Source organism: Fundulus heteroclitus, chromosome 7, assembly GCF_011125445.2.
Source record: "Fundulus heteroclitus isolate FHET01 chromosome 7, MU-UCD_Fhet_4.1, whole genome shotgun sequence".
Taxonomy (NCBI): Eukaryota; Metazoa; Chordata; class Actinopteri; order Cyprinodontiformes; family Fundulidae; genus Fundulus; species Fundulus heteroclitus.
In genome coordinates this window covers 40,819,133-40,946,416 of record NC_046367.1, presented here as the reverse complement: position 1 = coordinate 40,946,416, position 127,284 = coordinate 40,819,133, and the positions used below count along the sequence as shown (strand labels likewise).

At 41.9% G+C, this 127,284-nt stretch overlaps 1 protein-coding gene across 8 annotated transcripts; it reads right to left on the bottom strand.

Annotated features, from left to right (window-relative positions):
• Positions 1-5,683: 5,683 nt before the first annotated feature.
• Positions 5,684-98,777, bottom strand: gulp1a (GULP PTB domain containing engulfment adaptor 1a). Of its 8 annotated transcripts, none has more exons than XM_036139643.1 (13): positions 98,513-98,777; positions 35,601-35,681; positions 23,663-23,724; positions 14,530-14,601; positions 12,300-12,398; positions 12,067-12,204; positions 11,861-11,977; positions 10,586-10,672; positions 9,539-9,769; positions 9,258-9,396; positions 9,087-9,181; positions 8,559-8,569; positions 5,684-6,383 (listed from the first exon to the last, which is right to left on the bottom strand). In XM_036139643.1, exons 1-13 carry the CDS (start codon positions 98,751-98,753, stop codon positions 6,362-6,364), a joined length of 1,395 nt encoding a protein of 464 aa, XP_035995536.1. In that variant the 5' UTR covers positions 98,754-98,777; the 3' UTR covers positions 5,684-6,361. The 8 variants fall into 8 exon arrangements, with proteins under 8 accessions (XP_035995536.1, XP_035995539.1, XP_035995540.1 ...); XM_036139646.1 differs by lacking the exon at positions 8,559-8,569 and adding an exon at positions 57,375-57,465 and having other exon boundaries at positions 98,513-98,628; XM_036139647.1 differs by lacking the exons at positions 8,559-8,569; positions 98,513-98,777 and adding exons at positions 57,375-57,465; positions 68,846-69,150.
• Positions 98,778-127,284: the final 28,507 nt, after the last annotated feature.

Sequence of the window (127,284 nt, the reverse complement as noted above, 5' to 3'; positions counted from 1 at the left end):
AAAAAAAAAAAAAAGTTCATCTGAAAAGTTTTTGATGAGAACCGAACATTTCAGCATGACGAGCCCCGAATAAAGAGCTTCTGGTCAGCAGCAGTTTTCAAAGCACCTCCTCCAGGAGGTCCAAACCTTCAGTCCTGTAGGTCACAGCTGGGTCCAGCAGCACCTCCATGCTCCTCCTCCTCCTCCTCGGTCCGGTCAGCTGACGTCTCCCCCGGCCTCTCTCCATCCCCAGTCCGCTCACCTGACGAGGCTTTCGGCTCCGGGTTCTCCTCCTCCTCCTCCTCCTCCTCCGCCGCCTCATCGCTCTCGGACCCGGACTCGTCGTCCAGCTCCTTCGGGTCGATGAGCTTGGGTCTGCCGGCTCGGAGCCTCAGTCCCTCCTCATACCACTGGCGGTAGGCGCTGACCACCGCAGCCCGGGAGCAGCCCACCATCTTGGCCGTCTGGGAGACGCTCAGGCCCAGCTCCCGGGCCACCACCACCTGGCCCTTATCGAAGTCGCTCAGCTCCTTCGGCTCCATGTTCCTCCGCCCCACCAGAACCAGAACCAGGCCGACTTACTGGGCCGCTGTGGCTCCTTTCAAACAATGACTTCTTCTTCTGTGGTCAATGGCAGTCAGCGCAAGTCTGCTCTATCTCCCCCTACTGGCCTGGAGGCGGAACATTTCAGACGTTTACAAAAGACCCTGTTTTAAAAAATTCACTTAGGAAAGTGTCGTTTTCTAATAATCTATGATTCTTTCTGATTGCAACAGCAGGGTAACAAGTCCGTTGTCTACTTTAATAAATATTTTAATCAGAATAGTCGTGATTTAAAGAAATTCCACAAGATTACATCCAGCACCACTTACCAGAGACCAAAGCAACTTTTGTTAAAACAATTTTCCTGATGGATTTTCTCTCTCTTGCTTTTCTGTCACACATAAATATTTCATTTTATCTGACAAATTTTACAATTAAAAAAAAGAATACAGTAATATATATAGACTTAGACAACTTTGTCATTTTGTATGTACAGAGTGCATACAGAACGAAATTTTGTTACATAGCAACTTTTGTTAAAACAATTTTCCTGATGGATTTTCTCTCTCTTGCTTTTCTGTCACACTTAAATATTTCATTTTATCAGACAAATTTTACAATTAAAAAAAAGAATACAGTAATATATATAGACTTAGACAACTTTGTCATTTTGTATGTACAGAGTGCATACAGAACGAAATTTTGTTACATACAGCTTGTAAATTACAGTATAAAGGGCAGCAGTGATTAAAAGTAATGCAGGAGAAAGAAACTGTGCGATCACAGTGTACAAGAGAGTATTTAAACCATTTGTGTGTGCAGAAATGATGGTGCAAAAAGGCATTTGCCTGTGTGTGTTCTTGATGAGAACCAAACATTTCAGCACGACGAGCCCCATATATCTTTACTGTTATAATCATTAGAATTCCACCTATTAATGGAAACACATGTCCAATAAAGACTTTTAATAAAGTCAGCCAAATTAATGTGGTTTTGTGACCATGTACCAATGACTGAAAAGCAAAAAGAAATTGACCCCTGGGCCTGGAAGAGCCAGCTGAGCACAGAAACTGTTCCCAGGTCAGTTTGACTGTGCATTCAGCTCAGACTCAATCCTGCAAACATAACCAACACGTACAATTTATTCCTTCTGTTGTGATTTTCTAAATTAAACATTTTATGTTTGACTGCAGGTTTGATGCCCATTTTGTATTCCTTTTCCTTTCAAAGTAAATCAAGATGTTCATCAACTTGTCTAACATTGTCCTGACATTTTCCTCTCTTCTGGATTTTGCTCAGAGAAAATCCAAATTGTTTCACCAAAAACATCAAGAAATGTAAGAAAAACTGAAAACTCTAAAATTTTCGCTATATCCTAAATACTTCCATATGAGAAACAAAGAATAAAAAGAATTAGTTCAGTGTTTATTAAATGTTTTTTTACTCACATGTTCTGTGGGTAACTCTACCGCCACCTCCTGGTCTGAGTTGGACATTGCACCAGGCTGACTGAGTATGCTCCCGAATCAAATGATTCAGTTTAACCAAAATATCCAGACATTTACATTAATGCACTTCTGAAATTCTACAGAAATAAGCCAACAGATCATCCCTTTGATGAAGTCTGACTTTTTCAGTGGATGGATGAATGTTTTCAGGACTGCGGTGATGTTTCTTGTTGCATTTAAAAAATTAAACAGAAAGCAATAAAAAAAGTACAATAACAATCACAATTTATATGAATATCAGCGTCATAGAATTATTTCTTTTTTCAGGATAATCAGCAGTTTACATATTTTCCAATGCAGAAAATATAGAAAAATATTTTGTGCCTAAACAAAGTTTCCTACAAAAACTAATTTCCTTCAATCAGGAATATTTATTTACTCTATTTGTTTTTATTGTGAGCTGTTTGCTTTGTCAATTCATGACTTAAGTGATTCTTCTGCAAGCCTGTAGTTCTGATTTCATTATAGTTATTGATCTGTAGGAGACAAATGAGAAAAAAGAAGAGCGAGAGGCTTTCAAGCCTGGAAGCAGACGTGTGTCATCATTGGAAAATTGAGATGATTTTGTAAAACTCGGCAGCATGTGCAGAAACCATTCAGTGCAACGAAATGAAGACAAAGGTAAATCAGCAGAGAAACAGGAACAACAGCATAGGCTTTCACATGACATCTGGGCTGTAAGCTTTGAAAATGATGCCGTTTATAGACGTACTAAAAATAACTTATTGTGATTTTTTGGAGGTGTTTCTGTTTGTGGGTCTTTAGATTTATAGTGGAGGCTGCTTCTAAAACCACATTTCTTCACAGGTTAAAGGCAATTACATAAAAAAGACAATAGTTCTGAATATCAGGATTTCTTAGTGATACATCAGTGCATCTCACTAAATTAGGGTACCATAGAAAAAGTTTTTTGTTTTTTTTCAATAATCAGTGTTAAAAGTGAAACTAATTTAGATTCATTTCACACGGTGATACATTTTAAGCATTTATGCTTTGATTCTGGTTTACAACAATAGCAAACCGAAGACAGTCAGAACACTTATGGGGAAACAGGAGCTTCGGACTGCCGTGCCAATTTCAGACAGCTTTTATCTTTTTTATCATTACGTAAAGGAAACACTTGGATGATTCTAGTCAGTTCCAGGCCTACAGCCTTGTAAAAAAGAACTACAAGATACATAAGTTAGACAAATATAGCGAACGGCTGAAGCTCTCATTACACAAACTAAAACGTATGAGGGCGCGTTAACTTATACAGAGTTTCCAGTTCTAATAGTAACCAGTCCAATTGCTTGTTATGGTTCTCCTTAAACAGAGTTGGGCTTCATAGCAATGATTATTTTATTTGTTTTAATTTTATCAATAGGTCTGGTTTTTAACAGAAAATGGTGTAAATGCATAACATGCTAAATAAACTGTGTACAACACAGAGTTTAATTTACACACACCCAAACATACATGCATACATACGTTTTATCACATGACAGCTTGAGATTTCATTGCTTCTTTTGATTTAAAACTTTACTGTTACACAATCCATCAGACCTCATTTGCTGTAAACCTCAAAAGCCTCTTGTCCACATGAACAACCAACAAGTCATATAATATGTGAAAGGGTAAATGATGCTACTTGCACGCTCTCTTGTCTCAAGACATTTTCGTAGGTAGGCTCTGCATTTATGTCGTCACGCAAAGGATTGTGGGATTCCTTAGAGCTCCTTGCTGCTGGTAAGTGACCTCGCTAGGTTCCTATGCTAAAGGAGCTATGAGAGGAAGCATAGAGGCTCTTTTTCGTACCATTTTCGTCATTGACTGCACTATTCAGACAGCACTTATGGCGACCGCTGACGCACTTCTGTCTTGGCTAAAGAGTCCTTACCGATTAGACCTTTCTGAATGCATCCTCAGTGTTTGTTTTTTTTTGCATTTATTTTTATATCAATAGGGCGTGGTTAAGCTCAGCCTCCTGATCGGGGCTCCTATGGCCCCAGAACCTGAACTTATGGTGCAGCACAGATCAGAGCTGTGAGCTCTGCAATTTCACCCCAAACTAACTTTCAGTTTTCTCTGCCAAACCTCATCCTTTAACGTGTCCTGTTCTGGAGGCTGGGGGACATCCAATAGTGACGAGTAGTTGAGGATTGGGCTGGCGGTGGTGAGAAGAGGCCAATTAGCTTTGTTCCCGCTCCAGGGGGTTTCTGTAAGGCTCCTCCGGTGCAGATGCGCTGGCCGCTGTCCTCGTATTGGACCTATAAAGGCCAGGGAAGTCGCTCAGGTACAGCTTTGCTGCCTTGAAGACGTGCTGGTTTCGGCTGTAGGAAGTGGCCTCCCTCAGGGTCGGCTTTTTCTGCAAATGCTGAGAAGAGATCCCAACCAACTTGTTGCTGTGGAGGCTTGCCACCTGCTTCAGTGTCTGATTTCACAAAAAAACAGACTGTGCTTCACTTTGGTCCCACTTTGAAGAAACGTTTTGGCCAGTAAATGGACCAACAGCGGCTCTCAGATGTTGCTAGTCATTGCAGACAGTGGGAAAAGAGGTCAATTTGAATTGTTTTTTTTTTAGGTCACAGGAGGCGTCCTGCTGTGAGGTTTCTCATGTTTCTCATAGCTGTTCAATCTGATATTTATATTTCTCATGGCTGAGGCACAACATAATGACAGTTATGTGGCTCCAAATTTACTGTCAGGTGGTAGAAAAGCTCCTACAGAACCAGTTTTACAGAACCAGCCTGGTTAAGAACTGGGGCTTGTTTGAAAAGCCCTTTTAGAGCACTTGCTTCAGCAAATGTCTAAATTAAGAGTCAGGTTGTGTTATTTGAAGAGTTTAATATGACAGTGGAGGGTGGTAGCTCTACTGGATTCAATTTTGCGGTCAGAGCTCAGTGAGTTTTTTCCCCCTCCTTCAAGATTAAGTTTGCTCTGCATATTTATTTGGTCTTGGGAGCTCTTAAATCTTCCCAGTTCAATTATAAATGAATACCTTTACACAGACAGGTTTTCTCATTTATGTTTTGTATTACACCTTGTGCCAAACTGTGCCAGGTTTTAAGAATTGTACCCATGTTCTGGACACTGTATGGTGGCACTTGAAGCTCCAGCTACAGTCCACACCTTGGGAATCTCCCACAAAACTCTGACCTTCTTAAACTGAATTCTCACTTTTTCTCTACCACACTTCGTCCTTCCACTCAACTTTCCAGAAGGATGCATTGATACAGCGCTCTGTAAACAGCCAACATCTATAAGAATGACTTTTTGTGACTTATTGTCCTTCTGTGGACCAAAACAGATGATTTCTATATCAAAAATTCTTGCTGATCCGATGGAATGCTCTAATTTTACTCCAGGTGTATGACTGCATGTGTAATAAATATATATTAGACACTTTCTAAATAGAGTGACTGAAACAAATTAACTTTAAGACGACATTCTAATCAATCTAGATGCACCAGGAATATGTATCACTTTCAAAGTTAATCTAAACAATTGTGTTTGGGTCTGTGAGCTGTTTCACCTCCTCTATACATTTATTCAAAAGGTTCGACCGGGTCCATCAAATACTTTAACATAAAAATCAAATAAAACACATTTTTTATGTAAGATTTAGAAAAGGAAATATGTAAACCAAAGCAATAATCAAAAGAGCCAAGGAAGAAGGTCATTTTTCCCAGTTTGGGGAGTTTCTTTAATAACTGCAAAGTAACCAAAAGTAAATAATGGGAATATTTCTGCATGGATGGCAAAAAACAGAGGTAGGAAAATATGATGATTACAGAGTTCGGGGGGGAAAACATGTAGAAGAGTCAGTGGGTTAGAAAAGTATGGCTGGAATAATCTATATAAAAAGGAATAATGTGAGGTAAACCAATTAGCTGATGTTACAGTGAAGCTGAACATTGTTGTTAATGGTACATTTATTTTGCTTGTCAGCTTTTGTTCGCCATATAAACAGGAATGTGTCACCAACACAGAATTCACAAAGATATGAAAACTCTGCCACAGAGTGTACCATTGGACATATCGGACTATTTACATCTTGCCTGTGCAAGCAAAGGTACTCAAAACGTCTCATTCTATAAGTGTTTCTCTTCTCAGTTCATACAAAAATAGCTCTTTACTATAATGGATCCAAGTTTACGTTGAAATATCGAAAAACCAATCTAAATGCAAATGCATATAAACCCCAAGATGGCGGGTGTGACATCTCGACCATGGAGTGGATTTTGGCACTTTTCATACAAAGAAGATAAAAGTCTGGCTCGAATGGAAGCCTACTCAGCATTAGCAGCGGCTGTCCAGCGGGTCCAGAGAGAAGACGGTGCCCTCTAAGGTTAGTCCCATTTTGAACCCCTCCTGTGGGAAAACAAGGTGGATGATAAAGGCAACTTAATGATGGCTGATGAGCTCCAACAAGCCTGTGTTTTCTGGAACAGAGGCTAAGTTTGAGGAAATTAAAGAACAATCCACTAAGGTCAACAGGGAGCAAAACCGTTCAAGTCATGCAAAGTCATGCCTCACTTACAGGGTCAAAGAACACATGGCATGCATATTCCAGGGATAGTTTGGGTTCTTTACGGTAGACTGTGTGGAGTGTTTATAAGCAGCGAGTATCTTACCCAGAGGAGAGTTATCTGAGTTTGGAAAATTCTTATGGGGGAGTCAAGCTGATAGCAGCACAGAGTGAAGGTTAACCAGAGGCAAGCTAACAGTGACCCTAAATCAAGCTTACAGTCAGGATAAAAGCTAACCGTAGTCAAGCTAACAGCTACCCAGAGCCAAGCTAACAGCTACCCAGAGCCAAGCTAACAGCTACCCAGAGCCGATCTAACAGCTACCAGAGCCGATCTAACAGCTACCCAGAGTCGAGCTAACAGCTGCCCAGAGTCAAGCTAACAGCTAACAAGAGTCGAGCTAACAGCTACCCAGAGTCAAGCTAACAGCTAACAAGAGTCGAGCTAACAGCTACCCAGAGTCAAGCTAACAGCTAACCAGAGTCGAGCTAACAGCTACTCAGAGTCAAGCTAACAGCTACCCAGAGTCAAGCTAACAGCTAACCAGAGTCGAGCTAACACCTACCCAGAGTCAAGCTAACAGCTAACCAGTGTCGAGCTAACAGCTACACAGAGTCAAGCTAACAGCTAACCAGACTCAAGCTAACAGCTTCTCTGAGCCCAACCAAAAACAGCCTACAGTCAAACTACTACTTACCATCAAGAAAAAAGATAACCAAAGGATAAGTTACCAAGATTCAAGCTAACAGATATGTTATACAGTGAAGCCATAACCTACTCGGTGTGCTAACAACTAACCAGAGCAGGGAGTATTGCAGTTAATTTAATCCATCTTGAACCCCTGAACCTCAAAAGGTTTCCAGCAGTTCAGATAAATACCAAAACCACGACCTTCTCACCTCTTGAATATAACATTTGTTGATAATTTGAAATTGAGTAATGTTGTAATTTTTCATCCACTGGGTGAAACAAAATGAATCGTAACGCAATAAAGAATAAAAAGTACAAAGGTTGTGCGCTATATCTGTCAAGAGTTATTTCATACTAGGGTTGTGAGCTAATATTAGCATGCTAATGCTAACACACGACTAAATACTGGGAAACCGTTTGAAATAACAGACATGTCAAGTATCACCCAGTGAGCATGAGACATGCATTTTCCTGACTTCACACGCACTCACACCACACATGACATTCCTCACACAGAGAAATAACAAAGCCTATATGGGCTGGGAGCAATACGTTCACTGCACTGTGTGCTGAGAGAAGTCTAATCCCTGCCTTCTGCTTTTCACACCTCCTGTTACCAAAACAGTGCACCGGAACAGCAATCCGGTGCACAGACTACATAAGTCTTATACCAGACTGTTCATTTAACTTTAGAAAAAAGAAACTTATTTGTACATCTAAATTTTTAAATGATACATCTACTTCAGCTTGATTTAACACAATAATAAAAATACTAATAATTTGTTGCATTCCATATTTATTAAAAGTACACAAGGAAAAGTGATATCTAACTTTCTAAAAAACGTTAGGAGGGGACTTTAATGTGTTAAAAATGCACCTTTGTCAAGTTCCCTAATTTATGCCATTTCACACGTCAGTAAAACATGCAGAATTTTCCAATATATGTAAGATACTCACTGTTCATAACTACACCACAGATCCCCACTACAAGAAACTAAACCATACCTACAGAGGGCTGAGAACTCAAGAATAACCATAGAGTTATTAGGCACTATGCATGGTTTTGATGTAATTAGAAAGAGGTTATTTTCTCGAATGATCTGGTTATTGTCATATGGTTATAAACAAGTGAAACACTTTAAAGCACAAAATGTGTTTGTTTGTTTGCTCACATCAGTCAGACAGCTACCCATAAAACCTGAGACCATCACTAGCCTGGACGCGTTGGGAATGAAGGTAAATGTGAGAACATGCAGCGACACTCACAGCATGCAAGACAGGAAACGGCTGCAAATACAACACAGACAGCAAGACAAAGGGTACAAACCATCTCTGACGCTAAGAGAGGGAAAAGGACGAGAGACACATTCAGCTGTTAACCATTAAGGAAAAGGAAGAAAGAAAGGAAACAAATTCAAGAGCAATGTCGCCCCCTGCTGGCAACAAGTACAGGGTTTTAGATCATCAGCGTAAAAGTCTATATGCTTGTTAGTGAGCAAGGAGGCCTAGAAATCTGACCCAGTTCTGCAGGTGCAGTCAGGAGGCAAAGGCCATAATTCTAGTTAACGACTGTGAGAAGCTGGTGGAAGAAAACCCAACACACCTGACCCAAGTCAGAAAGACAATTCTAGCTGATACTATTGAAACATCTGGATGTAACGAAAGCTATAAAAATTACCTCAGTTTTTATTTTTACATTTAAAAAAATATAAATAATTTTGGTGATCCTACCTGAAAAAATGAGAAAAATGGCTATTTGCAGTTTTGTACAGTGTGCGGGAGAAGAGGGATTCAACTGTATGTGCAAATTAACAGAGCAGCTTGACAGCATAACGAACCGTCAGCAGGAGCTCACCTGCATCTCGTCCAACTTTGACTGAATATCTGGGGGGAAGTCAGCCGCCCCGCAGGTGAACGGATCAAACGGCTCGGCTCCAAATAAATCTTTACCTGCAGACACAGAACACGAGTAAATCTGCAAACCCTCGCTTCAATCAGGAGAATTTTAACCAAGCTGCTCGCTCACTCATGTCCGGGGGCAGGGTGGTCGGAGGAGGCGGAGGGCAGCCGTTGCTGGCCTTGCTCGGTACCAGCGGTGTCACGGGGGAAAAGGGAACCATGTCGAAAACGTCCGTGGACTGAAGTTTCATGGAGACGCTCCCTACCTGGAAAAAAAACGAAACATAAGTGGTTAAACAGCCGGTCTGCGCAGCCACGCAACCTCCTCAGCTATCGCGGCACAGAAGGCCGAACGAAGAAGCAGGAAAACCAGAGACGGCAGAGCAGAAGGAAGCAGAGGGTGTTTACACGAGGCCGCGGGATGCTGGATCCCTCGGTCGCTCTAGGAGGAGGGACAGCAGGTTTAGCAGGCGGAGGAGTTAGTAGCCCAGAGGACACGTTGGAATCAGGCGAGCTCATGGGAGTGAGCGTGACGGAGGAGATCTCCAGACAGGACAGCGACTTGATGCTGTGAAACCAGAAGAGCGAGGAGGGCCTCTGCAACATGTCCGCTTCGTTTTCCGCGTCCATGTGCAGCGGCTGAGAAGAAGAAGGACGGCAGAGAGAGGGCCACCACAGAAGAAGACAGTGTTAGTCAGAGAACTGCAGGACATTACATTCACAGCGTGATGCTACAACTGCCCCAATTAGACGGCAAGTGTATCGCGTCCCTCATCGGACCAATCAGGTGTGTAATTGGCTCGCCGCAGCCTCAGACGCCCGCTGGCTGTCAGCAGATAGGCCGGCTCGCTCCGAAGCCGAAGCTGAGGCCATGCATGGAATAACGAAGGTGATATCAGCCTAACCAGCTGTCCCTACACTGCTAGCCTGAAAATTTGGTTCGAGCTTCCAATTAAAATCTGGCTCAGGGTGTGGATGTTTGGCCTCCTCAGTTCATCTGTAGTCCCACGTGTTGAGGGAAGTTAATTAATTCATTTATGAGAGCGTCAAATAAAAAAAAAAAGTACAATTTCAGCCCAGTTATGTTTGGATTACAACCAGTGAGCCGCTTCTTTACAGGTTCGGGGTCTAAGTCAGGAAACGGCTGGCCTGTTTTCCGTTTTACCACTTTTCAAAATGGGAAAGACAAGAGAAAATGCCCTTTAAGTGAGGCAGATGTGCGTTGATATTCATTAATGGCTAAAAGAAAACAACTTCCATATTTGGACCCTCTAGAGATATTTCTCAAAGAGGAACGATCAAAGATCTCTCTCTCTCTGTGCAGGCGGAGACAAAGCGATGTACTTTGGGCCAAACTGAAACTGAATTCTCTACTGAATGCCAAGATCTCATGTTCTATGATAAAAAAATGTTCTGGATGAATTTATTTTAAGGCTTTTTCAGCAATGTTCTTACTGGTGGTACATGAGCTATCATCAGCTGCTCCTCCAGCTCCTGAAGCTGCTTCTTCAGCTCAGCGTTTTCCGTTTCCAGCTCCTGAATCTGGAAAATCAAAAAAAAAAAAAAAACGTTTTCATTAAAAAAAGTCCAGTTTGATCATTTTTAGACAGCTTTTGTGTGATGTTAAACTAAGAGACTTTGGCCTGAAAGGCTTTGGTCAAGTTATACATCAAAGCATGAGCATTTTTGTCCACTTTTACTCATCGAGTGTCTCTTTTACAACGGCTCCTCCCCGGAATCAACAGGAATCATCGTATCTGATCAGTATATTCTTCATTAGTCCCACCTCATATTATATTGTGATATTATATTTCCTCACACTCTGCCGTCATATACAGGAGGCTTCACCTCCACCGTCAGTTTCAGCCTTACTCTGGAGGAGAAAACCCCTTCAGGACTTTGAGCAGACGAGGTATGCATGTGCAGAAGCCGCGTGCTTGCTGCAGCTGCTTTTAGTTGCAACGAGAACAGTGGTGGGACGTGATGGGTAAGGAAAGGAGATTTTAACCCTGGCATCGGGCTGACATGGCCATGCTGTTCATATTCTCTGATAACCAATGCATACTGGAGTGTGAAGGCCATAATCTGTATATAATCTATCACTGCTTCCAACCAGACAACACCGAGGACCCGGTTATGCCGCCTCAGCAATAATAAACTCACCACAAAGATATTGTGCATGCTCAAATGCTGGAGAAACTCCCCTGCTCTGTTATTCTGCCTTCTAGATGCAAAGACTCTGCGGCGACCATCCGCCTTCTGGGTTATTTTTAATGGCGCGGGGGTTTCTTTATCTAACGTGAAGGAGGTTTTAATTACATGTTGTGATAAACTTACATAATTTGCACCTGGGCTCATGGAGCTCACATGAGGCTGTGAGGGAAGCAGAGGTGGGCTTATTGGGGGGTTTCTACGTTTCCTTTGTCCAGATCAGTTCACCCAGATTTAGTAGTTAGTGTTCAGCAAACAGGCCCCGTCACTCATTTAGTTAAATCCACTGGACGGTCCCGACATCTCAGTTTAAATAAACCAGAGAGCCAGTTCTCTGTTTCCAGCAAAAGTCTCATTACAGACAGCAGCTTCTGTCATTAATATGCATTACTTGATTCTTTCTGCTCTGATTAATCGCGCACGTCGAAGGATTTAAAACAATCGATAGACACGAGCTCAGCATTAATGAACATAAACGTCAATGTGTGGACACGGCTTGTAGCGCCGCGTGAGCCGTACTCTCTTCTGCAGCCCGCCGATCTGCTTCCGCGTCTCCACGTCTTTCCCTCCAGACTCCAGGAACTTCTTGTAGGCCAGGTCGAAGGCCTGCCCGATGGTCAGGGTGATCTCCTCGGCCTGAAAGCAACAGGGTCCAAACAGATGATTCACCACCCAACTGTCTCCTGCATTTAGTTCAGGGGTTTAAAAAAAAAAAAAACACATACACATTTTTCACTGTCGAACACATAGCAGAGGTGTTTGTTGGACTCAGAGTCTTTGCAGATAAACGTGAATATCCTTTTATCCGTCTTGTCGTCCGCACAGAACGATATCCTGTGCAACTGGCAGTTATGCTGCACATCCTGCAATGCAAACACAAAGTATCTGTTATTTACAGGCTATATGTAGAGGGATCTGTTGAGCAGATGTAAGTAAAATAATAAATCACTGGACTAACTTTTGTTTTAGGATCCAGGATCTTCACGCCGTAGATGGAGATCTGAAGCTCCACCTTGGGGATCTTCTGGCCCTCTGACTTCTTGATGTGCCTCTGAAACTGTCGGAGAAACAAAGAGAAGAAAAAGCGTTCCCATGGACGTGATCTCTGGAGGCCTAGCTGAGCTCGTCTTTATGGCTGCTGCGTCTGCGAGGGTAACCACGGAGCTGCGGTTTCCACCATGAGACGTAACAATGGAGTCATGGGTTCGGGAAAACAAGCCGCCCCCACAGGCGGCCTCTCACATTCAGCTCTTGGCAGCAGAATCTGAGACGGCAGCGAGGCCAGCAGGCTGCTGACACAGAGGCGTTGGTAAAAGGCTGAGAGGGAGATCTTCCCAGGCCCAGAGGTCGGTTTAAATAGTAGAGCTGTGGAGGAGGTATTTATCCTGGGAGAAGGCCACTGGGTTAGTAACTTAAGCTGATAAAAAAACATCAGGATACACCTTGACTGATAAATACAATAGCTTTAATATTCTACTATCCAAATGAGGACTAAATGAATAAAATATTTCAGTTTTTATTCCCATGCTCAGATTAGTTCCTATCAAAGCCACAGCATGGCTGACCGACGTCGGTCGTGTAACCTTAACGTCAGTGAGGGTTTGAAACGGGTTTAAGGCCAGCTCACAGACGCACTTGTTGAACGTTTCACGATTTAAGCTTCTGTAAAACGAAATGTGAAAAAAAACGACACGTTTTGGAAACTGGTGGTTGTTTAAATGCAGTTTAGCAAAAAGCAAAAGGTAAAAGGAAGGAGGTAACAGCAGCTTGTGTTTATCATTTAAAGAGGATATATCAGAAACAGCCTTATTCAGTGAGAAAAGAAAAATGAATGACTGAACCCACTGATCAATCGGTGACAGGCAATCTTCTGACATCACACTGTGATGGCCAGGAGACATTAAAAAAAGAAGCTGGTATGTAACGGAAGACCCTGAAAGCACTTCCAGTTCAAGCCAATTAGATACGAGTGGAAAAGGCGATCAAGTCTCCATGCATTGACAAATATTAACTGCTTTCTAGATGCAAACTGTTTTTTTTTCAGGGCTGATTACTAGAAAAAAAAGTATTTTCTGCCCTGCCATCAGAAATGTAAATATTGGTTAATCAAATCTGGACCAGTGAGCTGTCATCAGATGAGGCTCTGATTGAACTTTCCAGCAGCAAACACTCCAGGTGGGTCGACTATGTGGAGGATGTATGATGCTGCCGCCCCTTCTCTCTTCCAAAGAGAAACTTGTTACGGCATCATGAACTCTTTGAAACACCAGAATATTTCAAACAGAAAGCTGAACAGGAAGTGGGTCTCCATTGGTGCTGGGTCTTAGGTCCCAAAACAGAGCAGGCTAAATCCTAATTCCTGAAGAAAAGCGTCAGGCTCGAGCTGAAGAGAAGACAGAATCAGAATCTGAACCATCTAGAGAGATGGTGCAAAGATGAATGGTCAAAGATCTGTGCATGGGGGACGTTAGAGAAGTCCTGCTGGGAGGACGGTTGGAGATTGGACAAAGAAAGAACATCATAGTGTTATGTTTTCATTTTTAAAAGGGTTTTTTGTTGGGGAATTTCTTTCCTCACTGAATAAATGTATTAAAATTCAAGTTTTTTTTTTTTTTAATATGCTTCAGTAGAAGTTTATGGTACTGCAATAAAATATCTGTTTTCCATAGCTTAAGATTTTAGAAACATTTTTAACCCCTCCAGACCCTGGAAATGATGCTTTTCACTAGTTCATATTTCCATGAACCATTTTCTTCTTTTTGTCAGCCAATCACGGCCAAGTTTGGTCCTCAGCCTGACCAGATTTAGAAAATTAGCCGCAGTACAACTTACTTTGACTCGAAGCTGAAACTGCTGCGTAGAGCAATGTAATGAATGAGTAAACCAGTCACACTTTATTAGAATTTTTATTCAAGGGTTTCAGTGAAGGACCTGCTTATCCTTCTGATGAATAATCCATCTAACTGAGTTTTTCATGTCCTGGGGGGAGGCTGCCTGGACAAACTGCTTATCCAGCACTTCCAGGCACCAACACTTGGAGCTGAAAAAAAACTCCAAGGGCACCTTGCTGATGATGAACTGGAAGAGGGAGGGGAGGTGTTTGTCACTCACTCCCATCAGCCCCTCAGTCCCCTCCAGTCTGCTCACCGACAACAAGCTGAGCTCTCCGGGGGGCTACAGCTCCTTACCTTCAGCTTCCTCACCGCATCCTTCACAACTTCTGTGCCTTTTGGGGCTTCAACCTCCGTGTTTCCAAGGAACTGCAGAAGAAGAACAAAAAGATTTCTCATGCAACACGTTACCATCTGTTCTCCACTAACATGTCATGATGACGACGGTGTCTACAGTACTGCCCCCCCGTACAGGTTGTTTAACTGTTTTTTTCTTCTTTCTTTTTCTCCCCTCAAACATTTTTTTTTAGGGCTTCAAACTAATTTTAATATCAGAAAAAGTTAATGAGTTGAGACTTCAAAGTGAGAACCATCATCCACAAATGGAGAGAACAGTGGAGAAAGTTCCCAGGAGTTGGCCAACTTAGCAAAATTACTCCAAGAGCTCATCGAGGTCCCAACCTGGAGGTCACAGTAGAATCCAGAACAATGCTAAATATATGTTTAGGAAAATATATTACCAAAACATTGTAAAGAGAAAACTTTTTTTTAACCATAATATGAGGAACTTTAATTTACTCATTTACTTTTTTAAGTTAGCTTGAAGTTACACCAGTGAAATTATCCATGTTCTCAGCTCATTGTGTAAAACCTCTAGCTGCTAACATTTAGTTTTATTTTCATTGTTTACAACGACAGGGCCACCATCTTGTTTCACAGCTTGGATTTATTTCCACTTTGAATTCAGGTCAACTCTCAGGCGAAATGCTTGACATAAAAGTACGTTTTTATAAAATGATTTCTTTAATTTCTTTTTGTGAAATCAAAAGGAAGAAAAATAATGATTAATCAGATTTGACATAATAAAATCTGAGATTTTATTTTTAATCCACATCGGCCAGCCCTAACCGAGCATATTAAAAAAATCATAGAGAAAACAGGTTTGCTCGCACAGTGTGTGGTATACGGTTAAACAGCAAAGCACAACACACCACCATGAACAGATTTCACTCAGGAACATTCAGGTGTCAGACGGGAAATCCTGCAAAAGCTCTCGAGATTAAACGCCAGTTCAGAATAAATAAACATGGACGACGAGGAAGCATAATGGCGACGGTGTGTGGGCCAATTCTAACAGAAAATACATCAAAGAGGAGTTGGTTTAAGAAGAGCTGACAGCACGAACAGGGGCTTTATGTTTGCTGCACTATGATATAGCGGTGAGTTATATGTGTTGTTTTTTTATTGGGGCTTTCTGATTGGCTACACGTCACATTCAACAGGCCATGTGCTCGTTTGTCCACAGACGTTATGACATCTAGACAATCCAACATGTTGAATATCCCCAATTCAGGGCTGGACCGGTCCAGACGTTCTTCCCTGCGGACCCGATCACTCTTAATACACCGCACATGCCAGGAATATCTCGTAAGATTCGTAAGATTAACTAACGAACCACCCTGATAGTCGGGGCTGTGGGAAGAGGAAGATCGGGGGAAAGATTGGGATAATTATCCTGCCGTGTGAACCAGCCTTCAGCCAATGCATATTGAAGATCTTTTCTAAAGCACTTCACACAAAATCAATGCAAGAATGTTTGACAATGATTTTCCACAAAATGCAGTTCGAAGCCTTCAGCTGATCCAAAACGCTGCGCTGTTCCTACTTTAAGTGTAAAAATTATTATTCTATTCACAGATCATTTAGACTTGCCAGCTCAAATCAAGGACAAATACTCTCATTTGTCCTTGAAGCATTTTACCTACCTTTAGTTCCCTTTTTGCCATGTTCATATTCTATCTAAAAGGTTTATAATGCATAAAAAAACAAATCCTCCTTTGTCTATGTCCCATCCTCATTTTCTCTCAAACTATTGCAGCTGCTGTGATCCTTACATTTCTGAGGGAATCTCCCAGGTCCTGGCTATTTTTGACAACGAGATTATTTAAACAGACTTTGTAATTGCTAAAAAAAAAAATGTAATTAGATAATTGAGATGTTATTCTAGGCACAAATACAGGAGAACGTCTTGGGGTATAAAACGGTAAAATGAATAGGAATTGTGGATTGTTCATTTTCCCAACAGATGGCACCATTTCCCCTGAGCGTAGGGCAGCATTCGCCCTGCCAGCCAAACAAACACCCCCCCCCCCCTCTCCTCCTGAGCTTGACGTGTGCAGCCTGCTCCAATATTAGACTTCATAAACTGTTGTATCGAGGCCTAAAGGTTAGAGAAAACAAAATAACAAGTTCTCCCATCGGAGCATAGCAAACAGCTCAGACAGCCATGGATTATCTTTGTCATTCGGCGTAAATCCTGACGCCGCTAATGCCCGCCGAACTCTGCAGACCGCAATAATGTGCAGCCAAGCAACGAGGAGAGCTCTTCGGCTGCTTGTTGCCTTCATAAAAATACAGTTCAGTTCTCGCTTTCGCTAACATTTAGAGCATTTAATTGTTCCTGCAAACTGTGAAAGTTATTTGACCATTACAGCATTTGGCCGATAAATTTCTGTATTTCCCAAGCATAAAATTAGCAAATCTGGCAGCTAATTGGATCTGGAGCATTGCTCATAGGAAGTGTTTTAACTAAACGCAGGACGAGAGAAAAAGAGAAGCAGCAGCAAACCGTTTCTGCTCAACAGTTGGAAAAAAACAAAACAGATCGAGCCTTTATTCAGAAGTGTCAGCACTCTGCCTCGCCGTGACAAATGAACTCTCTGCACGGTCGCGGTCATGTGTGCGAGCGCCGTGGCCCAGAATAGAAAAGAGCAGCGCATGTTCTTGACCGGAGCATTGTGGGGCTGCGACTGGGGACGTTTCAGGAGGCAAATCGAGCTGCGAGGCTCATCCATCAAATGATTCATGCGGCTGAAGAGGAGACGCCCCTCCCATCTCGCTTGCAGACACGTTTCAGCCTCACGGGAGGCCGAAGGGGTTCATTCAGATGACACAATGAGGAGCCGAGTTCAGCCCGAGTACGAGTGCAGCGCTCTCATTTAGAGCTGGCGGACTCAGTTAGAGGGTAAGGAATTTAATGCTTGTAATTTAAAACTAAAAGCTTGAACTGTGACTTTAATGGCCAATGGCTGCCAAGCAAACAACAGCCACTACCATTCCCTGACGTTTCTCCTCTGGACACTTACTGGTTCCTCTGAGAAAACACGGGGCCTCCCTGAGCCATGCAAACTGTGGCCCTTTTAAAATGTCTCTTCCTGAACATATTTGATCCTCCCTCTAATGATACATGCATTGTCTTAACATCACCTGGTTCATTTAAGAGTATAAAAAACGTTATTAAAAAGCAAATCAAATTTAAAACAAGCAAGAGAAATTAAATGACCTGGTGAAAATCATTGACCTTTATGGGGAAGCTGCAGTCTTGAATCTAAGTTTAAAAGGAGAAACAACAAAGTCAGTATCAGTAGTTGGTTCCAGAGATGAGTAGCTTACACTGCAAAAACTGAACTAAAAATAAGTACAATTTTCTTAAAATTAGTGTATCTGTCCTTGATTTGAGCAGGTAAATAAGATGATTTGCCAATGGAATAAGATTTATGCACTTAAAATAGGAACAACTCATCTCATCATCTTATTTCAAGTGTAGGATGTCTAATTATCTTATTTAGGGCTCAAAATACTCATTCCATTGGCAGATAATATAATTTACCTGCTCAAATCAAGGACAAAAACCCACATTTTAAGAACATTTTACTTATTTCAAGGTCTGTTTTTACAGTGTAGAAGCTAGGTGCTGCTTCTCCTTGTTTAGTCCTGGGAAGACTGAGTAAACAGGTCTCTGACCACCTGAGTGGTCGACTGGGTCTCTGAGGTGTGTTAAGTTCCAAGTTGGGCTGGGTCTGTGGTAGGTTCACATTTGTAGGACCAGAACGATCCCCTCTGTAGTTTCTGCAAAGATACGTGTACTCGCTCCCTCAATGACTGCAGTGAACCGCAGTCAATAGATGACTACAATACTGCAAAGTCGCCTGTCATTAACATTTGCTAATGTACAATGCTGTGATACTCTGTAGTCTGAGCTAAGAGGAAAATGCTGACATTGAATCAAAGGGACTTGAGAATGGAGCCTTGAGGAACCCCGCGTGTGATTTTCATTTAATTAGATATAAAATGACCAAATGACACAAATGTAGTTCTGGTCTGCCAAGTAAGATCTGGACCAATGAATCACAGTATCGGGCAATCCCCCCACTTTGCAGTTCAATCACAATGTTACTATTACAACAGCAGGAGGATCAACACGTTTGTTGCTGCTTAGATTTAACAGTAAAGCCGGAAATAAGCCAACTTTTAAACAATGGTAACTAATATAAAGACTTACACAAACCGACTTGTTGCAATTATGAAGTCGGTTTGTGTTAAAGGGTTACGAGCAGTTACCTAAACTCCAGCAGACAACTGTTTTAGCTTCTTCATTTTCAACAAACAGACCAGTTTTTCAGTTGGGTGGGAGTAACGGCACGCTCCCCTACAATGTAGGTAGGAAATCCGTTACATTGACAGATGTGGTCGTTTTTTCCAACTGTTTCAAATTTGGGCTGTCTGCTGAGTGTTACCCCAAACTGGGAGAGTACCACGCTCTGGTAAAACAATTTTAAAACAACTATACTCTCACTTACTTTGGGGCAGAATTAATAAAGCAATTAATGCCAGTGCATGTGATAGTAACCCTTGTTGAATGCTTAACACATTCTGGTTGAGCGATAAAGTTTCACATGGAAGATCGCTGTTTGCAAACTGCACCCTGCCTGGGTCTTCAGTGTAAATAATGAACATTCGTACCTGAATAAAGCAACATGGCTTAAAGTAGAGAAACACTGGGAAATTGGCTGGTGACGGTGCTTGATCGGCCCTGATGCACCATTTAAAGTGATACCGAGCTGTAGAGATGGCAACGTGCATCAAAGTGGAAATTGTGACAGAGTGAATTTACGTGGTTTTATATTTTTTGTGAATGTTACTGTTATTTTTCTGTTCTTTTGTGATTTTCTTGCATATTAGATATTTTAATTTGGAAATTTTAATTAAAATGTAATTTTTCTTTTTAGCATGGAAGTGTCTTAATAAACTGCGGACTTCTTGATTTGGCGTCTGTTGAGGTGAGGGCTTGGCTAATTGGCTACCAAACAGGAAAGCTGGCTGAAGAGTGGCGAAGTGGATTATGTGGAGGCCTGCTTTAAAACCAGGGAAAGCTTTAAAAAGCCTTCAGTGGAAAGTTAAAAATAAACCCAACCTGTACATTTGGTTCAGTCTTCTTGCTGAGAAACCCCTGCTGCTCCTCCTGTGGTCATCCTAACCTCACCTCCAGCTGCTAACTGTAGGTGTTCCCTGCAAAGTGTTGGTTTGGTCTCCTTGTTTCAGAGCTGGACCCTGTGCTTTAGTGGTGAAACCAGAGGAAACCGCTGCCAACAAACGCTGGCTCCTCACCACGTCTGCAACTGGTCCTTTAAATCCGTACCCGAGCTTATATCCTGATACCGGCGGTATATTCATGATAACAGAGACCAAAGAGGGGGCACTGAGGACAAACAAACGGAGGCTGACTCCAGCCTTGGCTGTTACCTCTAGAGAGCATAAAGCTGATTAAATAGAAAACAGGCAACGCGTAGAGACAAAGCTCTGCAGCTGCTGTGACGTGGTCACAACAGGCTCACAGCCTGGGATAAACACAGGGATGAAGATCATGCTGTGGAACGCCGAGATTATTCTTTTAAATTATTTTCTCAAACGAAATGAGAACTTCGCCAACGCTGCTGCGATGGGTCTAGGACCCTGCAGATAAGAAACACTACTGACGCATTAAAAATGTCAACAGCACAGCATGTCTAGACAGAGAGACGCTGAAGCTATGAAACACGTTCAGCTCTAATATGGATGTTGTTAAATGCACCCGTTGCTATCTGCGACTTTAACTATCTCTGATTCAGCTTTAAATCACTGCAGCTCACTTCTTGCTGAGTTTAAGCCACCGACTTTCAACAAGCTGACATGAAACATGAAAACATTACACTCTGCAACGCTCCACCATCCCTTTGGGAAGTTTTTATAATTTCATTAGCAGTCCCAAACTAAAACACCTTCAGTTTGACATTGATTTTTACAAAGAGAAGCACCAAAGTTTTACATTAGGGATCTGGTTTTACAGCATATTTCCTTGAAAATGACTCGAGCTCCACATTGGCGCTCTAGCAGGTGAGGTTTTGACAGAAGTTAATATTTTCTCTAGACATTAATAACAAGCTGAACTGGTGAGAAGTTCATTTATTTTTCAAGTTTCCCTTTTTGTTTCCTCCAACACATCTATATACTTCTACTTCAAATCATGCTGCAGGTAACAAAGTTCAGATTTCCTATACTGAGGCATAGATGTCAAATACACACTTTTTTATTTTGCCTTCTGAAATATAACAGCTTCATAAGTCACTGAAAACAACCAACAACCAGTGAGAAATCCCACTGATAACCAGATGCGATTCAACTTCAAGGTTAGCCTTCATTTAGACACAACATAAATATATCCCATCTAATTTCAAACCATCCATCCAATTTAAACAAGCCATTTAAAACATCATTAAAAGAACCTGCACAAAACAACTCCTCGTAATGAAGACCTAAAGTCTGTAAATTACAAAAATAAACCAAAACAAAACCACTGATATATCTGCAACTGCAGTTTAGACTTAAAATATATATTTTCCCTTTTGCACAGCTGAAATATTGCATAAGCATTAGTTTGAAAAATAATCTTTTGTTTGGTTAAGAGGTAAAAAGCAAAGAATACTGGTAAACAGAGTCATATTAACCTGGTTGTATTATACCTGCAGATGATCAGATCACCCTAACAAGGTTTTTCCTTCATATTTATCGAGTTAAATTCATATTTAAAAAAAAAAGTAAACCAGCTATGGTCTGAGAATATTTTTTTGGGAAAGAATATTTTTTAAAAGGTATTTTAACATTGTTTGTTGTAAGCAAGTCCAAATGTTTTGCATTTTCTAAGTTAGGAGGACAGCGTGCGGATTGGGTGATCTCAGCTTACTTTAGTTGATGGTGTTATTTCAGTTTTCCCAGTATTCTAATGTTAGCTTACTGTACCGCATGCGCTAATGTTAGCTCCGTTTAGAGTAGCCAACTGTCCGGAGTTAACTGGGATGTCCCGTTTTTTTTGGGCCAAACTTAAGTGTCCCGTTTTTTGACTGCAGCCTGCAATTGGTATTTATAAACACTAGATGGCAGTCCTCACCATACTTACTTAACAAACAAGGAAGTCGCATTGTAGTAGGAAGCACGGTGCAGCTTTGCGTCTCTGACGGATTACGACATGAACTAGTGTTAGCTAAGTTTACTCTGTCAGTCTTCATAACATACTAATGGGGCTGGGCAATATGGTCTAAAAATAAAATATCCGATTATAAACCGAAAAAAAATTGATTAATCGGTTTTGGTAAGATAAAATAAAATGTCAGATTTTATTTTTAAGTCTGAGATTTTATTTTACATTACCAAAACTGATTAATCGATATTTATCCCTCCAAAAGAAATAAAGAAATTATTTTAAGAACTAGCTTTTATGTCAAGCATTTCGACTGGGAGTTGACCTGAATTCAAAGTACAACAAGCTGTGAAACAAGCTTGTAGAACAAGATGGCGGTCCTGCCATTGTAAATAATGAAACAAAATGTTGGCTGCTAGTGGGATCACCGTACACAGTAAGTTGAGAACTTCAAACTAACTTAAAAAAGTAAAACAGCATCCTTTTTACAATATATTGACAACATATTTTCACAAACAAATATTCAGCATTGCATGCTATTCTCTCCATGGAAGCCAAACGAGTGCATTGGCAAAATAATATCCTTATTTTCCAAAAACTAAATCTTAACAAACTAAGAATTTATCATCCAGCCCTACATACTACTAAAATGTCTAACCAAAAAATCTCAGATGAAACACGTAGATTCAAGCAGAAAACTAACCACAAACCTTCATTAAATAATGCTTTAAATACAACATTGAGATTGTCTCTTTTTCCAAGAACTCAAGAATTTGTGTCACATCGAAAAACGACAGCAAAATGTCTCCGTTTTGCATTTTTTTTCCCCTTATGTTTCACTTAGAATAGGGACACCATTTAATGGGAGGCATTCAGAAAAGGCGAGAAGATAATGAAAGAGTTGACCCAAATCCTCTCATTAGTGGCTTCACTTCAAGTTTTCTTCCACAAAGCAATAAAGGAAACTTTGAGGTTAACAGAGGGAAACAGTCAAAGCGGTTCTGTAGTGTCATTAAGATAAAATGAGTGAAGATAAAGATGATGTTTCCTTGATGAACAAAAGCACGATTAAAAAAGAAAATGCTGCAGAGGGAAGCTGAGGTCTTCCTCTAAACTAGGTGCAGGTTTCAACAGCAAATCGTTAACGGAGCTTGTTTTCGAAAATTCTGAGTGCTTAAAACCAGAGGGAACGGCTCTTCCTCATTACTTTGGCTGTCCTACTGCCTGAAACTCCCTCTGCGATCCCTGTTTTACTCAGATCTCAGCAAATCTAAGCAGACGGGGAACTCATCAATGAAAGCTGACAATCTGCTTTGATTTCAGAAAGGTATCTTTTGCCAGTTCAGCCAGCATTTCTGCTGCCTACACAGAAAAGCAGCTCCAGCAGTTTTTTTTTTTTGGGGGGGGGGGGACTTTTTGGAGTTTGACAGCATTTCTGAAGCAGAGGATGGAGGATGAGAGATCTGTGTCTCACGAGGGGAAATTCTTCGTCAGAATAAAGCACAAGACCGGCCAGATCAGGAAAATGTTGACATGTAGAGACACTCCTGTTTCAAGAGGTTAGTACTGGATATTTGAAAGGACCTGTTGTGTAGGAGTCAACACAGGGGGAGCTCTATTTCACGATGTTCTTGCATGAGAACCCAAACGTTGCTGCTTTAGACAGAAATATGAAGTATTTTATACAAACAATCCCTGAAGATCTCATTAAAGCTGAATAATCAAGGGTTAAAATAAAAGTTTCCTGCAAACTTTGGCAGCGCCAAGGTAAATAAACCAGTATCACCTCTCTGGTAGTTCATGCTGAAGCATAGAAAACTTCCAAATTAGAAATTAAAAGAAAGGTTTTTATTCTATATCACTTACAAAAACCTTTTTTTTCCTCTCATTATTTTACAGTGTGATGTCAGGTCTTACCTTGGCATTGTAGGGTATGTAGTGCTTGGCCAGAGCCTCTGGGGTGTGCATCCACGACTTGTCTGAAAGAACACAAACCGACCCCTCAGTTACCAGTGCTATCATTCAGGATTGGGTACATTTAGCTACAGGTTATTGGTTATTGTGTGTACATGAAGCATCCATTTAAGCATATGTAGTAATGTAAGTAGGTAGTACAGAAAGAGAGTATTCCTTAAGCTTGTTCATAAGAAATTAAGATATTTGTCTGCGGTGACTTTCCACACATTCCGCTTCTTTTACCACTTTTCTCTTAATTTTCTGTATCTGTATATAATCCTAAATCCATGACACACTCTTTTAATTTCAGTTTACATTTTCTGGCAGTTTTTTTTACTAATTGACTGACATGCTAATGCTACAACATGCAAAATTACTAACAAGCTGACTACTCAACATGCTAGTAGCCTAACATGCTAACACTTTACCAAGATAGCATAGCATGCTATGCCTTTAAAAGCTAAAGGACTAATTATACTAACCGGCTGGCATAGAAGTAAACTTACTAATTGACTTATATGCTAGTGCTTCAATATGCTAATTTAATAACTTGCTAACTATTCAACATGCTAGTAGGCTAAATATTCATCATGATATTTGACTACCATGAAAACACTTCAATGTGCTAATATAATAAAATACCATAATGGAAAAATGAATGCAAACAGAGTAGCTAAATAACGTAGTTACAATGCTGAACCATTAGAATGTTTCTCAGATGTCAATAATTTAACACTTCGCCATGCTAACTCACAAGCATGCTAATATTTAAACATGCTAAAGTCAAATACAATGAAATTATTCTGTATGTACACTTAGATTTAGTGGAGTAGTATGATGTATTCTGCGGGAGTTCGGACACACATTCCGTAATTATAATATACTATACTCGATAAGTACTTATAATACATCAATAACTAGCTAGCTGCGTCCATTAAGTTTATTTTATAGTCAAAAAGGGTAGATTATAAAGTGAGTGATTGATGCAATGATTTGGTCACATTTAGCCTACTTTGATATAGTTACTTTATGTGAACCAGTGCAGCTGGTGAAAGACAAAAGGTCTGTAAGAAAAATAACATGATTGTGTGTAACATCTTCACACTATTGAGATCCTCTTTCTCTACTTATTTGGACCTCTATTTCGCCTGCAGACCTTTGTGCAATTTCAACCATTCCACCTTTTATATATTATGTTACCCCCAGGACATACCAGCTATGACTTTCAATATTTATATTATACTTTTAAAATTTCTCACTCTTTAAAACCCCATAAAACTGAACTTTACCATTTTCATAAAATTGCTGTTGAAAAATTATGATGTTTGGGCTCAGGTGCGGATTTTTCCCACCTCAACTGGGAACATGTCCCCCACTCCAGCCATGTCTGTTTTTATATCAATCCTAAAAGTTTGCGAACAGATGACTTCTACTTCCACACTTTTCATAGAACATAAATAATTTATACATCAACACCTAGGCATTCATTTTGACTTTCAACGAGCACATCCGTCTCTCCTCCAAGAACAGTGGATTTCTGTCAAAGCCTTTCAAATCCCAGAAATATCCCCTCCAGACAGCAAGTGAGACCCAGTAGAATATATGTGTAATCTTATATGCTTTGTTCTCTTGGGCTTTATAAACCAAACGTGATGTTTAACAGTAGACAAAGCCATAATTGGTCCTTGCTAAACTGGTAACAAGTGTATCAGTCTTATTGTGTTATCTGAAGGCTCCGCCACATTTTCTGGTTGTACTCACAAAGAACAAGTAATGAAGGTGTCGGTTGTGTCGTTGACATGGCATGGATTACGCATGCTTGGGTGACTACAGCAAACCTGAGTCAGTCAGTCGGCAGGAAGGCAGGCACCATTTATAGCAGTGTGACTAATCACAACTATGCAAATCAGGTGACACATGGCCATAGCCAAAAAGATGGAGACAAATTATAATGCTGCAACTTTTGGCTCTGGTTATCTTTTGGAAGCTGTGTCTGAGAGTCAAACACCGAGGTTGTGATGTACTTTCAACAGGAAATCATTTGCTTGTGTTTTGCTGCAGAATCGGCCATACGGGTTAGAGCTTGACCTTTATAGTAAAGCCAGCAATTCATAAACTGAGGAGAAATTCTTACTCATAGTCCGACTGCAGGATGTGCACCCCTCTCTTTTGTAAATAAATGTGTCAGAATTTGTCAAATTTAAGCAGACATAAAAAAAAAAATAAAAAACGTCTTTGCAGGAAAGTTGCTGTTTCTCTTGGCCTGGAATTCGCTGACCTCAGTGTTTTGCTGCAGGAGCGTGTCTGGATTAGCTATTCTACTACAGTAAGCTTAGTCAACTAAAGACACTGTAATTTTAAAAGATAAATGTAGGAGTTTCACCTTTAAACAAAACGTAATCAATACATTTTAAAAACACATAAGCTGATTACTTGTATAGGTGCCGCACCTTTAATGATTGTCCTGTTGACAGAGAACAAAGTTCCAACAACCAACAATTATACTGTAATTGTCTTTGTGTCAAGTGGTAGCAGGTGTTTGTTAATCGGAGGCTATTGACTCGGTTGCTAACACACAGAAAGAGTGAATAAGCTGATTTCCAGGCTTGCTTTTTTTCTGGACTGCCGTTTTTCTGTTCAAGAGCAGAAATTTGTTTTCAGCGTGAGTAATGCCATGTGTGGCATGTGAAGTCAGGAAAATGCGGGTCTCCCTCTCAATGCATGAGGCTTGAGAGGTCTGCTTGTACCATGTAAAGCGAGCAGCCAGAGTTTGATTTTCCTCCTGGTGTGCTGACTTCTAGCTGTGTAGTGCTCCTTTATTGCTGCCCTGATGTTTTGTCCTTGTAGCGTTGCCGTCACTTTCCGTTTGTGCAACGCATCAGAAGCCAAGGTGTTTTTGCTTTTCCACACTAATCTAATGCAAACACCAGCAAATACATCTGTAACAGTGAATTGTTTCACAGGATGGCAGCTATAAATTATTTTTGTTAAGAAAATTCTGTTTTTCTACGTTAGCTCGTCAAGGGTGTTTAGAATGTCACATTATTTATTTTATGCAAATTGTTGATAAACGGCTTTAGAAGACTCTACGGCTTGAGTACATTTTATTGTTTAACCTTTTCATGTAAAATGTTCAAGTGTAAAATTTATTCCGATACATTTAGGTCCTTAACCTTTGTTCCTCTATGTTTGTACTGCAGTTTCTAAAGGACTTGACTAAACCTCCTAAACCGTCCTTCTGCTCTCCAGTGAGAGCTAAACGCTGTAGCACTCAAAGAATATAATTTGAAACCCTTGAATATTTTTTTTATTTGCAAAGATAAAAATAAATATGTTTATTGTTCTAGTGATAATCTCTACGTTTTATGTAAACGCATACAAATGTATGTAATTTATGTAGTATAAACAATGGCCTATATAGTTCTCTACAACTTAAGGTTAGAGGATTTTAACTTTTGTAAATAATTAATACTAACTGTTGCTTTTATAAATACAATGAATAAAAGGACCAAATGAATGTGAACCACTGTTTTTGCTTTGGTTTTATGACTGGACTTATTTCAACATGAGCAATAATTGACTCAGATTATATCTCTCTTCACAGCAGCTTTTCAGCCGACAGCCCTGGTTTCCTTTATAAAGCTTAAAGTCACAAAACATAGAGATTTCATCATTTTTAACATTGCCTGAGTTTTCCTTCCGGTGATTAAACTCCCTTCACTTGTTGAACCACATCTAATACTTCAGCTACTGTCTTGCATGTTTATTTGAGGTTTTGCGTCAGGATATTTTTGTGAAATGCTGGAATCATTCAGCTAATTTACATACTACTGACAGTCATGTTACTTTTGCAGATTAGTTGACAGCGATGCCATTTCATCATATTGTTGACATTCGTATTTTTGATTTTTTTTTTAGAATTTCTTTGTATTTGTTTCGTATTTTAGCAAGCTTTTCATTATATCTTCACCTTTCATTAGTTGCTCCAGCTGATTTAGCAGCTCCACTGACAGTTTTTGGATCAGTTTTCAGCAGAAAGCAGTTATGTTTAAGCTGAAAATTCTGCCACTTCAGCAGATAAGCTCACCCATCTGATGGTACTTCTCTGAATTTACTGCTGATTTATTCAATTTGAGCAACAGCGTTTCCAATAATTGCAGCTTCATCAGTTTTCAGATTGCATATACCTATTTTAGTAGACCAGCTAGCAGCTCTGCCTTAGTTTTTTTAGGTATCTGCTGCTCCTTAACAGTTTCTGGGTTGACTTGGACTTTTCAGGACAACGTTGTGCCTTTTCAGCAGGTAAGCTGATGATTCTGCTTTTTTTACAGTCAATTGCTTTGTTTTTATAAGTTTTCCTGTAAATTTAAGCTTCTTCTGTAGCTGAACATTTCTGCCTCACAACCTTCACACTGCATTTTTGGAGGAAATGCTAATTTTTGTAGCTCTGATTGGTTAAAAGTTTTCTATCTAAGGAAACCCAGCAGATTGCATCGAGTCATTGACTTGCAGCTTTCACTCCTCTTGGATGACCATGGAGCCACAGTGGACATCTCTGCATTGTCGTTAACTTTGCAGCAATCCCTCATATCATGCATGCAGAGACAGTGGAGAGGAAAAATCCCCTTAAACCAGTTGAACCAGAACCAGAACCAGGCTCAGAGTGAACGGCCACAAACGACTGGGGTTTTGAACACATCAGTTGTTCACTCTAATATCCGCTTATTGCATCAAGAGCTGCTTATCAGACATCCGATTTCTTCTGTTGAGGTGTATAACCTATTTAATTATGATAATGTTGACCAAATTGTCCCTCGTTACAAACAGTCAACAGCCTTCTTTACAGCTTGCCCTGGTTTTTGAAGACAGAAAGAGAGCCGTGGATCAGAGGTCTCCGCAGGTCACTGAAGGCACCATCCAAACAGCCCATTATTCCAGCTATTCGCTTCACTTTTCATTTCCTGCACCTGAACTGCTTATTACAGCGGTAATGAATCTGGGGACAAAATCTGCATGATTATGACCTAAGGGCATCAGACCTGTGTAAGTTGATTGGGGTCGCCAACGTTGCAAGGTGTCGACGGCGTGACTCAGCGCTTGCATGTCCTCTGCACAAGAATGCTAATAACCTTGTTTACATCGGCGCTGGTGGCCAAGTGGATAACCTCATTTGAATTTCAATTAGTGTTTGTTTGGTCCCGACATTTGCTTAAATTGGATTGCTTTCAGTGGCTAATCTCCAACATTTACAAGAAACTAATGATCACAACATGACGGTGACGATGTTTTACTTCTGCATCATCAGAACAGAAAACTCTCCTAAGTCTGCTCTTTGACTTCTTCTAGTTCCTGCTGCACACTTTACCCTGTTTCTCCTCTCTCTTAAAAATAATAATAATAAAACTGTCTGGTCAGGTTGATAACAAGCAGAATATTTTTTTTTTACTGTTTTTTCTTAACACTGGTAACTATTTCAAGTGTTCCTCTTCTAACTTGACCTAAAAACCTTGAAAGGCGTTAAACCCAATCGCATCTTGCAGCAATCTCCTCTAAAAAGCAGTTCATTTCCTCGCAACAATGAAAACCGAGGCGACATGAAGCACCTTACCCTGACCTTAAAAAGAGAGACCAGGAAAACTAACAGACAGAACGGTGGAGGGTTTTAATCTTGAGTAACTCTAAATTCGCAGATAATCCAGCAACTACTGTGCATGAATACTGACAAGTTTTAAGAGGTGCCATTATTATAGATCCATATATTATATATAAACAGAACAAATCTAAACTAAGAAATGTTGAAATGCAGCCGTTGCTTTTAAGTTGCAGACCTAATAAATCATCATTACGCCTGACCAAGTCATTATTTTTGTTCCAAGCTGTTTGTTATGAACTAGATTTTGTTGAAAATTGCATCTGATCTATTGGCAGTCTGAGGACTCCCGCCTGCAACGTTTTGCCTGTGGGTTTCTGCTCTAATTAACCAGAGTAGACTGATCGTTCTTCTTTAGTGAAATAAGAAAACCTTTTGTACCTTTTGGTGAAAGAAGAGAAAAAAAAAACAATTGCTCCAGCAGTGCTGCCTTTCAACATTTTCATTAGCAAATTAATAAGAAATCTCAGCAGATGAACCTTCCTTGTGTGTTTAATGGCTTTCTATATATATATATATATATATATATATATATATATATATATATATATATATATATATATATATATATATATATATATATATATATATATATATATATATATATATAGTCGTCTGCATCAACAATGCAGACGACTGTCCACTGTGGCTCTACGCTCTTTCAGGAGGAGTGAATGCTGCTTGGAGAGACTTGATGCAACCTGCTGGGTTTCCTTAGAGAGGAAACTTTCTGACCAATCTATATAATCTGATCCAATCTGTATAATCTGATTTAATTTGACTTTGGAAAGTGCCTTGAGATGACATGTTTCATGAACTGCCGTTATATAATTAAAATTAAATTGAAATTGAACTGAATTATTGCGCAGGTCTGGAGGAGACGATAAAGGTCCAGCACTTTTGGGTTTTAATGATAAATACTTGATTTATTCTACGAGATGACGCCTCCATAGAAGCTTTGGAGCTGCAGGTAGTTCCACCAGCCTTTGGGTTTTGGTGGAACCAGTGATCTCATCGTAGGTCTGTTGTCTCTGACGCCTCATTGGATTTATGTCATGAAGAATTAAGGCGCTAAATAGGTGGTCCAACCCGGTACCAGCAAGGTGTAACTAATAAAAAGACCTGTGAGTGTATATTGGGGGAAACTGAAATCTAGAAACTTCTTGATTTCTCAAGTTTTAACAGACTTCCACTAACTAATTAGATGGATGCTGGTTAGCTCCTGGCAGACTGGAAAGCCCTGCACTGCAAAAACGGATCTAAAAATAAGTAAAATCTTCTTAAAGTTAGTGTATTTATCCTTGATATCGGCAGGTAAATAAGATCATCTGCCAATGGAGTGAGTATTTTGACCCCTAAAATAAGATAATTAGACATCCTGCACTTGAAATAAGATGATGGAGATGAATTGTTCCTATTTTAGGTGCAAAAATGTTATTCCATTGGCAAATCATCTTATTTGCCTGCTCAAATCAAAGACAAATACACTAATTTTAATAACATTTTACTTATTTCTAGTTCCGTTTTTGCAGTGTGACGTCATGTCTAAATAATTTCTATCTAACATGTTCCTCTACTTACTGTAACTTTAGCTTCAGAGCTGACAAAAGAAATCCAGTTAACACAGCACTGCATGTTCGAACGTCCTTTTCCTCTATACTTTAGACCTCCACTGGTCTAATATTATCCAAGCTGACGCTCGCCTTTTGCAACTACAACTCCTCGCTGTAAGTGTGTTTTTTTTTTTTTTTTTTTTGTTCTGTGGGGCCACAAGAAGTGGGAAGGCAATAGGCTAATTCACTGCAGTGCTCAATCAATGACACAGAATGAATTTGCTGGCTGTGCACGGTTCTCCATCATGCAGAAGACAACATTAACTGGGCTCCAAGCAGGACGAATCCAAGGCGCAGCAGGAGTGTTAGAGGGAGATAAAGGACTGTACTGCTGCCTGGAACCAAAAACACGTTCAGCCACAAATAAAGTCTGAGCGAACAGGTAGAAAAGTCTGTGCAGGACGTCTGAAAAAAGTCATTATATTCTGCAAAACAGTATATTCTTGAATGGAGGGAAAAATGCTCCTGCAATTTATTGCAGATTCAAAAATGGCTGAAGCACATCGACCGCTGAGCTGCAGCTGAAGCTTTGGTGAATTTTGTGATTTGCTCTAAAAATCTATGTGTTTTCACTCCTAATGTGTCGGGTAGAACCATAAAAAATTTCTCACCTGGTTTAATGAGAAAAAGGAGTTTGGGCTCCAGGAAGAGCTGATGCATGACCATTGCAAGGCTTTAGGGATCATTCACATCTGTTCACATCTGGTTTTTACAAAGCAACAGTGTGAGAGCATGCTCAGGCGATGACACACGCTTTGTTTACCGCCTGGGCTCGCATCACATGACGATCCTCCCAAAGCTACCAGACATACACGACACAAACTGAGGGCAAAATAGAATAAAAGCACCGTGACTCCGAGCAGAAACAGTTCTCTAAACCTTCGTTGATTGCGTGAAACATGGAGAGACTGTTTTTATTCTGCCCAGCGATGCGCCGCAGATCCTTAAAGATGCTCCTGCAGTCAGATCCATGGCTGGATTTCTCTGTTAGGACTTAATCAGTTATGACAAATGTCAAAAGATTATTACGCCTGTCAATGAAATGCACATATTATTGAATAATATCAACAATTCTGGATAATTTTATAAATATTGATTTGATTAATGACATTGTTTAATCAAAAATTATCAAAATGGTAAAGATTTTTTTTTTACTTGAGTCAAATTTGTCTTATTTAAAGTGCATCTTTAATTGCATCATCTGGATTTAAAATGTATTTGCTGTACAATTTTATTAGATGTCTGTACGGAATTTCATATGATTTTTAAACATCATTTTAATTTATGATTTCTTTTTAGGGCTAGGCCTTTATCGTATCATTTTATTGTTATCGTGAAACATTTCTTCTCACGATATAGAGTTTGGATTTATGTTGACAACGATAAATTGTATCTAGTGGTGTCTGAAAACCCTCAAAACTGTGAATATTAACAGGACTGTTGTTTTTGTTGTTGTTGTTATTTTCTACACTTGGTTTATTGAAAGCAACAATAATTATCAATAAAGTCAAAAATATAATTAAATGTGTGCAGTTTGGTTATAAAATCACAATTCTTTATGAATTTTGGTTTAATATATGTTACATTTTTGAATGTTTTTTTATGGAGTGTTTGTGCTTATTGGGCAGTAATTGATAATTTCAGGTAAGAGCCACACAGTTACCTGAAAAAGACTGCATGAAGCTCTAAATAGTCTTTTGTCGTTATCAGAACTTTCCTACAATATATACTTTAAATTATATCATATAAAGTCCATGTCACTCAGTCCTAATTTATTTTAAATTTTACTTGTTTTTTTTGTTTTGCTCTAATCAATCCAACCATAAAAAAAAAACATCTTTTACCAGATGCTGTCTGGTACCAGAAGGTCTTTGAAACATTTAAGGCTCAATTATGACACAGGTATCGTCAAACTAACGACGGACCCAGATAAAAACAGGGACATAACTCCTGAATTCATAGTTTCTATTATATTATATATTAATAATAAATATTCACAAATATAAAGTGCATGAAAAATCCAAGTCACAACAATGCTGAATCTGAGCTCATTTCTCTGCAACCAGACATTCAGGGGAGACAGAGACGCCCACAGTGTGCTGCTTATATCCACGTTCTCTAACTCTAACTATCCTTCCGCACTCTTAAGATCACGGTCATCACGCCGGTCTAGAGGTAACGGACGGGATACGGCCTGTTTTCAGACTCAGATAATAAACAGAAATAATGTATCAGTTCATTATTCTTTCTGCGTGGGACTGAGGTTGAGGACCACAGCTTTAAGGGACCTGATTATAAACATGTCCCTCTTGTAAATGAGATCCTGGAAGAGAAAACCAGTAAACGAGGGAGGGAGTCCTTTCAGGGGTCGACGTCGCCAGTCTTTACTACTTGGACGCAGACCTGGCAGGTTTTACTCCGGATGCCCTTCCTGACACAACCGGGATTTGAACCCGGGTCACGGACTTAAACCACTCCACCACAGAGCGCCTTCAACCTACATAAAGGTTAAATAAAAATGAATACATAGATGTTTTCAGATGTTAGAGGCCAACTTTCAGTGAAAGGCGCTACTCGGATCACAGCGTTCAAAAACTTAAGAGATAAAAGTAATTAAGAGCCCTGCTGGCGGTACGCGCCGGATCAGAACACGGCCACACAGTAATAAACAGGGGAGGTAAATCAGTTCAGTGGACCTGGTGTCCGGCCCAAAACCTCCACACTCTCAGCCAAGAGCCGCAAAGGATTAGAGGCAGAAAAGCAGGGATATTTAAAAGCTCTGGCACGCTCAGCAGCTTGTTTGGCTGTGTGGGGAATATTCATTAAACTACTCCAGAGTCGGTTCTGACTGAAGAAAGAGAGCTAACCTGCAGAATGTGTCCCAGAACCCTCTGAGAATAAATCAAACAAGGCAACGATACAATTCATTTCACGTGAAACCGCCCGCAAAGAGGCCGTTTGTCTCACGCGGCTGCAGAGGAGATATTTAAAGTTTATGGCTTCGTTAACGACGGACTGAATATTTTTGCCATTAAAAATGTCACTTCTACTTCAAGGTTTGAGGACAGAGGAGCTTTGCCTGTTTCTTGAGCTTTGGTTTGTCGTGTAAAGGGGAAAAAAAGTCAAGCGAGAACGAAAACGAGCAGAAAATCTGTGTTTGCTTGGACACACAACTGTCTGCAGGTGCTTTTCTGCCGTGACTCACGCTTCTTTCCCAGCTCTGAGCAGGGAATCGCTTTTCATTAGAGGGACGCCAGCGTGTTCTCGGACCTTTTGGCCCCTTTTGCAACAGTTTGACTGTAACAAGTGTTGCAGAAATAAAGTGCAGAAGGGGCCGGAGGGTACGGCATCGGTCGGTGTTTTTGATGAACTGTGAGAGCGCGCGGAGGAGTCCAGGAAACGGTCCTTCTTTCCTTAGAGGGAAGGGTTGGACCCGCTGTTCCAGGCGATGGGGGAATGAGAACGCCTTCATCAGCTTCCAGCGGTCAACAAGAAGCAGACATAGAGCTGGATCCTCTCTGGGCTTTTGTTTTCTGTGTGGCTGGTTCTCTTATTCAAACTCTCAGCACGCGTCTTATCAGAGACCCAATCGGCCATTTTCCCAGAAAAATCCACATTTGTGGAGACGTGGCGGCATAAAATGAGAAGTGTAGCATTTAATGTCTGATAAGGGAGGGACAGTCTGCACTCTGGATCGTCTTGTTTTGCTCTTACAGTTGCAGAGCAGCAAAGTAAAGGCAAATATCATTAAGATTTTGCCATCTCTATCCGAGGTTCCTTCATTTGGACGGGACAGATGGTGGGAAATGCATCAACCTGTTTCACAAAGCGTCAATCCCAGCAAATCCCTTCCTCTGCATGAGCAGAGTGCTGCAGGGAACATCTAGATGCCCAACATCTAGGCACAAAAAGGAGGCCGGCGTTGTCTAATCTGGGCGTTTAACTCCACTGTTCTCGTCCTTCAAGGCATTTTAGCTCCAGAAAAAAATAAAAATCAGAGGAAATGATAAGCACACATCAATCAATGAGTTTCTTTTTTTCCACATAGATTTTTAGTTTGAGCGCTTTCTAGTTCTGGGCACGTCCCACCGGGAGGAGGCCCAGGGGAAGCAAACACAAAGATCACGGCTCCTGACCAAGTGTAAATGACAGTTAGTAACATACTGCTGACAAATAATATTTATAGAGACACCTAGACTGCAAACTGAGAGCTGTAGAGAAGTCTGTGTGGACGTGTAGTGAGAGCCAGACAGCGACGTAAAAGACGGATGAAAAGCAACATGGCCGCCACATGTAGCCCCATAAGGCCAGTGACGGGCGCTCATTTCCATCCCTGACCCTCAACCCAGCTTACAGCCCAAGCTATTTGTAGCTTTGCACCAAACCCTGGTCTGTTTCCCAAAATTCCTTCAACAGCATGATGCTTTTTATACTCCTCGGTGTTCCACAGGTTCCCCTTTGTGAGCTGCATCTGTTGACATGTACTGAACCGGCCCCACTCAGGCTGTGGGCTGTAGTAAAAGCTGCTCCACAGAGCGCCGAGCCCACTGACACCGAGGTGCCGGGACACGCGGCGGACGTTTGGGAACACCTGACCTGTAACAGGCGTCCAAGTGAGCCGGCTGGCTCTGCCTACCTTTCTTCCTGTTGAAAGCGCGGTTCATAGTGGAAAATGTGCGTCGCTGAAGTCCCTCCTGACTGTCTGCCAATCCTCCACCTGAAAAAAAAAAGAGGCAAAAAAAAAAAAAGGGGTTTAACCTCAAACCTTCACAAAAAGTCAACAGAGAGTCTGAAAACACTCCCAGAAAAACAAGGAAGCACAACGCGAGGATGAGGTAAGGTTTACTCTGGGAAGGTTTGTATTTATATTTGTTTCTCACTGACTCACACCAAACTGTGGCCCAGTGGAAAACGTCCCTGTAACACGGCGCCGCTGAGAAAACAGCGTGTTCTGTTTCAGCCTCGGCGAAAGCACGAGGTACTTTTGTAGCGTTTTGTTCAAATCAAAGCTTTTCTCCTGCGAAAAAACACACATCCGCCGAGGCCTTCCTCGGAGTTCTACGGCAACTCACAAGGTCGGCATTGATGCACAAAAGAGCTCCACTCACAACAACCTTGTCTGGATCACAGCAAACTCAAGTAAGGCTCAAAACAGCAACACTTCTCCACTTCCCGTCCGCCCTCCCCACTAATAAAAGAAAAAAAAAAGTGATTTCTTTTGCAGATGAAAAAACATCCACCTCCGCAGAACCTCTGAATGTGACCCCCGATTCCAACGGCCCGCATCAATTCCCCACGAGCGTTGGGCAATCTGGAGAAGGACAAGGACAAACGGTGCCGGAGTGGTCGCTGTCAGCGCGCTGCGCAATCAATATTCCTGAGTCTTTGGCTGTGGGGAAAATGCAGGGGGGGGGGGGGGGGGGGGGGGGGGGGGTCTCCTTCATTACGGCTGTCTCAGACCTCGGCTTTTTTTTTCAAAAAACACATTAACCTCGGCGGAAAAACCAACTACATTTTTCCGTGTCTGGCATTTTCCACTTGTCGTGAAGAATAAGAGTGATTAGAGGATGAAAGTCGGTCGGAGCGCAGACATAGGAGCATGTTTCACAGCAGGACCAAACTTTAAACTGTTAACTCGGGAAATAAAAACTCGGGGAAAAAAAAGGGGAAAAAAAAAAAAGGAAAAAAAGGGAAAAAAAAGGAAAAAAAGAGAAAAAAGAAGAAAAAAAAGGAAAAAAAGGAAAAAAAAAGAAAAAAAAGAAAAAGAAAAAAAAAGAAAAAAAAAGAGAAAAAAAAGGGAAAAAAAAAATAAAAAAATAAATAAATAAACTGTTAACTCTGTCCTGATTGGAGCTGCTGGTCCTCGGCTTTTATACGGTTTAGGAGTAAATAGACCCAGCGGAGAAATCCAACACCAGGAAAACGGACCAGCTCTTAAATCCCAGTCCTCGCTAAAAGGAGCGGTTTTAAACTCCTGCTGTTGGTCCGTTAAGCACTAAACGGTCCTGGGATGAAATACATCCCAGAGCTGCTTGTCAGGTACGAACCATGCAGACCCCACAGGTCTTCAGAGACCTGCTGACTCAGCAGAACCGGGACCAGAACTAAACAAGTTAGAGGCAACGTTTCATTTCTACGCTCCTCAAATCGCCTGAAAACCCGAGCTCTGCAGAAACCGTTGGTTCCTTTAATCAGGACTGAAAGCGTTTTGGTTTACAGCACCTTTTGATCAAAGAATCTGACCAACAAACTGATTGAAACATTTAATATTTCTATTCTAACACCTTTTTCTTTCATGCTGTGTTTTAATGCTGCATTGTTTTCTCTCTGCCGTCCCTTTAAAGTCCTTCTAAAGCCCTTTGGATGGCCTGGTGTATGAGTGCTGCTACAGAAATAAACCTGACCTCCATACTAGCACGAATAAATGATTTTCTGACCCCTTGTGTTTATTTCAGTAATAACAAGCACATAAACAGCCATGGTCAAAAGGTTTTGACAGGAAATATTTTTGGGGATTGTGAGGAAGCTTCGGGGTCTCGTGGAGAACGTTCTCTGTGAGGCTCAGCTGCAGGTTAGTATTATTATTATTCCAAAAAGCTTTTCTGTTGAAAAAGTTTCATTATGTTTTGATTTGAAGCGAATGTTCAAAGCCACAAATCATTTTCCTTCCACTCTGCAGTTCTGCACTTCTTCGCGTTGCTCCGCCACACATAATCTTCCATGTTTGTGGCGGCAGTGAGACAGAAATGTGGGAAAGGTGAAGGGCCGTGAATACTTTTGCACGGCGGCGTATTAAACCCAAGGTGAAAGACGGCGAAGGACAGATGGGTCTGATGAAGTGTCGGTAAGAAGGTTCTCCCTGCTGTGGAAATAGCTGCAGAAGCTTTAAACGGACCCAGGTTTTGGGCGGGGACTTCAGCATTCCTCCATCTGCAGCGGCTTCCAGGACGTCTCAGCTGGAGAAGCCCGCCTGCATTCTTCCCTTACACGATTTAAGATGTCAGAGATGAATGCCTTTATTGTTCAGCTTAAAAAAAAAATAAGAAGAAACACTACAGAGCAAGTTCTGCAGAACTCTGCATCAAACCGTTCTGCCAAACGAAGACCTTGGCAGCAGCGGCCTTGCTGCTCAGTCTCAGCGTCTCAGATAACGAGCTGTTTAGGTTCTGGTGCACGACTGCCTTCGTTTATCGTGGTAATCATTTAGCAGCAGACACACTTTCTTCCCTTCATGTTTCTGACATTTTTATTGTCCTCTGCTCCAATCAATTAGCATCAATAAGGCGAGAGGAGGCAAGGGCAGCGATCACACGGCTGCTTTAAAACAGTTTTTAACTAATCACCCCATCTTAGAGGTCCGATTAAACACATACATTACAATGCACTGAAAATAGCCGTGTTTCACCTTTATATCATATAAACTGCAGCATTTCAATAACTGGGTCCAAATCCCCACTCTGAGTCCTCTGCAGCGTGGAAACATCTGGCTGCAGAGCAAGGCGACCCGCCTTTCTGTTTGTTTGGGACGCAGTGCAGCCGCTCCGCTCCACACTTCTCTGTTACACGGGCCTTTCTGACTGACAGCGGCCCTGCTGGGCTTGTTTTAATAGCTTCCTGTCCGGTGATTCAACAGAATCCTCGTGGGAGACCCGCTGACCCCGAGGCACGCACGCGCAAACAGGCGCGCACACACACACAGATTTAACACCGGGATGCAAACCTTTGGAGTCTCCTGGCAGCGTTTACAAGCTGTGGTGCGACTCGTCTGCAGGAATCCGGCTGAAAACCGCATCGTATGTAAAAACACTTAAATATTTAGTTCAGAACAACGGCTGAAATGTGCACACACACACACACACACACACTCACACACACACGCGCTGCAAAGGTCAGCCATCTCTGGGCAGCGTTTACCAGCTGCAACATGTTTGTTCTGCAGAAATCTGTGCAAAGAAATCCCCCCACAGATGATAGAAAGAACGGTAAATCAGAACCAGGAGGGCTTTTCCTTCCACTCAATCGTTGCATAAACACGCCCGGTCTGAGCGTTTACCTGAGGTGGTGGAAACCTTTTGAACTCGGCTGGCAAATAACCTTCCCGGATGTCGCTGCAGCCTTTTTCTCCAGAGCAGAAACAAGAATCTAGACACGAATTCAACGTTTTTCCAGCACCAGGGCTGGGAAACGCTTTGAGAAAGATGGAGCCGAAGCAAAGTTCTGGATGCCTTTAAGCTTACTCACTAATCTCTGCCATATGTGTTAAAAAAAAAAGAGGCAGGTTTCTAACTCTGCTTTCTGGTACCAGCATACCTCAGCGAGGATAATCAGCACAGAACCTCTCTTTTCTTCTAAAAACACCAGAAACACAATCAGTACTGAAAACAGAACTCCTCGGCTGGATCTCCGCCCCGTCTAAACGCCCGGCTCGCTCCACCAGCGCCCGGTACGTCGACTCAGACGCACCACCACCACTGACCTTATCAACAAAAAAAAGCTCATCCAGACTCTGCGATTAGACGGAGACATGGAGAAAAGCAGAAGTGAGATTAAAAACCAACTTACTCGTGCTGAAACTGAAGAAGAACAGAGAGCAGGAAGTTCCAGCGGATGGTAATAGTTTTCAGCTGTGGACCAGATGGTGCTACGCTAAAGACCGCAGGAAGGAGGGATGAGGAGGTCTGCAAACTCTACGAGAGGCTTTTTCTGCCTTCACACAAAACAGTTGACATCCAAAGCCAACTTCCTCCGCCCACAGAGTGTCCAAAAGGAGTTTTACGTGGAGAAAAAAAAAGAGAAGGGACTCCTTCTGGCAGGAAGTTTTACACTGAGACATACAAGAGGCAACAACCAACTCCAAAATGACTTATCAGCAGAAATACCTCCCCCTTAAAAGGTCTGACGCATGAAGACGTGAAAAAATAAATCACATCCGCACCAGATGCTGAAATTCTGCAAATATATCTGACTTATTAAACCGGCCTTTATTTATTTAACAGAACCTGAGCTGCAGTGTAGAAGAAGTGCGAGGAAAACAAGCTACAGTTTAAAGGGAAAGTCCAGATTTATTGTACAAAATATTCAACGTTCTGCAACGGTGTAGTCAAAGTCCAGATTCCAGGAAAACCTTCAGGGACCTCCAGAGAGGAGCAACAGCAAATGTCTGAAAACTCGGTGAAGTGAAGCAAAGCTGGAGAGGAGAGGACCAAATAAAGTCAGACAAGAGAACAACACAGAGACTTTCTGCTGCCGAATGAGGTTCTACAAGTTCTGATCCGTAATCATTTAACTCCGAGAGGGTCTACTAAACCAGGGGGGTCCAATCTTTCCTTCATGTGGGCCAAAATAGTAAAGTCAAAAGTACACCAGGGCCACAAAACATATATATACCGTATTTTTCAGGCTATAAGTCGCACCTTTTTTCATAGTTTGGCCGATCCTGCGACTGGTAACACTAATATTTGTTTTTTTCCTCTTTTAGGACGAATTTTTTGACTGATGTGACTTATATTCTGGAGCAACTTAGTCTGAAAAATACAGTATACATAAAAAACAAAAATTACAGAAAAATTATTATACATGCAAATAGATTCAAAACCTAAAAATAGTTTTGCACATTTGCCAAATTGAAATTAGGCGATCCAGATTTTAAAATCTCTTGGAATTGATTGACTTTTAATTTATTAAATTTTTTGAGAACAGCAACAAGAACACGTTTTGGGTCGGTCTTTCTTTGAAAACACTTGCTGTATTCTACCAATTCTAACAATCAAATAAAAGTTTGAGCACGAAAGTCTACATTTAAGTCATTGGATAGAAATTAAAGAGAATGTAAAAAGTGTAGCGATTAAAAGAAATACTTTGTGTTATACTATATATTTTCAATTGAAAGAAGATTTTAACTTGCCTGTAATAATTTTTTCCCACACTTTGGACATACCTAGACTAAACAGAATGATTTATTCCACTAAGTCGGTCTAGTGTACAAAAATTAAAGGCCTCACAAAATAAATGATTTAAATTTTCAATAAACTTCTAACAACTTTGGTTACATGAATCCCTCAGATGAGTCTAAACGTGTCCAAACTCAACAAAACCCTAAAAGTGCAACAGCAGCTTCCTTTTCTAAGAATTACCAGCAAAATATTAGGAATGTGGCTGAAATCCCTTTTTAGCTGTTTTACAAAGCTAAAAGGAGCTAAAGAAGGCGCTTCTTGTTCTTTCTCTGCTTTCTGCTTTCTGCTTGCACAGGGCCTGGGTTGGTGGAGGTGGGGGCCTGTTTCTGACAGCTGGCAGAGCTTTGCTTTCTTCATGAGAGCATTTAAAGCAGGGAGGGTCGGTGCACACTTTATTTTTTCCCAGAGTTTTCCACTCTGCATGAGGCGGGGACACTTTGCAGACAACTGGGGCACTTTGGAGCAAACAGGTTAAAAATAAGGACCACTGTAAAACTCAGGGGATGCGGGTAAATGTGTGAGGCGCCCCCAGGTGGCCAGCGCTCCGCCTCGACATTCCCATCGCTCCGCTATGACTCCGGGGGGGGGGGGATGGAGAAGCAGGAAGTCGCTTCCCAACGAGCAGCAAGTCTGTGGCGTTTCATTTAAAGCTGAAGCCTAAACACGATTAGCGCTCCTTACAAGCCGCCCGGCAGAGCAGAGGTAGGAGAGAAAAGAACGTGGCATCGCTCCACGTTATTACCCGTTCTGCGCAACACGTGCAGTAAAAACACTCAGTTAAAATAAAACGCCGTCGGCTTGTTGAAATAACAAATCTGGAATTTTATTGCAAAGAGAGCAAATATTTCTTTATGGCCTTTAAGAGATTCAGACGGCGTCTCCTCGTGTTCAGTATAATATTCCTGTAATGAGACCGAGGCGAAGGCAGCAAATATTACCCCTGGAGGGAGAATAAAACTTAAAAAAAATTTAAAAACCAATAAAATCCAGCTTTCTGAAACTCCGTGTCCATCACCCCGACCCTGACCCGCGACAAAACAAGAAGCAGTCCATGAAAGATGCTGGTTCAACCATCTTCAGTCCAGCTTTTCAGCCACATAACTCAAACTCGAGGGATGAGCCAGAGATGTTCGACAGCTCAGCTCTACATCTGAATCTCTTGACCCGAGCTCTGACTTTCATCCTGAGCGGTACCACCGTGGCCGTGCAGAACTAAATCCACGTCTGAACGCTCTCAGGACACGATGAGGAGGTTCTCCTGTAAATCCACCCCCAGAGGCCAGCTGGGATGCTGGGTCCGTTTAGCAATCTGAACCAGGGCTGGACGATAATTCAATAACAATATATATCCATCGATACACATATATCGAAAAAAAAAGACAGGGTCAATAAAAAGTTAAATAGAGTAACAGTTTTCCTTCCTTTTGTATTCTAGCCATATAGATGAATATTACATCATTACATCCTCTCAACCAATCACAAACAGACCCAGGAAACGCTCAGTCACCAAGCTCCGCCCCTTTCAAAGAGTTCAGAGAGCCTGGAATGTCCTGCAATGTTGGTAAAAAGTTGGTTAAAGTAGGTCGCTAAGCCACAGGATAAAATGGCCAGGGCTGCACTTAAAATATACGTTTTGAATTTGTTGATAACTATCAATATCGATCAATATGATTTATACTTTATGGATGTGCTTTTTTCCTATATCGTCCAGCCCTAGCCTGAACCATCCTCTCACCAAACGTCAGTACCTTCAGAGCGGCAGGGAGACATTCTTTGTCTTTTCTGCTACAGAGTAAAGCTGAAATGTCCAGAATGGAGTCAAAAATGGATCTCAATAAAAAAGGTTGGAATTCTGATTCATGATCAAAGTCAAAATATTTAGAATAAAGTGGAAACAATGTGTTAAAGAAAAGGCGGAAAGCTGGAGCTGCTGCTTCTAGCACATCTGGATGTTTACAGGCGAAAAGAAAACTCTGCTGTGAAATCCATTTCAACACAACATGAATATAACGATGAGTTTAAACACAAAGAAACCATCTGTTTCCATTTAGCTTAGTTTTATTTGCCTCAACAAAAACCTGTTTGCACCAAGATAAACTTTTGAGGGGACTTCTTCTCTACTCGTTAGTCTAAGTATGGAAGAACGGGGGACAATATTGGCACAACAACAACAACATACCTGCGCTTTGCTGTTCTACCCGATCCGCCGTTCTAAGAACTCCTGCCGGAGAACAATTTGCTCACAACCAAAGGCTAATCAACACAAACAATCTTCTGCACACGTTCATCCACCCAGATGTGCACCCATACGCAGACAATCCAAACGACTGGAGGTCGCACAAAGACAGGCCGCTAGAAATTCAATCACGCACTTAAGAGAAGCTCAAGAAGCGGAAATTAAATCAAAGGGAGCTAATCAGCTTTTCCCTTCAAACACATTTGTTAAAACGCCAAAGTCACCAACAACACTGTCCAGTTTAACGGTGTCATTATATGAAACCATTTAATAATTTTTTTCTGACTGGACAAACAGGAGTGAACGTCCTACATATTGATGTTCTGATGTTTAAAAAAAATAAAGAAACTTCTTCAGAGGAACACACTGAGGAGGACTTCATCAGAGGAAGGATCCTCGGCTAACAGTGAAGAAGAAGAAAAAAAAGAATCAAGGAAGGCGCTTTTATTCCGTGTGATCAGGATGAGAAGAAGCCAATTAGCCTCTTTCCTCACGGCGCATTAACATGCGCCGCTTCGTTAAAAGAAGGAACGTCACCCTGAATTCAATTTGCCTCCAAACTGTACAGGAAGAACGCTCGATAGGCGGCGAGCTGGCCTTTTTGCTGATTCTCCACCAGGAAGCTAATTAAAAGAGACAAGCGATCCGATATCATGAGGTAAACGCACGAGGTTCTCCGCCGCTCATTTCTTCTCGTTTCAGCAGAGCCGCACGCTCGCCCCGAACAGCTGAAAAGGTCAAGCAGCCGCGTCGCTCCAATATTGATTGGAATAATATAACTTTTCTCCAACTATTTTCAATCAATCCTCACCCTCCACTGCATCATGGGAAAAAAAAACCCCGCACCAAATAAGTAAGAGAGCTAGGTCGCAGCATCAACCTCATGGAAGCCGATTCAAAAAAATTAAAGATCCGCCTGTTTTAATAATCACTAACATCTCGTGTCTTTGCTGCTCGTCGCTTTTAATCCGTGAAATCAAGCTAGATTTAAAAACATCTTTTAAGTTCAGGCTTGTTTCCCAGGATAGTTTTATCAGTCTCCATGACCGAACTCTGAAAAGACGTAAACAACCACGGAGAGAATAACTGAGCACAGGGCAGACGGAAGCGTCACGCTATGTTCGGGATCCAACCCAGATCAGCGATGGAAAAGTCTGCAGCGTCGGTCTGAGTACGTAAAGAGAAGCTTTCTGAAGTAATCCGTTCAGGGAGGAGGAGGAAGTCTTAAAGCAGGCTGCTGGAGACCTAACAAACCGGCACCGGGTCCTGGGCTCTAAGAGCTCTCTCTTGAGTCACAGTGGTGAACTTCTAGGAACAACTTCATCCCCAGCTCCATGTCAGTGTGCCCCTGAGCAAGGCACCTTAACCCCCCAATCTGTGCATCAGTCTATGAATGCCTGAAGCTGTGGGAATGTGGTGCTAAAGTAAAATCCCTCTGACTGGACGGCATAACCAGAGAAGCGCTTTACGATCTCTGTCTTCTCTAAGCCCCAGTGGGTCGAGGCAGATGAGCGTTCACACTGAGCCTGGTTCTGGTTCTGCTGGAGGTTCTCCTCCCTGTTAAAGGGGAGTTTTCCTCTCCACTGTCGCTTCATGCATGCTCAGTATGAGGGATTGCTGCAAAGCCATCAACAATGCAGACGACTGTCCACTGTGGCTCTACGCTCTTTCAGGAGGAGTGAATGCTGCTTGGAGAGACTTGATGCAACCTGCTGGGTTTCCTTAGAGAGGAAACTTTCTGACCAACCTGGAGGATCTGATGGAATTTGACTTTGTAAAGTACTTTGAAATGACATGTGTTGTCAATTGGCTCTGCATAAATAAAATTTAATTGAATTATGACTTCAGTCTGCTGACCATTTTAAATCCTGGCAGGATTCATGTCGACGGTGCGATTCCTGCATCTTCTGACCAGAAGGCCTTCTCCGACGGCCACAGGTGTCACCACAGCTGCTAACGTTACACCAGCGAGACATGCAGGGGTCGTACATGTCTTATTTTCTCTACATGATCCGCCTGTGCTTTTCTCAGGGTTTACCTGCACTACAGGAGCGAAGCTGTGAAAAGCACGGCGCCTGTAACGCCAATCAGCCGATAGCTTTCACACGACACGCTTCAAAAAGAGCCACTTCAAACTAATGCAGCGCAGGTGGTGGGAGCGAAAACACTCACATCTGGACTCCATGCAAGGGAACAAATGAGATGTTCACGGTGGAGAGAAAAAATATGTCGAAGGTACAGGAATGAAACATAAACAAATCATTTATAACACGGCTGCAGCTAAAATAACACAGATGATTACAGATTTAACACGTTTGTCTGTTCAGTGATGCTAATGAAAAGCAGAACTCATCGAAAACTAAGAATTACTTTTTACTTTGGCCCAAAACGATCAGATGAGCTTAAAATACTTTAACGGCATTAAAGTCTGATAATCGAGGTGTTTTTAAGTCAAAGAGAATCTCAATGCGTGATCCCAGTTAGCAGAGCAAACAGCTGCAGGGGTTCTGAATCCAGCTCGGGTTCTGCAGCTCGTCCCGGTTCAGTAAGCAGACAGGTTTAAGGATGAACCCGAATCCTCTCCTGCAGGGCGGCAAAGCTTCGCTCTGTGGTGCACAAAGAGGCCCTGCTTGGTTTGATTAGTCTGATGAGGATGCAAATTAAAAAGCTGAGCTCTCCATCAGATCTCCACCGTCATTAAAGCCATGAATCAGAAAGAAGAAGCCTCAGCAGCAGCAAAACAACAGAGATCCTTCCCGTCGGTGCTCCCATGTGTCAGCCTCTAGTCTTCACACCACGGTAATAAGCTGAAACGAGCACCGACACGAGTAGAAACCGAGCTGGACTACAGGCCGACAAATCTACTCAGCACGCTCCAATTCTGCAGCCGATGGTCTGTGCACCAGAAGTCCAGAAGTGATCCAATTTCTCTAAGTTGCTGAGAAAACGGCTCAAACATCTGAACGATCAGAGTTCGGAGCTTGAGTCGCAAAACTCCCCAGGTTTGAACCGCAAGAAGAATCTTTGCTGAGTTCTTGGCCACCTACCAAACTGGGATCAACTCCAAGGTAGAAGAAGAAGAAGAAAACAGGTCCGAATCAGGCAGGTTCTGGTCCAGGAGGTCAGCAGAGGACAACAAGTCAGGCAAAAAAAGGAGCAACTGGGTAAATATTCACTCTGACCTTTTTTGAAACCCATGATATGTATTTGGTTGCTCCTCTCTATAAATTTTGATCGAGCTGAGCCCTTTTAAGCATGAATTATGATGAATTATGACATCTTTAATTAGTATTTAAGAGTTTTAATCATCTTTGGGCTTGAAAAATGCAGTGATGTCCCATAAATTAGAATCCCCCGTTTTGATAAATGGGCTGAACTTATATCGCACTTTTCCAGTCAGTCTGAGCACTCAAAGCACTCATTCACCCAGTCACACTCACACATTCATACACCGATACGCAGATCAGTAGGCAGCTGGGGGTTAAGTGCCTTGCCCAATGGCACTTCGACATGTGACAGGGAGAAGCTGGAAGCTGGAATCTAACCCACAACTACTCTACCCGTTGAGCCACAGTCGCCCTCGTTGATGCTCGTCTGTCAGATTAAAAGTAGTTTAGGGAAATAACCTTTAATCAGGTACAGCTCACATTTCTGTGTTAAAATTCACCTTTATTGGTCTGATGTAATATTAAATGTCATCTTTTCATCAGCTGCCACTGGGAAATCTTCAGAATTAACAGAAATATAGGCGTATAGATCTAAGTATGTTTGTAATTAATGTGTTTCATTTAGTGATGAAGTTACTGGAATACATTAACTTTTCAATAATATTCCCATTTACTCGATAACCTGTCAGTGTGACTTGGGAACAAAAAAAAAGGTTTTATACATTTGTTTTTAAAACAAGTTTCTAACAAGTGGAAATAACATGAATGTTTTGGAGCAGCCCAGCCAGAGTCCAAAGATTAGGGTGATGGCAGGGAGGCTCATTACCAAATACCAGCAGAAAGCAGCTCAGCAGGTTTGATTGTTGTAATGAGGATGCTTCCAAAGGTTATTGAAAAAGTTATAAATACGTTTCCATATGTCTCATGTATTAAAACATAACTAAAACAAGGAATTTTTTAAATTAATAGTCCATTTAGATTGTTTCATGATTATGATTATTTATTTAGGTTTTTTTTAGACAGGTTTATCTCATTCTGGACCAGAAACAAATTTTGTAGATGAGCAAAAATCATTTTATAAATTTAATAGATGGATAAATCTAGTTTTATTGTTAAACAATCAAAGTTTTTTTTTTTTTTTACTCTTTTTAGATATTAGAAAATTTTTAATTGTAGAAAAAATCAGATAAAAGAGGGGTGAAAGAAGCCGTATTGGTCCAAAGAGAAAAGCCATCACTAAACAGGAGGATTGAGCTTCCAGCTCCCCAGAGTTTACATCTCAGTCCTCCAACGCGTTCCAGAGAGATTACATCACCATCAGGTGACCAATTAGGTGACCAAGTCCTCCACTCAGACCAACCAATCACCTCTAACGAGCCAGGACAGCGACGGTGGGTCACTGATTTGAACCTTACTTGGACGGTGCCTAGGTGGATGAGCCTCCATGTCCCTAAAAACAGCAGCGCTCCAACTGCAGGTTGCTCAGTTTGAGCCGCCAGAACTGACAAAGACTCCTGGATAGATGCTGAGATGTTTTTTAAAGAAAGAACTGAACAAAAGTCTGGTTGCCTCTGATTTAAGCCTGTTTGCTGCTCTTTACAAAGAAACGACTAAATTACAAGTGCAGTCGACTCAGTATGACTCATGATTGTCGTGCCACGGCGTTGCCATGGGTCATACTGATTGTCAAGGGCACACAGTAATGATAAAAAAAGAGTAAAATATGTAAAAAAGGGAATTGCCCTTGCTGGTTTACAAAAAAAATACCATTTTATGGAAATAAACAGTCTGCTTAAAAGCAGAAAGTCGTGCTGTTGTAGAAATTCCTTGCAGATATTTCATAACATTACTAATCATTGCCTGTAATGTCATTGCAACATACATTACATTCCAAAGAAACGCGTCCTCCACTAAGCCACCACTCCTCCGAAACAGGAGGATTATCTAAACTACTTTTGCATTATAATAATAAAAAATGTTCATTAAAGTGATTTTATTTTGCTCCCTCCTGTTTTTCAAGGGTTCCCAGGGGGAAACAGTGGAGCTAAAGAGCAACATGGCGGTGGAGCAGCAGGCTGCAGACGCCTGTGCTGGACCCGACACCTCCACACATCCAGCTTTTAATCCGCGGGGCGCTGAAATGACCACCATGCATGAAAAAGTTCAAACTGCAGCACGTAAAACTGTACAGAAAGATGTCCAGGCTGCATTAATTACACATTCAGTGCAGCTCGGTCTCCGTCAGATAACGAGTTTAAATGTTCCTTCACAGCATCTGATGTTTGCTGCGGTGAAACACGACTGCTGGACACGATTCCCTTCATCAGACGCCTCCGGGCCTCCCGGAAAAGCTCCAGTCAGTCTGAGGACGCTCAGTTTCTCCCAGCAACACGCCACGCTTTTCTCCTGAACCCAGAGCGACTCCGTTGTGGATCATAAAGGTGTTTTTTTCCCACATCATTAATGAAAGATCTTCCCACTTCAACTCAACGTCGGCGAGAAGTCGTCTAACACCGACGTACTGATTCAGCGTCATGAACGTTTTCTTCAGACGTCTGCAGACGCTCGGCTGCTCCACGCGGCCCGACCCGGTAAACATCGCTCAGGTTTGCACAGTGGGAGCATAAATACAGTACAGTGTGCGTCTGGACTGTGGATACGGGCTTTATCACAATAACAACACGCTGCCACGCAGCCACGCAGCGGCGGCTCGGAGCAGGAAATGTTTGGCTGTCAGACGCTGAAGGAGAATAAAGACGCAGCAGCCCTGCAGGCAGTTTGCTGTCACAACGTCACGCCCACCAGCACTGAGCTCAGTTTATTATTCCTGTCTACACGCAGGGTCCAGCCCACAGAACCTTAGGGAGGAATTTACTGTTCATCTTTGGGAAAATATACAGTTTGTTCAAAGACGTCTGAGAACTGCAACGGCTTCCAGTAAAACTAAATCTGTGTGATCCGTGAACAGAGGAAACCGTATTTCTTACGATGAATTCCTGCAGCAGACCTGTTCTGTCCACTAAGGAAGACAAGTCGTGCATTTTAGTGACGAGTGGTGGCAGGACGGAGCGGGACATGGAGAGGTGGAGCAGAGCTGGAAGGGGAAGCTGTTCGTTTTGCTCCACCTTCCAACCTTCACCTGCCGACAAATCTGACCATTACCAACAAAACGATACGCGACACTTATTAACACCCTGAGCAACTGCTACGACTCTATTTATAATTTATACTTTATTTTTTATGTCCCTCAGACTTTCTAGGAACTTTTGATTAGAAATCCATGGCTTTCTGTTTCCATGGGGCCAAAATATGATGTGACACACAGGCCCATTTCTCTTACCCTCATAGAGCCAGGACTCTTTAGCCAAAGGGGAAGTGCGTCAGCGGTCACCATGATAAATGATGTCTGATAGTAAGGTAAGGTAGTCCCTTACAGGCGCTGACAACCCTTAAGGTATCCCACAATTCTTTGCGTGACATGACGTATCAGCACGGCCTGCTCACGGAAATAAACAAAAACGTCCGGAGAGAAGAGAGCGAGTACTTGCGAGATTTGACTCGCATCATCCATGAGTGTTTCCGTCACGTAAAGACGTCGGAGTTAAAGGTTGTCTGAATTCAGCACACCAGTCCTTTCCTCCCCGTCATAGAGTTCTTACTGTTGACCCCAAGACAGGTCAAGGAAGAGGAGCTAGGAGCTATAATTAAGGATATTCGGATGGAGCTATTGCTGCTCTTCAGAACGAGAAACACAAGAGAACACTGACCCTGTCCCAATATTCACATTTCCACCGCCTTTGCTCCCTCGATCCACACTTCAGTGAAGTGACGTGTGTTACCCACAATGCATTGCTGCATGTGACGTATTTAGCCAACGAGGTGAACATATGGCAAGTATACAAGTCATGAAACAACATACTTTAGTTTCAAGTGTAAAAAGACCTAAAATCTACATTTAAAATCACACTGCCACCTTAAAGAAATGACTAATCACCAATTTTAGTTTCTCAAAACAAATATGGTAGTTATGTTTACTTTTAACAATTTAACTTTTCTTTTCACTGGGACAGATAAAATGACTAAATTGTCCCCAATTTAGAGCAGAAAATCTCCGTCTGTCCACCGCCTCCACCAAGGCTGAGTGAGTTAACAGCTGTAAACAGTTTAAACATATTTCAGGTAAGCATAAAGCAATACATCAGCTTTATTTTTTCTGCTTTGTTGAATATGTTTGATGTATTTGCAGCCTAAAATATCTGAAAGCAGCATGTAATGTTTTGTACGTCTATTTATTTGTTGAGTTTGTTTTAACTGAAAGTGGCTGTTTCTAAAAAAAAAAAAAACAAGTATGTAACCAGAAAGGCTTCCTGTCTATATAGATTTTTTACATCATAAAAAATACAATAAACAAGTCTTTATCATTATTTTTTATCATTTTCTGTAATAAAATAAAACAATGTCACAAAAAGGTGCTATTATTATTGACAGGCACACATGTATTTTTTTTGCTATTTTAGATTTATTTTGGGTATATATTTAACAACATTACTTTCCATTTATGTTTTATTTGTGGCAATACCCGCTCTGCTATATCCAATCCTCTCAAATTTTTGTTCCTGCCCTTTGATCACCTCAAAACGATTGCCTGATACGATTTTAACAATTTTTAGCAGTAAAAATGGCAAAAACGGTCCCGATATTTACGAAAATATCAAATGTCTGTTTGTTTTTTTCTGTAACAAAATATAACAACGTAACAAAAAGGTGCTACCATTAATGCCAGACACACAACATGCATTTTATTTTAGATTTAAAACGATTGCTTGTTGCGATTTTAATTTTAGCAGTAAATATTGCAAAAACTGTGACCGTCCCATAATCTTTTGGTGTCACGGTTATAACACAGAGGCACATGTTGATGATGTAATCATAGTGTCTCAATTCTCCCAATTTTACACACTTGTAACCCTTATGTGCACTTCCACCAGGTACACACTTCATAGAGGGGCCATTTGTGGCAGGAAAAAGCCTTTTCTGTCCTATACTGTCACAAACTTTAACGTTTGGATCAACCTTACTGGACTCAGATGGAGGATTTCAGCACCAATCACAGCAGGTGGGGCTGCTGTTAAATAAAGGACCTTTATGTGGAAGATGAGCCTCATCCCCACTATTAAGTACGGCAGAGGATGTGTGATGCTGTGGGCCTGTTTCCCTTTGTGAACTTTGTGGCTCTACAGAGACCATGGCATCAGCAGCAAAACATTTTGAATAAAAATCAGGGGCATCTGGAGGAAAGCTGAAACCAGCTCGTTTTTTTGGGTGTTTCAGCAGAATAACCATGTAACTAAAACAACCCAGCAATGCTTCACCAGACCCACAATCAACCTTCTTCCATGAACATCTCAGCCCCCCCACACCTCGACCCTTCAGACAACCTGTGAGCTCAACATTGAGCACCAGCAGACCAAAGTTAGCAAAGACTGGTTGAATTATGTGAGTTTTACCTCCAGGAGATTCGTTTCAGGTGCCGACGTTTATCTCATTCCGGAGGTAGCAAATTATGTCCGGGGTCTGGACTCATTGGGGGTCAATTCATGTGTGGAAATTGGTTTTCCTGATCCCTCAGCCCTCACTAACGGGATGAGAGCGTGATGATTCCTTAAACGTCCATCTGACACGGTGGGAATGAGATGCTGCTCGCCGCACCGGTCCGGGTTTAATAGCTTGTTTCCAGCCCAAACACATTCATCACGGCTCCATTTTTCCAGCTCAACACTTTTTAAGTCCTGGCAAATTAAAACCAGATGGAGACTTTTTTTTTAAATTCCGTGCTGGTCAGGCTGAATGGATCATGACCCACATAGTTCGGCATCATTCTGTGACTCTAGGAGCGTTTCTCTAAGGTTGGGAGCTTTTAAATAAAGATTTTCCCCTAAACTTCAATCATGAGTTCAACAAATCCAGGCACTTTGAATTCAAATAATAAGGAGACACAAACAATAAAAAACCTTGGAGAAAAACCTCACAGTAACTTAGTCTCTTTCTTCCAAAGAAAGTCTTACTAAATAATACTGGACCTTAACCTCAAAAAGCAACAGCAGCAACAATTTCACACCAAGGATTATTTCTTAAACCTTCTGGGATGTGCAAAAGGAATTTAAGCTAATTATCTGTAAGTCATAAATAATAAAAATCCAACCAAACCTGGTTTGTGAGACTACAGCAGGTCACAGTGCAGCACAACTTGTTTCACAGGAATCTCATTATATACGCATTAACTGCAATGGCAACAAAAGTTTCCTCTTCTGGTAGAAACAATCCCGTCAAACAGAGACGTAGCACTCTGCTCACACAAAGACAACCAAGTCTGTCAGTCAGAAGTAAAAACTTCACGTCTTTACCAAGAATGATCGGGGTTATTTTTGCTGTTCTGTGTCTTACAGAATAACAGCAGCCTAACAAGCTAATAGGGTGATTAGTTGGGCTATCTGCTCCGGTAGAGCCTGCAGTCAGCTGCCTAAAAACATTCAAAGTGTAGCAGCTGTGGACTGAGCAGCTTAAAAAGAACGATGGATGCAGCTTTGTTAGTTCATCACAGTTTGTGTTTTAGGGAGTAAAACAGGGAAATCATTTCATTTTTCTTGCAAGCAACATTTATTATTATATTTATTATTATTAATAATAATAATTGGAAGACTTGACAGCTTGTTACCAAACCTAATTTAATGAAAATGTTGCTGCAAAGAGTAAAAAAATATTCTTTTTTGCAACTGGACACATTTCCAAACCTCTATTTCTTCTATTTAAATGAAGGCGAGGTCAGAAGAAATCCCTGAACTTAGCCTTAAAACACAGCTGACTGACAGCTGACAGCAATGAAACAATGTTAAACCCTAAAACCTGCAAATGATCCGTCTTTTCTCGCATCTCTGTCTTTCTCTTCTGTCCAGCTAGCAGTACGGACATTAGATCGATTACCTGCAGGATGTGTAGTAAAAAACGGCCTGTTGCCGTCTACATTTTCTATCTGCTTCATCTTTTCTATATATTCTTGTTTAACTTTCCTCCATTTATTTATTTATAAAGCGATTTACAAACTAAGAGGCGACGGGAAAACAGAGATTCTCCTAAGTACCGCCTTTCTCTGGTAATTGAGGGCCAGCGGGTTCAAACAGCAAAGCAGAAGCTGTGAGTTTGGATTGTCTGCAGAAATATTTACCTGCAAAATAAATCCTTCAAAGAGGAAAAAAGAAAATTCACAGACACGGTGAATCTGCCATCTACATTTTCTATCTGCTTCATCTTTTCTATATATTCTTGTTTCATTTTCCTCCATTTATTTATTTATAAAGCGATTTACAAACTAAGAGGCGACCGATGTGCTGCACAAGTGTACCAGAGCCCAACTCCCTGTATAAAAACATACAAATATATAAATCTTCTGTATTAAAGATTTTATATGAGCTTGCTTTCTGTTTCTGCCTGCATCTCAGTCAGTCAGGATTCCCAGAAACAAAAGTTTTTCTGTTTTTTTATAGTAACAGCTTTGGTTTAATACCAATAAATGTAATAAGTAAATAAATAAAACACAGATATAAATTTCCACTTGATATTTTAACAAAGGGGATCAAATGAATCTGATTGAGGTGACCTGTCTGACGTTCCCTCCTGTTCCTGCCTGATAAGACGATCCCCACCTGCAACATAAAATGTGGCCAAAGTCATTTCCACTCGGCCATATTTTATTGTCAGGCTCAGCTTTAAATGTGCTGAGACGCCGTTTTATCATCACGACGAGGGTTTTCCCGGTCGGGTCTATCTTTTACAAGAGCTTAAGATGTACCAGAAGCATCTGAGAGTCTGACAAGAAGCTCAACAGAGGCTGAAAGGTTCAAACGAGCTTAAAAGGCAGCGTTACGCAGGAAAAAAAAAAAAGATGTTCTGCGCTGCACAAACAGCGCCGGTTTGAAAAAGGTTTCCATGTTTTAATAGAAGGAGCGGACTCCTCTCTCGTAGTGCAGCCGCATGAATAAATAAAAACCAGCTTTGATCCCGGCGAGAAAACATGAAAGATCCATCTCTCTGTTAAATCGTTGCTGCCGTTCTGTCGGCGAAGGGATCACCATTAAACAACCTTCGCTTTGCGGCGAAGCAGGTGATAAAGACTAATGAAGATGTGCTGAGAAGCTCCTTCTCATCCCTTTTTTTATCCCGTTAATAAGCGACTGACTGATCGGTGGAGATGATAACGTCACAGGATGATTCATTAACAGAGAGATCGATTGCTGAGCGGAGCAGGAATCCCTGTAAGGCACCTTTCCTAATGTTTGCACAGACCAAGACGTCCTGACACTTTGGGGGGGAAAGCAAATAAAGTAGTAAAACTTTGATCCATGATCCAGCAGCTGGTAATGACAGCTCACCGCCGCGCGTCGCAGCAGTCTAAGACTCTTTGTAGTCGGCAGCCGACAGAAACCACCGTGAGAGCGAGACAACTTCCTCTCTGCAGGCAGAGCTCAGAGACGTCCCACTGACCCCCCCTTAACCCGCGCCACCAACATTTAGCCCTCGGTTCCCCCTAAAAGCAACAAATGTTTGCCTTCTAGTTTCAATCAGAACCGTTTCTGGAGCACGGCTCCTATTTTTGATAATCTCTGTCTGACTGGAAATGATCACTTTGCTTATCTTGTGCCATTCAGGCCTCCATAGTTTCTGCTTCCTGACACTGCAGCCGTGACCTAAACCTCTTTGTGTGTCATTTAGTGGCGTTTAAAGGTTACCAGGACTATGCTTTACCATTTAGGCTGTAAATAGCGTAGAGTTGGTGCGGGCAGTCACCTCTACAGCGCGTCCACGCCCAAAAAAAACAGCTTGCTGCCAGAAAGCTGAGGATCTCTGAGGACCTCTGAGTCGCTCTGTTGTTCAGCATCACAGGAACCGTCTGAGCGGACACAAAGACCCCAACAAGGATGACTTCACCAGAAGATAATGGCTGTTTAGAAATGACCAGAATCCAGAACCTAATCCACCAGAGGATCTGTTTGCTCACCTGAGGAGGAGAAGTCCTCACCATCTGAGGTCTGAAGAACTTTTCCAAGGCAGATTTACCAAACTAGACAGAATGCTCTGAATCAAACACACTAATCCAACCAGTTACAGCAGCTTTTTGAGTTCTCAGGTTTATTTTACGGTTGAATTGTACAGGTTGGCTGTTAAAGTAAAGGTTAAAAAAATAACGGTCTCGCATTTTCATATCACCATCAGATGATAGCACTGTTGTGTCACAGCAAGAAGATCTTGGCTTTGAATTTCTTGTGCATGTTTCCCGCTGATAGCATCGTTACCCTCAGGGTACATCAGCTTCCTCCTACAGGCCGGCTGGCTGTAGGGTTAATCGTTCTCTGTAAATTGCCCTTAAGTACCTCAAGTGAATTTCTCCAATGTGAGATCAATATAGCCTATCTTATCTTATCTTATCTCACGAGAAAGTGCCTCCATGGTTGTTTGTCTTGGAATAGACTGGTGACCTGCCCAATGACTGCAGGAGATCCGCACCAGCAACCCCACAGGGAGATAAGGGGTTAAATATGATGGATGGATAGAAATATTGTTCATATACACCGGTTGTGTAAACTATTTTTAAGAGCAATGGAAATAACTAGAAAAGTTGAGCATGGAAAGTCTGGTGCCTCTTCTGATAGAGAGGAAATAAAACTATGAAGAAACTGAAATATGATGCAATTCTTCTAAATAAAATAGGCATATTTTATTTAGAAGAATGCAGCTTTTTTACCATGTAACTGCATTTAATCCAGAACATTAAAAACCAAATCCAGAATAATGCATTTATGTGTTTGACCTGAATATAAATGTGATTTCTCTGACCTTTACAGCCAGATCTGTCCTCTGCAGCTGCACTCTATGTCTCACCTAACATTTAAAAAAATGTGGCTGCAGGATGTTTTCAGCCAACATCGAACCATGACGTCTCAGACACTCTGCCAGGCATCCCATGATGCACCTGAACTTCTGCGGGGGAAACTGCGAGCTCTTCAAGACGATGCTGATCAGGATTCAGGGGCCTCAGCAACACAAAGCTCTGGCTCGATGGAGCAGAAAGCATCGGCGAAGATAAATAAATACCTTATATAAACCTTCACTGAAGTAAAACTACATAACCTTCCATGATTAAAGACTCATAATGGAGCAGGATGTTAAAAGCATATAGGTTCAGTTATTTTCTAACTATGAGCTGCAGAAGTAAACCTCTTTTAACAGTTTTCCTTCTATCTTCTGGGTTTTCCTTTCAGCAAACATAAAGTTTAACACGAATTAAAACAAGTTTTAAAACATAAAACTTAGAAGAAGCGGCATGAAATGGTAAAAATCAAAATTCCCCTTTTCTGTTCTGTTGATCCGGCCGATAAAAGCTCAGGAACACAGTTGGGCAGATTTTACATTTAATCTTTGCTTCATCAAAGTGATTCTTAGAGGAAGAATTGACATCCAGAAGCTGGATGGAATGAAAGGAGCAGAAGCCTCTCGCTGGTTCTGTGTCAGTTCCACGCTATACGAGTTTCCTCACAGAAAGACGGTTCCCAACAACACGGGAAAAACAGAGATTCTCCAAAGTACCGCCTTTCTCTGGTAGACGAGGGCCAGCGGGTTCAAACAGCAAAGCAGAAGCCGTGAGTTTGGATTGTCTGCAGAGATATTTACCTGCAAAATAAATCCTTCAAAGAGGAAAAAAAGGAAAATTCACCAACACGGGTTCCATTTCTTTCTGAGCCGATAAATAACAGCTTTAAAATGTCACCACCCTCCCATCCAGCTTCAAAGCAAGCCAGGGAAGCAAAGAGGAGGCTCGACGCTGTTGAATAATGTGTCTTGTGTTAGCACCCTCATGGCCCCTGCTGTCTCCTAATCCCGCTCTTATTGCGATGTAAATCTCTGCGAACAATGAGCGGAGGCAGGATGTCGTAGACGAGGCCGTACAGCCCACAGTGGATAACGACGTGTAATTAAGTCTTAACGGGCAGGACCGAGGATACCTTGCTGTTACTGTGGACCGCTGATGATCACGACTCCAGCTTGTGCTTCACTCATCGAGACGTCGACGGCTGCTCATCAGCGCCGCATCCTCTGTGGGCAGACAGGGAAACAAATGAGGAAACTTTCACAAGATGCTGGAGGTTTACTGGCGGAAAAATAAACACAGCTCAGAACAGATGTTTAAAAGGTTTAGTTTGGATTATGATGTTTATTTCTAGTCGTTAAATGCCAGAAAAACAAGACTGAACTTTTTTCAATTCAGTTCAGTTCAGTTTAAATAGCACTAATTCACAAATCGTCCCCTCAGGTCAATTCTACCAAACCCTCCAGACAATTCGGTTAAAAGGTTTCCATCCAAGGAAACCCAGCAGGTTGCATCAAGTCTCTCCAAGCAGCATTCACTCCTCCTGAAAGAGCGTAGAGCCACAGTGGACAGTCATCTGCATTGTTGATGGCTTTGCAGCAATCCCTCATACTGAGCATGCATGAAGCGACAGTGGAGAGGAAAACTCCCCTTTAACAGGGAGGAGAACCTCCAGCAGAACCAGAACCAGGCTCAGTGTGAACGCTCTTCTGCCACAACAGAGCAGACACATAAAAAGAGCTCAGAAGCACTGACCCAGGGGTACTTTCTACATGAGAATAAAGTAAAAAGGTAAATGGCAGGAGTTGCTCCTCTAGTGGCTTCATCTGGGAGAGATCCAGAGCTAAGCAGATGAGCTCTGAGCCAGTTTACTGTCCGCCGGCCTGCAAAGAGTCCAGAACTATATGAGTTTGCTTTTAGAACGTCTCCATTTGAAAACTAAAACTTTACATCAATGAACCAAAATGTCCACCAGCTTCTCTTTTCATTGACACCTACTTGGGACTGACTGCGGACTATGGTCTCTCTAAATTCAATCATGTGTGTTTTGTCCGATTTTATACAAATCTCACCTACTCTCACGCAAACAGCTCTGGCCTTTCGGCCCCGATGCTGACTCTGACGCTACAAGCTTTTCGGCCCGTGAAATTCCTGTAACAACATGCAAAACGTAGAGCCGAACTCAAAACCCGCTTCAAGAATCATGGTCATAAACATAAGTGTGCAGGAAGCATTACGGGATGACTTTAGGTTGTTTTCCCAAACAAATCCTAGCGAAAAGTTCTGTTAAAAGTAGCAAATCCTCTGATGAGACAGATAGAGAAGGGAGAACAGCTTTCCATAGGAGGACCGGACAGAACCAGACAGAACCGGACAGAACCGCGCTCTCAGTGTTTGTGGACTCGGCAGAGAAAGACTTAGAGATTCAAAAGATTCAAAGATTCAAAGAGTCTTTATTGTCACCGCGTGTTACTGTGGCAGAATTTAGAGGCTTGTCCAGTAGGTGGAAACTTCATGATGTATTGAAATATCATGATAGAGATAAAAGTGATGATAAAAGATTATTTACAGCTTCTTGCGGTCTTTTTTTTAGGTAACTGTACAGCTTTGACTGCATGCCAATTATATCCCAATAAACAAATACTTGTTGGAGAAAATGGCAAGAATAACAATACCGACTGGCAGTTTTTGTGGTTTTCTGACACCGCTAATTGGAATTTATCGTTCAAGGTAAACTAAAACTCTTGAGAAATGTTTCACAATAACGATAAAAGGATCCACTCATGACTGTGTTGAAGGATTTAGGAATTGCTCTCCAGTATTTCTCTCTCCTGTTTCTATGTCCTTACTGTACAGTAATTTATTCGTACTTCCTGTTTTTATATTCATCACTTGTGTGACTCTGCATGCGTCCGCTTACCTTTCACTTTGCTGCTGGTATGAGTTTTCACACTTAGGGCCAATAAAGTATATCTCTATTTCTATCCTATTCTAATAGATGGACAGAACATAGAGTAAAATGCCATAAGAATAGTGTGCAGGTCAATCAGTTTGATTGATTTACAACCCGAGTTCTCATTAGAGTCCTGCCTGGCTTTCTTGCTGCCATTGAATTTCGCTGGAGGTCAGCCAAATCCTATAAAAGCGTCTGTCCTGCAGCCGTGACTTTTAAAGACGTGGGACATCGTCTCATTTTATGGGCGAAGGGACAAAAAGTCTGAGCAGTCCCAAAAAAAGGGGCCGTTTGCTCAAACCGCTGCCTACTAATTTAGAAACAAATGTTAAAAAGGAAACAAAGAAAAACCAGACACTGTCACTGAAATTTTAATGCTAGTTAAGATTTGCTATTTTTTATTTTTATTTACTAAATCTGAGAAAAATGAAAACACTTTGTTTCAAAGAATATTGGACTATTTTATTTATCGTAAGAAATTCACAAACGTTTGGGATAGAAGTGAAATGTGTGAATCAACCCCAGTGCAAAAGCTAAAGAATGTGTGACGGTGGCGCTGAAGCTGGCCTCATTATCCATAGTAAAACCAGTCTGGTACCAACATGAAATGCCACTCAGGGAAGAAGAAGCCATCACTCCAACAGTAACATAAAAAGCCAGATAACTTGAATAATTTTAGGACATTTGGACATGAAAACAGGAAGCTTGCAGGCAGCGAAGTATCATGTTGGGGGCTCGTTTGCTGCAGGAGGGACTGGTGCACTTCACAAAACAGATGGCATCATGTGGGAATGGACATTATGTAGAAATATTAAAGCAACATCTTAAGACATCAGCCAGTTTGGCCACAAATGGGTCCCCTTAATAGATAATGACCCAGCATACCGCGCCAAATCAGAAAAAGAAGAATAAATACCTTTATTGTTCAGTCAAGGTTGATAAAAGGTTGACAACCACGTTCTGAAGAAGCCACCACAAAGTCTAGATCTCACTACCACAGAAGATTGGTGCTAAGAGCTTAAAAGGTGTATGAGAGCCAGAAGGCCTACAAACCTGACCCAGTTACACCGGTTCTGTTGGGAACAATGGGTCGAAATTCCAACCAACTGTTCTGAGAAGCTTCTGGAAGGAAACCCAAAATGTTTGACCCGAGTCATTCAGTTTAAAAGCCATAATCTACCAAATACTCCAGAGATGTCAGTAACCTCTGATTTAAAAGTCAAACCTCTCTCACTGCAAAAGGGAACTAAAAGTAAGTAAAACTTTCTTGAAATTAATGCATTTGTCCTTGATTTGAGCAGGTATATAAGGATAGATAGATAGATAGATAGATAGATAGATAGATAGATAGATAGATAGATAGATAGATAATTTTGTATGCACAAAGTGCATACAGCTTGAAAAATCACTCTAAAAATCACAGTAGATTGCACTAATTTTCAGGATAAAGATGCAGCAGCAATTTATGTAAACAATTGAAATGAAAAACAATGTAACAATGTAAACAATGCATGGGAAATAGACGGTGTGCTATTCACGGAATCCAGATGCAGCAGCAATAGAATTAGTATTTTTACCCTTGAAATAAGATAATTAGATATACTACACTTGAAAAAAGATGATGGAGATGAGACGTTCCCATCTTAACTGCAAAACCTTATTCCATTGGCAAATAGTCTTAGTTACCTGCTCAGATCAAGGAAAATACACTCATTCAAGGAAATTTTCCTTACTTTTAGTTCCCTTTTGCAGTGCTCTCAATTATTCTGGTATTTAGCAAATTAAAACCATTTTAATTTTCCTAACTGATCCGAAACAGGAAAGGGTTAGTTTAACGTCAGGCGGCGAGAAAAAATAAAGTCTTTCATTTGTTGGATGCAAATATCAGGTTTCAACCGAAGAGTCCAGGTAAACGGTTAAAGATGCAAACACAACAGATCCGACGCTGCAGATTGTGCTCGTGACTGAAGAGCTGAGTCGGCTTTTTGCTCAACATGAAAGATGTTGATGTTCAAGCAGCACCAGAGTCGAGTCGCATTCAATTCAATCACATATTTTACTCATTTAAGACGGATAATTTAAGAGCCAGGTGTCAGCCGTGGAGATTTCTGAGCCGCTGCTGTTTATTAATGGCCCAAAAGAAGCAAACAAAACCCATTGAGCCGATCTGGAATAAAATGCCGCGTCTAATGTCTGATTTATGCTTTATTTGGGAAATCCAAAAGCAAATCACTTGACTTCTGCTGCTTTCAGAGCGAGATGTCAGCAAGGCAAAAACACAGGCAGGATTAAATTGTCTGAATAAATGAGGGGCAAACTTTTTCTATTACATGGCTCCCCGTAGCGTTTCAAACGCTTTCCTGGAAACGCCTTGCAGAGATGAATTTAAAAAGGCAACGGGTGCGGAAAAGTGTTGCATTAATTTGAGGTGTGCAACTTCTGCATGTGAGTCAGCACGAGGAGTTCAGAGCAGCTTTAAACGTACGACGCCCGGCCGGCGGTTCATCCACTTCTGCAAAGTCATGCTGCCGACTCGGCTTGGACTCCTGGAAAACACATTAATATTCTTCAAGCAAAACAAAAACGGGCCTTTCTGCTGAGAAGCAGAAGCTGATTAGATGAGGAAAAGACGATGAATCAGGCCTAAAACCTCCTCGCTGTACTGGAGTCACTCTTCCTGCGTTCATTTCGGTTCCGGGTCAAACCAACTTGACATGATCCCCGTTTCTCCTGTCTCCAGCTGGGCGAGGACTCCAAATGGATTTTCCTCACCGTCTAGCTGCCTATCGGCCTCCCACGGAAACACATTACACCCAATAACCGAGGAGACGGGGGAAGGTAAACAGCTCACATTCCTACCGACCCTGAAGCCACCAGCTTTTGTTTCCTGACAGGCTCCCAAGTGTAAAATGAAATCTGTGGGACTCTGACGTATGCAAATTAAACCGTAGGCGAGAAACGTGAGGAGCAAACAGTGTGTGGGAGCACGGCGATAACCACAAAACAGAATGCAACAAGAAGAACCAGCCATCAACATTTCCTGAAAAATTGATTGGCTAAAGTCCTTCAGGATGTTTGAGGCCAGTTCTGCTGAAGCAGAGGTTTGTGGCGAGTTTCTGCAGCGAGGCAGAAAGTCCACCGAAGAATTTCCTTTCAGGTTTATTTTTGAAGGTTTGACTTCAGGAAAACCTTAGAGGGTTCTGCAGAACCAAGACTTGAACTCGGGTCAGACTTACTGACAGAGAAAGGAGAATAATGTTCTGTGTGGTAACAAAAACAATAGTGCAAAAACTTCAGAAAAGTGGAATTTACGCATAACTGAACATTTTACGGGTGATACACTGCAAAAAGAGATCTGAAAATAAGTCAGATCTCCAAGAATTGAACATATTTGTCCTTGTTTTGAGCAGCAAAATGAGACTATTTGCCAACGGAATAAGATTTTTGCACTGAAAATAGGAACAATTCATCTCCATCATCTTATTTAAAGTGCATTATATCTAATTATCTCATTTTAGGAGTAAAAATACTCATCCCATTGGCCAATAGTCTTATTTAGCTGCTCAAATCAAGGAAAAATCCATACATTTCAAGAAAACTTTACTTACGTTTAGTTCCCTTTTTGCACTGTAATAAAACTGTTTTTTGGGTTTTTTTTGCAATTTTGATTTATTGCATAATGATTTGGTTTGGATTTGTCTGAATTACAGAGAATAGGCGTTGATGTTCTGGATGGCTGCAGCCAAGATAATCCGTCAACAAAACTACTTTAACAGAGGTCTCTTTTGCTCGCAGCAATTTTTGGTCTGATCGATTGGATTGGATCTTCACCTGCAGTTACGAGGGAGTTATTCTGGTCTGGAAAGGTGGACCAGAACCGGATCACTGGTCCATCTACATTCATGAAGGTGATGCCGATACAAGCAGCAGGTGGCTGGACTTTATCAGAAAGATCAGGAGCTCGGTTCCAATAACGAAACGCCAAATGATGACGGAGCTGTTCTGATGGTGCTAGTGGGATTGGAAGTAACTGCTTTAAAGGACCCGTCATCCTGGAACCCTGCAGCTAACATAGGTTCTAAGAGTCATGGATCAATACATCCAGAACCTAAAGGTGGATCAGGTTCTGCCTCCCTGGTTTCATCACATCGATCAGGATGCTGGGGAAATTTTTCAGCAGCCGTTGGGAAGATCCATCACCGGTTTGTTTCTGCAAACAAAAGCACCAACATTCCCCCACCTTAGCAGCGATACCAATGGTGTGTTTCAGTATTTGGACCCGGTTCAGGTTCAGCTCAGACCCGGCGTTCACACACCTTTTGGATCAAGGATGAAAATGCAGGTTTTGAGGCGGTTTTGGAACCAATCAGAAGTGGCTGAACAGAAACGGTGCAATGATACCTGTGTGGTCAGAAGCTGCTGCAGCTAAAGAACAAAACCTTCTTTAACAAATAATGCAGCCCCCCCCCCCCCCTCCCTCTGAATGAGCTCTCTGGTTGCTGAGCAGCATCATGTGGGCAGCAGCTTCCATCCAGGAGCTAACAGGCTGGAGGAGGGAGATAAGCGACAGCAGCACTCGCTCCGGCTGCCTCTGCTTCCTGAGGGTCAGAGCTCTGCCTGCGCCGCGCAGACGTCGAGGAGCTTTGTGGAGACGGTAAATGCTGCAGAGTGCTTGGTAACGCTCGCAGCCGTCCGACCCGCACGCCGTCAGGACGCATCGGCCTCGTGGAAGCATTTCAGAGCCGGGCTTTCGTAAATGGTTCACCCTTCACGGTGCATTAGTGCTCTCATAGCGTTCAATTACGACGGAGGGAGATTACGAATGCAGCCTTTGAATAACACGGAGCATCTGCTAGGAATCTTATATTAAAACTCTGGCGACGAGATCACTGATAGTAAAAGTGATTGTCTTTGCTACCGTGTGGAGTTTTATTTTTATTAAACTGGGCCATCATCTGCTTCCTAGTTTTACTGCTGGGATGAGGAGGCGGAGACATTTAATGGAGTCCGTCAGTTCATTTCATTCTGCTCCGCTCTCTGACCGTCCCACCACAGCAGTTCAAGCTCTGGACTTTGACTAGGACATTAAAACACATTATTTCCTTTTTTTTAGCCTTTCAGTTGTAGATATGCTGCTTTGGTTGGGATCATGGTTCTACTCGTAAGCCCAGTTTGGACCAAGGTTCAGCTCACTCTAGATTATTGTTCACTCTGTGACTGCATGGTACTAAAACAAGATCAAATCATCATCCCTCCTCCACCACTGTGCTTGACAGCTGGTATGAGGTGTTTGTGCTGCTGAGATGCTCTGCTTGGTTTCCTCCACCATGGTCCAACATCTTCACTCTGGTCTCCTCTGTCCAGACGACGTCATCCCAGAAGTCTGGTCCTTCATCCAGCTGCAGCTCTGCTAACCTCAGTCCTGCTGCCATCTTGTTTCTAGAGAGAAGAGGCTTTCTCCTTCAGCCCTTCCAAGCAGCCAGGCTGCTAACTGAGGCCTGTAGAGTCTGAGGTGGCGCTCCTGGGTTTCTGCACTGCAAAAAGGGAACTAAAAGTAAGTAAAATTTTCTAGAAATCAGAGTATTTTTCCTTGATTAGAGCAGGTAAATAAGACTATTTGCCAATGGAATAAGATTTTTGCACTTAAAATAGGAACAATCTATCTCCATCATCTTATTTTAAGTGCAGCGTATCTAATTATCTTATTTTAGGGGTAAAAATACTCATTCCATTGGCAAATAATCTTATCTAGCTCCTCAAATCAAATAGAAATACACTAATTTCAAGAAATCTTTACTTACTTTTAGTTCCCTTTTTGCAGTGTGGTCATCTCTCTGAGCTTCCTGCCCTGACATTGGGCTGAACCTGCTGGGACGTCTACTCCTAGGAAGGTTGGCAGCTGCTGAGATGTTCTCCTCTCTGCAGGATGATGGACTTCAGATGGTTTGGAGATGACCTTAAATCCCTTCCCAGATTGATTGCTTTCCTAAGGTCATTGCTGGTGTCTTTCCTCCCTGGCGTTGTGCTAACAAACACCCGTATGCTCCAGAGCAGCTAACAACCAGAGCTCCTGCTTGTACAGAGGTGGTAACACCAATGATCTTTTTCCCTTTCAATCAAATGTACAGTAACAAAGGTGTGCTAAGTGCTTTCATCACAGTATGCCTACTTTTCCCACCCTAAAATCGGGTTAATCAGAGATATGATCTCGCTGCATTATGCACACAGAACTTCTCATTTCCGAATAATAACCTCTGCATGTGTTACATAAGGTGGGGGGAAAAAAAAGTATTTAAAACTGCCAAACAAACAGGACAGAATAAATTAACTTATTACACCAGAACATGATGCAGATTCCCAGCGGTTTTCTAAAATAAGACTACTTTCCATTCCAGCAATTAGCGCCCCTGTGCAGTGGAGGAGCTTCTGAGGTTTATTCACCAAACTGAAAGCGTCGTGCATTTCTCATTCTCATCCCAGCATGCAGAAATGATCTCCAAGCGAAGGGAATGGAGTAAAAATGGAATAACAAAAAAAAAAAAAAAGTCTTTCAGGCACACAGCTATTCATAGAGACATGCAGTCTGAATCCAGTATGGGGTCTGAAGTCATGCGTCAGAAATGCATTATTATTATTAACCGAGCACAGGATGAAATGTTAATATATGGGAATCTGAAGCAAGTATTTATTTTGGCTTCCTTTTGTGGAGGCAGAGAGGAAGGCCTTCTTGAGAAAATTGAGTTTAGCATCTGATGAATAAAACAATAGCGTCGGAAAGCAGAGGACTATATGAAAGATGCAAACGGGGGTTGTTATTGCGTAACGGGCGTTGTCTCGGAGGACGGGAAAACTTTCCAACGCGCCACATTCTCTGCTCTTATCCCGGTGAATATAAACACGGCAGCCTCCGCGCTCAACCTGACCCAGTTCGCCCATTAACTGATAGTCCGTGTCGAGCCACGCCGACCTGCACTCCCCTCGGGAGCGAAGGAGAATTAATCGGATTTCTCCTCCCGCTGCACGCTGGTGGCAACCATGGCTGACAGGCAGAAGCAAACGGGGATTTGTATTATTGATAAAACATCAGCGGCACCCCACCCCACGCTCCGGCTTCACTCATTCGACGTAGCGGAGCGGGAAAACCCAGGAGTCCAGGAGCATTTGCCACCGTTTGATCATGAGGTTTTAGACAACAAGTAAACCCAGCGGAGAGTCTTGGTGGCTGTGCTCAAGCCTGTCTCCTCTCTGGACGAACGGGCAGCGTTTGGATCAGAAGGTGAACAAAAAAAGAGGTGTTCTGTAAATGTTTAGCTGGTGAAAGAGGGAACGGCGGCGGCAGCAATGTTCTCAGGATGTTAGCGGACCCGGCTGCAGGCACTGATAGGCTCTGCTCCTTTTTCCACTGGAAATAAACAGCAAAAGAACTGTTACTGATTTCTGCCCCAGAACAGGTTCTGGTGTCCCAAGGCAGAGGTGTTGGACCTACCCGGCCCCTCATTCATAAACTTCACATTACAGAAAGACTGAAAGTAAATTACACTCGATTGATTTAGAAAAACAGACTCTGAACGCGTTTTCTCCAGCTTAATGAGTCCATTTCCTGCCCCGATCCGATGGAAGGGAACTGGTTCTGCGGGTCAGCAGCACAGACCACCAGTGTCTCTCTGCCCACAGTGAAACCGATACAACCTCACCGTGGACTGAGAAGGTGCTGAGCGGGATGATTCTGGACTTAGATCTGCCCAAGAGGACGAGTTCAATGTCCTCTGGAGTAAAGTTTGATGGTTTGATACAGAGGTTGAGTTTGGTCACAATGACAAGACGATTACTGTCCCCACTGTGAAGCATGGTGGTGGCAGCATCATGCTGCTGGTCCGTTTCAAGCATTGCTGCAATTTAAAGACGTTTTTCTTTCATTAACTTCACTTCAGATCAGACGGGTGAAAGTTGGACAGAGACAGACCTCCAGGCGTGTCTGGAACGGATAAAGCAGGTGTTGTGGAAAATATCATTAGTTGTTATATTAATCAGGTATTTTTATGGAGAATAATACGAGGTACCTCTGGTCTCTAAACTATGTCTCCCCTCTGAGGCAGAAAACACACAGCTCACAGCTGCTTTAAGGTCTGAAAGCTATTTTATGGTTCTTGAGGTCATCTTGCTTTAACCCAGATAGGACAATTTGGGTACTAAATCAGCCATACTGCATGAAAACCTTGAGGGAATATATGATTTGAGAACGAATAGAACCAGGAGATAGTGTCTGGGACCAAAACCCCCAAACTAATCGGGAGGGATTAGGCATTATGATAAAAGATGGGTTTGCAAAGAAGACAGTAGACAAAAGAGCTGCAATGCCTGGGAGAAGGACGTGGGTAACAAACTAAGCTTGTAAGTTTTTTGTCTCTTTGGTATTCCAAATTAAATAAATATGCATATTTTAAATGTTTGCCTCTGATAAATTGTTTCTTCTTTACTGTCAAATCTTAAACCGGGGTAAGACGGGCCTTCAGAAATAAGCAGGAACAGGCCCATATTAATTTCAACACAGGCTAACATCTAGCTTCTGGAGTGGTCTCTATGAACTGGGCCAGTTTCTTAGCTGACTGAGTCACAAACACAACCAGTGACTAAATCTGCAGGAGATCAGCTGCTGCTGGTCTCTCTGGGAGTTTAAAGACAGGGAGAGGGACAGCAGGCGCCTTACCTGGAGTTCAGACAGAAGGACACCTGGTGATGCGTTAGGACTGCTGAACTGAAGTAAAATGTCCTACATTACTCTCTGTGACTAAATGGTTCTGGTACTGATAAAGATCAGAAAAACAAATCTTTTCAAATGATTCTCAATGCAATTTCTCTCCAAATTCGTTCAAAATCTGTAATGTAATCAAAATCAGGTCCAATTCAGTCCTAGTTATAGAGTTCTAGTCAGCCGCTCATCTGGTTAGTAAATTAATAAAAGGCCCCCAAGTTAGGTCCAGCTTATTGAACCGGGTCTCTGAGTCGACCCTGGGGTACTTTCTGTGGGAAAGGGACAGAAGTAGTGCAGAGAGCAAACAAAGCAGAAACTAAAACAACCGATCCAGGTATAGTTTCTACAGAAAGTTAGGTTGAAAGATTTTGGAATGGATTATTATTTGGATTTGTTTGCCAGGTTTACTCACTATGGGTTTGAATCCCATAACAAACCTCCAGAACCCAGCAGAGGAGCAGAAAATGTCGTTACAGCGTGGAAAACAAACAACGGTCGGCTTATTGCTGAAACAAAAGTCCAATAAACCACAAACATGATGAAAGGATGTAGAAATACAACTGTACAGGAATGGAAAATACTTAAAAACACATCTTAATCTTTAGGTTATTCTCTAAAAATCCTTTCTTCCCATAAGAAGCTGCAGCTGCAACAGCTTCAGCTCTCTAGGAGCAGAGCAGGACACTGGAACGTCTCCAGGAATGTGGAGACAAACTTTAGCAAAACGGAGAAACTATCTGTCATCAACCGAAACAGTTTAAGTTGAATTCCACCATTTTAAAGCCACATTTATGGTTTTTATTATCCAAAATCATTGGACAGCGTCACATTTAAAGTATTTAGTACTTAGCCTGAAACGTGGAATCTCTTCCAGCTTTGTGTTTTAAGACTTGAACCTCACCGCATCAACTCTGTCCACACGAAGGCAGGACAAATCCTCTTGGCAATTTTCGACGGGCCGCCGGCCAAAGCAATCTGCCAAGGGCCGGTCCGTCTCCGTCAGAGAACGGTGACTGTGACAGGAAATAGCCTTGAGGGTAACTAAGCAGGCATCTTCAGACTTCTTCCATCTAATCCTGATTTAGTGGGTAATCTCAGAGGCCAGGAGTCCTCGGTGCGTCCAGAGTTTAAACTCTCTCTGGACTGAAAAATGTCCTGAAGTGCATCTGAACCGAGCTGTCCATGAATTCATTTCTCTCAGCCCTCAAGACGTGTTTCTGTCCCAAGCTTGTAACATATTTCAGCAGGGCTGGCCAAACGGCCAACATCACAGCGCTCCTCCGCAGGCGCTCACAATGACAACCTTTCCCTGCTCCAATCTGTCACCCATTCAGACAATGAACTACCGGTGAGTAAAAATTTGATTTTTTTTTTTTTTTAACGGACTCTGACTGCTGCAGGTCACTAATTGTGAATTTAATCTGAAGACAGAAGGGCAGAAAAAGGCTGATAAGAATGCAGACGTGTGCAGAACCAGCAGACAGCTGGACAAGGAACAGCTAGAAATCATTGAGGTCAACATTTTATGAGTTATGGTTCATTAAAGCCAGACGACTTAAACCATCTCAAAGCGGTGCAATACATAACATACAAAAAGTAAGCGCACCCTTTGCAGCTTTCATAGGATGTAACAGAAAATAAAAAGAGGCCGGTGCTGCTGATGAGACGATCATCAGAGCGAGCACCTTCTGTAAAAGCAGCAGTTTAGACACACGACATTCAGGTGTGTTAACACACAGAAAGACGTCAGCATTGCTTTGGAGAACCTAAAAGAAACGACAAAATCCAAATAGTTTTAATATTAGACTCCACAGGCCTTAGTTCCAGGTCACATTTCATGGCATATTTGGAAAGAAACTGAATATGTTCACAAAGCTGCATCTTTTGGCAGACCAGAACAGAGATGTTTGGACATAATTTACATCACCAGACAGTCCAGCTGTCCAATATGACCCCTGGGTTTGTGACAGCTTCCTCACCAGATAGAATTCATGCTGCTGTTGTTGGATTAAAAAACAAAAACAAAAATCAGAACAACGATCATCAATGCAGCAGCTAATCTATAATAGAACCACTGAAAAGGGAAAGAATGTGTTGTGCTGGCCTAGTCAAAGTCCAGACCTCAATAGGGAAATGCTGTGGTGGGACCTTCAGGGAGCTGAAGCCTCTGCAAACCTAAAGCAAAGCTAGAGAGAGTGAAATTCCTCTGCAAGCTGCTGGATAACAGGGCGTACTTAGTTTCCACATGACTGCATATCTATTTGAAATAAAAAAAAAATCCTTCCTAGACGTTATGTTCTCTGTTTGATGTTCTAACTTTTGTTTGTTACTGTTAAACCCGTTTACCGGCAGGCGAAGTGTCCTGCCCAAGGACGCAAGGACTGAGATGGATGGAGTAGGGGTTCGAACTGACAACCCACCAGTTACAGGACAAACTCCTGCGCCACAAGAGAAACTGAGTCATTAAAATATGCTGGAAAGCCCATGTTTTAAAACCAACAGAACCAATCTGGATGTTTTAGGGTCTGGCGGCTTTAACGAGATGGATTTTGATATGTTTGCCTAGACTTACTTGAAAAAAAAAACATGTTTGAATCAATAATATGCAATTTACTGATATCCCTACATGAATCAAAAACATGATTGGATGAGAGAACAGCCGTTTATCTGAGGTTTCATCCTCACAACTGGAGTCATCGGGGAGGAAAAACACCAAACGAAGCCTGAAAGACCAAAGACGACACTTTCTAAAGAGATCTTTGTTCTGCTGCGAGCAGAACCTTCCTGTCGGTCGAGTAAATAAATGCTTTCAGGGCACAAGCAGATCAATACTGGAAACTTCTGCTTTTGTCTGGAGATGTTAAGACGTCCATTTTTCTGCACTCTGTGACCCGTTCATGAACATCTGAGGAGAGCCGGTGGATGTTTCTTCCTTTTAAACTCCTCATATCTGAGCAAACTCTGAGCAACTCATATCTGAGCAAAATCCGCAGGAAACTACAGAAACTGGAACACGCGTATGTATTTAGTCCGCCCTGGTAAACAGAAGGTACACACTCGCTCTGTTCTGTGATGTTTTTATATTATGACATCATAAAATGATCTGGTCTTTACCAGATTCTAAAAACGTTTAAATCTCGCCTCAAGTTTGCAAAACCACCTAATATTTCCAACCAACTGTTGTGGACAACTTTCCCCCTCTTCTATGCAACATTACCATATTTTTCAGACTATAAGCTGCACTTAAAATCCTTAAATCTTCTCAAACATGAATGGTGCGCCTTGTAAATGATTAAAGTTGTGCTTACTGACCGATTTCATGTGGTAAAATATGCTCACAAATCTGTTAAAATGTGTAAGTACGACTTTTGGTTAGCAACGAAGTCGCTCCACTCCATAGATATTAGGAGCATTACGGTACACTGTGTCTCTACCTGATAGGACCCCTGAGCTGTCCACCAAACTGCCTGACTGTAATGTCTATAAGTGCATTCATGTAAGGCAGCCTGGAGTACGCTCTAGCAACAATAAACCTAGTAAGTTATTTTAATATGAAAGTTACGTTTATTTTGGCCTTATGTTAGAAACAGGGCGGTGTCGTCCAGCTACTCTGTCTTCCTGGCAGAGACGGATAGAGAGCTGTGGACGTAACGGGCAGAGGGATATTACAAACTTGGGAAGAATATTTAATGCGCCTTATAATCCGACGTGATTTATGGTCTGATCTGCTGTGTTTGGTTTCCTCCACCCTGGTCTCCTCTGTCCAGACGACATCGTCCCAGAACTCTGGTCGTTCATCCAGCAGCAGCTCTGCTAACCTCAGTCCTGCTGCCATCTTGTTTCTAGAGAGAAGAGGCTTTATCCTTCAGCCCTTCCAAGCAGCCAGACTGCTAACTGAGGCCTGTAGAGTCTGAGGTGGAGCTCCTCCAATCATGGGGGAGCAGTGGCCTAGTGGTTAGAGAGCAGGGTACTCACACCCCGGTGAGGGTTCCTGGTTCCACAGACTGCCACTCTGGGTCCGTGAGCAAGACCCTTAGCCCCTAAGCCAGAGGTGTCCAAACTTTTCAGTACATGGGCATAAACTGTCAAATGAAAGGACCTCAAGGGCTGAAAAATGACCACACATTTTTTTTTTTTATCTGCTCTACAAAATATAATTTTAAATAAATAAGTCCGATTTTTATAGGAAATTAATGTGTAAATCATTGTAGATCCAAAATAAAAAAAGGGTTTTGCTCATTTATTGTATTCATCCAGTTTGCAAATAATTTTTGAATAATTTAATTTGACTCTAACAATACTAAACTCCTGCAGTATAAGAACAGTATTTGGGTCAGCTGTTTAAATGAAAACACTGGCTGTAATTAGCCAATTTTAAATAATTGAATTCAAAGCAGATCTTAATGGACACAAGTCTGAGTAATTAAATGTCATTGGACAGATTACTATGGAATTAAAAGAGAATGTCAAAAGTGTGTTTATTAAAAGATGAATACTTTGTGCTGTGCTTTACATTATTAATTGTAGGATTTTAACTTTTCTCTATTAATTTTGCCCCAATTAAAAACTAAAATCTTCCATCTGCATCAGCCACCTGTGCTGATTGGAGGGTGGGGGCGGGGGGGGGGCACCTAAAATCATTACAGGGGCCACAAATGGCTGCACTTTGGGCATTCCTGCCCTAAGTTGGTTGTTTACATGCAGAGGACTTATTTTTATAAGAACAACAAAGATGATGATTATTATGCTCCAGAACAGCAAATTAGCCAAACTCCTGCTTTTCTAGAGGTGATCATGAGGATCAGCACCTGGCTGCTCCATCTCCTCTCGTAACCGATAAAAAGGGTAGAAGTAGTTTCTCCCATAAACGTGCACCACTGATCTTTGCTTAAAAATTAACATCAGGGTGGAATATGAGTTTCTGTTCACATGTGCTTAGATCTTAATAGAAGTTGACCATAGGAGCTAATTTAAACCTCAAGAATTTAATAAAGGCATGCTTTCCTCAGGCTGTGGATCAGTTTGTGTGACCAGATGTTCCCACAGGAGGTGTGACCGGTCTATAACCGGGTGCTTCGTGGAGGGACGAAGGCTGCGGCAGACGTAAGGGGAGCCAATCGGCTCGGCACGGCGGGGAGGGAAGGGGACGACCCCGGTCTGCTGCAAACAAACGGGAACAGCAACATTTAAAGGTCAGGAGGAAGGATGAAGAGAAACGTGTCACTGTGGGCCTGAACACTGACTGTTCATGTGTGCAACAGGAGGTGAGGCAGTAAAAACGAGCAGGTTTCTTATCGGAGACGAGAGGAGCCTTCAGAAAACATGTTGGCAACTTCAAACGAAGCTATTCCCTCCTGTCTTTGGTTTCCTCTCGCTCTGGTGTTTGAATCGTTTCATTTTCTTCACGAATACGAGCTTCAAGGCACTCTTTAGAAACGGTTGAAGTGAAAGTGAAGAGTCTGCCATTTCTGCTTCATTTCATTATGAGCAACACAAAGCAGCAATAGAGCTGCATTTGTCGCGTTGCATCGATTGGGTCCAACAAAAAAAAACAAAAAAAAAAACAATATTCTGCAAGTAGTCAGGAAAAAAAATGCTTGAATAACTGGAGATGAATGGAGGATGCGGAGCATTACAGAAATCAACAATTTCTGCTGTGGCACATTTATTTATGCACCTCGGGAACCGCTGAGCAAGCAGAGGCGCCTGGACCGCTCCTTCTTTGACGGCCCGCGGTTTACTCGGAAGCATCTGCAATAAACAGCGAAGGGAAAATCTTCCTTTCAAGATCTGCCTGCAGCGCTTCAATTAGGAAGGGAGTCCGAGAGAAAACTCACAGAAATAATGTGCGGCCTGCAGACCCCGGAGGCATCGCCCCGCTGTGGCCGCCTGGCTAACACAGGAACCCCGTCCAATGATAACAGACCAAACCCAACTCAGGTTCTGCATGTTCTACATCAACAAGAACCTGTGAAACCTCCTCCATGACCTGGCTTCTTTTCCTTTTCGCTAATTGTTGCACCTTTATTGTCAAACCCAGAGAGTTAGACATCTATATATTGAACCTCTTAAAGACACACAACCATTTTTTTTATCCTCACTGTCTGACGTCAAACCTTCCTGCCTAAATGACAGTAAAAACAGAGATAGATTCTAACATAATGTTTTAACTTTCTTCAGGTTAAGATGAGTTTAATCCAGATGATGATATCAGGAAGAGAGCCGTGGACCTCCACCAGTCTGCTCCATCCTTTGGTCCTGAAAGCTCCACGTTGTTCTGCTCAGACAATACACCGCAAGTATGAGAAGCGTGGGAACGATCAGCCGTGGTGCCGTTTCGGTGCTGAATGTGCAGAACCACTCCAGAACCCTAAAGGCGATGCAGGAAGATGCTTGCTGGCTCGGCACGGTTTTGGCCCGTTAGTTTGTTTCATCCAACAGAAAGAAGCTTGAATGTTGATTCTCTCTGATCCATAAAGGTTCTCAGGAGTCTCTTAGCCAGTTGCTCCGGGACGAAAGCCTTTCTGTAGCCATCAGCAAGCTCCAGGCATCGTTCTGATATTTGACCAACTGTCCCAGCAGAACTGCTCAGGTTCAGTTAAACTGGCTGCTTTCCTGGCACAGATACGGCTTGTTAATAGTTTTATTTTGACCCTTTATCGAACCAGGTTAGACCCATTGAAATAAAATAGCTCTTTTACAAGAGAGCTCAAATCTTCACCAAAAATCCCATTTAAACCCACAAATAATGACAGAACGCACATCTAAAAGTGTCCAAGGGTTTCATTCCTAAAGCTAACGGATGCACAAGTTGGGATCTATTAGAAAATAAATGTGCATTCCTCACGACAACTCTGACCTAGGCGTACCCTCTATACACTTAAGGATATATAAGGAATTAATACATTTTAAAAATGCCCATAACCCAATTTAAATCTAAGTCCGCACCACATTTTATCAGGGTTGCCAACAAACATATTCCTCTCCCTGATGATCACCAGGGTGACGTGTTCCACAGATGGACAGATTATTGTGACAAGTTGTGCAGGATTACTTTAATTGATGTAAAAATGCTGCGCGCTGGATGCCTTTGCACTGCTGGAAGACCACATGGGAGAATTAGGAGGGAACGCGGTTTCAGCGATTAAAGATTTTCTGACCAATGCCGATGACAATATGCCACGTTTGTGTTCTGCAATAACCTGCAGGGGACAGTCAGAGGCTGCAACCCCCCAGTTTCTGGTTCTACACCCCAGAAGGAACTGCTTTGTGCAGTTTTCTTTGGGTGGTGGGGGGAAATTGAATATATCATCTGGGGGGAGGCCTCTCATTCCTCATGGTCTCCATCCTTCCTCAGATTGTCGATCTGGACGCAAAGCCTCATCAACTGCAACCAAGTTTGCTTTCTAAAAAGTTAATTTAATGTGGACAGCTGTACTTTTACCTCTGATTTACACATTTAATAAACTCCTCTCTGTTGTTTTTTTCCCCACAGTTTCTTTGTTTAGTTTTTTTTCTCCGTTGTTGCTGTTTCACCATGAAACAAAAAAAAAAAAAAACAATCGGCCGACCCATTTTTAATCCACATTAACATTCATGAGATGCTTTGCCTCGACCATTTTTGGTTGAGTGTAGAGGGCTGAACCTGTGGAGGAACCAGGTACGCAGACCTTCAGGTACAGCTGTGATCCAGAAAGGGAAATTAAGTGCTGCTGTGCGTGTGCAGGGTTTTATAAATCAGAATTTATTCTTTTTGTCATACGTCATTTTTGTCACGTGACCCCAGGTCAGTAAATCCACTCATCACAGGTTTGAAGAGAAGATAGGGCTGGAAATCCACACAGCGTCACATTTATCCCCTCTGCCACGGTGAGGACAGCAGGGTCAACTTGACAGTTTGTTACAACCTGGTTTCTAAATGCAACACAGCCTCCTTCATGAAAAACAGCAGCTTTTGTGTTGATGGAGCAACATGCTGAGATGCTGGGAGACTTAATTCTGTTCTTTTGGAGCTGTGACCCCACCGCTCTCTGGGTCCAGGACTGGGTTGGTGGTGCCGTTACATTAAAGAGGTTCTGTCTGGCTGTCATGTGGTTCTGCCAAACAAGCCAAACCAACACCATGCATAATTAGGCGACACAAAAACGTCCAGATCACAACGTTTGTGCAGGAGGAACTTCTTATTCAACTAAAACCTAAGACAGAAAGATCAGAGGAAGACTACTTGATCACATGACTTATATTTGAAAACATGATAAAGAAGTTTAAAATGTTCATGAAAATGGTTCTTAGGGAAAAAACACAAAAATTCATGAAGCAACTTTATAAATCACAGATTTTCAAATGATAACCAATAGTAGAAGACATCTTAAAGTTCAAAATCATAAAATTTACAATTTATGAAGCTTTTGATCCAATTGTGAAACCATAAAAAAATAGTTTTATAGCCACATAATTAGACAAGCATGAAAACAGCAACATAAGGCGTCTTCAAACCTGAGCTGAACTTTTAAAGACAGATTTCTGATTCTTTAAAATACAAAAATGGTTGCATTTCTCCAAATCTATGCTGTCCTGCAGTCGGTCAAAATTACAAATTACACACGAGCCAAAAAACACTACTAAAACTACAAACACTTTTTTTTTAACTGCTGAAAAACAAACTAAGCATGTAATATTTGAACTAAATGAATAAATGAACCCAATGTCTGCAGGAAAGAAATAAAAAAAAGGCTTCCATTTTGTGATGTCTTTTGTTTTTTTAAAGCATAAAGAACAGGATTTCACGCTTTCTTTGAAAATGCCTCCTTTAATTAAAATTTTTAAAAGGTATTAACAGCAGATTTGGAGTCAATAAACTCTAATTTTATTGATTCTACAAAGTGGAGAAGTGCAGAGCTGGAATGACACACAGAGACACAGAGAGTTCATCCCAGAATGAACAAGTCAGACATGCAGGCATCGCTGCAACATCAGAGCACAAGTGGGCAGCTGACTCCTCTGTTGCCCGAGCTGAGAGCATCGTGAAGCTTCGTGACGTTACTGGGGCGCCGTGCAAAGGGAGGCAGGGCCCTGAACCTCCCATTTCCAGCTGTGAAGGAAGGCAGGAACCAGTGAGAGAAGAGCCATGATTCAAGAGGAGGTTGAGAATCTGGAGGAGGAGGAGAAGGAAGGAAGATCAAGGGCAGTGGAGCTAGCTTCTCAAGGAGCCTGGACCAAATGAGAACTTCCCAAGAGGAAGATCACCTGGACGGATCGGTCGAGACCGGAGACCATTCTGCATCTCCTGCTTGCTGAGGTCGGTGTAAGACGCACTCCCAACCCCAACAAAAAGGCACATATCCTATCTGCGTGTAAAACAGGAAGGTACAGGTGGCGCCACGACAAGTTGTCCATGACACTGGCCAACATCTTAGAGCAGGAGAGGAAAAACAAATGCCAACCACTGCGGAAAACAACATTAATCCAGTTTGAAGGGAGAGGAAAAAGCAACCGATCACAGCAACAAGAACCAGTCTGCTACAAAAGGCCCAATCACGGGGAATAAAGGTCGAGCTGGGAGGAACCTGAAGTTCCCTCAGGTTGTTCACACAACCCTGAGGTCAGAAGATGCACAGAAGATCATCCTCATTAAACTTATAGTCCCCATGGGAGGAGGAGGGGTGTGAACAGGGCTTTGAAAGAAAGAGCGCCAAATACCTGCTACAGGACAGCGGGGGGGAAGGGATGGCAGGCATGGCTGGTCCAGTCAGGGTCGGCTGTAGAGGACTCCCTGAGTGGAGAACGGTGGAGAACCACACTTTGGACAACCCTGCTCTGCATCATTAAAACGGACAAAAAAGCAACGTTTAAAACTAACACTGTAAAGAAGCTGTGAAAATCCTGGTGCAACCAGAGCAGAAAGGGTCCTTGTTTGATTCTCTGCAATAAATAAAAAAAAACAAAAAACAGTCATGATTTACAAGATATCATCTATGATGTTCACTTAGATGGACCAGGAGTGAAGTAAGTCTTCTGGGACTTTAGTCCGAGCTTTCAGACGCAACCGATCCTGATTGTGAGGGAAACCTGGAGCGTTTAAATCTGCAGCCAGCAACCCACGACGGCGGAGTCCGGGCGGACGCTGCCAAGCGTCAGAGACATAAAGATGCTTTATGCCGAAGTCAAAGAGAACAACAGCGAAATCCTGCCTGCGTTGGCCCACAGAGACCGCGCTGTAATGAGACCCAATAAATCCAATTAGTTTTAATGTGAGTGATCTTCATGGAGGAAGCTTTCAGACCGATAGTACAGAGCGAAATAATAAAACGAGGTGTTTACTCTGCAGCTCTGCCTGCGAGGCTGAGATACGCAGGCCGCAACGAGAACAAACAGAGAAATCATCGGCAAAGTAAAGTGCCGAAAAACAGCAATAAAAGCCACAGAACTCCTGCCAGTTTGTTTCTGGGTGCCATGTTGTCTCAGGCGTAAAAACAGGAAGCGTTTCCCTGCAAAGAGCTCAGTCTGCAGAGTGAAATTAATGGCACCCATCGAGTTATAAAGGAGCTATAAAACAGCTCTCCATTTTAAGCCACAGAAGAACGGCTGGGGGGAAATTAATGGACAGGACAGGGAGGGCCTTCTTCTTCTGGAGCCGAGCCGCGGGGCGAGGAAGCCCGACGGAGGCGCTCAGAGCCGGCGGCTCTCAGGGCCCACTGACCGTATGCAGAGCGACGGCTTCTCACTAACGCAACCCAAGCAGGAGACGTGGGGCGAACAAGGCTCTTTGTGCCAATGTTAAATGGGGCTGGGATGTGTGCAGACAAACATGAATAAATCAGAAGCGTCTCAGTCTGATGTTCACATTAAATCAATCACACGGCCGTCAACCGGAGCTCTGCGTGTCGCGCCAGATGTCCTCTTCTGCATCTTCTCTGGATCCGTACCAGGAGGCCTTATCGCACGCAGGCATGCAGAAAATGCACACACGCTGCTTTTTTTCCACATAACATCTAACCTGCTGTGTGATAAAAAGCCCTCCATATCTTTCTACATCAGTACTTTATCTTGAAAACGCTCCTTCAGGTCAAGGATCTCAGAGCTTGTCCGTTACATCCTCGTCGCTGTGAGACGGTTTAACAGACTTTTAAGGCTTGGGTTGCAGATAAAAACTTCAGAAATACACTTTTTTATCAGATCAAGGTGGCAGTTGTCTATACACAGTAAATGATGTAATTAATAGATTATCCTCATTAATGCATCAAAGCATTTGTCACGAATTTCTCTGCGATTTACTGAACTGAAACGCAAAAAACAAAAACAAAAAAAACAAACGAAGAAATCTGGTAAATCTGGTTTACTGACCAGAAAAAAGGTGGGCGTTTTCCGTGTCGCTCCATTTGAATGAGCAGAACGTTGCAGGGTTGCATCAGTGCAGCGATCAGAGGCGATCAAGGGAAAATGGGCCCATTACGACCTCTGCTGCATCAGCGCTGATCTAGTGAACTAATCCAAAATGTCTGAACAGATTATAAAGAAAACGTTTCAGGGACTCCCGCTTCGTCTACAGCAATAAATGTTCCCAGAATGCATCAGAGGCTTCAGCAGCAGGTCCTCCATAAACCTCTGATTGGGACATCAGACAACAACAGCGTCCCAAATCAAACCTAACCATCCACACATGCAGGAGCCCCCCCACCCCCCACCCCCCACCTGCCCCGACACCAGCCAGGTAGGAAGACCGGCTGCTGATTGCATTCACTCCTCCTGACTTTGTGTGTCCTGACGGTGAGTAAGAGTCGTCTGCCAACGTTAGGAGCTCCTGGTAAGGACGTGGAAAGGTGATATCAGGTCGCATGAAATGAAAGCAGGACACGGTCGACCCCGCGAAGGGCGCGGGGAGCGGAGACGTCACAATGAGCGCTACAGATAGAAAAACTGAAACCGAACCATTAAATCTAAATATAGCTCTGACACACAACTGGGATCTGGAGCAGCTGCACGGTGGTGAGGGTTCCGGGTTCAAATCCCTGCTGTCTTTCTGCAGTGGATCTGTCCATGTGAAGGTTATCACATACTCTGATGTCCACAGCTTAAAACAAGGACTGATAATTGGTTAATTGGTCTCTCTATGTTGCCTTTTAGCCTGTGTGTGGTCATCTGTTCTGTGTTTCTCAGTGATGGACATGTCCAACCTGCTCAGGGTGTCCCTCGCTTCTAGCCATGGGCCCACTGTGACCCAGAAAGGATGGATGGATGGATCAACAAGCTACGTTTGCTTTTTTATTTAGGAAATCAATACAAAGCGAAGCCACTGAGTCTTTGTTAACATTCTGTTCGTCACTCTTTCTATACACCTGTGTGCACAACAGTCCATCGTTCCGCTCCAATACAACGTAGACAAGGTTTTTGCCATTGAATTTAAAAAAAACAGTGTGTCTAAATGATGACTCAGCCTCAGGAAAACCCACAACGTGACCCTTATTAAACTCAGAGCGCTGGTAATCTTTTCTAATGTGTCCATAAGGCCTCATCTGAGGGTACCATGATGGCTCCACTGCTGCCTCCTCTGGACATCCCAGCTCCCCGTGAATCAAACCGCTGACATCCTCATCGCTGCTCTGCATGTCAACCAAATGACTTCAAGACCGCAGCGGTTCTTCTGGGTGCCGCACCGCTTTTGGCTGCTAGGACGTAAATGACACTATGCTGAGCATTAAGAGCTGGAACCGCAGACGCCTACATGGATCCCTGGTAGGAGAACAACAGACTGGAAGGTTGGTGGTATCAGCCCAAAATAAACCGATGGAGAGCATCTGTTTTATCACTGAAATGTGCCACACAAATAAAGTTGTCTTGTTGTTGATGAGTTTTAAAGAGAAAAACTGAATTCACTTAGAATTTAAACATTTTTGAACATTTAGGAATGTAAGAAAATTGAAATTTACTGAAAATAAACCATTATTCAGTAAATAAAGGAAAATGAAGAGATTATAAATTAGGAATAACTAAGTTAAAATGAAACAGTTTAGCAGAATTCAACCATTATTAAACAAATAAAATAACCAAAATTCAACAGCTATTTAGTAAAATAATAAGTTATGCGGCAGCAGGTTTTTATTTAACCAAAATCCTCAACATTAAACATGAATTTTAGGAAAATTGCAAAAGAATATGTAGAAATACATACGACCAAAGAATATTAAAATAACATTCAACCAGTATTCTGAAATTAAGCATGTATCTATAACAATGACAAATATACATTTTTAATCAAGAATTAAAAAAAAACTTTAAACTCCAAAATTTAACCAGGCACAATCTTATATTTTAATAACAGCATTTTTAATATACGGTCAGAAACCTTGTTTCGTCATATGATACAACCATATGTTAGAATCCATCTAACGTTAACTATGTTAAAGTTACAATCATTGCACTGTTATTGCCTATTTGCACACTCTTCCCTCAGGAATATAAATTGCATATTTCTGTAAATGTAGCCTCACAATCATTACACAAAAGCATGTATTTACCTCATAACTTGTGATTCATGAATGACTGATGATAACCTATGATATCAAAGCCCTCGGACTCTGACACAAACTTTTTTATATTTAAATTTTTTTTATCTATGGCACGTAGGGTAAAAAGAAAGCTGTATATGTTTATTGTCTGTTTGTTGTTGTGTGTTCTTTAAGCCGGAGTGTGTCCTCAAAGGAAATTCAACACAGTAACATGCAGTGACAAAGAATCTTGAATCAATTAAATGAATTAAATGTTAATTAAATGAAGTCCAAATATTAATTATGTACTTGGAACAGTTTAGGACTTAAACACAGAGGACAGAAACTGATCCAGAAACTCGTGTCCCTGTGAGCCAAACGTTTGGCCAAGGGGGCCAAATTAATCAAGCTACAGTCAATTGCTGGCCCTGAAATTAAATCTTTGAAAATTTAAAAATAATTACTTGCAGCATATTTTTATCTGCACAATAATATAAACCTGAAAGTAGTCAAATTCTTGTAGAAAAGGAATCTGAATATGGCAGTCCTTAGAGAGTCTGTTTAAATGTTGGATCTGCAGCGATTTACAAACAGGCATAAATATCATTTTCACAGTTTTGGTCGATTGCTTTCATTTTTGGGGGAAATAATTATATATTTTTTTATCTCTGCACAGCAACAAGATCTGAACATGGGACAGTCTTCCTGTTTCACTTTCCTCCTTTTATAAGCCGCCTTCTGTCTCCAGCTGTCAGAGCTCGCTCCATTTTACAGTTTAATCGATGGGCAGCGGGGATGTTTGGGCTTCTATCTCCTACAACATTTAAATGAAACACGACTCAATGAACAGGAATACTTTCTGTTGTATCAATTTTTTTTATTTTAGGAATTTGTCATTAAAAATCTTCACTGTAAAGAAACTAAACTATTCATCTGCATCAGCCACCTCTGCCAGCAGGCCAGATTTGCCTCATACGTAAAATTGTCATCAGGACCGAACAACATCATTCAAAGGGCCACGAATGGCCCCCGGGCCACACTTTGGACATCCCTGCTGTGTGCAGACACTTTTATTTATTTGTGTTTTAAATGTATTTTGTTTAAATCTGCTTCACCCACCATGTCCAGTTTAACAGGACATATGTTTTAAAATGGCCGAGCTTATTTTACCTACATAATCCCCCACATTTATAGCGCCCCCTACTGTTTTCCTAAGGAAACAGAGTATTGTCAGTGCTAAAGATAACTGAAGTTATTTCTCTGAGGTGATGGATAATTAAACGGAGCTGAACACACTGCCGAGCCTGGAAGGAAAAACTGTTTTCCTCTCAGTTTCTCTGAGAATCTCACAGAAACAAAGACAAACAGAGAAACCATGTGAGCTCCAGAAAAGCGGCGGAGATGACAGGAAACATAGAAACTGACGTCTCTTTAGATGAAGGAGAGAATACAAACACTGTGAGGGAGGAAAAGCTCACAGAAACTCTTGTGAAAGACGAACAGAGTCAGCCGTCTCCCTGCCTGGTTACTGCGCGCTGTGATAAAAGTACAAAGACTCGGTTCCGTACGCAGAACCCAGTTAAAAAGGTAGAACCAGACTTTCAGGAGTCAGCAGTAACGTCCTGCTGTGCACCCCCAACCCTGCCCCCACACTGAGGATGTAGGCTGACCTCTGTCACTAAATTGTTCAATCATGCATGTCCATGAATATTTTCCACAGACGAAGTTAACAGAGCCGTAAAGAGTTTCTGAGCTATCCGGATTTTAGATGAAAGGTAAAGTTTTTACCGTCTCAGAGGCACTTGGAGTACCGACTAATTCTGCTTGGTAAAAAGTAAGTGCACCCGGTTCTACAATTAACTAAATCTAAGCTCAAGTGGACAAAAATGTGCGATAGATTCCACATCGCCATCAATTATTAAACAAACACGAAGCCCAAATGGAAAAGCTCGAGTCAATAAATGACCGTTCTTTTCACAATCAAAAGGAGAAGCAACTGTTGCTGCTCATTAAACTGGGAGGCTTCAAAGGTCATCTCCAAAGCATCTGAGGTCCATCGTCACGCAGACAGAGCAGGAGAACATCTCAGACAGCTGCTGATCTTCCCAGGAGGACATCCCAGCGGGTTCAGTCCAGGGTCAGAGCGGGGAGCTCAGAGAAATGACAAATAGCAACGGTCCAGCACGGTGGTGGAGGAATGATGAGTTCAGCCACAGGGCGTGGACACCAGGCAGGATAAGAAAGACCGAAGTGAGTCCGTCTGTCCAACAGCTGGTGCTGGATCCAAACTGGTTAATTAACAGAACAATAATCCTGAATACGGCTACAGATCTACAACAGAACGTCTGAAAAAGGACGGGATCACAGTTTTGGAATGGCCTAGTCAAAGTCGGCACCTCAACCTGGCTGAAATGCTGCGGTGGGACCTTCGGAAAGCTGAGCAGAGACAAATGTCTGGAAACATCCACAACGTTGGAGCAACGAATGGATCAAAGCTTCTCCACGACGTGAGAAAAGCTGCAGAGAGGAGGTTCTGCAAGCTGCTGGATCGCTGGGCTTACTGAGTTTTTCAGCTTTCTTTTTTATTCAAACTTCATGTGTAATAAAGTACTGACAGTACAGATTCTGTTGTATGTTTCTCACTTTAGATTTAATTGATTGCAGAACCGGTGAAGACCAGAACCTTTCTACAGAATCCTGCAAAGTTAAAAGTCTTCAAACAAAGGAGGGGAGTACTTTCTTTTTATGAGACAGCTCCACATCCCAGTGAAACATAAACCATGCATAAAAACTATTATTTCCCAAATCTGCTGCACTTACCATGGTTACCTCTGAAACTGACAGCAACAAATCATGCAAAACGAGCAGTGGGTGCGATTAGCGGAAACGGCCGAGTCAGAAGGAGGTCACATGAGGTCTTCATGCACACATCTACTCAGAGAAGATCCAATCTGTGGGATCTCCTGCTCCAAACTTTAGCTGCAGCTTGAAGGATGTAGCTCCTCATCGCCGCTGCACCACACAGCTCTTCTGTCATTAACCTAGCCAAGCCCAGTTTATTTCCTAAGCAGTAGTTTCATCTCAGCCACTTAATGTTGGGCTCATGTTAAGGATGGAGGCTCTCATGTGTGAGTGGACGGCTCGTTCTGCACTTCAGCAGAGATAACTCCCAGTCGGAGCTGCAGGAACACAGATTCTGGGGAAAAAAAACGAGCCGTTTCTCCCCGTGGACGTGGAGTCTTACTCGTCTTTGCCTTCTAACAGACTGAGGGGAGGATCAGAGAAAACAGGAACTGACTTCCAGGAGATGCCAAGCAAACAATGCAGAAAAAAACCAGGCTTCCAGATGATTTAACATTCTGTCCAGATGTGTGCTGGGTGCAGTTTACGGTCACAATTCTGATTAAATTTTGATAGGTGGAGCGCTAATTGTGAGAAGCCCCGTTTCTCATCCCATTAGCCTATCTCTCACAAAGACAGACACTAATTCATCAGGAAATTGCTTTGCAGAGACGTCCATTAATCAAAATGGATAACCTTAACTGCACGAGAAGAGGTCTTTGTGACATTCTGGCTTCAATAGGAAGAAAAACCTTGAATGGGTTGAAACACAAACACCATTTTTAAAAGAGGAGCGGGGAATAAAAAAGCTGATCGTGAAGACGAGGAAGAAACGGACAAGAAAACTCCAACAAAGGCAGACTGCAGAGCCACACACAGAGCACATTAGGTCCAATCAGGCGTTGTTATTTGGTTCTGATCAGAGGAAGTCTTTGGTCGCAGCATAAAAGCAGGAACATAATGAGGCTGATCAGAGTTTTCTTCCCCGCAGCTCATCTGCTCGCTTTTCTCCCCATCATTAGCTCCCCCTGTCTCCACTGTAACTTGCTTTCAAGATCAAAACGACCGACCTCACAGACAAAAGCCGCTTTCTTTAAATGTCAATCGCCGACAGACGGTTCTGAATACAGAACGCATTTCTGGGTTCATGGAGTTTATTTTTTTTTCACGCCTCAGACGTCGTCATACAACTCACACCTTTAAAAGGCTCTCTTGCTTTGAAGTGCATTTTAAAATAACTCCAGAGCAAAGTAAGGATGGTAGCTGTAGCGTCAAAATGATACCTGTTTATTATCAAGGCCTTTTTACTGCTGATACAGTATCACCAGGAAAACAGCACTAACACTGTGGCTGCAGTTTGCAGCATTTAAGAGTTAAACAAATTTAGGGGTACTTTCCGTCTGCTGCGTTCTGTGACCTACTCTGTGGGATGAATTTAAATGCGTCGCTAAAAAGGCCCACAGAAAACTAACACTGCACAACCAGACATCTCAGGTTGAGATGCAGGCATGAAGAAGACTTCCTCTTAAAAGTACGGGGCTTGCACTGCATTGTGGGATACCTGGGCATCAGGAAACCTGCTTCATCCACAATGCTGTATTTGTTTTCTGGTTTTAAAAATCTTTAAACATGGTAATAACGTGCTGTGTCATTAACTGTTACACTTGTTCACATGATAGCTTCGGGAAAAATGGGTTAAGAGTTTTAAGTTTACCAGCATGGAATCACAGCCAAGGAGCTTGGATCTCTGAATTAACAAATAAATGCCGAATGGACTCTGGACTGCAGCAGTGAGACGACCAAACTTCACTTTCAACGCCATATCCTGATAGATGTGTGAGTCTAGGGCGTTATCAGACTGGTAAGTTTGAATCAAAGCTTGTTGTGCTGTTTAACACGGAGCTTAGCAGGCTGCTAGCGCTAGGCTAGGCAGCTGAGGCTAGTAGAAACAAAGTAGAAGTAAAGGAGAAGCTCCATGTTTTAGACATTACATCATCAATTGTCCTCACTCCTTGGAGGTTATCTGTTGTATTTCATTATAACTCCAGTCATTTTATAGTAATATTGAGCATGTGAAAAAACTTGTTATGCTGTTTCACATGGAGCTCTTAGCAGGCTGCTAGCCTAGCCATCTAGCGATAACAGCCTGCTGAGGGTAGTAAAGTGAAAGTAAAGAAGATCTTTTGTGAAAATTTCCTTCTTCATAAATAAATTAACTGACGAGCCCCTAAACATTTCCAACATAAATGCAGAATGGATGCCAGGCTTAAAATAATCTTAAAGGTATACTATGCAACCGGGGTTGATTTTCCAGCGAGGCTCCCCCCAGAGGGCGAAAGTAAAAGTGCACTGTCATAAAGATGCTCAGCTGTTCTGGTTTCTCCATCAAGCCAGGCGCGGTTGTTTTGAGCTTAGCAGACAGGCGAACGCAACGAAAAGTGGAAAAAACGGCAGTACAAACAATGACTAACACAGTGAAGGTATGAACATCAGGCTTCTCGCAGCGCTATCTTAAGTTTTATTATTATTATTGTTTTTTTTTTTTATGTTGGCGAGACGCTACCTCCACCGCCTCGCCAAGCCGAAACCGCCGCCCTGCCGCCGCCGCGGTAGCGTCTCGCCAACATAAAAAAAAAAAAATAATAATAATAAAACTCGATATGCTTGCATGCTTATTTGACGTTAACACGCGGTTCTTTGTTGTTGCTTTCGCGCGTGCATATAGTGAATGGCAGGGCAAAAACACAAAGTTCTCGCCGTAAAGCGAGACTTCTGTGTGTGCGGGCCGAGAGCTCTTGCAATTGCAAGTACGGTATTTCCCCCACAGACCACCAGGGCGGCCGAGAAAACCTTTGTTTGACCTGATATGACTCATTTAATCATCCAAAACGGTATGGAACATATTAATTAACTGAAAAATGTTGCATAGTATGCCTTTAAATAAATCTTTCAGACACCGGAGCACAGGAGGAGCGCTGTGAGGTGATGCTGTGTTGTTCACATTCCTCTGAAGTTAGTTTTCTCTTTAAGACAGAACATTCAGAGATCCTGGACAACACCCAAAGCTGCTTTGTCCGTGAACATTTCTGAATTATTTACTGGTATAAAAACTAACACCCTGACCAGATAGAAAGCAAATTCAGCTTCTGAGAATGGCGATGGTGGGATGTAGGTCATGTAAATCCCTTTTTCATTGATTGTGCTCATATGGATCAATCCCACAGAATCGAGTGAACCTTCAGAACAGCGTCTAGCTTGAACAGTATTGCTTATCTCTTTAGTACGGTCCATTTTTACGTCTGTGTCTCTCACATCACGGTATCCAAACCAGCAATGTAAACAAAAGCCATTGCCCCAGAAAATGGAGACCGCATCCCACAATGCAGTGCAAAATGACGTGCCCTTTCAAACCCCATTTAATAATACTTTAATATACGCTGTGAAGCATGACGTGGACCGATATAATGCATATGTGCTCATACCTTAATAAATGGATCGTTAACTCTTCATTAACACTTGATCGATGTATTATTCTAAGCAGGTTCAGTTTTTCCATTTCAGCGAGGATCAACTACACCGTCCAGAAAGTCTGGAAAACACATTCATCTCCATCACTTTGGTCTCCCAGATATTGTTTGCTGAAACATTTCCTGACCTTCAGCCGCAGATTGAGTTTGCTCAGTTGTCATGGAGATCGTTGAGTCTGAACCTCAGCCTCAATCTACCTGAGAGCTCCAATACATTTCTCTAAAGTAGATTGAAATACGTCTATTTTTCTTTTTCACCAACATGTTGGTTTCCCTCTCCGCCTGCTGGTATTAACGCTGAGGCAGACAGCGTGACCCGTCTGAAAACTTTACTCATCTGTGGAACAGAAAACATCCTCTGTCTGACGCTGATGTCAAACAGGGAAGATGTAACACATCCAACCTGCAGGAACGTTTCTGAAATAGCTTTTAAAACCAGTTTACAAAGATAAAAATGTTTTATATGGTCTTCCTGAGCTAAACATATTCCATGAAGGCAGTTTAAAACCAGTCATGTTCTCAATGTCCTGGGCTCAAATCCCGACCTGGGGACAATCTTCAGAGTTTGAATGTTCTCCAAAAAAAAATATTTCATTTTAAAAGTATTCAGCAGTTCAGCTTTTGCTTGCATTGGTTTGGTTGGAGTTCTCCGGTTTTCTCCACACTGTTGATGACAAACTGCCCCTTCCTGTACCAGTTATTTCTTTGTAATCATCAGAACTACACAAAAACATTTATGAGGCAGTTTATTTGATCTCATTTTCAGATACTGACCTAAATAATAAAACAAATAAAAAAAAACGACTTCCTGCTCAGGTTTCAATAAAACTGTCCAAAAAGAGAAGATCAAGAAGAAAGTTCTCCTGAGAACCTTTAGGAGTGGCATGACCCAGTTCTATAAAGGCAAGGCAAGGCAAATTTATTTGTATAGCACAATTCAGTACAAAGACAATGCAAAGTGCTTTACATGATTAAAATATAGCAAAAATAAAACAGAATAAAAGCAACTAGGAATAAAATATAGATAGAAAAAAAAGAACAAAAAAGTGGTGATTCAGTTAACTAGAACAGTTGAAGGCAATCTTAAAGGAGAGAAGAAAAGCTTGGACCAGCTTTTAAAACTACATCCTCATTACTAACTTTTATCTTTCATCTTTCATCAGCAGTAGGTGTGAATTGTGAAGAGCTGCAGGTGTCGACAAACTTCACTGATTAATCATTGACTGATTGTGGGAATAAATAGGCTTCAGCTTTGTCCCACTGCTTTTCAATATGTTATACAGCTTATTATTGCTGTATGATTATATTATATTAACATTTTATTTTCATTTTCTGTTTGAACATATAAAATAAATGATGCATGTGTAACTGCAATGTCTGAATAATGAATAATGTCTTTTAACCTTTTTCTAACTGAAAAAATTTTAAATTTTAAAATGATTCTGAGTGGTTAACCAAAGTAGGGTTAGGAAAAGCTTTTCTCTTGTCATTTCATTTAGCAAACATCCACCCATCCATCGTCTTCCGGGTCTCCAACTGCATGCATCAGTTTCTCTGGAGTGATGAGTTTTCTCCCAACGCCCGAAACCATGCAAGCTCAGATACTCCCTACTGTAAGTTATACTTTCTGCAGATCCTATCTGATTACAAATGTTTTTTTGGTTTTATTGTTTCAATTTCAATAAATTACACTATGAGTAGATAATAGAACATCTGGCACCTTTGACACATGGTTCATATGAAATGCTCCGTGGTTTAGTTGGCCAAAAAGTTTAGGTCCAGACCTCAGCACGTTCCTTCACACCAGCCTGAAGCATTTTAGAAGAAGCGTTTCGTGTTTCTGTCCCTAACTTACATCAAACTTTGGTGTTTTGAAGCATTTTAAAGAGATTTTGCTTTCTTTACACAAAGAACAGTTCAATTAGCCATTTAACAACTGACAACTGATCCACAGAGTGGATCCTCTGGAAACTCTCATTTCACATCTCTCTCTATCACCAAGATTAGAAATGCAGCATAAATCTAAGAGCTTTTGTTTCAGTTTCTCATGCAGCAGTCAAGGACCTTTCTGCGGTATCTGCAGCTGACCTTTTGCTGTGTATTGGAGTGCTAAGAGGAAGCAGGTTCTCGCTGTTAGTTTAAAACACTGGAACCGTATCACAGCCCTGTGAACAGCACCGCTCTGCAAAAACTGCACAGAAACAACAAACACTGAGAATTTCACCACAAAAGCATTTCCATCCAACTCTGGACGGTGGCAGTTCATTGATCATGCCGAAAGTTTTCATTAGGACCAGCATCCTTGTTCAATTCGCTAATTAGGGAGAGTTATTTACCTCAGGTCATTAAGCTTTGTTTCCTGGATATTTTCCGTCTGGACAGTTGCCTCCTCTACAGACTGCTGCTGGTGTTTTTTTTTTTTTTTTTTTAATCTTCCTACAAGCAACAAAAGCTAATTATTTGCATACCATGAGCTTATTTTCCGGTTGTGCAGCAGGAAATATGCCAAACACACTGCAACAGATCTAAAATCCCCCTTTTCCACCGAGGGTCCCGGGATTGAAATACCTGGGCAACTTCCCAATTCCAATCACCTACCCATACTGTGATGAAAAGCAGCAGAAGATATTTTTAAAATTAGCTTAATTACGTATGTGGAAATAGTGAGGGGAAAACTGCACTACACCTCCAGTCCAGTAGGTGGCAGAAACAACAAACCAATGGGCAAACAAGCAAAACATGACCGAGAAGCCCGTATGCCACCAGTTGTTCACAAAAGAAGATGGAGGACAGACAACTGACATGTTCTCTTCCTTTATAATCTGAGAGTCCCCCCTGTTATGAAATCTGGGGGCTTTCAAAATTTATCAGCCAGATTTTATCAGGAAGGCAGAACCAATTAAAAAAATCTGAAACTTCTTGTTGAAATCATGTTCAGACGCCTCAGTCCTTGACGCGGCCGTTCTGGGTTCAAGTCCAGGTCCTTTGCTGCACGTCTTCCCCCTTTCTCTCAACTGCATTTCCTGTCAGTCTGCTGTCCAATAAAGGCTGCTAGAGCCACACACAAAAAAAAAAAACAACGACACAGGTCCAAGTTTCCAATCTCAACTTCAGCTAAACAAACTACTGGGCTTTCTTGCTATAGATACATTTCCTTTCCTTCCGCACTGCTGGATCAGAACCAGGTTCTAAGCGCAGCTTCAAAACAAAGACTGAACCGGAGCAAGAGTGGAGGAAAAAAAAAAAAGTTATTGGATTTTGCAGCTTCCCATCTTATTCATGTATCCCAAGTAAACATGTGATTTTGTCTAATTAACCTCCTCCTCTCCTCTTGCAGAGGCCATCCATTTCTGCTGCATCAGCGAATTACATTAACCTGCACATCAATTTTCCAATAATATCACCATGAGGACCTTCCTCTGAATCAGAAAGTGCCATGTAAACAGACTGCCCTCATCACCTCCACCTGAACAGGCAGTAATTTAATTAATCTTAGTGGACGGCGTTCACATTAGTGGCATTTTGTTGACATGTTCGCACATTAATTCAACTATGATGGCGTCACACTGCCGCTGTCATGGCGTCCTCTACCATTGGCCCGAATTGTTTCCCTGCTCATCTGAGCTGATCTTCACCGCCGTGCTTTCACAGCGACACGTTCAAAACAACCTTCCAGCATCGAGAACTGGATCTGAACCACCAGCGGCTTCTCTGTGTGAAACACAAAACCGTTTGTCTTGTTTTACGAAGATGCTCAGACTGAAGTACACCAACATGGTGATGCTGGTCAAACGTTTGCATGTCTGGTATGAAGAGACGTTGATGCAGCGGCAGGACAATGAAGTAAAGATACAGTAAAGAAATTTACCCAGCATTCCCCTGGCTGGAAGCTCTACTGCATCAAATACCATTTCCTGTCATTAAGAGAAGTAGATTCAATGCCGAGCTGATTACATACGAATAAAGTTGATACCTAATTTTACATCTAATAAGTTTTTAATTGCAGATTTTGCGTTATAGTGTAAATAAACAAAAATACACAATTGAAACAATATCTAACTTTTAGTTAGGCATCAATGTTATCCTTAGATTACATTTTTTTTTAATTGATCCTTAAAATTAAGGACTATCAATTTTGACCTTTATAAACATTTTTTTATGCATCTGTTAAATAAAGGCATGGGACAGTTTCTGCTTTTGATGTACTCTTAAAAAAACGCTATATTAGGTACATCAACTGAATCTAATTCTCAGTAGCATGAAGTCAACAATGTGTTGGAAGCAAATCTCTGGGGAGTAAAATGGATATTATTTAAGACAGTTATGTCCAAAGTCAGACCTCATGGGTGACGTCCTGCATGTTTTAGATGCTTCCTTATTTCAGCACACCTAAATCAAGGGAGTAGTTGTTTAATATGGTGCTGGAGGACTAATTAAGCCATTAGAATCAGTGCGTCGGAGCAGAAACCCATCTAAAACATGCAGGACACAAACTCTCGAGGACTGACTTTAGACATCAATGACTTAAACTTTTAACACCTTGCAAAAACCTATAAACGAAAGCCCCAACAGAGGAAATGCGTGATGGAGCAAATCACATTTTTACATCAGCCGCACGTCCACATCTGAGGCTGAAGGCAGATTTGAAGTAATCCAGTTTCACCCACATCCTCCTCACCTGAGCCAGACAGCAGCATCCACCTGAGGACGAGAAAAGCCACGAGCAGAGCAGCTACTGCAGTTACTGCGAGGAGGAGAGCGAGCCCACTTCCACAGAGAAGATCAAATGCTCTGCTCCACATGCAGGAAGCTCCGGCACTTTTTCCTCCTCAGCTCTGTGGCTCTTTCACGAGAGATTTATGCTGCCGAGAGTGGCACAAAAAGCATTGTATTCAGACATCAAAGCACCAAATATAAACTTTCATTACCGACAGGGACTTAAGCTATACTTCCTCTCACTCTCATTTAAAGAACAAAGCAGCTCCATTAGCAGCAGAAAGAGAGAGAGAGAGAGAGGCTCTATTTAGATGAAACAATACCCGTCTCATCAAAAGCAAAGCAAAAGTCAGACAAAGACCTGAGACATGAGCACAGAAAAACCAGCACACGCTCCGGCTCCCTCAGCTGACTGAAGCCACGATTAATTAAGATGTCTAATAACCACTCGCAGGATTCATTCAATCACGGGGATGGCAGCACCAAAAGCCAAGCAGGGAGAACAATATCAATTATCTGTGTGTAGTGCCCGCCGGGGTTCCAGGCAGCAGGAATAAATTCATTTTTCTCTGACAGCAGCGAGGCAGGAAGGAAGAGGCTGACGTCCCGGCTCGGCGCTGGAAACCCGGGTTTGATGTTTCTGACTGAGAACGGCACCGAAAAGCAGCTCAGTGGCACCAAACGGCTGATGGTGTGCGGAGAGGAAGCTCCTGTTAATGGAGTGTGTGGTGACAGTGAGGCATCGGGAGCAGCGGCTGATAGGAAGCACGCTATCAGTCACACGGTGATCGACGACTGATAGATGAAGTGTCTGCAGTGTTGTGAGGGTAGGCGGAGGAGAGCGGGAGGAATGAGATGATTTCTTCCTCTTTAATGCGTCTCCGTGGAGCCATTTCTCAGAGACGAGCAATTTGGGTCCCAGGAGCAAACTGGAATCAAAGCTGAGCGATACGCTGGACTCGTTTAGGGGTCCAGAACCACAAAACACACTCAGAACCTTCATTGTTGGGTTGTTGTTGAACTTTAACTTCTGGTGCACCCAGAATTATGAGTTCTACATGGCTATATAATTATACATAAATATAGTTTATACATAATCAGTCTACTGACATTATTGAATAAATTTATTCCATTTTTTTAATTAAATGCTAATGATAAATTAGTCTATGAATTTGTAATTTATATTTATCAGACTTTTTTTTTTAAATGTATGTAATTAACTAATAAATGATTTAATAGTACAGTTATACATATATATTTTTAGAAATATTAATTATATTACAATATATTTCCCACAAGATCATGTAAAATTATTTAAAATTAAATACATGTTTAATTATATTCTCAATATTCAACATTAGATTAAATCAGAAAATTTAAAATTTCCGTAATGTATAAACTATGAATATCAATACTTATTTTAAAGAGTAAAATATGTTCAACTTTTATATATTTATAATAAGTGATGTTTTTATCATTACATTTCATGATTAATGCAACATTTTTATCATTATCTATACAATCAATAGTAATAATATAATGGTTATATTAATTGCATTTCCTAGATTTATAAAAATAGAAAATGTTGGTAATGATGATTAACAATCATTTATCTATGGTTAATAGAATTTATCATTTTATAGGCATAATAAATGAAGTTATAAGTCAATGAGGCACGATTCAGGCGTCCCACCCAGACAAGGCAGCAGATCTGTGGTGGTTTCATTACTGGACCAGATATTCCAGCAGAGATGTGTTCAGCCATTAAAACATTAAAGGTCTGAATAATCCTCAGAGCTGGAGAGTCTGGCTGACTGAGCTCAGCAGGTGAACACCTGGACTTTCTCACCTCTCAGTGATTTCTCTGCAGGTTGTCTAAAACTAGGATAAATCTCATTATCCCCTTAAATCATTTCAGCTGAAAGCTTTACTGCAGCTTCTCTGGGTCAACTTTGGTCAGATCCCCAACAGCTCTCATCACACAATCATCATCATTTCCTTCGCTCCTGCATCCAGCTCCTACGTTCACCAATCGCAGTAAAGTAAGACTTAAGTTTCTCTATTAAGTAGAGAAACTTAATAAACATGTAGACATTCAGGCACCTCCTTCTGCTCAGGTGCAGCCGGTTCCTGTGATTTTATTGCTTTGAAACATGAATAATCGTAGACTAGAAAAGCTGTTGCAGCTTACTGGAGCAGCTAACTACAGTCTCAACCACCCAGATTCATCCAAACCGAAAACACGACCCCAGAGCTGATAATCTTGCCTAATGCATTTGAACGGCAGCGCAGATGATTTGGTCTCAGAGCTCAGGACCACTGCTGCCATGGCCTTCTCCATTTCTGCTGACCTTCTCACCGTACACCCCGGACAGGTCCCAGCATTAAAGTGTTACAGTTATTTGGTTACAAATCTGGGGTTTTCCATCTCTGATACTATATTTATGGTCTAGGTGCACAAGGAAGGCTTTGTAACGAGCTGTTCTTTCCACCAAACAGGTTCCAGTGCTTAACTGGTTCTGGTTCTGACCAAGCAGCAGTTCTTAGTGTTTCCACCGGGCCAAACTTTGGCTCCAGCCCTGAAAACCAGAGCTGCCCAAGCCCGTTCGCTGCTGGGCCACAGGAGACTAGAGGCGGGGCTCTTGAGAAACGTTGTTTAAAAATTCTGGAGTCAAGTTGCTTTTATGATCGATCAAACATAAAACATGAAAAACTAAAGTCATACAGTTTAAGAGCGCCGCTTACAGCGGACCTCTGCTGATTATTTTTCAGTCGATCCTTAAGTGTTGTCTCCGCCTCAGCTCTTTAACCTCGTTGGTTCTTTGAAATCACCCGGTGGTTTTGATAAAAAAAAAAAAAAAAAAAAAAAAAAACTGCCGCCGGTCCGGATGAGAGATCCGTTAATGGTGGCAGTGAAGCGTTCACAAGCGCCGCCCGTTGCTGAAAGCAGTGCTAATAAATCAGAGTGGGGAATACTGTGGGGTTAAATATCATCCATACAGCACAATCCTTCACGGAACGAGGGGACTAAATGACTAAAACTGTGACTAAATTACTAAAACTGTGACTAAATGAGACACATATGACGACGTGGCTCCCACATGGCACTCGGGTGTTGGGAAATACAAAAAAAATTGTATTTTCCAGAAAAGCTGAGAACTGGCTCCACCACCTGTTTAAGAACTGGAACCAAAAGTTATCCGATAACAGGTCTCTGTCCTGCTCCAACCAACACAACTAGCCTGCATGCAGCGGCTGAACAGCTAATGCTGAGCAAGCTGACCTTTAGCCGGACATTTTGGTCATCGTAATGGTCGGGGTGGTCCGTTTTAACCTGACTCCGCCAGATAGATTTGCTTCGCATATCCATCTGGAAACCTTCCGTTGAAGTAATTTTGGGAAGGGGCGAAAATACTGGTTAGCTGATTGGCCTATGTTGGTGATAGACGGGCCAAATGAACCAATCAGATTCGTCGTCACTCTGTTACGAGCAACGACGAAAACACAACCACAAGCCAAGCTACTCTTGCTGCTGCAGGTAAAGGCTCGTTAGCTCAGCAAAGAAATACTCTGTAATTCCGATAAAACTTGCTCGATAGCCGCGCTAACGCTAGTTTCATCGGCTGAAGCCGCCATGTTGTTTAGACTGAACTGACGCGCTTCTCGTTGCGTCACACCTCAACCCGCCTCAAAGCCAACGCTGATTGGACGTTCGTTTGGTGAACGGCTCCAAATTTTCTTTAACGGAGAGTAGCCAGACTGATCTGCGAGTGAAACCTTGAAAGCTCGCGAGATCAGGATGGTCTCACGAGGCTAGGTCCGTTTACCAACTCTTCTGAAATATTGGACTGTATCTGATTTAACCTGCAGAAGAGTCTAAATAATGACATGAGGCTTTATGCCTGAAGCAAATCGATCGTCTGTTTTACTGAAAGCATCCAGGCAGAAGATGAAGGGAAGCCTTCACAATAAGAGACTTAATCATGTAAACAAAGCTCAGAACGCTAGATAACATACATTAAAACTGATTGGAAGAGCTCTCAGTATCCTTCCTGCTTGGAAAAAAAACACAGCAGGCTGTATTCTGAGTCCCCGGCGTGTTCAGGTCTGACTCGGTAACGTCGTTAATCGCCACTAGAAGCTATTTTAATCTTCGATGCACCAGAAGCGACGTTCTGCAGATAGAAAACACAGTTAAGTACCAGTTTGGCATTCAGCAGCTGGTGAGTCTGACAAACAATTTGTATGTAAATTGTCCAAATCTAAAACTAAAAATGTCTTTTTATGCATTTCACTTTTAATTTTTACTGCGTTTTTAAAGGAATCTCTCAGAAAGACACTTGTCTTAATCTCAGGTATTCTGTCAATAATAATAAAAGGAATAATAGTTAATATTGATAACATTTACGAAGCCAGGAAACCAATTAGCACTCCTGGCTGCACTCTTGCTGTATATACAGATTAATGCATGTTTTAAATGATTTTAATGAAAGTATTAACTAATAACTTTGCCCACAGTCGTAACACAGTTTTTTTTTTTGGGTTGTTCCATCCCCATCCATCACCACATCACACCCCTGAGACACACGCTGACATAACCCCACACATAGCGTCCATCTGAGGACTGGGCTTCACATCCATTCGCCATAAGCACCCAGGGTTGTTGCACACATCTCACTGAGGCGTGAAGGAGAGGTCTGAGCGAGTTGTGTGGAAAAGGCTGAGGTGATCTACAACAGCCCGTTGATGTTGGGTGTGCAGCGCTGGGAGGAAGGACAGACGTCCCCTCCTCAGAACTGATAATGATATTAAAACTCTATTTTCACATGTTGGTCCTGTAACAAAATGATTGTTCAAATGATTTGTATCATGCAAGCACATCAGTGAAAACGTGTACATGCACGAGTTCTACTAGAATCCTCCGTCTTGCTGTTTGGGGCTCCATTTGCAGATTGTTTAACCGGATCATAGCAAAGGATGAGTCCAGAGGATATCTGCAGACATTTAGCAAAAATAATTTGCCTTAAAATTTAACTGCTCTTGCTTTTTTTATTCCATGCAACAATGCATATACTATATACCTCTATATTTCATCTGAAACCTGTAAGACTCTGGTCTGAACATGGCTCCATGTTTTACACCGACAATAACCGGCAGCAGGAACTTCCAACAGACTTTACGCCTTCCGTTGATGCTGGTTCAAATCCAATTATCACCAATGCCCTGGTTGTGGACAGGTGTATAGAATCTGCAGAAGCCTGGAACTCCAGCGGGTTTCCAAAAGCAAACCAGATCAGTGCTCCAGAACCCAAACTGCTCACCCTGATCAGATAAAGCAAGAACAGAGCCCCAGAAAACGCACAGCTGAGCGCGTAAGAGAGCCATTAAACGGCGGTCCAGACGTGAATATCTATCAGAGAAGATCAGGAACGTGTCCAGGGAGCTGCTGAAGTGTTCAAAAGTCACTGGATCTGAAGGAATGCGTCCCATTTCTCACCATATAAGACGATTACGACTGGAATTAAGTCGACTTTATGTTCCGCATGCTGGCATTTAGAGCTGACTGCAAGAACCTGCTACAAAGTACCGAAATTAGCGCGTTACTGCGCAAAACATTCAAAAAATCTGCGCCAAAAACAATGCGGCGCCACATGAGAGCGCATTCCTGGAGAAAAACACAGCTGATCGGCACACATTCCGGGTTCTACCCCCAGAACAAGGAGGTTTTGGACCGAAACCAGTCGGACTCGATGTTTCGGCGGAGACACTCCGAGGTGCACTTTGCAGCGACTTGCGCAACAAAGTTTCCCCGTTGCGGTTCGGCCGAGAACTGCGTTCAGAGCTGCAAACTGGGCTCAGCAACCCGAGAAAAAACACACACCGCAAAACCCATGTTCCAGAGCGGTAAGAGAGAACCGAACAGGCTGAAGAACCCGCAGAACCCAGTTCCCTGCAGCCAGCGCAGACCCAGAGTTTGAAACAATGACCACCTGTACTTACAGAGAAACCCGCGGCAGAGGTCCAAACGGTCCCGCAGAAATCCAGAACCCTCCACATGCAGGGCTCTCCTTCCCCTCTCCTCCTCCTCAGCTCGCCTCCACAGCTGCTGGAAGTTTACTGACGTCAGCCGGGGCACAAGGCGCTTTGCTCCAAACGGGAATAATGCGAGGAAAGGGAGGAGAGGGGGCGAGAGAAGCCCGGAAACAATCAGGGAGGCAGGGGCCACATGAGAGCCTCTCATTCAACACAATGACCATACTGAAAAGAAAACATCAAGTCTAAATCATGCCTGAGCGAAATCCCAGCAGCATTTCACAGAAACTCACCCCGAAAATCTCACCACCAGGGGCGCTGCTAAAGTCTTAAAATGTGGGGGTCCAGTCCTGCCCGTTTGGATTGTTTTATTTGTTTTATCCATCCACTGTTGATTTCCCTGCAGGGTCACTGCGAGGCTGGTGCCTTGCTCCAGCCAAGGCAAGAGGCAGGGTCCGCCCTGGACGGGTCCATCACAGGGTAACAACTTCACACACATGCTCATAATGAGGGCAATTGATAGTCACCAATTAACCTAAATTATGTTTTTGGTCCGTTGGAGGAAGATGGAGTACCCAGAGAGAATCCATGCAAGCACAGAGAGAACATGCAAACTCCATGCAGAAAGACCCCAGACTGGGATTTGAACCCAGGACCAACAATATTATTAGAATTGTTTATTTTTTTCTTTAAAGAACTGCAATTTTATTTATTTATTTATTTAGATGTACAAATACAGAAAAATGTAAAAATGAAAAAAACATTTTCTTCAATGGGATGTTATTTGTTGAAGCTAATTTTCATCTCTTTTTGTTGTAGGAATTTAATGCAATTATTCCCTGAAAAAAACTGCCTTTGTATTTTAAAACATTAGTTGGTGCTTTTTAGTCTAAGTTATTGGTTTAACTGTACAACCCCTGAACTGTTTTATGTCTGGTTTTAATGGTGCATTTGATCTGGATGACTGAGAATCTTCACCAACATAGTTTTATTTGGGACTTTGAACCTGTTGAAAGTCTTGTTTGAATGCACTTATCTTCCGTTGTCCATGTCTGAAACAATACCTAAAAACAGAGGTCAAACGGGAAACTTTAAGACTGAAATTTCCAATCTATAACTTTAAAACTTTTAATTCAGGTATTCAGGATCACTGACTTCCTCACCGACAGGCTCCAGGGATTGAGGACAGGGAAACTCACATCTGCCCTGACTGATCCTCAACTTTGGAACGCCACAGGGTCGTGTCCTCAGTCCTGTTCGCTTCACCCTCTTCACCCACAACTGCCCTGCTGCCCCCCACAAACACGGTTGTGAAGTTTAGGGACAACACCACTGTGGTGGGTCTCATATCCAACAATGATGAGACCCACTAAACAGTGGTGAGAGGTGGTACACAGTGGTGCTCCATGAATAAACTCATCCCGAACACCAGCAAGACCAAGAAGGTCATAAAGGATTACAGAAGGTCAAGGAAGTCTGAAGACTCTCCTCTCTACATACAGGGGGAAATGGTGGAACGTACGGACAGCATAAAGCATTCACATCTCCTCTGACCTCTCCTGGACAGTGAACACCTCTCACCTGGTGAAGAAGGCTCAACAACGGCTCTTCATCCTCAGTAAACTGAAATGGACTGGACTTTCCACTAAATTGTAAAAAAAAAACAAAAAAAAAAACTTTTACAGAGCTACCATAGAAAGCATTTGTGTCTAAGCGTAACAGTGTGGTATGGGAACTGCACAGTACAGATCAGGAAGGATTTAACACGGGCGGTGAGGTCAGAACAGGGGATTGTGGGATGCCGTCTACAAGATCTAGACACGGTTTATGGTGCACAAGTCCAGAAAAGGGCCATGCATATTGCCACAGACTCCACTGTTATGCAATAATCACCATGGACGCCCGGACTATGGTTCCCAGTTTGCAACACGGCTTGTACTCCACCCGGCAGGCATAACCCAAACTGCGCAGAATGGTCCTAACTCTTCTAAGCCACCGCTCTACTGGACAGACATACAATCTCAGCTTGGCACCCTGTGTCTGGACACGTAGTGGACCTCGTGATAGAACGTCTTTGCTGGCTAAAGTTCCTCATATCACCATTAACCTCCTAAGGAGAGCTTAAGAGCTTTAAGCTTGGAGCCACAAGCTTGGGTCTTGGGCCTCCAGGGTGTGCCCAGAGTGGGGTGTCTGGTAGCCATTAGTGTATTATACTAATGACTATCTGTACACTGTTAGCTCGTCAGGTAGATTTGGTCTGGTACATACATGCAGTTCCACAGTTTTTAACATTGTTCTGTAAATTTACTATTTGTCTTTTTTGACTTGAATATTTGAATTTCCGCAAATACTAAGAACTATTTGCACACTTTTTAATTTCTTAGGAAGTGTTGTTTTGTACATTCAGCTTGAACATTTTTATCTGAGTATGCACTTCCAATAATTGTTTCTCTTCTGCTGTAAGGCTTAATTTTAAACTGAGCTTTTTTCATTATCTGTTTTTGCATTTCTTAGGGTCTTCTCTGTGAATGCTCCAGCTTAATTTTTCCATGGCCGTCTTTTATTTGTCTCTGTGTGGTATATGTGAGCTCTGAATTGGTGTCACACCAAGATTTCCTTATTGTTATATAATAACAAAAAAGATTATTGCTCCTTGATAAATCTGAACTAACCCCAAACTTCAAATCCAACATAGCTGCCATCTTTTTAATCTCAGTGATGGCCACAGTAATATTCATATTTCGTTTGGTTGTAAACTCACTAATTTGAGAGGCACATAATTCTTCACAATCTGCGTAAGCGAACATGTTTCTGTAGTTTATGAATGTACAAAACACAGAGAAATATATCATTATTAGCTTGCATTGGTAATAGCAGTTTACATGGTCACTGGGCAGGGCAGCTAGCTTTTAATCTGAGTGTGATTCTGTTCCAACAACTGATTTCCAAGGAAAACAGAACTTCAAATTAAGGCTGAACGATATTAGAAAATGATGTGATAGAATTGGTGATCATTGCTATAATAATGATATCATTTGCGATTAATAAACATTTTCCTCCCTCCTGTGTCCCATCTGTGCTTCAAAGACTTTCTGTGACCTTTAGGATCTTAGGCTTAGTAATGTGTGTCAGGCATGGAAATGAATTACAAGGAAACTCCATCCAGCTGGCTGAATTTTATGTTGTCATGCAAAGTGTGAACTCATAGCACTTGGGATACATTAGCCAACATTTACTGTATTCATGTCGTTTGATATGTTAATGTTGCACACACGGATATTAGGATGGCAGTGAATGTGTGATATAATGTGCAGCCCTTGTAGCAGAATAAACAAAATAAAACAGACTGAGTGCATTATCAGTCATTATCTACTTCCACCACTGTGATGGGGAAGGTTACAATAACCTAATGCTGAAAAACACACAAAACATTGTTTCCTGCAGCCAGAGCAGCCAACTCATCTCTCTGTCACACCATTTAGAAACAGACACAGAGTTATATTAGCTTTGAAATTGAGCATATTTGAGATGCTAGCGAACATTTGATCACCTTTTACTCTCTCCTTGTTCCGACGAGCTACGTTACCCTAAGCAGTACAGCTAACTGCAACAGGAAGTTAGAAAAACTAGCATTCTAATATTTTCATAAAACATTATTTCAGAATGAAGGTCAAGATTTTTTTATTTGTTTTAGCTATATTTAATGCACATTTGGATTTTTTTTTCACCCCTTGTAGCAACCTTTGTGTTGTCTTGGAACCGGATGAAGAACCCACCATGTTCTCCATGATTACAAGATGTTTCAGGAATATTTCACATTTCTTTTTAAGTGCAAAGGAAACAGAAACACCTCTGTGCTCTGGATCTGTAGCCAAACAGTTATTTTCCCCGCTATTCGTCACTTCTGTGACGGGCAGGCTCTGAACATAAGCAACCTGTTCCCACACACGTGCAAAGAAATGTCCCATTTCATGCTTTGGCGCTACTCTGGAGCATGTCCGGCTGCAGTAACAAGTTTAAAGGTCACCCTAACAACAGTCAGTTAGAGTCAGCATCAGGCCAGCATGGCCAGGAGTGAATATGTTCCACTTTACTAACACTTCACACTAGCAGGTAAGTTCAGACGGATGTGAGGCTATCTGGAATTCCATCGGTTTGACTTCAGACGACTCAGGCAAGTATCTTAAGGAGTTTAACCTGGAGGTAGTTTGATTGGTTACTTCGAGGAAAGCAACAATATCCGATCTTGGAATAATACATTCTTTGAAGATTCAAAGGGGACCAAAAGAAGGTCAACGATGGCAGATGGACAAGTCTCCCTTAAAGCGACATATGTTTTTTCCCCCAGCTGCCTGCATCTGGCGTGGGTATTACACAGAGGATTATAAATGTGTTTTATGAAAGCTGGCAGTTTGACAGTTTGTTTCTAATAACCTTCTGTGCTCCAAAGTTTGAGGTGAAAAAGTCTCGGTATCGGAGAAGAATCACCTCCAGCGCTGTCACTGTATTTATAGGCAGACCGACTCCAGGGACGGTTCTGATGACACTGCAGATAAATTATGTGCCTCCAGGTTTCAGTTAAATATGGGCGCTGTGTTTCAGTGTCACCACCTAAACAGGTTCAAGACAGCTAAAGATACCAAAAAAATCTGATTACCTTGAATCTCTAGATACCATTGTTTTTGTTTGATTTTTTTAATCATAAATCTAATGGGTTTTCTTCAGCAGAGCTCTGGATTAATGTTTAAATAACCTTAAATATCTTCTGACAAACACAAATACATTTGGCTAAAACAACCGTGCTACAGTGGTCAATTGGTGGTGCTAAGGGCATCCAGCAGCAACTCTGGGCTCTAGTCTTTGGAGATTTTCTCTCCTCTCCCTTTACACCTGGTTTCATTTACTAATTAACACCTTTGTCTAATGTCAGAGGTTCTGGTTCTGTTTCAGAGTCATCTGCCTTCATCAGAGGCTGGAGGTAGGGTCGTAGAGACCAACTAGTTAAAAGGTGAGCCCCATGTCAATAAATCTAGAGTTAGTTTCACGTTAAGTCTCTCTCATTCATTCCCCACACAGTTTTAAATGCAGGTGTGTCTCACAATACCATCCATTCAATGCATATACCTGCTTATCCGTGCAGGATCACTGGTGCCTATCTCCAGTGACCCTCTCACTGGGCGAGCGGCGGCGTACACCCTTGATATGTCGCCAGGGCAACACAGAGACACAGGACAGACAATCATGCATGCACACACTCACACCTATTTAGAGTAACCAGTCATGTTTTGGACTGTGGGAGGAAGCCAGAGTACCCAAAGAGACCCCATGCATGCAGGGAGAACATTGAAACTCCACGCAGAAAACCCCAGGCTGAGATTTGAGTCGAGGACCTTCTCGCTGCAAGGCAATAGTTCTACCAACTGCTCCTCTGTGCAGCCCATTGCAACTACCAATTAGACATGAATTTCTGAGAGTATTTGCAACAACAATTATAAGCATTGGCTGGTCTTCTGAAATCACCAATTATTATTTACAGATGTGATAACTCATGTTTGCTGTGCCGATTATAAGGACCAATCAGACCTCAGAAATGGTGGTAAGGATTATGGAAACATGTTTGCAGGAATACGGGGATAAACCCAGTGAAGTTGACCTGTTGTCTGAATTTATTTACAGTTCTAAAATCTAATAAATATATGCTTTTGCTGTTGAATAAATTCTGAATTAAAGCTATAGTTGGTAATCCTGTTCAGAAACACTTTTGTTACACTGGGTGAAATCGTCCTTCCATCTTGACAGTAGTCAGTACAATATGTATTCAGAACAAGGAGGTTAAATTAGATTTCCGTGAAAGCTGCAGGCCTGTAAAAAACTCTAACCAATCATGTCATTCGGTCTGAATAGAAAGAACCAATCAGAAAGCTTCACATTCCGTCCGGCCCACACCCCCCTCTGTCCCTCAAGTACCGAGGGTATCACCGTATCTATTGGTTGTTCCACATGCCAGTCATTCTGATCAGCTCATGTAATGCCAATGTGCGTGTTCGTTTCCTGCTAGTTTCCTCTTGCAGTGCATGCACACCTCTAGTGTTTACGTATCTGGTTAGCTTAGCGGTTAGCTTTGGTGTTAGAGAGTCGCAAGACGTAAAACATCGTACAAGTTTATGAGAAGAGAGGATCACTTTTTCACGTGATCCCCCTGAGGAGTGAAAGAGCAGGTAAGACGGTCTTGCGCATTCGCAGTTACTCAAAAAGGGACTTACGTTTCTTACTTTTCATTTCATTTTCAAGACAACACACCACATACAACATTTCACCATCTGCCTTCTAGATGGGGGAAAAGTGTTTCTAGTACCATTCCTGTATGTTTTGAATATGCATCTGCAGGTACTATTGGCCACTAGTGGCTGGAGCAGAGGTGGTTTGAAGAAAGTTAACAACCGTAGTCTACATGGAGTTAAGAGACATAATGAGGGAACTTCCCACTGGTTCTCTGGCGGCTACAACACAGGTTGTGATTCTCTGGGTTCTGCTATAGGCTTAGGCTGCTGGAGGACATAATGACCACTTTACCTCAGTAGGGTAGCAGTGGGGCTGGTGCCTATCAGCGGTAATTGGGTGAGAAGTAGTGTACACCCTGGAGAGGTCGCCAGTCCATCTCAGAGCAACAGAGACACATAGGACACATCACCATGCACACATACTCACACCTAAAGGCTATTTAGAGAGACCAATTAACCTAGTAGTCATATTTTGTAATTTGGGGGGAAGCCGGAGAACCCAGACAGAACTCACACATGCACACGAAGAACATGCAAACTAGATGCAGAAAGACCCCAGGCTGGGATTCAGAACCAGGAGCTTCTTGCTGCAACCGTGGAGCCCTGAACTGAACAGTTAGAGTGAATATTTTGTCTTCAGCTAGGAAGGTGTTACCCTGCACCTTTTAGCCCAGATAAGCTTTGTCAAAATCAAATCCACTTTATTCAACTGTTTGCACCTCCTGCTGCCTGCAATCTTTCCTCAATAAATGTCTGCAAATATATGCAAATGTTTCAGCTTCTATATTTTCTTCTCTTCTCTGAGTCTTGTATCAAAGCAAAACAGGGCTTTTAAAAAAATATATATTTTCTTGCATTAAAAAAAACAATGTCTATTTAATGCCACATATTGCTGATTGTACCTTTGTCTTGGATTTATTTTGGCATCCAGTCATCAGCTCTGCTATTTGTAGGTAAGTATTAGATATTAACCTGATCCCCATTCCCATCTAACAGACCGGGCTTTATACAGCTGTCTCCTTTTCATGAGTTTAAGAGCAATCCGTTTTTCAATGCACAACAGGGTGCTCCTTTAAAATACATGGTATTACCAGTGAGATACGTTTGTCTGTTTGTAATTGAAGAGATGAAGCTTTACATTAGGGCTGCAGATGAAGAATGGACCAGTTATCCATCAGCCCTACAGCTCATCAGCACAGCCTTCACCTGAGGAGTTATTGATTAACAAAGGTGTAAAAAGCATGTCTTCCCTCAGCGAGGAGAGATGATGAGAAAATTATGTTCTGTCGGTTTTTGGAATGAAACTGAAAATGTGAAACGGCCTGACAGGAACTGCCTTTACTGGTTTAGTCCATTCTAGGTTCTGGCTTTCTTTTTCAGGAACACTGCAGCTCTTCTGGTAAATGAGCATGCTACAGCTAATATTTGTACAATGACTCTTCTCTGGAAAAATTAATATTTTATATGAAAGCACGAGCCTCTAAGTGTAATGCACGTATAAATGAAACCCAATCAGATGCACTGAAAACACCAATAATTTTAATTCCTATCATCCTGTAAGATAACTTTCTATTAGGTCTGCAGGATATTTGAAGTTCTGCAACATCTGCTGCTGCAATAAACAGAGACGAGTGAATTGATGCAATACCGGGAAACAGTTAGGAAGCAGTAAGCTCGATCAGCGTTTACTGGTTTGTGTCATTTTTTTTTCTTTTGCAAAAGATGTTGACATCATCACTTACTTCCTTTTTTTTCGAACCTTAATTATAAGTATTGTCTTCTATGTTTGCTTCTTAGAAGTGCTGGTCTCGTACGTCTGTGTAGTAAACCTGCTGATCAGAGTTAATAAAACCAGAGTTGGAAATGTTGTTCTCCTTATAGAGCAGGAGACAGTTGCAGAGCTACATGCCAGGCCCAGTGGCAAGATCTTAATAGCTTCACTCGGCATGGAAAATGGCCTCTCATGAATCACTGAGGAGCGGAGAGTTACAACACAGTGGCAGCACCATAATAGAGTACTTAGGAGACGTGACAGAAGAGACTTGGTGAGCACCAGCGTCAGGATAAACAACATCATAAAGTCTCAGTCAGCCTGCAGGGTTCTCCGTCCGCCGCCAGAATCATAAGTCTTACTTCATGAACTAGTTCGTTGGTGATGCAAAGCCTCGTGAGGTTAACTCACCACCACTCTCGGCTGGTTTCACTTCTGTTTTATGTCGGAATCAAGCAGTTGCTTCTGGTCAAACTTCGAATACAAGCAAAACCAAACAGGATAATTGTGAGATTAAGCACATTTTGTTTAGGGCGTGCCTTGTTGTGTAATTCTGTCTGCAGGAGAACGTTATGTGCAGAATGACTTCGTTTCTGCCTCCCAATGCTTCTCACCAATCATTTGAATTGTTACAACCAGGACTCATAAAGAGATGAGAGGAGACACATCAACATCAACCGCCGGTTAAGTGTTTCATTCATTTACCTGAGCTAAAACAATCACAGCATGTCCATGGTTTCTCTTCCTTTTTGCTGTTGACAGCTCAGGTGAGTGTGTGTAACTGCGTAGTTTTGCCTACATCACTGTCCTGTGCGTCGCTGTATGCATGCATGGGTGTATGTGGACATTAGTTTCTGTAAGGATGCATGCACTGACTTTATTCTCCACAACCTATTTACTCTATTGTAAGATGGCTAGCTGCCAGCCATAACTGTGCTACACACCCTGTACCCGCCAAATAAGTTTATTTCTGTTTTACACATCTCTCATCCTTCCCCTCTGGCCCCTACCACTCTTCATACTTCATCAGCCTTTCTCCCACATAATCCAACGATGATCCGTTCATGTACAGAAAAGATTGCAACACATCCTGGGTCCCAATAGGAAATGACTGTCAGGATGCCACTGTGTGCTAGAACAGGGGTCTGCAACCTGTGGCTCCAGAGCTGCATGTGGACCTTTGGACCTTCCAAAGTGGGTCTTGATAATTTTCACTAAAAATGATAAAGAACCAACAACTTTTTTTTGTTTTTACATATGAATATAACCACACTTGCAGGTTTTAGCTGTTTTTCAGCTTTTACATGGAATGATGGCATTGAATTTCCAAAACAGAATGACACTAATGCAGAAATATTTTTTTTGCATCTATTTTTATTTTGTCATCAGATTGGGAACTATGTGCATTTTAAATGGCATTTAAAAAATCTATATCAAATAAAACAAAATTTATCAATCTTTCTGTGAAAGTTTTAAAACAGAACTAGACATAAAATTGTGGCGATAAACATATTTCCCATAGTAGGTATTTATTCTAAAAAATTTAGAAGCTCTCATTTTTCAAAATGTCAAATTACATTTGGGGCTCTAAATGAATTTTATTTTGATAGCCCGGGGGTAAAAACGGCTGTAGACTCCTGATTTAGATTTTGATTTAATTAGAAAATATTGCTAAATATTGCGTTCATTAAAACAAAACCAGCGGCACAAAAACCTGTGAGCGCCATGCGTTGTCTAAATGAAGAAGTAAATTTATGCTTTACATAAGGATTTAATTGCAAAGGAATTCAAAAAGTAAGCATGCAAACCAAGCATGTGAACCATTCAGGCGCATACCAAATGTGCTTGGAAAAGAACAGAGCCGTTTCAGTTATTTTCTTCACGATTTTCTAATTAAATAACAATGTTCTGACTTTAATTGTGCAAAGCAAGGCCTGTTTATTTATATACCACTTTGCAGTAACAAGACGATTCAAAGTGCTGGGCATGAACAGAAAAACATTACAGGCACAGGAAAAACAAAGGAATAAGCCAATAATCATTGACTAGACTTGTTTCATACATAAACAAACATACAGAAAGACTTAATTGTTTCTATTAATAATAAGAAATAAGCAAAGTATATTCTTGGGGATTTCTTCTCTAAAGTAATTTTGTCGAACCTTTCCAAATCTACAAACAGAATAACTTCTTTTGTTTCATTGATTCACTGGAATGAGCTTCATAACTAAAACATTCAGGGAATTGTTTTATCAACATCTTTGTCTGACTGTCTGGAATTCAAATTTTGACTTGTCTTGATAATTTGCCTTTATTATGTAACAAAAAGGAAATAAATCCACCTTCATCTGATCCCAAAACAGCTTTGGAAATTCTAGTAATTAGTTAAGACATCTTGACAGTTACAGATTTCATCTCTTTGTTGACTTTTGCGAGAAGATTTCAGAGTTACTACTTTAGGGCAGTAGTTAATGAAATACAGAAATAATTCATTATTCATGTAGTTTTCATGCAGCCAATCAGCCTTAGCATTAGCTGTGCATTACTGGTGCTGGACTCTTCTTAGAGACCCGCAAAGCAGTAAACCTGTGGGCAGGTGAAATATAATCTAATAAATATTGAGTTTATGTGGCGTCGTGAGGCTTCAAACAGGAGAGGACAGTCATATCATTGTCTGCTTATGTGAAAATGTTACATAAATATTTTTATGCTTTAGTATTTTGTCATTTTAAGATATATGAATAACAAGAATAAGAATTCCTTTATTGTCCCGCATCGGGGAAATTCGCATGTGTGACAGTGGCAAAAACACGCAATCATTAGTGATGAGAAAAAAAAGAGTAAAAAAAAAAAAAAGCAACCCGGTCTAAACTGAAGATAGTTCTAAAATTCTAAAGAACCACCAAGAGTAGAAGATAAGGGTTAATACCAGAGTAAATATTGGACAAAAGAAAAAAAAAATGACAGTGGAAAAAACTCCAGCCTGTTTACAGTGCAAATAATAGTAGAATATGCATAACGTGTGATAATACAATATGCAATATGCAGTGCAGCAGCATCCCACCTAAGGTGTGTTTAACAGTGTAAACTATTGAATCAGAACCTGTGCAACAATTTGCATGATGTAAACACGTATCTTATAATTCAAGCAATTTCAAGTTATTCAGTTTTCTTAACATCCGAGATTCCCTGTTAAACGTGGATGAAAGGTGTTTGGTTGTTTTCATTCTCCGAGATGCACTGACTGATATTTTCAGCTCAGATCTGGGTTAAGGTTGCCATGTCAGCCAAGCCAGTTCTTTTACTCTTACCAATCTATTGCATACTTAAATTGTCATTTTCTTCCACTGAGCGGCCATGTGAAAAAATTGCTCTTGCTTTTTTTTCTCGGTTGAGATGAAAGAATCGTGCAGCTCTTTGGAAAATAAGGTAGGGGGAATTAAAAGGAGAGATGAGAAGCCATTTGTTACCCAGTGCAACACTGGCCTCAGGCAACATAGACCCAGAGGGCAGATCTGAGTAAATCAAATCTCTATTACTGAGCTGAAGAGCTTGTGTGCTGGAGATGTTATTACCCTCGTTATTGTGCTCCTTGACAAAACACAAAAAGGAACAAGCTGGAGGTTTGATGCATATTTCAGAGTTTATAAATCGACAAAGGTTAAGGATTAGAAATCTGTGCTTTAATATAAATCGCCGTGGAAGCCTTAATACGCTAATTTAACGTCTCTTTATTACCCTTTCTCTCTCTTCGTACATTTTTGCACAGTTTTTTTTTAAAACCATATATAGTTTCTGATTATGCTTTTCCATTCACTTTGACAAGGAGACGTTGTGCCCTTCAGATGACAGATTACACAGAAGCCATCAGTCACAGGGGGCAATATCAAACCTCATCTGTTGGATTTTAATTGACTGTCTTAAAAGAGAACGACCAATTTCTGCTGTCGTTATCAGAAAACCTGCAGGCCTGAGAATCCCCAGAGCTATGTGGTATGCATTCTAACTTCAAAAGTCTGATTATGCAGGAATTACAGCTTTTGTATGGGTGAAAAAGTGAACTGCTATCATTCACAGGTTGTAAAGAGTAATGCTGAAACGAAACAATTCAAGACAGCTGCTGTAGATCAATTGGAAGACTATAACAGTTTGATTAGCTTATGAAGATGAAAAAGGTTTCATTTATGAAGCCAAATAAATGTGAGCATAATTGTGAGTTTCCAACGCAACAGCAAGAAAAAGTAGTTGCCCTCTTACATATTTCTGTTGCTTTCTGCTCTTTTGTCACCCTTAAATGTTTCAATTCAAATAGATCGGAAAACCCAACAAAGATAAGCTGCGTATGTTTGCAAGAAAAAGATTCAGTCATTAAAGTAAAAAGCAGGACTGATCACTACCTGACCTGCAGAATCAATAAATCACCTACACAGAACCTGTCAGGCAACATGAAGCAGGCTAAAATAAAAAGAAAGCGGCACAAGGTGCTCCAATTGAAAGAAAAAACAAACAGTCAAGAACAGTTGAGAAAGAAAATCAGCGAAGTCCATTATTCTGGAAATAATCACACATTCTGAGGCTTTGTGGCTCTAGAGAACCATTATCCACACGGAGAAGGAAGGCTGAATAAAATTAGCTCCTATTGGAGCGTTTCAAGCCCAGAACCGCAGCAGACCCAAAAGAACAAGAATTCCCATCTCACATTTAACAAAAAACATATTTATGATCCCCAAGACCTTTTTGAAACTAATGACCAACTATTGTGGATTTTATCTTTCTCAAAAAAAAGGAAGAGAAAACTACTCAGTAAAAACAGATTAAGATGCATCTTTGTCTTTGCAAATTTATTCAAAGGCATAGGACGTTTCAATGTCTCTGCTCCAATGCAGTCAGGGGAAAAAAAATCACACCACACATTTTTACATTCTGGTTCAACAGGGGGAGTAGTTTTCATCTAATAAATAGGAGTGCACACAGCTGACACCATCCGGTTCTTATCTGACACAGCTCTTCTCTGTGGCCTTAGCTGAACAGAACACAATAGTAAATCTGTGAGCTTCGTGGAGCTTAAGCGGGATTTTAGTCTGAAGAAACTCTATTGCCTACCTCCCATCCAATCAGAGACTCATCCGCCTTCGTCGCAAGCCTATCAGCTTTGAACTTGTTCTCCTCGAAGCCAATCAGCATCCTGGGTTCATCTTAAAAAGAACTCCACATCCTTGTCTCGGCCTTCTCCTCAGCGAGCAAGCAGTCGCTGTGCGATGTCTGATCTGGACTCTGATGACCGGTTTCAATCCACCTCCATCCCCTTCTCCACCATCATAGCAGCTCCGCCTGGCTTTCCTACGGTCCTCCTTCAACCTTGTTCCTATCAGAGTGTAATTCCTCCCAGACTCTTACAGAATTCCCCGTCACTCCTTAAATCGGTCCGGCAGAAGACCACCATGCTGAGCCTGGTTCTGCCAGAGGTTTCTTCCCAAAGGGGAGTTTTTCCTCTCCACAGTTGCTTCATGCTTGCTCATCATGCAAACCTGTGTTTATCAAGTTGGACATCTAGCTCAAACAGATCATCATATGGACTGAACAAACTTTATTTATCTCCACTCCACCACCAGTTTCAGGCCTGGGGGAAACATTCCTATTCTCATACACCTGCTTATGCATATTGAAGTATAATTCAGCGTGAATGTTTCCTGCCGAGGTCTGAGCGCCAAAGTCTTAAAATATTGTATCAATAAAATTCTTCTAATTGCCTTTTCTATCCGTGTGAGTTTTTCAGATTGAATTTCACACGGGAAAAATATGCAGCTGCATCTAGACAAGATATGATCAGAGTTACATGCATCGATTCAATTTTCCACAACACTGACAAAAGACAAGAAGCTTGCTCAGTATGAGGGATTGCAGCAAAGCCATGTACAATGCAGATGACTCTTCCTGTAGCTCTACACTTCCCCAGGAGTGAATGCTGCTTGTTGGGACTTTGATGCAATCAACTGGTTTCCTTATATAGGACATTTTTGACCAATCTGTATAATCTGACCCAATCTGTATAATATGATTGAACTTGATTTTGTAAAGTGCCTTGAGATGACATGTTTCATGATTTGGCGCTATATAAATAAAATTGAATTGAATTGAATTGAACAAGAAGACCTTTTTTTGAAGTGTGTGTCCCTGGTGTGAAACTAAAAAGAGCATTTCATAGAAAATACCATCATACCTGCAGTCAGACATGGTGGTGGTGGTATGATGGTGTGGGATTTCTTTGCTGCCTAGGGACAATTTTTTGTAACTGCGGCAGGACCGTGATCCATCATGTCCACCTGAATAGCTTGAAAAAATAATTAAAGGTTTTAGAGTGGCCTAGTCAAAGTGTGGATGCGCTAGAAAATCTGATGAAGGTGTTTATCTTAGGAAAAAATACAAATGTATAAATAGGCAAAAGTTCTTACAGCGCTGTAGCTTCACTGGAATTAGAAAATATTATACGTCCTCTCTTTCTAACCAAAAGTGGCACACACACACACACAAAAGAAAAAAGCTGTCAGTGAATGCAGCACAGCCACAGCTCCTCTCTGTATCACCACATTATAATAAAAGGATGTTCTTCCAGTTGTGTGCCGAAGGTGTGAGCCAGCTGGCCGCCGCCGCTGCTGACTCAGGTGTTCTGGCAAGCGGAGCACCTCTGCTAAAAGCTGCCTTCAGGAGAGCCGGATTAGGGCCGCTGATTAGACGAGCTCGCTGCCGTTTAGCTTCAGGTTCAGCTCTTGATCTCAGTAGGAGCAGCAGCTTTAAATCTTCCCAGCAAAGTGCCATTCAAGTCCAGAATTAAAGCGTCGAGCCATGACAGCAGCCAGAGAAAAAACAAACCCTAATGTGAAGCTCAGCTTCAGAGCCACAAAGTGTCAAAACGCATCTCTGCAGGGATACATAAAAACTTACGCCAAAAAGTAATTCATACATCTTAGTCTCTGATTCTCAGTCATTTCTGCTTTGATTTGATTTAGTTGAAGTTGCCAAATGCAGATTAACACTTTTATAATCCACTACAGTTATTTGCCTTAAAATAAAAACATCTATTGTTGCTGCAGCATAATCTCACACAGTAAATTGTGACTCACAGCCCTGGTTCTCATAGCCGCTCTTCATGATGGGAAAGACAACAGAACATGACATTTAAAGCTCAAACAAGGAAGGTGTTTGCTGATCATCGTAGGTGAGCAAAGTAACTCCTCGCCTAAAATTGTCCAAATCTACATTCAGAGTGACAATTAAAATGTTTAAACCAACTGGAACCAAGACATACAGTAAGCAAAGCTTGTTTTCCTGTCAGGTTTGCTTATTTATCATGATCTCCCTCTTCCCAGTGGATGGATGGAAGGATAGATGGATACAAAAAAAATTAAAACCAGCTTTATGAGTTATTGAAGAATCAAGATGTGACTCATGGAAATGTCTGAAAAAGATTTGCGGTCTAGTTCAGCAGCAACTTGATTCTCTTCTCTGTCTGTCGTCCCGCTGTAGATGAGCTGCTGTGTTTGGGATAATTGCTCTGATTATGACCCAGTTTGGACCAAGCTCCAGCTGTTGGATAGATGAGCTCATATCTGACGGTAGAAACCTTTGGTAAGCAGAGGAAATCCCAAATCCTCCACCGTGCTTTGTTTAGTTTTCTCCACATATGGTGGTTGTGACCTGTGGCCAAACATCTTTCCTTTGGTCTGATCTGTAAATTAACGAAAATCACGTTTTCATTAATGGGATGTTGTTATTTGTTGAAAATGTAAAAAAAAACCCACATAGTTTCCAAATTGATGACAAGAAAAGACAGATTTAAATAAATATTACTGGTAATTATTCTGTCTTTCTGTTGCATGAATTTAATGCAATTGATCCATGAAAATGCTGCATTTGTTATTATGTCTATTTTTAAAACCACAAGTCGCGTCTTTATTATTTTAGCCAAAGTTACTAAGAGCTGTTGACAAAAGGTCCAGAGAGGCGGCTGTGGCTCTGGAGCTGCAGGTTGCAGAACCCGGTCCTCAGCCATCCCTGTTCAGTTTGTCCTGTCATGAACTTCAACATTTAAGACGCTAACTGAGATCTTTAGGGTCCAAGATGGAGCTCTTGGGGGTTCTTTGCAGTTTCTTTTAACAGCTGAAAACTTTATTTTTGTCTTTTTCACAGACCTCAGGGTATACTGAGGCGCTGCTACTGCACCTTGTATAAATCTACATGACATTCTAATGTTTCCCATGAAAGGTTTCCAGGCCAGATCTGCTGTTTTGACCGTTTTCCCTGCCTGTTCTGGGGCATCATTTCCATGCGACAGGATGAGGATCTCTGGTGGGAGCAGCATGACTGGGATCATGGAGAGCTGTGACAGCGAGGCAGCTCACAGCGAACTGTTCGCTCTCTCTCTCTCTCTCTGGGTGCATTTCAACTCTCCTGCCCTGTCAAGTCGGCTGCTACTTTAACACGGCAGCGGCCTCCAGTCTGTCAGGAGCTGGAGCATCTGAACTGTAATGTTCATCCTGTGTTTCTGCTTGGCTTGATTCCACTAACACGATCATATCCGGAGCCGAGGGACCTCGACTCACGCGCACACAGAGATACGGTGCACAATCATCAGTCTAACTTTATCTCCTTCTAACTCAGACTGTTTGTTCTCCCTGTAATGAATCCCTGCTGGTGAAATGAATCTACGCTGCGGTGCATTATTTGAAACTGCCATGTCTGATTCACCATCAGCTGGGGGGGAAACGGAAGATTAAAGGCCACAGTGTGATAACCTTTCATCTAGATAAGACGGTCAGTAGCTGCAGGAACACGCCCTCGCTCCATAACTCCTGCTTTTATTTTTATTCCGTTGACTTTTAAATGGATAAAGCTGAGCACAAATGATGCAGGTACGAACAGAGCTGGCCGTCCTAACGAGCTTATCCAGCCATTTTCTCCCAGCTACAGATTAACTGCTGCTCCAAAAGACAGAAGATGGGTGAGGACGGCGCGTCAGAGCCTAAGAAGGTCTTTAGCAGTGTTGTATAAAATACTGAAATCTCGGAGTCAAGTAAAAGTATAAGTACCTCTCCAAAATATGACTTTGGTAAAAGTCCAAGTCAATGACTGAAATGTTACTTGAGTAAACATCTTAAAGTATCTGAAATGTCTTGTACTTAAGTATGAAAATTACTGTAAAAAGAGATGTACTCAAGTAATGTAATAAAAAAGTATAAGTAAAAAGTAAAACATAGCAAATGCAGTTTGAATGACATTTTTTAGATTTTGGTAAAAGTTGAAAGTCAAATTCACTTAAAATAATATAAACAGCCAAGTGCAGGAGAAATTTAGACCAAGTTTGGACAGAAAATACAACCTTTTTGTAAGCTTTCAGTTTTCCTTCTTCAAGAAAGGTCAGTGCAATGCACTTTAAAATTGTACACAACCAAGTGCGGGAAAAGGGGGTGTATACTAAGAACATGGTTAAGTGATAAAGTGATAGTTAACCTGCAGGAAGTGGTAAACTTGCTAAAAGATACACCTGCGGTTGCAGATATCATTTAGTTAAGAAAATTAGGACTCTCTGCTATTAGATGCTTTACCTATACCACAAGGTTAATTTAACCTGCTTTACCACTGAACCAGCTTCTTATCCTGTTGGTGGTGATGAACAAGGCCAGGCAAGTCCCGACTTTGTTGCAGTCAATCAGTAGATGGGGTCAAAACACTTGCGTGCGTGAGTCTCTCTCTCTCTTTTTGTAACTAGTAACTAAACCAAACATTGAAAATGTACTGGAGTAAAAGTATGCAATTAAGTTCAGAAATATAGTGAAGTAAAAGTAAAAGTTATCGAAAAATGTTATACTCGAGAAAAGTATAAAGTACTCCAAAATATACTTAAGTACAGTAGTGAAGTATTTTTACTTCATTACTATACAACACTGGTCTTTAGGAGCGCCCTCTGCAGTCCAAAAGACCTCAGCCTCCTCAGCAGGCAGAGGCTGCATCCGAAAACATCTAATTGTAGCTCTTGGCTCCTGTTCCATTACCTGTCATGGGGTCAACAATAAGAACTCCATTGTGCGGAGTTCTGTGCCGATTTGGCACAATAACTCTGACGTCATTACGTGACGCAAACGCACATGGATGATGTGAGTCAAATCCGGGTCGACAGCCTTACGAACAAAAAACGCAAGAGAGAACCTGATAATTCAGTCAGACAGCGAGTCGTCCTGTAACCGGAGGGTTGGCGGTTCACACCCTTGAGCAAGACATTTTACCCGCTTTGCCTGCCCGGTGACGGCGATCTATGGCAGCTTCTGTCAGTCTTCCCCAGGGCAGCTGTGGCTACAATGCAGCTCACCACCATCAGTGTGTGAATAGGTGAATAACTGAATGTAGTGTGAGGCACTAGGACTTGGTACAGCGCTGTAAAAGTACAGACCATTTACCATTTTACGTGTAATGGTATTTCACGTGTTTAAAAACTTTAGCAAGAAAAAAACAAATACAAAAAAGCATGGTGTAGGCAGGTAAGAGTTCAAGGTGAGCTGGAAGCAGACGGAGCAAAAATGATAAATTACATACATGATAATTATTTTTTCAAACAGGAACCTTTGCAAATAAATTGAAAATTACAAAAGTAATGCCACTATATAAGAATGGAAACAAACACCCAGGTACTTAGAAGAGTCCACCATCTCAGCATCAGTTCCCCGGGTGTTCACCTGTGTCAGTGAGGTGGGTCTGCGCCTGTGAAAGTCCACCAGCAGTTCCTTTGTGTTCCCTGCGTTTAACCTGAGCTGGTTCTGCTGGTACCAGTCTACAAAGCTCTGGATCCACTGCCTGTTCTCTGATCCGTCCTCATCTGTAATGAGACAGGTTTGTCCAGGTGGGCCAGAGCTCAGTGTAGCAGTAGATCCAGGTATCATCCACCTCCATGCCAGGCTGGTAGGTAAACGGTGGAGGACCCGATGAAGACCTCACCAGGAGGCGAAGATGGATTAGGACAGAGGTGTCCAAACATTTCAGTACATGGGCCAAAACTGTCACGTCTAAGGAACTTGAGGGCCGAAAAATTAACACAATTTTAATTTTTTTTATCTTCTCTACAAAATATGATCATTTTAAATAAATAAGTCCGATTTTTTTTATAGGAAATTAATGTGTAAATCATTGTAGATCCAAAGTTTAAAAAAAGGGTTTTGCCCATTTGTCGTATTCAGTTTGCAAATTATGTTTGAATAATTCAATTTGACTGTAACAATAATAAACTCTAGCAGTATAAGAACAGTATTTGGGTCAGCTGTTCAAATGAAAACACTGGCTGTAATTAGCCAATTTTAATAAATGAATTCATAGCAGATTTTAATGGACCAAAGAGTGATTTCAGTAATTAAATGGCACTGGACAGATGTTACTATGAAATTAAAAGAGAATGTGAAAGTGTGTTTATTAAAAGAAGAATACTTTGTGTTGAGCTTAACATTTTTAATCGGAGGATTTTAACTTTTCTCTAATAGTTTTGCACTAATTAAAAACTAAAGGCTTCCATCTGCATCAGCCACCTGTGCTGGTGGACCAAATCTTTCTTGAAATGCAGTGGGGGGGGGGGGGGGGGGTGCACACAAAATTAGTACAGGGGCCACAAATGGTGTTGCCCAGCTTCAGACTGGTGTTACAGATGTGTCCCATGATGCCACAGAGTAAGAAGCAAACCCGATGAATGGCTTGAACATGCCAAACATGTCATGTTGCACAGATGTTCCCTGCACTATATAAGCTCTCCACAGCCACCAAGTCAGCGCCAGGTTTTCAGAAGCTCTTGCCTGTAGACGTCCAGCATTCCTTCCACGCCTGTTTGCCACATAGTGACCTCGGTCATGTCTCCTGGATCTCCCTGCATTGCTTTGCCTTTGCTCTTGTCAGACTTCTACCAAGCTCCTTATCTCTGGACCTTGATTCTGGGCCTAGTATGAGGATTTCTCAGCCAATCTTTGATAACCTGTGCAGGACCCTCTCCTGCTCCTCCTCAGCATTTAAAGCCAGTTCCCTTCAGTGTACGGAGTTGTAGCCTTTTGTGACATTATCACACATCCAGATGCTTCCTGCTGGTTTCTCTGGAGAAAAGAGGAACCACTGAACAGAACCATGTACTCTTTGTGGATGCTGAAAAGGTTGGTGTCTTTTTTTAGTCTCAACAGTCTTAGACTCTTCTACTGCCACTATACTTTGTCCTCTCTTTCCAGATGTTTCCTGCCTCCCACCAGTTCACTCTTTAAAATAAATCTGTTGAAACACTCTCCTCGTTTGGCTGAATTTTTCAGGTCTTTGGCTTTACCTGGATGATTTATTTTGGGTCTGTTTTTCTGATCGTCTCCAGCAGCCAAACTGCAGCAGGTTGAGATTCAAACTGCTCTCCTTTGGGAGCTGTTCCCCTTTTGTTTGTGGTACATTTGGCCCAAGGCGGAGAAGTGGCCCGCTGAACTCTCCATCTGTATCCTGGTGTCTTCAAAAGAGAACAGAACCCATTTTAGAATAAATCTGCCAGTCCAGGCAAATGGCTGCTATCAAGGTTTCCACCTGAAAGGAAGTCACTCTTCGATGTCTTGCTCCATTAAAATAACTTTAATCCTTGATGTGTGAGCAACAGAAAAAACAACATTCTGACATTTTCTCTATTTCCAACAATGTGTTCTCTGATTTGGACTAAACCCTTTTATTTTAGGTTAGTGAGGTGAATATTAGATAAAACTGTGGTTAATTACCAAAATAGATTGAACATTTTGGATTTTTTTTTATTGAAAACTGGTAAATAAGATTGTAGCTTGTAAATAAATGCTTATTTTGTAAAATCATTCCACAAATGTACCATTGGTATCAATGAATGCGCCTCCTTTACCACATCTGCCAGACAGTTTGAGAATTTTCCGAAAGCAAGAAATGATCAACGAAGCAGCAACAAAATCAGCTGCATGCAGTCGTACAATAAAACAAAACACATCCTGTTCTGACTGTACATTTATTTCAGTGTGATATAATTCATGCTTGGGGCTGACCGTGGCTCTTTGACTCCTTAAACTGGGCCGTCGTTGGGATAAAGAGGGAACAGTTTTCATCATCAGACATATTTGACAGAAAGGATTGAAGAGATGGCAGAAAGTAAGAAGTGTTTGCAGTGTTTAAATGTTTTTTATGTTTATTTGGGTGTTGCCATACTAGTTCATGCTTTTGTGTTATTGGATTTATTTTGATCTGGTCATCTTTCCCTTTGTGTCCCAGCTCAGCTCATTTTGTGATAATTAGTCTCTCTTCCTCAGCTTCCCTGCGTTCCTTCCACCAGAGCTGTTTCCACATAACCTCACCTTATATTATTGAATAACTCAGTTTTCCCCTCAGTTGAGTTCTCCACCAGTGAAACATGACATATTAATAACCTCAATGAAAAAGAGAGAAAACAAGAGATTCAGATCTATGAACAGCAGAGTGTCTGTGCAGAAGCGATAACTCTCCCTCCCTCTCTGCAGGCGACGGCCGAACATGCCCCCCCACACACAGGATGGCACTGCCAGGCACAGAACCCGCGGAACTGGAAATCCCATTAGGAGATGGGAGATGGGTGCATAGAGCTCCAAGTGATTCCTAATTTCACACCCTGATTTCCATTTAGCGCTACGATGAGAATGAGGACAGAAAGTAGGGAAAGAGTGCATGTGGACAGGACAACAGATTCTGTTTAAAAGGAGCTAGCCTCTGCAGAAACTGCAGATAAGAGCAGAAATGTTTGTGTGTGTAGAGAGCCAGCTCTCAAAGCTGGGTGCCAAAGATGATTGATAGTTTTAGAGTTTCTCTCCAAGGGGACAAAATACATAATCATTTATGTATTACTTCTAAAGACAAGCAGAAACTAAAGATCTCCTGATTAACCTGAATAAAAACCAGCTGCAACATCTCATCAAAAGTGAGATATTGCACTAAATAATCCAAACTGAGAAAGGGAGAGCAGGCAGATTCCTCCTCAGTGATTTATGTCTTTTGGCTTTGATGGAGCAGCTCAGACAGTTTTTTAGAACAGTTCTGACGATGGAGAACATGTTCTGCAGATCATAGTCTGGGTAAAGCAGTCAGAGGGTTGCAGCTTTGAACGTGTCCCTAAATAAGAGAGAAAGCCATCATTTGATCCCATTACAAGCTCTGCAGCGATCATTGTTGCTAACATACCAACTCTTCGTGTGAAGAATTGAAGGTTTTTGCAGGTGCACCAAAGAGTTTTTCAAAAACGATTCAGTTTCAGGTTTTACTTCGACAGTTTAGTGTCTTCAGCTTATTGTGAACGGGAATCAGACGCATTTCAACTCAAAAGCTGCTAACGTTGCCGTCCTAAAGATCAGCCATACTTGTGTCAGTGCAGTCATGTGACCAGCACTGAAAGAGAGAGAGTCCATCTACAAATCACCGTGTTGTTCTAATCCACAGACGGATGTGCTCAAGTCGTTAAGTTCTTCTGTTAGAAGAAAAGCTGGAGCCGGCATCGCGTCGCAGGAAAACCAGCGTTGCAGGAAACTGTTGCTGAGAAATATTCCAGCTGACAGAGAACCAGGCCTCAGAGCGTCCTCCATGCTCCGGACCCATCTCTACAGGACAGTGTTGCCACCAGTGCAGAGCTTCTTCTTCAACCTCGGCAGCAGGTGGGTGTGGGTGCAACGGGGCACAAAGCGAGGAGACGAAGAATTAATCAAATTCTGGAACTGTGGCGAAGAAATGACCCAGATCTGAACCCCGTCAAAACAACAGGTGGGAAAATCAACGGCAACAAGCTGGGATCAAGGCCAAAGTGTACGAGACAAGAATAGGTCCCCCCCCCCCCAGACAGGATCTGGTGGAGACGTTCAGCTGAATGAGTCACAGTCATGCACGGCACGGCACGGAGGCAAACGTCCAGCTTCTTCCGGTTCTGCTTATCCCGCTCCTGACGGATGCAAGAAGTCAGCAGAAACGAGACGCTCCTCCTGACAGAGGCGAAACTTTTCCGCTCTAACTGCAGGGGAAATGATGAATCCGACTGTAACAGAGGTTCATTTGTCCAGAGCCAAATTGGTTTCTTTTTTTTTTTTGTTTTTAGCCGAGGGGAGCTCGATGTATAACTGGGTTGTCATGGCCATCTCTAAAGGGTGAATCATGACTCATCTCTCTGAGGCAGGATTGTTTCCCAGCACAGACTCTGGAGTCTTCGTTTCCAGCCGCTCGCCCTCCGTGATGCACAGCTGGCAGAGCCGCAGCGCTCCTCGCTGCAGGCCGGCGGCGACTCATTACTCTGGGTTGGCCATCGATTTTGCCTCCTGCCTCTAAAGATGCACCACAGCAGATATCAACAGCTTGCCAGCCTACCGAGCAAACCTCAAGGACATTTTGCCGTAGCATTTTTCCTCATCTCAAACTTTTTTACTTGAGCTAGAGTTGCTGCTCGTTTTTTTCCTCAGTCTTTCATGCTGCAAGTATCGGTCTCCTGCCTCGAGTGCAACGTGCCCCTTCCTTCCTCGCCCACAACAAGAACTGTGAGACTCTTAAATATTTTACGGCTTAATCAATCACAGCGCCATCAGAGGAGCTGTGTTTTATCAGGACTCCTGGGGGACCCAGGTGAGAGGAGTTGTGGGCTGACATTTGCGCTCCTTGACGCCACATTGAGTGTGATTTTTGCAGCAAGGTGCAGCAGATTGCCTCATTAGGAGCAATCAGGGCGTATGAGAATTCATCAGAAAGAGATTTGCTTGCAGACCTGCTGAAAAGCCTCCATGTTGGTGCTGGAAAACATCCAGAATTTCTGCTGAAGTCAAAACTTTACGTCGCCCTTGCGCCCGTGGCCAGACGATAGTAAATCAGCTTCATTAAAATCTTATTTCCTACCTGTCATCCAGTTTATTAAATGTGATGAAGCAGCTGAAATGCTTATTTGATGCATATTTATTCAGGTCAATGAGCGTGTGACGCCAGCGTGATAATTAATTACTCGAGCTCATTTGAAGCTCAGAGGAGAGCCGGGAGATTTCACAGGAGAAAACGCCTTATTGTCTCTGCTAAATGTTGTCGAAAGGCAAGAAAAAATGATAAAAGCTTCGTTTGCAACACAACGAGCCGTTCAGACAGAGCTCCATCCTGGGGACAACTTTATGATTGGAGGGTGGTGAAACACTACCTAGGAGCTGGTTCTTTCTGGAGGGGGACAAGAAGGAACTAATCATTTGAGAGATGAAATAATAAAGGAGCAACTGAGGAAAAGATCAGGATAAATAATTTTTTATGTATTTGTTCCTCTGTGGCTGAAACCCTAATGCAACTATAAAACCAAATAACAACCAAATAAAGGAATAGAGAAAAGTTTTTTTCTGATGCATGCAACTTGACTTTGATTAATTTTATGTTAAACACATAAATTAGCATAAACCAACACACTAGAAATGCCATTTTATATAAGCTAAATGTAATTTCATTTTTATACATAACATTTCAAATAGAGGTTCACTAATAGTGTTAACTTATTGACCAGAAAAGATTCACATCAATCCTTCAGTAAGCCAGCAAGGACAACCAAGACTAGATTAATATTTGGTTTTAGTTTACATTTTCCTTGTTTCGTTTAGTTTAAATTTTCCAACATTTTATTCCAACAGTTTTTTTTAGCTTGCTTTTATTCTGTTTTAATATTCCAATGTTTTAATCATGTAAAGCATTTTGCATCGTCCTTGTACTGAAATATGCTCTACAAATAAATTTGCCTTGCCTAGATGGCGGCACACTATCCAGCAGAACATAAACGTAACGTGTGCATTTACAGTATTTTGATTGGACAATCTTAGCTTGGGGCCAGAGGATTTGTGCCCCACGGCTGTCTACTGAGAGCGTGTTGGTCATGCTTACTGCTGTTTCAGATATTCATTATTTAATCAAACATTGGTGGGCCAACCCCAGTATCAAGGCTCAAGAGGATTTAGCTACTGAGCTTATAAGGTTTCTTGCAGACTTAGATATGGAGACACAAATGTTTGTAACAGAATTTTATTGCTATGGGAATCAGTCGTTTTTTTTTTTTGTTTTTTACAATATTAATCTAGAAAGAAGATCATGTCCTGCTGATTATTGCTAACATAGAGCTCCACAGCGACATCTGGTGGGGCCTGACCCCAGTGGCCCCAAATGCAGACAATCCACATGTGGACGTAAATTTATTGTCTGTGCGTTTGCTATTTTTTGCAGTTGTACCAACAACGGTTTGGTTCATATCACCAGTAATGGTGGAGGAGAAACGTATAAATGGAACACCTATTGTCCACCTACCAAAGGTTGGTTCCAGCCAATTATAGTATCAAATTAAAACATCAGCAGCAGGCACAATGGTTACGTTCACACTGCAGGTCTTGATGCTCATTTCCGATTATTTGCTGAAATGGGATTTTTTTTTTTAGGTGTCTGTTCATGCTACTAATAAATGTGACCGTCATCAAACTTCTGTTTGAACGGTTCAAGAAAGCAAAGCGACCCCCCATGTGAAGATAACAGGAGACGTCACAGAGCAGCGCACTGTTTGTGGAAGTAATGGAGAATGTAATGGTTTATTGTAGAGTTCAATAAAGTTTTATTTAAAAAAACAAAAACTCGAAAACAAGGAACAAAAACACGGGGATTCTGGCCGGCATCTCTCCTTGTTATTTTTAGAAAGCTGCTGAGCAATGTGAGCTGACAATATTAAGGCCAGATAACAGCAAGAAGAAGGTAAGAACAAAGCGGCCCAGCTATTAAAATGCAGCATGACCGTTCAGACAGCGGACGCTTAGAAAAAAAATCCCCCATCAACAACTTACAGTGGTCGAGGCACTTCTTGTTCTTCTTTTAAAGAAGAAATCGTGAAATCTTATAAAACAGATGTGATAGAGGCAGCTACGCGTGCGTCCTCCTCCTGCGCCGCCATGCTTATGTTCGGTCAGCAGCTCTTGCTTTCATCACCGCTGGTATGTCCCGCCTTAAACCATAATACTGCAACGTGATTGGCCCGCCCCGTTTTGGGTTCGGTCACAAACGATGGGAGCTGGACAAGACCACTGAGCTATACTATACACTGGAGTGCTAATCACCGTCTGTTAGAACGAGTCGCTTTGAAGCCACCAGCCGCCATATTGGTACTCCCTATTTTCCTCCAGTAACAAGGGAATATGTGCGCTACAGCATCGAATAACGAGGATTTTCTCATGTTCAGGGGGGCTTAAAACTTTTAAAATGTCAAATGCCATATACTTTTATTTTATGTTCTAAGATTATCAAGTACTGAGAAAGTCATGTGCTGAAATATTTAGCATTTTATTTATTTAAATATATATATATATATATAACATTTAGAAATATATAAATAACAATATACAAAAATATATATTTACATATATGTATACATATATATATATACATATATACATATACACATACTTATATACATATATATTTAATATGAATAACATGTAAAATATTTCAGCACCTAATTTCCTAGTAGCTGATAGTGGATAGTACATCCACTGACTGTAGAATTACCTGTGAAACGTTTTCACACAGCCAGTAAACTGCTTGTTGTTGCAACCAAATCCTATTAGATTCTGTGAGAGTAGGGAGGAGCAAGATGGCGGCCAGTGACTTCAGTTTTTTGGCAAAATCAGCACTCCAGTGCTGATATAGCTCAGTGGACGAGACGGATTCTGGTGTGTTCGTGAATGTACAAATAGCACAAGAATTCAGCTTACAGGCAAGGTTATCGTTCTCCTTCAACCCTTCCATGCTGCCAGGCTGCTTTAGTTTTTCCCAGCGGTCCTGTTGTGACCAGAAACTGTCATTTCTCTGAGCTTCCCGCTCTGACCTTGGGCTGGATCTGCTGGGGCGTCCACTCCTGGGAAGATCAGCAGCCGGCCGAGATCTTTTCCTCTTTGCATGAGGGAGAACTTCAGATGGTTCGGATATGACCTTGATGACCCATACAGTGCAAAAAGGGAACTAAAAGTAAGTAAAACAATCTTGAAATTGGTGTATTTTCCCTTGATTTGAGCAGGTAAATAAGACTATTTACCAATGGAATAATATTTTTGCACTTAAAATAGGAACAATTAATCTCCATCATCTTATATCAAACGCAGGATAGCTAATAATCTTATTTTAGGGGTAATAATACTCATTCCATAGGCAAATAGTTCCCTTTTTGCAATGCACTGATGGGCACCAAACAGCTGCTTCTCAGAGGTCATTGCTGTTGTCTTTCCTTCTTGGCATTTTGTAATTAAACACCTCCACACCCTGGACCAGCACACTGACAAAATGTTTCACTGCTGATTATCGGTCAATTATTACGTCTGATAATCCGTAGCTGGCTGTGACTTTTCCTCTTAAATGTGACAGAAGCAGAACGGTGAACTTAGTTTTATCCTGTTACTGTATTGTTACGTATAAAAAAAGGACGAGCTGTTTGCCATCCTCAGCCTGACAGCCCATCAAACCGCTGAAAACCTCCAGGCTGTTCATTGTTTGTTGGAAGGCTGAATATCTCTCCGCCCAGAGGGAACTCACCTCCGGGGGAAATGAAATAACTAACGCACATTTAAATAAAACTCCGCCACAGATATTTTTACAATGCATTGTCCCACTTTGGCGTTCCGATAAGGGCAGGTTTAGCTTTAAATGCTAAACCAACAAGAAAGACACATATCTATTGAGTTTATTCATTTATAGGCTGAAATCCTCATCCTCACTCTCAAAGTCCCGCTGAATCTCTCTGAGTCCTGATGTCCTGTGATATCCGTTATCAGGAGGTTAAAGCTGGGGATGCCCGGGGGGGGGGGGGGGGGGGAACGGCAGAGACCTTCCCACTGTGATATCTGCTAAGTGGAGCCTCTGTGGCAGCTATCAGCCCGGCTATCTAACTCCCTGCCTCATTTAAGGGATCAGCAAGGGCAATTTCTAGCTTATGGACCATACTTCCATTTGGCGGGAGCACAAGTTCTGACCCAAGTGTGGCGGAGCAGAAACCAGAGGCAGAGAAAGACGAGGAAGGAGGGAAAGCTGCTGATGAGGAGCGTGGAGCAGGGCTTTAATGGATGTTGGCGGGTTACCAGGAGAGCATGGCCTGCATGGACTGACCCACTAACGCAAACAAAAGAGTGATGAGTTGACCGCCCCCCCCCCCCACCCCCCGAAGCTAAATGGCCCAGCGCCGGCCCGGTTCTGAGGGGCTCGAATAAATGAAGCATTCAGGCTTTTTGCATCGAGCAACAATCAGCTCCTCTCCCCGCCTCACATAAGAAGCACAGAGCTTATTATCGGTGTGCAAGACTGGAAATCATGCAAAGTGGAACCGGTTCCACTGCTAAGCTGGTGCTTCTCATGCCTGGGCCCATGACAGTACCAACTGTGGTACCAAAGAAGCCTGTTAACCAAACGAGGGGAGAGAACTCATCAGATCCACATCGACTGACAACCAGCTGAAACTCTGAGAGCTCCAGGCGCCTGAATCAGGTTCCCTTTAGATCTGCTCATTTTTACATGGAAACAGCTAAACAGCTTTTAATAAAAGTCAGATTAGCTGCAGAATAACATGATCCCGTTGCTCCTCAGCTTCCTGACTTTAGCTTTTTCTAACAGACAGCTGAGGTGAGGCGAGG

What these genes read in the sequence shown, in the direction of transcription:
- gulp1a (XM_036139642.1), bottom strand. Translation starts at nt 98,753, where the DNA reads ATGAGAGGCTCTCATGTGGCCCCTGCCTCCCTGATTGTTTCCGGGCTT. An exon ending in CCTCTGCCGCGGGTTTCTCT is followed by an intron (nt 35,682 to 98,512) that starts GTAAGTACAGGT and finishes TTTTTTTTTCAG; the next exon opens with GTGGAGGATTGGCAGACAGT. An exon ending in CGCTTTCAACAGGAAGAAAG is followed by an intron (nt 23,725 to 35,600) that starts GTAGGCAGAGCC and finishes GTGTTCTTTCAG; the next exon opens with ACAAGTCGTGGATGCACACC.